General features: G+C 32.9%; 10 protein-coding genes and 1 long non-coding RNA gene across 15 annotated transcripts in view; 9 read left to right on the top strand and 2 right to left on the bottom strand.

The window, feature by feature from the left end:
- Positions 1 to 23050: 23050 nt before the first annotated feature.
- LOC107909010 (transcription factor SRM1) lies at positions 23051 to 28240 on the top strand. 4 transcript variants are annotated; one of them, XM_041089056.1, is made up of 4 exons: positions 23051 to 23169; positions 24454 to 24707; positions 24780 to 25184; positions 27397 to 28240. In XM_041089056.1, the coding sequence occupies exons 3-4, from the start codon at positions 24799 to 24801 to the stop codon at positions 27881 to 27883; spliced, it is 873 nt and encodes a 290-aa protein (XP_040944990.1). In that variant the 5' UTR covers positions 23051 to 23169; positions 24454 to 24707; positions 24780 to 24798; the 3' UTR covers positions 27884 to 28240. The 4 variants fall into 4 exon arrangements, with proteins under 4 accessions (XP_040944990.1, XP_016691860.1, XP_016691862.1 ...); XM_016836371.2 differs by having other exon boundaries at positions 24454 to 25184; XM_016836373.2 differs by lacking the exon at positions 23051 to 23169 and having other exon boundaries at positions 24077 to 24707; positions 24789 to 25184.
- Positions 28241 to 28341: 101 nt separating this feature from the next.
- Positions 28342 to 32645, top strand: LOC107909013 (uncharacterized). The gene is made up of 6 exons (XM_016836378.2): positions 28342 to 30160; positions 30297 to 30573; positions 30649 to 30915; positions 31050 to 31097; positions 31686 to 31715; positions 31861 to 32645. Exons 2-6 carry the CDS (start codon positions 30565 to 30567, stop codon positions 32029 to 32031), a joined length of 525 nt encoding a protein of 174 aa, XP_016691867.1. The 5' UTR covers positions 28342 to 30160; positions 30297 to 30564; the 3' UTR covers positions 32032 to 32645.
- Positions 32646 to 32811: 166 nt separating this feature from the next.
- LOC121203163 (GEM-like protein 4) lies at positions 32812 to 34483 on the top strand. Its single transcript, XM_016836374.2, has 3 exons — positions 32812 to 33585; positions 33684 to 33764; positions 33869 to 34483. Exons 1-3 carry the CDS (start codon positions 33303 to 33305, stop codon positions 34336 to 34338), a joined length of 834 nt encoding a protein of 277 aa, XP_016691863.2. The 5' UTR covers positions 32812 to 33302; the 3' UTR covers positions 34339 to 34483.
- A 2343-nt stretch (positions 34484 to 36826) lies between these two features.
- On the top strand, positions 36827 to 38015 carry LOC107909012 (GEM-like protein 4). The gene is made up of 3 exons (XM_016836377.2): positions 36827 to 37125; positions 37224 to 37304; positions 37396 to 38015. Exons 1-3 carry the CDS (start codon positions 36990 to 36992, stop codon positions 37863 to 37865), a joined length of 687 nt encoding a protein of 228 aa, XP_016691866.1. The 5' UTR covers positions 36827 to 36989; the 3' UTR covers positions 37866 to 38015.
- An 18363-nt stretch (positions 38016 to 56378) lies between these two features.
- On the top strand, positions 56379 to 57517 carry LOC107909011 (putative GEM-like protein 8). The gene is made up of 3 exons (XM_016836376.2): positions 56379 to 56588; positions 56687 to 56767; positions 56872 to 57517. Exons 1-3 carry the CDS (start codon positions 56450 to 56452, stop codon positions 57339 to 57341), a joined length of 690 nt encoding a protein of 229 aa, XP_016691865.1. The 5' UTR covers positions 56379 to 56449; the 3' UTR covers positions 57342 to 57517.
- Positions 57518 to 72640: 15123 nt separating this feature from the next.
- On the top strand, positions 72641 to 74416 carry LOC107909014 (GEM-like protein 4). Its single transcript, XM_016836379.2, has 3 exons — positions 72641 to 73516; positions 73612 to 73692; positions 73785 to 74416. Exons 1-3 carry the CDS (start codon positions 73378 to 73380, stop codon positions 74252 to 74254), a joined length of 690 nt encoding a protein of 229 aa, XP_016691868.1. The 5' UTR covers positions 72641 to 73377; the 3' UTR covers positions 74255 to 74416.
- Positions 74417 to 81621: 7205 nt separating this feature from the next.
- LOC107908406 (uncharacterized) lies at positions 81622 to 83178 on the top strand. The gene is made up of 3 exons (XR_001687014.2): positions 81622 to 81711; positions 82360 to 82436; positions 83068 to 83178. It is a non-coding gene; the product is annotated as an uncharacterized lncRNA (long non-coding RNA).
- Positions 83179 to 94636: 11458 nt separating this feature from the next.
- Positions 94637 to 95863, top strand: LOC107909015 (GEM-like protein 4). Its single transcript, XM_016836380.2, has 3 exons — positions 94637 to 94932; positions 95013 to 95093; positions 95186 to 95863. The coding sequence occupies exons 1-3, from the start codon at positions 94794 to 94796 to the stop codon at positions 95662 to 95664; spliced, it is 699 nt and encodes a 232-aa protein (XP_016691869.1). The 5' UTR covers positions 94637 to 94793; the 3' UTR covers positions 95665 to 95863.
- Positions 95864 to 113430: 17567 nt separating this feature from the next.
- LOC107907744 (putative GEM-like protein 8) lies at positions 113431 to 114250 on the top strand. Its single transcript, XM_041089054.1, has 2 exons — positions 113431 to 113815; positions 113906 to 114250. The coding sequence occupies exons 1-2, from the start codon at positions 113695 to 113697 to the stop codon at positions 114130 to 114132; spliced, it is 348 nt and encodes a 115-aa protein (XP_040944988.1). The 5' UTR covers positions 113431 to 113694; the 3' UTR covers positions 114133 to 114250.
- A 22-nt stretch (positions 114251 to 114272) lies between these two features.
- On the bottom strand, positions 114273 to 117631 carry LOC107909016 (transmembrane protein 53). Its single transcript, XM_016836381.2, has 5 exons — positions 117232 to 117631; positions 115605 to 116406; positions 115388 to 115493; positions 115116 to 115321; positions 114273 to 114858 (listed from the first exon to the last, which is right to left on the bottom strand). Exons 2-5 carry the CDS (start codon positions 116330 to 116332, stop codon positions 114591 to 114593), a joined length of 1308 nt encoding a protein of 435 aa, XP_016691870.1. The 5' UTR covers positions 116333 to 116406; positions 117232 to 117631; the 3' UTR covers positions 114273 to 114590.
- A 2012-nt stretch (positions 117632 to 119643) lies between these two features.
- The window catches only part of LOC107909017 (myosin-1), a 12841-nt gene continuing 6104 nt past the window's right edge, over positions 119644 to 126380 (bottom strand). For both annotated transcript variants that reach the window (XM_016836382.2, XM_016836383.2), the window contains exons 15-24: positions 126302 to 126380; positions 125396 to 125473; positions 124565 to 124723; positions 124183 to 124389; positions 122991 to 123196; positions 122719 to 122854; positions 121673 to 121802; positions 121429 to 121575; positions 120950 to 121017; positions 119644 to 120521 (exon numbers count right to left, since the gene is read on the bottom strand). The exon at positions 126302 to 126380 is cut by the window's right edge and continues 11 nt beyond it. In XM_016836382.2, the coding sequence (XP_016691871.1) occupies positions 119859 to 120521; positions 120950 to 121017; positions 121429 to 121575; positions 121673 to 121802; positions 122719 to 122854; positions 122991 to 123196; positions 124183 to 124389; positions 124565 to 124723; positions 125396 to 125473; positions 126302 to 126380 (1873 nt within the window). In that variant the 3' untranslated portion in view covers positions 119644 to 119858. The remainder of the gene's footprint in view (positions 120522 to 120949; positions 121018 to 121428; positions 121576 to 121672; positions 121803 to 122718; positions 122855 to 122990; positions 123197 to 124182; positions 124390 to 124564; positions 124724 to 125395; positions 125474 to 126301) is intronic.

Raw genomic sequence — 126380 nt, 5'->3', positions numbered from 1 at the left:
CACTGGCTCTGAAATCTTGTTCATGTTGGAACATATGAATTTCACTTATGGGAAGACGAACCAACCGCCAAACACGCAAAGAAATGGAAGATCAAATGATCAAGCTGATGATGAGTCAGATGAAGAGGACGATCCTAATGAGGCAGACTTGTGGAAAAAAAAGAAGTATTTTTTTAGTTGCCTTATTGGGAGCATCACATTCTACGACACAATCTTGATGTTATGCACATTGAGAAAAATGTCTGTGAGAACATTGTGAGTACAATTTTAAATGTCGACAGAAAATCAAAAGACAATATTCAGAGTCGACTTGATTTAGTCCAAATCGGCATTCGGCCTGATCTTCATCCTAATCCACTTTCGAATGGGAAATATCGGTTGCCGCCTTCTATTTTTTCAATGTCGAAGACGGAGAAAGAAGTGTTCTGCATGGTGTTGAAGGATATAAAGGTTCCAGATGCGTATGCATCAAATATATCTCGATGTGTTAATGTAAAAGATCGAAAACTGTATTCGCTAAAATCACATGACTATTACATCTTGATGCAAGATTTACTGCCAATTGCTCTACGACGTTGTATGTCGTAGAATGTGACGTCTTGTATAATTGAACTATCAAATATTATGAAAGCCATTTGTGGCAAAGTTTTAGATGTTGAAGAACTTCAGAAGGTACAAGATCGAGCTGCGTTGACTTTATGCAACTTGGAGAAAATCTTCCCACCTTCCTTCTTCACTATTATGGTTCACTTGATAATCCATCTCTCGCATGAAGCAATTCTTGGCGGACCCGTTTTCTATCGATGGATGTATCCCATAGAAATGTCTTAAATAAAATGGTTAAAATTTTCCTTCATTCACCTATATGCCTTCAGTTATAATTTTTTGATAATGTTGTATATCATGTTTAGGTTCCTTTCCAAATTGAAGTCTTACTACCGCAACAAGCGTTATCCAGAAGGATCGATTGCTGAAGGCTACTTGGCGGAGGAATGTATGACTTTCTGTTCAAGATATTTGGAAGGTGTTGAAACAAGGTTTAACAGACCAAATAGAAATGCTGGACTCACGGATCATCACTTCGCCGATACTTATTTGTTCCAAAGTTTTGGAGAACCACTCGGCAAAGTTGAAATTGCAGAATTAGATGATTTATCGTGGGTACAAGCACATCGATATGTTCTGTTTCACCACGAATCAATGGAACCTTTACGCAAGTAAGTTCTAGAAATTTGATAAATATTCATCAATCAAAAATTGTTTATCTTCTAATAAATTTCAAAAACATTTCTAACATAGTGAGTACAAACAAATATTGAGGTCTCGTTCGCGCTCCCGAAGAACACAACATCGGGATATCAATAAGTTGTTCACAGAATCTTTCCATGAATGGTTAAGCCAAACGGTATGCAATTGGAGCTTTCATCGACAAATAATAATGTTCTCTCATAACATTTTTAATAACTCAGTTTACTTTCCATTCAGTAGGTTTGGAGTGGGAAGAACGTCACTGACGAAGTTAAATGGCTTTCTCAAGGTCCAAATCGGGTGGTTAAAAGATATACTGCGTTCCTCATCAACGGATTCAGATTTCATACAAAATATCACGAGAGATTGAGGAGAACGCAAAATTGTGGAATAGTTGTTAATTCCTCAATTACAAGTTATGCTAGTGCTAGAGACAATAATCCGGTCGAGGGAAATGTGGAATATTTCAGACTTCTTACTGACATAATTGAGTTGGATTACTACGGCAAATGGAAAGTTGTCTTATTTCGAGGTGATTGGGCCGATGTTAATACTGCTCGTGGAATTAAGCAAGATCAATTTGGTTTCACAATGGTGAAATTCGATCGATTAATTCACATAGGACAACAGTTGATTGATGAGCCGTATGTATTTTCTTCTCAAGTCAAACAAGTTTTTTACTCAAAAGATCCAACTGATGAGGGTTGGTACGTTGTACTCCGTAACATCCCTAGAGACTTGTTTGACATGGGCAGTGGAAGTAGAGATGGCATTGACGACAGAACACAAATTTTGTCCTTTCCAGAACAAAACTTAGACGAAAACATCCCTAGTACTAGTACACAATTTCAATGGGTCTGCCAGGATACGGATGAAGATAATTACGAATTATAATGTAGTAAGCTTTTACAATTACTTAATTATATGTAATATCATAATATAAATATTAATCTTATTGTATATTTCAACTAAGTTTTCAAAGATTTCATTTGTATTGTAGATAAAATGCGGCGACGAAAAGTGCGACAGCTAAGCCTGGTTCCAGGTACTCCAAACTCTGCAGAAACAAACAGCACTGATCAACAGACTGCTATTGGTCTTCGAATATTTCTATTACATCTGAGGAACCTACAGAAATTCAAAGTACTTTAACATTTAATTTAAATGCTTGTTGACTTCTTGTTTATTTATTTTTAAAATTCTTATAACAATATAAAATTTTTCAGTTGAAAATGGTGGGATGCAGAGAGTTCGAGGGCGTACACTACTGAGGGATTTATACGAGCTAGATCCAGCCGAGCGTGTCAAAGTATGCAGTAATAGCTTTGGTCAGCCTGTTGGATCAGAAGCTCGTCTTTTAGCAGGATACTTGGGCATTCTAGCACGGAATGAAAAATATGTTGCCAATTAACTTCGAGACATGGCGACAAATGCCACATAGTAACAAGAACCAAGCTCTTGATAACGTTAAGGTAACAAAACGTTAATGTCATTTATAATACTTGGGTTTAAGTTTCAATTATATTACCTTTCTTAGCTTCTGTTCTTTGTAGGCGAGATTTGCTCTAGAGGTCTCCGATGCTTATGTAAAAAAGGCATTGGGAAAAAGATGGAGAGACCATAAGAGCACATTAAAGAAAGACTATTTTAAGACAAAAACAACCCTGGACGAGAGATTACAAAATGTCCTGCCGGGAATGCTAAGGTATCAGTGGGAAGAGGTCGTTAGATTTTAGACTTCGAAGAAAGGAGAGGTATGTGTTACTAAAACAATCTTGTAATTATTTTGGTTTATGTTATTTATTAATCAACGTACTAATAATTTCATAACGTAGGATTGTGAACGAGTTGGAAAATGTAGTAGGCAGAAACAGAAATTCACTCACACAGCTGGGTCCAAAAGTTTTGCTTATGTAGCTCACACTGAGGTATTTTGAACTTTGTAATTCTGTCAAATTTTTATTACTTTCTATCAAATAATATTTTTACTACTGTATTATAGGAACTGTCATCCAGTTAGAAAGTTGGACGCCTTCAACTTTTTGACATTACACATAGGAAGAAAGATGGGAACCCTATGACTCTTGAAGCTGCAGAAATTCTGGTATGTTTGCTTAATACAATTTGACTTGTTTTAATATTTTACAGTGTATATTTTCTAATGGTTTATTTCATTTCTTGTAATGCAAATTTTTTCAAGTTATGTTGCATTTTTTTAATATATATTGCGTTCCTAACTATGTGATTTATTGTTGTAGGATAAACTAAAGGATAAAAAAGCGGAGTACGAAGCGATTGCTTCTAGTGATAGTTCTGTTCATATTGAAGACATTGATAACCGTATTATCACTGATGTTTTGGGTCCTGAAAGGTACGGTCGGGTTTGATTTCAAGGATCTTTTGTTAGCCCAACCCAATATTTTGGATCCAGCTCGCAACAATACATGCCTTCAGGGAGTCAGGCTCAAGCTGAAGTCCAGAGGTTAAGAGACCAGATGGCTCAGATGCAAGCGACAACAGTTGAGCAAATTACACAACTTAAAGCGGAGGCAGCAGCGAGAGAAGCTGAGGTTCAACGGAAGTATGAAGAACTCCAGATACAGCTAAAAGGAGAAGCGGTAGAAAGGGAAGCAGAGCAGACTAGAAAGTACGATGAACTCAAGCAGCAGCTTCAGAATATGATGAAGATGTTTTAACAGTCGCAACCACCGTCGTCTTAGACTATCGTGTAAAATTTTTAATCATTTTAACTTTATATTATCATTTTACCTTTTAACATATTTGTAAGAATAATATGAATTTTATTTCATTTATTTCATTTATTATATATTATTCATTTAATTTTAAATATTATATAGATTTATTGCTTTCGGTTGGTTTAGATTTTAGTTTCTTCTGATTTGTTGTTACAGGAGGTCTAAAAATATAGAAAATATTCTTTTATAAAACTGATCAATTTAACGGCGTTTATGGGAAAAGTGTCGCTAAAGGTTAATGCATTTAGTGGCGTTTTTATGAAAAGCGTCGCTAAAAGTCAAGGTCTTTTCGCGGTGTTTGTGAGAAACGCACCGCTAAAACCCAATGCCTTTTAGCGGCGTTTGTGATCAAAGCGCCGCTAAAGGTCAAGGTATTTTGTGGCGTTTGTAGTGGAAGCGCCGCTAAAAGTCAAGCTCTTTAGCGGCGTTTGTGGGTAAAGAGCCGCTAAAGATAATAACTTTTAGCGGCGCTTAAGTCACAAATGCCGCTAAAGAGCTTGACTTTTAGCGGCGCTTAAGTCACAAACGCCGCTAAAGGCCGTGACCTTTAGCAGCGTTTGTTTCTATAAACTCCGCTAAAGTTAACGATGCGGTCAATAACGGCGTTATTTGCGGCGCTTTATAAAGCGCTACTAAAAGTGTTTGCGACACTAAAAAGCGCCGCTAAATCCCTGTTTTGGTGTAGTGTACATTAAAATTTTTTTACCGATTATATATTTAATTGATAAAAGGACCAAATTTTATGAAATGCAAAAGTTGAGTTCTAGTAGCTATAAGTATCAAATAGCTATTGAATACAAAATTTGAAGTCCTTATATGGAAAATAGACTATTAAGAGTAGTTAGTAGATAAGTATGATGAATCATCCATGGAAAATTAAATAAAGAAAATTACTAAATTGAAAAGATGAAATAATAAAATATGATATTTTAATTAAATAAGAAATATCATCATTTTATATCATCTTTCCCAAATAAAAGACATGGAAACCCTAGTTATGGGTGTTGAACTCAAGCAAGCTATTTTGGCTTAATTAAATCCAGATAGACCAAATACGAAGTTAGATCTTGGAAAAGAAAAAGTGTTGGATTAGTAGATTTTGCATACACAAACAATTATCAAGGTAAGTTCATGTAACTAAATTGTAAAATTATATGTTTGAATTGAGTTATGTGTATTGTATAATTGACATGTATGAAAATCAGTCACATATCCGATAATTCCCGACAAGTATTAAGTCTCGTTTGAATAAATGAAATTCGATGGATACAGGGTTCCCAAATTGGTTATGGTCCTGCATATGTTGCGGACACACCGTAGCTCGAAAGAGCGTCCCGTTATTAGTTCTCATGAGCATTCCGATATTTGGCCTTCTCGAGCTTCCCGTTATATGGTTCTTGCGAGCTTCCCATTAATAGCTCTTCGGAGCATCCCGATTGGTTGTAACTTTACATGTGTTGTAGACACACCACAGCTCTTATAAGCGTCCCGATATATGGCTCTCCAGAGCTTCCCGATATGGCTCACTTGAACTTCCCGATATATGGCTATCTGGAGCTTCCTGATTAATGGCTCGCATGAGCTTCCTAATTATGGCTCTTATGAGCTTTCTGTTATACAACCCGGATAAGCTTCCCGTTACATGGCTCACATGAGCTTCCCGTTATATGGCTCGAGAGAGAGCTTCCCGTTTATGTGCTCGTATGAGCATTCTCGAATATGAATTGACGGAGTACAGTTTTGTACACCTCAAGTGTACTACCTGTGTATCCCTCGATATTTCAAATAAATTCAATGGGCAAAGTTCTGACATGGAATAATTTGAATTTGAGATGAATTATTATGTAAATGTAAATGTTATATGAATATATGATGTGGAAAACATATGCATATAAAAATTGTTACATGATGAGCTCATCCTTATTTCTTGATATTCACATGAAGTACTTGACTAACATGTTTCTTGAGGTTATATGTGTTTAGGAAAATTGTCAAATTTATTTGGATGAATTTTGCATGCTTACTTTAAATGCAAATGAATGGTAAGTTAATTTCCCGTTATACGAACTTACTAAGCATAATATGCTCACTCTGTTTTATTTTTCTCTGTTCTATAATAATTTAGAAGCTCGTTGAATTGAAAGCTTGGCGGAGATATCATCACATTATCCATCGGCTCATCTCGGTATATTCAGTAAATCAACTTTGGTTATAATGGCATGTATAGGTTAACTTAACCAATGTTGGCATATAAATGTTTTGGTTGCAACTAGCCATTGGAATAGCTTGTGATGGACATGTTTTGATGTGAATATAAAAGGCTATATCATGTTTGATATGTGTTTGAAATGGTTGATTGATAGAATCATATTGATATATTAATGATTAAATTGAGTTAGCATATTTGGTAAAATAAGCATATATGTGAATTTGGTAAGTTAGGTAAGTTTGTATACTTTGTTATAAGAGGTATTATATCATATATAAGACTTGATTTTGAATGGATTTGAATGTCTTGTATTGGCTTGATAATATGTTTAAGTGTTTATGTAAGTGGAAGGCAAATTTGGGTGAGAAATATGGCTTAGAAATGGCGTTATTTTGTCCACACGGACAGAGACATGGGCGTGTGTCTCAGTCATGTGTAACACACGACCTAGCACATGGGCATCTGACTTGGCCGTGTATCCCCTGCATCTTTAAAATTTCAAAACAGAATGCACAGAATTGATCACACGGCCTGGCACACGAGCGTATGGCTTGGCCGTGTGACCCCTGCACCTATTTCATGCAAATTTTTATGATCACATGACCTAACATACGAGCGTATGACTTGGCCACGTGACCCAAGTCAGAGAGTTACACAGGTACTAACACGTGCTGAGACACGGCCGTGTGCCCTTACTTCGAATGCCTACACGGCCTGAAACATGAGCATGTCTCTTGACCATGTGAGCCACACGGGCGCGTGTCCCCTACACCTTGAAAAAATCTTAATATTTTGTGAATTTTTTTGAGTTTTCAAATTAGTCCCGACTTGATTCTAATGCGTATTTTGGGCCTTGAGGGCTCATATAAGGGACGATATGATTGATTAATACTGGTTTATGATATGAATGTGTAATGATATGAAATTGTCTGTATTTGATTTGTAAATCCTGGTAATGTTCTGTAACCCTGTTCCAGTGACGGATAAGGGTTAGGGGTGTTATAAAAAGTTTTAACAATTGTATGTTCTGTTTAAAAGTCAACCATGTTGTGTTCTTTGATAAAAAATTACCCTTTTCTCAGTGTCATGCACTTCACTGTTGTAATAAACAATACTATTAATTCGTCCACTCATTTTCAACCAAATAACCTGTTCTACATGTTTGAAACAAAAACATTATGCAAAAAAATAATGTTGTAACTAAATATGAACAACAAAAATCAATGTTTACTTTATGCAAATAGCATGGTTGCTCTAACTTATGCCTTATGTGAGAGCTTATCTTCTTTTGATCTTCTTACAATTTTCTCTGCTTGTAAATGGCTTATGCCACTTGATGCTGAAATAGGTTGTTTTTATAGATTATGGGGTGACTCGCAGTTCGCTTTGAAATTTTTCTCGGCCTAGTGGGGGGTTGAAATTTGTAAAGAGAAAATGCTCCAAATAGGACGCATTGTCAGCAAAAGCACTGAAAGCACATCCAGCTGGAAGTGTTTTCAATGCCATGTCAACTAAAAGCGCTTACAGCTGGACGCATTTCCAGTGCTTTTGATGGCAGTGTGTCATGCTTGGAGCGTTTTTTTTCTCTACAAGTTTCAACCCCAGCCTTTTTTCCAAGAAACCCATCATATATCCTGGGAGTCCCGGGATATATTTTCTGAATTCATCTTGTCAAAAATAATGTACTGGGATAAATAATTTATTGAAAAATTGAATCAAACTAAGATTAAAAATGCAAAAAAAAAACTAATATTTCATCCCAGCCAAGTACTTCAAGTTTCAATTATGAATTGAATTACATTTTACAATATGAATATACAATTGGTGAAAATATGATGTTTTTAAATTTTGAATTCAATAATTATTATTTAACATTTCAAAAAATTATAAAAAATTAAATAGCATATAATAAGCTTTAAAATTTTAAACCAAAATATAACAAAACCTTAAATCCTAAATCCAAAAAATCCTACTTTATAAACCATAAACCATAACCCTAAAAAACAAAACTCTACTTTAAAAAATCCTAACCCTAAAAAATAGGGGAAAATGCTTCCAACGAGAAGCGTTTTCATAAAATCGGCCTATTTCTATAATTTTTCTAAAAAGTGACCTATTCTGATAATTTTTTCTAGCATTTTTGAGTAAATTAGTCAGAGTTAACAAGTGATAAATAAATAAGCTATTACAAATTGCTTTGGTTTGGAGTAATAAATTATTTGATGATTATTTTTATGTAATTATTTGTTTTGAACATTAATTTTATTATGGGTTCTTATCGTACTTACTCTTTTTTTATATACTAAAATTATCAATAGCCCCTCCTCAACCCTTAAATAGGAGGATAATGCGCTTCAGTGCACTCAAATCCGTGTTCTCCTGCACTAGCAACAATGTCGATGCCAATCGAGTTAAAACTCAATCGACTTATGTAATTATTTGTTTAAAGCATGATTTTAGATTTGAATTTTAAAGAGAATAATATTAAAAGAGTGTATATGTTTAGTTTAATTCGATTTTAAATTTAGTTGAAGTTAATATGACTATCGTTTCGTTCATTGAGGTTTCGACTAAAAAAAAGATAAGTTATTATTTAAAGTTAGTATCTGTTTAATTCATTGAAAATAATTTCTAAAAAATAGATTGATTTTTCTAAAAATAGATTAGATGTCTATAAAACATTTTTTGGTGTTTGACAAATTTATTCGAAACTAATTTTTTAAAACAAACAAAACATAAATATTTTCATATTTAAAATATATATATATATATATATATCTTCATTAATTAATTTATAGAGCTTAATTTGAAATCTTATTTTTTTCTAAATTTGTTATTAAAACAATTACATAACATTATGAAATTACTTGCAGAGATGTTTTATAGATGTTTGATATCTCAAATGTCAAGTTCTATTAGTAATTTCTTTGGCAGTTCCATAAGATATTAACAATGCAATTTTTATAATGATTGAGTAATAATTTGATTAATATAAGTATTGTTGTCAATGCAGAAAGACGTGAGTTTAAGTACGTTGAAGCGTATTATCCTCCTACTTATAGGTTAGAGAAGGGTTATGGGTAGTTATAGGCATTGTAATAAGATTATTAAAAAAATTTTATAATAAGACATAAAAATTGGTGTTTGAATAATTTATTTTCGTTAATTTCATTTATAAATAATGACGTGGGTTTTTATTGGTATGTCATTTTTTAATTGTTATTTGTTGGTACACACTAGTATATGCATATGCCACGTTAAATGTATTAAAAATGTAAAATTGTACTCAATGGATATGGGTTTTACTTGGTTTCTTCGAAGGATTAATAATAGTTGCTTTGGTGTAATAATAATAATAATAATAGTGGCTTTGGGTTTAGGGGATGCTTTCTTTTTCGTTTTCAGTCGACTGGTTTTACGCGAAGTTGTTTTTTCTTTGCTCATATTCTTTTTCCAGTAGAAGATTTTTCAAACGAGTTGAATGGAAAAGGTTATCTAAATGACTCAAAATAAGTACTTTGAATAGTGAAGAAACCAATTTTTATATACTCTTTTTTACATTTAAAAATAAAAAATTTAAAGATTTTTCTTTATAATTTTGGAAAAATATATATATTGAACTTTTGAATTTTTTTATAATTTTAAAATTATTTGGAACAAAATAATATTATATCAACTATAAAATACACGCGACTATCATGTGGGCTGCAATGTAAGATTTTTTTGTAATTTCTAACATTTACATTGAATTGTAAATGAAATTTATATTTAACCAAAAAATAAAAGGTTTAAAGCCAATTAAAGTAAAAAAAATATAGGGGCCAAATTGATAAAATCTGCAAAGATTAAGAGTTAAATTTGTGATTGCATCTAATTTTTAAATAGTTAATAAAAAAAAGTTATTCACGCCATTACAAATGAGCAATTCAAAAGTAAAGAGATCAATGTTGAGCAAGTATAGGATCTAAATCCATACAAATTGATACTACAAAGACTATTTTTAGAATTTATCCTAAAAATTAATGAGAGAAAGTTAAATTTTTTAAAAGAAGAAGAAAAAATTAAAGAACTTAGCTCGATAAAAGATGTTTTGACGGTTGATTTGATAAAAAATTATGCACAAGAAATAAGTTGAATTGTGAGTAATTATGTTTTAATCATATCTGCTCTTTTGATACAATATTTAGAATTATTCATAGTCCCTCTCCAACCCATAAATAGGAGGATAATGCACTTTAGCGCACTCAAACCCATATCCTCCTGCATTGATAACAATACTCATGCCAATTGAATTAAGACTCAATCAATAATTGACTGAAAAACCTTGAATAAGCTCAAACTATTCAATTTAAAATTTAGAATTTTAATTAATTTTCTTAAATAACTCAATTAATTTAAATTATTTACTTTAAATTTTAAATTATTATTTTTTACATTGAATTGAATTTTACTCATGTATAAATTCAAACATACTCTAAGAGTCTGTCCTGTTTAAATTCTGTTTTCATGGTGTGATCTGATCCACAATCAAAGTTGAAAGAGAAGACAGAGCCATGCCTTAATCTGGCAATCTCTCTTGCAACTCGATGTGGGACTGAGCAAAAGCAAAAACGACACCGTAAAATAAACACAAATTTCTATATATTTCTGACATTGATTATATGTCCTTTAAAATCATAATAATGCACAAATTGGCTTGAAATATCTATTAGGAATGAATATTTGGCGGGCAAAATCGTTGATATGAAACATTACATAAATTAGGTATTTTGTTTTTGGATAAATGCCACTGTAAAGGGAGTGTTGAAGAGTGAAAGATTAAATTAAAATTTAATTTTTTAGGGATAAATTATAATTTTATAAATTTTTATAAACTAAAAGTATAATTTTTCATTTTAGGTGGCGAAGGGACTTGCCTATCCCCTCCCTCCATTCCTGACATCATACTTGAAAAGTTTATCCTTTACCTTATAGTGATTAAAATAATATCTCTTGAAATCATGATAAAATAAAATCATAGAAACAAAATCATCAACTTTATATAAACAGAGCGCTCATGACATTTATTTGAACCCAGAACATGTGCTATATATATATATTGAAGAGCATAATTTAGGTCAAAAAGCTAACCTTTGAAGAGTGTATAGGTCACAAGATGCTTGAGATCCATCAAAGTTTCGTTATTACTCTTCTGATGAATTATTCCACCTCCGTTTCCCCCTTTTTACTTACCGCTTTTATTATAAATATAAAGTCATTTTGTTTCTTTTTTTTTTTTCAATTCGCAAATTGGAGGCTTTGGATTTTGAATATTCAAGTATGATACTTATCATGTGTAAGTCTTCGAGTTCCATTATGTCCAGTTGCTATATATGAGTTTTAGTTCAGTATGTTAGCTTTAATCTAGATAATACGTTCTTAGTTTGTTTGTATTATAATTATTTGATCCTACTTTATGATTACTCTAATAATCCGTTTGTTATAGTTTAATACTTATTGTTATCCAAATTTATATTTATATATGTATTTTAATTGTACTGGATTTATTCCACTTAAAAAAAACCCTAAAAAATATTTAGTGATTGGACAAGATGGAATCAAAATAAAATATTAAAAGTTAAAATAAATAGTAATAAAATCCTTTATTGCTAAAATAATTTCAAAATACATACACATTAAACCTATGAAAATAAAATAGGTTGCTCTTTCATGTCCCAAAAGTTACCTATAAGTTATTCTATATAAACTGTTTTAGCAATTTCTTTTTTGGTATATAAAAAAATATTAATATACAAATTCAACTCATCAAATAAAGTAATAATTCTTCGTATATGAATTATTGAGTCCTATTTAAATGATTAGTGCACTTGAGAGAGATGAATTTATAATTTAAATTTCGTTTTTATGTTTAATTTCGGCAATGACTTTTCAGGTAAAATTTATTTGATAAATTTATTAATATTCATAATAAACTTGAATTATCACTGATTTCGTATATCATTGTTAATCAAGTGATTTTTTTTTAATTTAGAAAAATATTTTACTGTATGATTTTGTTTCTTTTGATTACTTGAAAAAGCACATGTACAAATAAATAGTATGACGTAAGTGTAATTATATTATTACAAATGCATAAATATATATATATATATTTATGGTATTAATTATTTCTTCTTTTGTGAGATATTATCTCGTTACTAATGTCAAATCAATTTATTTTAATTTTAAAATAAAATAAAAGTAGAATATGAAAAAAAAATGTTTTATAGGTTTATGCCGGACAGGTAACCTTGCATGTATGTACGTAGGTTATTTGATGTGTCATTAAAAAGGTTTAGCCCAAATGGGTAACCTAACACAAATGTATATGATTAGCTCGGACGAGCATCAGATGTGATTAGTACCAGTCTATTCGAGTTTTTTTTTACGATTTTTCATCGAGTAACTTACGAGATATGAAATGTGGAAATTGAACACTATGTAACGTGCTAAATGATCAAAGATAGCAAAGTGGAGGGTTTAGTGACAAATCGAGTATACACAATTGACTGAGTTGAGATTAAATCAGATTTAGATTATATGAAATGTTATGCTTATACTTGATATGTTACATGGTTGAATTTGAATCAAACTCACCTTGTTGTGATTATGTTTTGATGTGTTAGGTAAATTTGTTTGTACACATTAGTTTAACTTATCTACTTGTTATATGAGGTAAGTTAACTGTTTATATACATATGAGCTTACTAAGCATTTCGCAATGCTTACCCCATTGTTGTTCATTCCTTGTAGACTTTGACTTGTGGAACGTGTCGATCGGATCCTCGAAAAGCTCACACTATCCATCTCCTGATTCGATAGACTTTTGATCACTTGAACTCAAGTATATGTGGCATGTACTTAGGAGTGTCAAGTTGTTTGTAATGTTAAACATGTTTTAAGACATGGTTGATTATGAACACTTATGGTAATGTTAATTTGCTCATGTTCATAGTTTTTGGTATCTTGCTATGGATATATGGATGGACAATTATAATGAGTTAAGTACGTATGAACCAACTTATTGTATGGAATGGATAAGTGATATGAAATGATATAAATAGGTGAAATGGTTTGTATTGATTCATGTATCCTTGTCATGAATTGGTGCCAAATGTGGCATATAGGTTTTGTGGATTGATTAGATGATTATATATTATGTTTTGGCTTGGAATTGGTATGTTTTGAACATGTTTAAATGATGTCAAATGCATTCTTATGACCTATTTGGATGGTTGGTTTGAGGCAAGTACCAAATGGCCAAATTTTACCAAAAACAAGTTCCTTGTCCCGACGCCGGTTTTCCCTTGTTGCGACGTCGACCAACAGTATGTGACGTCTCGACGCCAAGTAGTCCGATGTCGTGACGTGACATACTGTTTGACGACATCACAACATGGAGAAAATCTCGTCACAACGTTTGCCATGTACTTTTCAGACTTTGTAATTTGGTCATTGTTCAATCCCAAGTTAACTTTAGAGCTTACGTAAGTTCGTATTAAGCTCGAGAAAGGTTTTAAATTTGCTGTGAATGATTTATACAATATAAGTTAATGATTTTCGGCTCGAATTATCTGTTAAAGGTCTGTAACTATTTTGTTTTATACTGTAGCATTTTGTAGCTCATTCTCGACAACCGACACATGAACATACTATTTTTTTCTTTGACAGGGTACTAGCTTGTCCAACATCGTTTTCATGAAATGTTGGAGACATTGCAGGTTAACAACGAACACTGTGCAGATTACCTCGAAAACATACCCTTCGAGCAACATACTCAATCTTATAATGGAGGTATATGATACGAGCACATGAAAACTAACCTATTGGAATGTATAAATTTCATGCTGAAGGGGATGCGTCATTTATCGATAAACTCGGTGGTCAAAGAGGCATATTTTTGCTTGACAGCCTTATTTCCAAAGTAAGCGGAAAAATATGTTGAATAGATTCAGGGCAGTCACGTTTGGTGCGAAGATGTGATAAAAGAAATTAGAGAAAATGCAAAAAAGAGCGAACTCTATGTTTACAGTGTGTTACTCGTGCCAAAAACCTATCATTTTGGGTTACGGAGTTCAATAAACCCGACCAAAGTATTATCGGGGGAGCGTGCCGTGTATACTTGAGATAATAGACCTACGATTGTGAGAGATTTTAAGCACTTCGTTTTCCATGTATACATGCAATTGCTGCATGTGCCTCTACATGATTGGATTGCATGAGCTATGCTGACGAAATGTACAAACTAGAACGCATGTATAACGTATGGAAATCTAAATTCCCATCAGTCCCAAATGAAAATATGTGGTCGCTTGTATTGGGAGCTTCATTCGAAATGGTACTGAACATTTCGTTGCATCACAAGCCAAAAGGCCAACCGATTTCTACTCGAATATGTGGCAATCTGGATATTTGGGAGAAGACAGACCAACTGAGGCTATGTAGTTATTGTAGGAACTCAGGGCATACGAGGCCAACATGTCTCACACTTGAGGGAAATATTGAGGACAAGACCTCATTAACACATTTATTCATTCTTTTCATAGACAATTGATTCATTTATTCATTGCTTTTTTTTTTGGAAATTGTAAATATTAATATATTATTGATGTAAAATACAAAGATATATAAACAATTTTTCCATTTCTTCATAGGTTGAAAAAAAAGTATATATTATTGATATCAAACGCATTGTTTTCTTGAAAAATTTGTATACAATGCAAATTAAAAGTTTCAACGTAAGTGATTATTTATATGAAAAATCTTTTAATTGCCAAAATTATCGGTGCCGTCGGGTCGAATATGTGCCACAACTCGGTGGGTATTAGTTGTGAGATAGATTTCTTCATAAAAGTTAGGGTTTTGGCTTTTCATTTTCTTCGTCTTCGTCTTCACCTTGAGCTACTTCATCTTAATCTCCTTCCTCCATGGCTGAGTGCAGTGTCCTCCTACGTTGCCATTGTATGTCCTCCGTTCCACTAATAGGTCATTGCGAAGAGAGCCACCTTAGTAGAACAGTGATGCCTAGGGTGTTTACGATATTATCAGTGGATAAATGTATGGTGTCGCATAACTTGGTTGCGGATAATATGTTAGAATTGTCGGAGGTGGTGGATACGTTGGTGTTGTCAGCATTGGCGTGTAATATGGTGTTAGGGACGTAGGTGGCAGATACGTTAGTGTTGTTGTCGGTATTAGAGTGTAATATGGTGTTGGAGACGGAGTTGGTGCAAAAAACATACTTGCATAAGGTGTTGAAACAAGGTACGGTGGTGTATAGTGTGATGCTTGTGTAAAAATAACGGGATTAATGAAAATACCAAAATAATATGAACCATATTGATCGGGAGGTGGTGCAGCTCTCGGTGCCTCGTGTTGGGTTGAAGTTGATGATGACTCCGTCGGGGCATGCAGTCTTGACCTAGGATTTCTGTGGGGTAGTTTTGGTTTCATAGTACGGTATTGCCTAGTCCTTGCCTCCTCGGACAAAAAATATGACTTGCCGTGGTGTTTGAACCATGACATGTAATTTGAAAGGTCGTCAATTTTGGAGCGAGAAAGGGTTCGAGACTAGGTAAGAAATCATGCCTATGCTCCCAAATGTTGATAAATTACCCGTGGAATTTTGGCCAATTTTTGTCGAGTTTCCCCCGCAAATCGACCTTGTGCAGTGGTCTGATGTCTTGGGGTGATGGCAAAATAATTTGCCTAAACTCGAACTGCCACATCACTCGATTGGATTCGTGCATCTCCACTGTCGCGTAAACTATCAATGACATCTTTACATGCCAGATATTGGGATTTGCCAAAAATTTGGTCGAGATGCATGCTCGAATTCTCATATCGGCGTATGACATCCATTCAAACTATAGTACAAAATAATAAAATTTATTATCTACATGATATTAAATTCCAAATCCTTAGATATATAATTGAAAATTTAAAAAACTAACCTCAGGTTTCGATCATTGATCTAACAGTAGCTAGATATCTTCGAGCTCCTCCGATAGTCCTACATGACACATGTGATTGTTCCACCTATTCAAATAATAAATTATTTAAAAAATATTATGATAACAATATTATCAAATGAATTTTACCTTATTACAAGTGGGAAAGTATAAGGGGCGTCAACTCGAGGACATAAAAATAGTAGCTGGTACCATGCCCAAGATTGTAGGAGTATGCAACCACTGATTTTAATGTTTTGTGGTTGTGTCGCTCGACACATCTCTCAGTACAATGTGGCCAACACGGCTGATCCCCAATTAAGTCGACTCGCTTCTTTCAAGTCAATGAGTTGTAATAGCTGTAACACCTCTTTACCCGTGTTAGACGCTTGGACCGAGTACGAGGCATTAGAAAACTTTAACAAAATTAATTTTTTTCATATTTTATTTTAAAGTCCCTTTTTTCATTTAAACATTTACAGACTTGCATTAAAATTTATCAACACAACATTGAAATTTCATACACGTGGAATTTAATCCATATTAGTTCATATCGATGACTTATACAAAATAAACTATTATATAGTATATACAGAACAATTTATGACACATAACAAAATGACCAAGTCCTCTATACATGCCATAATTCCAAAATAATATTTTTGACTAAAATACCCCAAAGAAAGTTGATAGTGTGACTGGATCTCTGACAACCTCCGATTTTCGAGCTGGCTTGGTACACTATAAAACAAGGGAAAAGAGAAAGGGATAAGCATATAGCTTAGTAAGTAACTATGTAATTAATAAACAAGTTTGTAGCATATTTCCATAGATAATATAATCGTAATCACACATAAATTCATTCTTTATTCAAGTTCCAGCAAGTTGTTTATTCGCGTCATAGTCACTAAATTATTTTTATTTGGAGATACAAAACTCAAAATTAAGATTTGTAAATTTTCCCTGAAACTAGACTCATATATCTTCTTAACATAAAATTTTCAGAATTTTTGGTTTAGCAAATTAGTACAGTTTATTCTTTAAAGTTTCCCCTGTTTCACTGCTCGACAGCTCTGACCCTTCTTCACTAAAAATTAATTATATCTCTATACAGAATTCAAATGATGTTCTCGTTTGTTTCTCTTAAAAATAGAATCATTGAGAAATTTAAGCATGTAAATTAAAAACCATAATTATTTTTTATAATTTTTAGTGATTTTCCAAAGTCAGAACAGGGGATTTCGAAATCATTCTGACCCTGTCTCACTAAAATTCCAATATCTCAAAATATATAACTCTTTTGTCTATTATTTCTCTTTTATATAAAAATAGACTCATTAAGCTTTAATTCCATATCTCATTAAACCACTATATCAATTCTTATAATTTTTGGTGGTTTTTCAAACGAACATCACTGTCACTGCCCAAATTTGTTCTGTTTCAATTTCACTCATTCATATAACACTATAACAATTTATTCAACATTCAATAGCAACTTAATTTGTAGGCACAGTATGAGACTTTATCACTCCAGTTACTCCTTTGCAATTTATCACATTTCAACCACATATTCATATTTGTTTGCAATTACTCATATCCCGTTGAACATGTCGAAATAATAACGAATATTCGGTGGTTTGCACATAGTACCACCCATGTGACCATTGTCATCCGATACACGTAGTAGCCTACACATAGTACTACACACGTGATCAAGCTTTCCAGTTCACGTAGTAGCCTGCACATAGTACTACACACGTGACCAAGGTAATCCGGTACACATAGTAGCCTGTACATAGTACTACACATGTGACCATTGTCTATTGATACACGTAGTAGCCTGCACTTAGTACTATACACATGTTCATAGGTACTTTATTCAAGCATTTCCTATTCCGACGGTCCAACAGGGATTCTCACTTTTCAATATTTTACGATTTATCCGAATCAAATCATAATTTCCAATATTTCAGTCCAATACCATAACAAATTTAATAATTCGATTAGAACTACTTCAATTTTTACTCGACAATCATATATTCACAATTCAAGCTAATTTTGTTCAATTCAACTATCAATACTAAATTTCTAATTATTAAATAACTATTTCATATTCAACCATTTCTCATATATTATAACAAAATATTAAAAATAATTATAAACGATGTATTATTTAAATACAACTTACCTCAGTGCAAAATGTAGTGATTTTGCAATTTAATCTAAAATCTTTTCCATTCCCCGGTTGAGATTGATTCCACATTCTTCTTGATCTATAATATCAAATTTAGCTTGTTTAATATTCACATTTATCCAAAACAGCCCTCGACTCAATTTTTGGAAAAATTACAATTTTACCCCTAAACTTTTGCATATTTCCACTTTTGTCCCAAAGCTCGGAAATTAAACTTCATCCCTTATTCTTATGTTTTATGACATGCTGAAAATTTTTCCCTTCTATTGTAATATCAAATTACTACTCTAACACTTATGAACATTAGGTATTTTTACAGATTATGTTGTTTTACTCGGTTTAGGGGTGTGCATAATTCGGGTAAAACCGAAAAAATTCGGTTAACCGACCGAATTCGGTTAATTGGTCGGTTAACCGAATTTTTTCGGTCGGGGGTCGGTTAATTTTTTTATGATTTTTCGGTTAACGGTTAATTCGGTTCGAAACCGGTCGGTTAACCGAAAATTTTCGGTTAACCGAAAAAATTAATAAATAAAATTATCCAACCCAACCCAAACTCAATTACCCAACCCAATAAAACTAAAACTAAAGTTTACCCAATTACCCAATCCAATAAAACTAAAACTAAAAGACAACCCAATTTACTTTAATAATTTATAAATTTTTTAAATTTTAAAAATAAATAAAAAAAAATTCGGGTATTTTTCGGTAATTCGGTTAATTCGGTTAATTCGGTTAATTCGGGTAATTCGGGTAATTCGGGTAATTCGGGTAATTCGGGTAATTTTTAACCAAAAATAAAAAATACATAATTTTCGGTTAATTCGGTTAACCGACCTTATTAACCGAAAAAATTTCGGTTCGGTTAAATTTTTTTTAAAAAAAATCAGTTCAGTTAACGGTTAAAATTTTTGAAAGGTCGGTTAATTCGGTTATAGTAATTTCGGGTCGGTTAACCGGTCGGTTAACCGAATGAACACCCCTAACTCGGTTTCACTTAAAATCGACTAACAAAAGTTAGTTAACATAATTTCAAACTTCATATTCTACCATAAAACATCAAAATAAACACATTTCACCTATGGGTATTTTTCCAAATATTAACCCTAACATGAATTAATGTTAGAATAAGCCAAACCAAGCTACGAGGACTCCAAAAACGTAAAAACATTAAAAACGGGGCTTGGATGCACTTACTATGAGTTTTGGAAGCTTGAAAACCCTAACTATGGCTTCCCCCCTTGTAACCTTAGCTTGAAGATGGACAAAAATTGGCTTTTAATTTTGTTTTTAATTTATTTTAATAACTAAATGACCAAAATGCCCTTAATGAAAATCTTTGGAAACATGCTTAACCATGTCCATTTTTGTCTACCAGCTTAACCTGTGGTATAATTACCATATAAGGACATCCAATTTAAAATTTCATAACAATTGGACACCTCTAACATGTAGAACTCAACTTTTTCACTTTTTACAATTTAGTCCTTTTGACTAAATTGAGTGCCCAAACGTCAAAATTTTTGAATGAAATTTTCACAAAATCTTTCTGTGAAATTGTAGACCATAAAAATATAATGATAATAAAATTTTTCCTCGTCGGATTTGTGGTCCCGAAACCACTGTTCCAACTAGGCCCTAAATCGGGCTGTTACAGTAGCCACCTTAGATGTATCAGATTTCGAGATTTATCAGACATTAGAACACCACTGATTAACCTTAGGATAAATACTCAGGTGCGTTGTTCTCTTTCAAAGGCACTTATGGTGTTGTCGAGATAGCCGAAATTATCTTCCAACCATTTTATCTCTATTTGGCTACAAAAAAAATTGTCCAACACCTTGCCTAATAGTTACTTGCAAATGTTGCTCCAACCGCCAACGATGACTGATCTTGTGACGACTGTCCCATCCACTGATAAACCGAGTTGTAAAGCTACATCCTCGAGTGTGATTGTACACTCACTACATGGAAGATGGAATGTGCGGGTCTCCATCTTTCCACCAACGTGTTGATAAGTGTGGGATCCAATCTACATCCCCTAGCATACGAGATGTGTGCAAGAATTTTGCGTCTTGCAAGTATGGTTCAATTACATGCGATGCCCTCGATGATAGATTGTGTATGTACATCTCCATAATTTGATCTTCGGTCTAGATATAAAAAAAATTAAAAATTAGTAATGTTAACAATTCAATAATGAACTTAATTAAAATTAAAAAAATAAAATTTGTTTTCTTAATATTTAAAAATTAGATGTAGGAAATGTGGTTGTCATCGAAACGAATAAGAGTGTTTGTCATTATAAAAAGAAATTAAAATGGATAAAATACCAAATAGATAATTAAAACAACATGAATTTTAGAGAAATTTTATGAAAAATCGAGAACTAATAACTTGAGAGAATTGGATTTAAATACAAAATGGAGAAAATTGGTAGAGTTTATATAGGAAATATACTAGCCGTTATAATAGCCGCCGGAGTTTCGACTGTTGGGAAAGCACGCCCCACATAAGTAGAAAATATATCATATTCTCTCTAAAATCGACCTATTCCCCAAAATATCCCAAAAATTGGCCCAAAATCAAAATTAATTTTTAAAATCAGCATTTATGTCAAAATCGGCACTTCTTATTGAAAATTTTAATCCTGTTGTTTGATATTATCAAATATAATTTTAGTCACGAGACATTTGGCTGAAGGAGTTATGGGACTTTATGTATTAGCAAACAAATCTCTACTAGCCGCTACTTGACTGTTGAAAGTTGAAGTAAAAGAAGCAGCTGATGAGTCCCACTTTTATTCATTTAAAAAGCAAAGAGAAAAGTAAAAAAATAAAATAAAATTTTCGTTACAAAATATTATAGTATTGTGATTTAACGAACACAATTTATTATAATAATTATATTATTTATATATTTAATAATAACTAATGTTAAATTAAAATTTAATTATTAAGTATTAAAATAGATAACGGTACATTAGAGCTGAAAGCGATAATTACTGTTTAATAATAACTTAAAATTATTCATATTTTATATTATAAAATATTTATAAATTATAATCTATACATTTATTTTCAAAATATTAATAAAATATTTTCAACAAAATATTAATAATATTATTTATGTTGAAATTAATTATTAAATAATATTGTAAAATTAAAATTTTATCAAAACAACAAATAAAATTAGTTATTTTAATAATTTATTATAAATATGTATGTTTAATAATATTAAAAATTATAACAATTGATATGAATATTTTAATATTAAATAGTTTTGAAAATTAAAATTATAAATATTATTATAATAATATTTATTGGATTCAAGTTAATTTTTATTTGAAATTTATGTTTCTTGTAAGAGAGTTTATTGTTATTATTCCTATTTAAATAGTCTTACACTTTTTAAAAGTCGAAGACAATTTAAAAAAAGAAATTACTTTTTCCAATTTTGTCTTAGTTCGATTGATATTGTATTGTTGTCAATGTAGAAAAACGTTGATTTGAATGCGTTGAAACACATTATCCTCTTATTTATGAGTTGTGGATGAATTATAATTTGTAAAAAAAGAGTAGATATGATATAAATTATTTTTAATTAATTAAATTTTTTCGGTGAAACAAACACAAAATATACTTTCATATATTTTGTTCTAAATCATTTTTTACAAAACTAACCCCCCCTAAATTTAATTTTGACCAATATTTAAAAAAAATCAAAGTATGATAAAATATGATATCATAAAAATTAATATAAATATTATAAATATAAAATATATAAACACTTATACAATATCAATTATTAACATATTAAAATTTATACAAATATATAATGTTTTACAAAATTATAAAGTCAATGTAATTTTTTTTAAAATTTCTTAAATAGTACAGTTCAATCATTGCCTAAAATAGCTATATTCCATGAACAGAACAACAAACAGAAAATGAATTATAACTAGGTTAAATTACACCAATAGTCACTTAACTTTGAAGTAGTTAACAAAATAGTTACCTAGATTTCATTTCAATCATTCAACTTTTGAAAAATAACAAAACAGTTAAGGAAAAGAAAACAGATAAAAGAAAGTAGGTTAATATGCTATAGCTCCTTGCACTCTTCATAAATTTAGAAATTAGTTTTTGTACTTTTATTTTTAAAATTTTAATTTCTCTACTTTTTCATATTTCAAAATTCAGGTTTAATTGTTAACATTGTTAATTTTTTTATTAAATTTATTGGTATGATATTTTTTTATTAAATTTATTGGTATGATATTTTGAAAAATAACAAAACAGTTAAGGAAAAAAAACAGATAAAAGAAAGTAGGTTAATATGCTATAGGACCTTGTACTCTTTATAAATTTAGAAATTAGTTTTTGTACTTTTATTTTTAGAATTTTAGTTTCTCTACTATTTCATATTTCAAAATTCAGGTTAATTGTTAAGTTGTTAATTTTTTTTGTTAAATTCAACACATAAAACAAGGGGACTAAATTATAAATATATGAAGAGTATAGGATCTTGTAGCACATTTTAACCAATTATATATTCTTCATCGATAATTAAGGGAAAAAATTTTCTTTCCTCTTTGAAAATTTTTCCCTCTTCTTTTCTTTCTTTCTGTGTATGTATGTATATATATATACACACATTATTATCTTGTCAGCAATTCATGGGAAAACGCAGATTCTCGAGTGAGCAACTTGAAAGAGGGTTTCGGCGCTTTTCATACCCAACTGTCTTATTTGAAAGAAATTAGCTGTTGAAGTGAGTATCAAAATGACCCATCCTGCAAGTTGTGAATTTTTCAGGATAACCCATCAACATCGTTCTTTAAATTTTTTTCTTTTTGCCTTTTTCAGTTTTTTCCTTTTTCTTATCTGTTTCTTTCTTTTTTTTCAATTAATACCAATTTGTTATTATCAGGCTCTAATTTCACTCTTCATAATAAGTAAACTTGAACTATATCACAGAGATTTTCCTTTAAAAGAAAAAAACAAAAACGCAAGATTTTGATATTTTTTCGTTGTTTGATTCGATGCTGTTTGCGCAATTAGGAAAAACAGATAATAAAAGTTTTTATCTGAGCGTCGGTTAAATTGTCAGAAATGGTGATAGTGTCACTGCCAGTCCTATAGTAGTAAATGCTCTTTCATTCTATGGCGTTTTCTGCAGTTATTCTATTTTGTTTTTGAATAATGACTTAGTGAGACAGCTAGTAATCTGAGGTGATTTTTCTTTTTTAATTCTCGCCCAAGGAACTGAAGATTCAGTAATTGAAAAATGGAGAATTAAAATATTAGAAATCAGATATTTTTATATGAAGAAGCCTTGATTTCTGGGTTTTAACTTTTTTTTTATTAGGATGGTTGTTTGCTAATCATGGCAACCATCCAAATTCCTTTTGTTTATTGTTTTTAATTTTGATTTTTCTTAATTCACATAAAATACTGACTTTCTCTCCCTCTCTCTTTTTTTTAAAGGATTGCAAAGTTTTGAATCACAGAATGTATTTCTTATGGACCTATGAATCAATTGCCCTAAATCCCAAATTGTTAACACAAACTTTAAAAACCCTTGTCAATGAAACTTGTAAAACACTGAAACTTCAAGTACCCTCCTCAATGCAAATTGTAGTTTTGAGCTTTTTATTCATTTCTTTTTTGTTCTATTGTGAACAAAAAAGAATATCATTAGATTTGCTTAAATTTAACATAAGAACCCTAGTTAACATTAAAAATAGCATTTTCTGTAATTGAAAAGAGTGAGGTTGTAGCAAGATAACTTTTATGTGGGGCTGTGCTGTTAAAACTGTTGTTATCAAGTAGAATTTTTGTTCAAATTAGGCATTGCAACTTGAATTACTTTCTGGAGTTTTCTTTATTCGTTTTTTGCATTGTCCCTTTCATAAATTTCACAATCAAAAACATCTTACTGATGAATTCACTGTTTGTTAATTTCTATTCGTTAATGATTCAAAATGCTATTTTATTAGCTTTAGGATATTTCTGATGTCTAACTAAATTTTTATGCCTTTTCATTCATCAATAGGTCAGCAATTCACTAGAGTCCAATTTTTTGAACTGTGGAGCTAATCATTATTGAATTCTTCATATACTCCACTGGAGCTTTCTGAATTTTATCGGACTTCATCTCTGGTTTTGCTTGCTTGGCCTTTTCTGGGTCTACTTTCTCTCTTTTGCACGGCATCCCTGCTTCTCCATAATTTTAAGTATTCCATTAGATCTATTGTTAGAGAAAGCACACTTTTGAAATTACCTCGGAAGTATTCTTGAAAATTCATGGTATGGATTACAAACTATCTTAATTTGGAAGTTTAGCGGAATTCATTTCTATCTTACTGTTATTCTGGATAGTGGATTCAGACAAGCCTAGATGACTGTGGAGGAAGCAGTCAACACCTCCGAGTGGAGCAGGGAGCAAGATAAGGCATTTGAGAATGCCCTTGCAACTTATCCCGAGGACTCTTTGGATCGGTGGGAGAAAATTGCGGCTGATGTACCTGGGAAAACTTTGAAAGAGATTAAAGAACACTATGAGCTTCTAGAGGATGATGTTAACCGGATTGTATCTGGTTGTGTGCCTCTCCCGCCTTATAATTCTTTTGAGGGTTCAACTGGCCATGCCGGTGATGAAGGAACTGGTAAGAAGGGAAGCAGCCATTTAGGTCATTGTAACAATGATTCAAATCACGGGAGTAAGAACTCAAGGTCGGATCAGGAACGTCGTAAGGGGATTGCTTGGACAGAGGATGAACACAGGTGAGTTCGTTGTTGTTTAAATTTCTTTTTATTTTCTGTTTTCATTTGGATTGACTATGCACCTTTAGAAGTATCTTGATTAAGTTTTATTTTGCACCGTCTAACTTTAATACATAGTTTTCTTTTCACTCTTTATATTTAATAATTGCTTTCGTTTGTTAAGGTTTGATTATCTTGGAATCTTATATCCTGTTCATGTTTAGAATCTTTGATTTTTATTTGACAAAAGGGTTGCCAAAGTTACTTTTCACCCATAAAAAGTCCCTCTGATGATTATTGTTAATTAGTTGTTAGGAAGCTCGGATCTTCTACATGGCTTTCTTATTCAAGGTTATAATGCTGTGCTTTACTGTGAAGATCCTGATGCCTGTGGAAGGCCAATAGAAGGATATATCCTGAAATGATGTGAAATAACTGAAGGGAAAAGGGAAATTCTGTGTTACCATTGGAAGAGAGATCTTGTCGGTGGTTGCTGGTTGTTCATTTTCTTTTTTCCTGAAAAACCATACCCTAAAAGAGAACAACTATACTATCTTTAAATGCCACCTGGATGATCTCATGGCCTTTATCTGTGGATTAACTTTAGCCTTCTTAGTTGACTAACGTGGGTGACACCACTGTATAAGAAAAAAGTTAGTGAAAATAATACTAACCTATGCCTGGTTCTATTTATAGCAGTTCAACCTGAGCAAAGTTCACAGATGCTCCCCAAAGTTTTACCCTTTTCCCATTTTGCTAAGTGAAATTCTATTAATCTCAACTGAGTTCTTCACCATAAGTGATTCGTCCAAATAAATGACAAAATATTATAGCTGCTTGAAGAGCCACTTATAAAAATTCTGTCAACTTTTGTTTTCCATTTCTTTTCTTTTCTTCTCTTTGTTGTTTCTTGGTTTTATTAGAGTGGGAAATCTACGAATGATGAACATCATTAAAGAAAAGAAAAAGAAAAAATGAGAAGGAAAAAATCTTCATCGATTTTTTAAAATGGCATGGTTGCTTAAATAGTAATTATGCTGTCATTTCCTCATTTATTTGAACAAATTTTATTAAGGTGTCCATATCATATATAATTTAGAAGGTTTTGTGAGCTAAGTGAAAAATGTGTAAATGTAGTGACCATCCATGCAGGTTTTCCAAACTACCCTAATACTTGAACAACCCACTCTTGAACTTGTGCATGAATGGTCACCATCTAAGAATGTAAATAAGGTGCATTCTATCTAAATTAAGAAGGAAATGGAATGAAACATCATAGTCATGTTTTTATGCAAGTTTTATCAGAAGGTTTATATTTTGTAATGGCTTGCCGATGCACTCTTGTTGGGGTGTATTTGGTCATGTTATAAAACCAGTGACAAAATGGTGAAGGTCAACCATCAAAGGTTAGCTGCCCCAAACTGGAGGCAAATGTGTGAAAGCTATAGAACATGTTGTCATGGCTTGGAACCCTCATAGAAAATCATAGGGACTAGAAATAATTGTTGAATTTGAGCTATAATAATGAGTTGTTTGGTTGAATTTTCTATTCCTTGATAAAGACTTTCCTTGCTAGTCATCTGATTAATTCCCATTTCCAAAATTAACTGTAACTTACTGATATAGAGTCTGGGGGTTGATAATTCTATTAGTGGCGTCTATGAAGTAGTTTGTGTATTTTAACATTTGCGATACGTTACACCTGTAAGTGTTTACAACTATAATGATTTCATTCGACGGTTCGGATGTGAAGTAGATTCTCTGTCTATGCTTAAGGCTTAAGCTTTATCTTAAACTTCCTTTTAACTTAGTGTTGACGAATTTTGTATGCACTAAAAACATATCTTGGTGTGTCAAAGTTTGTGCATGGTGATCATTGACATATACAGTATATTGAATTATATAAAGGTCCATCATTGCACAAGAATTTACCGTGCTTAAGTAATTGAAATATTGGAAAAGGCACATGACTAAAAGAGCTAAGGGTGTTGTTAACTTTTCTTTTCTTTTTTTCTTTCTTTTCTTTAATGTTTTGTATCCTTTCTCTTGATGAATTAGCATCGCTTAATTTGATAGTCACAGAGCGTATTCTTTAGCTTTATTTGGTCTATAATGCCTTCTCCTAGTCCTGAGGAAATGTCCGTAACCCGGAATCTATAGTTTGTTTTAGGCCTGTCATATTATGTTTTCAAAGGTATGTTTAGTCACTCTATCTTCTTATCTTGAAAAACAGGTTATTTCTTCTTGGTTTGGAAAAATACGGGAAAGGTGACTGGCGAAGCATATCTAGGAACTTTGTGGTCACAAGAACGCCAACACAAGTGGCAAGTCATGCTCAAAAATATTTCATTCGATTGAACTCCATGAATAAAGATAGGAGGCGATCTAGCATCCATGATATTACCAGTGTTGGCAATGGAGACATAGCATCTCAAGGACCAATAACTGGTCAATCAAATGGTGCTGCAGCTGGAGGTTCCTCTGCAAAATCAGCCAAACAGACCTCTCGACATCCCGCTTCACCGCCTGGTGTTGGCATGTATGGTGCTCCAACTATAGGGCAACCAATAGGAGGTCCCCTTGTCTCTGCAGTTGGAAGGCCAGTGAATCTTCCTGCCTCAGCACATATGGGTTATGGAGTCACAGTTCCTGGTGCACCGATGAACATGGGTCCTGCAACATACCCAATGCCGCATTCAACCGCTCATAGTCATAGGTAATATACAGTTTAGCTGCCAAATATATGGACAGAAGACTACTTGTGCGGATATTGGGTTACAGGGTTTTCAATTTTAGCCTGAATAAGATATGCATATTTGCAAGCACAAGGTGTGTCTGTTATTTGTTTAATCTCTAAATAAGCCATAGCAGGAGAATTTTACATGTATCTATGTAGGCAACTATGGAATAGGCTAATGTTAAATGTGACAGATTTATGGGTAGGACAGCATTTTGAAAACTTTCTTTTTCTTCCCTTCCCCTTTTTAGCATTAGAACTAGTCAATGCTTAGAAATTGTATGGCAAAAGCTGTAAAATAACCTTTTACATATTTTGCTATTAAGAGCAGCTTATAATATATATACTCCTATATCTAATGATTTAAGAACATGTCTGGTCAATGGGCTTTTTCTGTTACGAGTTGTTTGGCAGGTGGTCTATTATATGATTTGAAGACTAATTCAAGGTAAAATAAACTGCCATTTGTTCTCAATAATGGTTGGTTTCCATTAGGTATATGTGGTGCTTGTTGTCACAGGCACACATTTCAAAGGACAGATCGGGTTTTGCTATCCATAATTCATTTTCACACGATAGGTATATTCTTCCTAAACTTATTTAAACAACTTCTGCTAATGATTTTTGCGTAAATTATGTTCTCAGGCTGAAATACCATAATGAACTTTTAAAATTCTAGAGATTTCACTAATGTTATTTTACCAACTTTTCTTTTTGCCGTCCTATTAACAACTTTATTGAATTCATGTAAAGACCGAGAATCTAGACTCCTAATGTCATCATGCCATGTGGGGAATGTTCCTGATGTGGCCATGATATGGCAGTTTTACATCATGCTATGCAGGGAATTTTTCGTTGAAAAGTAGACAAAAACCAGCCCTTCATTCCCTTCATTCTTGTGTTGCTTTTTTATTGCTGATTTGGGCATTGAAAAAAGCAGGTGATGTGAGGCCAAATCTTTATATTACATGGCCTACTCCCCATTCATTTCCACCTCAGGATTACAAAATTAAAAAATGTTTAAAAATAATGCATTCCACATAAGCATATACAACTTGGCTTGGTTTGGTTGCTTCTTTTGTTTGACCATTGGGAGCCCATAGTTCACACCTTTTCAAAACTGGGTTTCTTTATGGAAACTCCACTTTATCACCCCTTTCATCACATTTAGAAATTCCTGAGATTTTAAACATCCTTTCATTGACAGAGGAATATAAAAGGGAAAGAACATGAAGATTTTAGCTATAAATCTTGGCTTTAAAGGGGTTAACTGTGAAAAAGAGAAGGGAGGGCAAACAAGATAGTATGTATAAATCCTGGAGCATGTGAAGTACATAACAAATTTGGAAAATTTTGAGCTGTTTACAAATGCATCACTTGTCATTTTACTTATTTTCAGAGCCTACAAAGTTTATAAATCATTATTGTCATCAAAAGTAATGCGAAAATAATATGAAATACCAACATTTATAATTTCTTTAAACAAAGAAATCCAACTTTAAATAATACCCAATAACTTTGGAGAGTGCTACAACTTAGAGCTCTTTAAAATGTCCTTTGTTAAAAAAAGAAAAATGCTGTTGAGCATGACAGTTGATCTCACATGGTCATGGATGACATTCTTTAAATAATTCCTCAGCATCATTGACTGTGAAAGTCACTCTCACTGCATTATCACAGATATAAATATACAAAGGACTGCATTTTGCAGATAAGAGGAAGGGATTAAAAATCATGAGATTCGAAACCCAAATTTATTAGATGTCACTTTTTAAAAGTAATTACATGAACCGATTATACTCAACTTCAAATCCACAATATAGTGCAAGTGCAAGTTGCATGTTATCCTATCTTTAGTATACAGTTTGTGTTGGTTGATGTGAATCTCTCCTTGGTTTTCTTTCTTTATATCTTAGTACTAAAGGAGTGGCAGACATCAGAAAGTTTCGATGCCCAATCTTTTTAGAGTCGGTAAAAGGGAAAAAAGTTAGGCTGTCTTTTAGACCTGTGTCCAGTCTGACTAAAAAATGGGCCTAAAATTTTGTGCAAGCTCAGGTTTTTCGCCATCTTCTCACTTCAGTTATCTCAGCTCGAGTTTTCTCTACTGACTCGCTTAAGGGATTACTCACTTCAGTTTACAGCTCGAGTTTTCTCCAATGGCATTCATTTTATATAATCAATCCTCAGTCACCACAATAAATTCCTTCATTTCTTTCGCTGTACTTTTCGGAAGGCCGCCCTTCGCTACTCTAATTTACAAGTGAGTACTACTGAAATTTCTTTGAATTTGTATATTTTCTTTAATTATTCGTTTCGTTTTGGTAGTTCTTTCTATTTCAGAAAGTCTTTTTTTTTTTAAAAAAATGGACTCAGAAATTTCATATGATTTTTGTTAGTATATCGGTCCCCAAGCAACAATTGTGGTTTCCATTTTCCAAACGGAACCCAGAGTGGACCTTCAATGTCGAGTGGAAGGAAGAAAAACAAGGAATTGGCTTCCGATAACTTTCCGGAAAAAAAACGGCGCCGGCGTGAGGGAATCTCTGATACCGGTGAAGCATCGACTTCCGAGAAACATCCTCCGGAAAACAATTTGGAAGAGCTTGTCGCGAGAAATCTGTGGAGAAAATCGTGAAAGTTCTCAAGGATCGAATTGACAGAAAGATGAAGAACGTCAGTCTCCTAATTGAGCTTTTGCATTTTTTTTTCATGCGTTGTTTTTTAACTCGTTGTCTTGGTAAAATGAAGGGCAAGATGGCAGACATGGAATCTGTTATATTGGTAGTTCAAACGATGATGGCCAATAATGCTTCTCATCTCTTACCAGAAGTTCTCGGCACTCTCAAGCAAATCAAAACGCAATGGCCAGTGCGATCTGATATCCAAACCGAAAAGCAAAAACTCCAGCTAATCAAGAGCAGCTACAAGAACGGAGTTTTAACAGAGGGAAACGCGAAGAATGAATTACTTGCTGTAGGAGAGAAAATTGAAGGTTTAGATGAACAACGGCTAAAGGTATGTTCACGTTAATATTAAAATACTCTTAACAAATTTAATTAAAGTTTGATTTCATTCCGCGCTAATCTAATTTCTAGTTTAATTATCTTCTAAATCTTCAATGCTAACTTTCTATATTTGGTTTTATTCAGGACTTAACCAATACAGGCAACCTTAACGCAATCTTCTCCGGAAGTATGGTATGTGTACATTTTCGTAGTGTCTTCCTCTTGCACTGGACAAAAAGTCTTTTTCATCAATCTTACTCAGATTTAGCATTGTCAAAACCAAATTGGACTTGCCAGTTGAAGTGGGAACTGATGGTCCGATCGGTGGTGTATAATTGGAAATAGAGTAAAGAGCTATGAACATGTAAAAAACCTGAAATTGGAATAAAGAGAAGTGATGATTCAACCGGCTATGGATTTTTTTTATTTCTATTTAATTATTGCTGAAGTGGTTGAGCTGAGAACCAGTCTGGTTCTTAGAACATTGCTCAGATTCAATCGTCTGTATCAGCTATGTTCACTTTTTGCACAAGGCTTTCTATGTATTAGGAATACTTTTGAAGGATTGTACATCATACCTGTGTTTGAATACGTATCAAACATGGGACTTAGATTTTCATTACGATTAGAACAGAAACCCTAATATGATCAGACCATATCTCTCGTGCCTCTCCGTTTTCTGCAGTGCATCAGATCTCAATGTGTCGAGTATTTCTTCAACTTGCCCATGTTTAAATCTCTCCATCTTGATGATTTGTTTATCCTTCTCTTTAATTTCAGGAGTTCAGCGTGGAGACTCTGAAAACAAAGGTACCACACACATGCGCACACACACACACACACATACACACACATCCATCCATCCATCCATCCATCCATCCATCCATCTTCTGTTTGTAATATATTTAATGATTAATAGGAAATTATAACATGTTTTCTACATTTGTTATTTCAGTTTTCTTCAGAATTTCCATGGTTAGGAGAAAGTACTGAAATTAATAGTCATGTTATTCCTGTTGATCAAGACCACAGAAATTTGCCGACTAGGGAGACGCTACTGTCTTTTTTAGTACTGAAACCAATGGTCTTGCTAGTCCTGTTGATCAAGGCAACGGAAGTTTTGTGAGTCTCGAGGAGTTGCGGTCTAATTTATGTGAATTGATAAGTCAACTTTATTACGAAAACAACAAAGAATTGGGTATTTCAGATTACGATGGGTTAGAACTAGCATTGAAGGACACTGGCTGGGGGAGACCTCCGGATTACCTTGAACCTATTGCAACCCGGATTGAAAAGGCTTGTCGGGAAGCTACTGCTGATATTCATAAGGTTAGTCTACTTCTGGTTTGTGCCGGGGTAAAGGAGATGGGAAGAGTTGACACTTGAGTATAGCAAGTGGGACATGTTGAAGAAGTGGGCAGCGACCCTCAACGTGGCTAAGAAAAGTGGTTTTATAGTGGAATTTGCTGATAATCTGTTGCTGACGAAACTATTTGCCTATTTTGCTTTTTTCTCAACACATGTTGAATAGGACTAACAAATAAGAAAAAAGTTCACAGGAAATCAGAATGTTTCAACACATGCTGTTACAGTTACCGTCGGAGATGAGCTCTATGATTCTTGTGTTTGAATTATTGACGTATTTTGTGCTGGTGTTATTTTTTTTTATCAGGGTTGTAATGGTGATACGTATTTGTGTATTTTAATTTCTTTGGTGTTTGATAGCTGATTTCACTTTTACCAATGAATTTTCATTTTTGGTATATATGGCAAGTTGGCATCAAAATGATCTTTCAAATATTGGTTCGTTTTAAACTTCTCTTTAAAGTTTGAGCCACTTAATCTAAGATTTTAAGTCATAAGTAAGAGCAATAAAATACATTATATTAATAATTTATCATTTTAAATAATTTTATTGGTTATATACTCAAATGAAGTGGTGTAAGATGGTTATATATACTTATCATTGTGTATGAAAAATTGAATTTGAATTGCATGTATGAAACTGTTTTAAAAGGGAAAAAAGCTATTTTAAAAGGCTAACTATACGGGCAGACTATGCCTTTTCCATAGATTTCCTGCAAAATTAATTAAACCAAATTAAATTAGTCTGCTTTCAGGTGGCTTTTGACAGTTTCTAAATTGCTCGACTCCCTTTATAGTTATGTCTTTCCTCTAGGTGTTTTCTATTTACCCGTATTCGAATGTATGCTGAATATGCCTGTATTCGACATTCATATTAGAGTTTGGACTATGGACCATGTTGGACTTGGAGAACTTCATCAAGAAGGATTTTGAACCTTACACAAAATCCTTTTCTTAAAAGAAACCAAATCTTCTTATAATCTTTCTTCTTTTAAATTCTAACTTTTGGAAGTGATGAGCTAATGGTGACTCATGCAGCAAAAAGCTAGATTCAACTTCCACATCTACACCCCCTTTAAATACACACCATTTCCCAAAAAACAAGATTCATCACAACCTGAAGAAACATTCAACAGCTTGTTGGCAATTGTATTCCATTTCATTCATCCAAAAAGAATGAAGAATCAGCTACTTGAACAAGTTATTGGAGTTCCACTCAAAGCAACAGCATATGGAGTGGAGAGAAGAACCTCAAGGCAATACTTACCTGATGCTGCAGGCCAATACCACATTTCATCACAAGGGGCTACAAAAAGTAGGTCTCCCTTTCAATATTTACTAATGGTGGATATGGGAATTTCATGGTAATTAAAGATGTTTCGTTTTCTAATGGGAAACTGTTTGTAACTGCAGGTAAAGGGAACTTTGTACTCGAAAGGATGAACTTGATAGGGAAGAAAGCTGGTACCTTCGCCTACGGTGTCCGAGAGCATGGTATGAAACACTATTATGCTATCAGCTATTAATTAATGTCTTTTAAGATTAAAGTGAAATGAAAGCTAAAGTTTACTTTATTTATTTATTTATTGAAACTGCAGTAAGATTGGGACCAAAGATTAGTGAAACAGTGAAGGGAAAGCTGAGTTTAGGGGCAAGGATTCTTCAAGTAGGAGGGTTGGAGAATGTTTTCAAGCAGTTGTTTAGTTTCAGAGAAGGAGAGAAGCTGTTAAAGGCTTGCCAATGTTATTTATCAACAACAGCAGGCCCTATTGCAGGCCTACTTTTCATCTCATCTGAAAAGGTTGCCTTTTGCAGTGAGAGATCAATCAAAATCCCTTGTCCAAATGGGGAATATGTGAGAGTCCATTACAAGGTTGTGGTTCCAGTTGAGAAAATAAAGGGGGTGAACCAGAGTGAGAACATGAAGAAACCATGTCAAAAGTACATGGAAATTGTGACAGTGGATGGTTTCGATATCTGGTTCATGGGGTTCTTGAATTATCAGAAAGCTTTCAAATGTCTGCAGCAGGCAATCTCACAGAGACTGGATGATGTAGACACTTTCTAGGTGACTTAAGAGATTGTTTTCTCGATGAAATGTGGAGCAGTAATCTGTAAATCACTGTTACAAATGTAAAAAAAGGTTTTTGTAGATTGAATATACGATCCTTAATTAAGGATCAAAATCAAAATATATTTTATGTTGATTTGTACTTCCTTTTTACTGGGATTCTTTATATCTGGCGCGAATATGTTCTCAAACATGTCTGACTTATACTAGAATTGTCCATTGTAGCCTGAATAAGATATGCTATTTGAAACCACAAATTGTGTGTAATGTGTTTAATCTCTAAATAAGCCACAGGGAGAGGACTTACATGCATTTATGTAGGCATATGTGGAATAGGCAAGTCAAATGTGGCAGATTTATGAGTAGGACAGCATTCTGGCAACTATTTTTGCTTCCCTTCTCTATTGCAACCATTAGCACAAGAACAAATATGTCTATTTCAAGGTGCTTTTTCTGTTATGGCTTGCTTGGCATATGGTCAAGTATATGATGTTTCATGATTAATTCAAGGTAGATTTCTGTTGGGATTTGTACTGTTTTTCACAGGTGGGTGGGTTTGAGATATTAGACTCGCAAACGCCTCTTTTTGTTTTTTTTTTTTACTTTGTTTCCATGAAAATTTCTCATACAACTAATTGTATTATAGTATGAGATATTGGAGAAACTGCAGGCATCACCTAAATGCAACCCAAGGATAAACATCTATGTCATTTTAACAATGGTTAACTTGCATCAGGTAAAAGTAGTGCTTGTGATCAGAGGCAAACAACTTCCGTTAGGGATGGTAATGAAAGGGTCTGTACGGAACAAGCATTTACTAGACATATTTAAGCAATTTCTGCTAATGACTTTTGCATAAAATTTGTTCTCAGACTGAAATACGATAATGAAGTTTTAAAGTTCCAGAGATTATACTAATGTCATCTTACCAATTTTTCATTTTTCGTGTTGCAAGCACCTTTGAAAGCCAGGCAACCCCTTTGCCGCCCTATTAACAACTTTACTGATTTCATTTAAAGACTCAGAATCTAGACTCCTAATGCCATCATGCCATGTGGGGAATGCTCCTGATGTGGCAGTTTTACTTCAGCAAACAACATTAAAGTCCAAAATCATCCTATGCTATGTTTTCCTAGAAAAATGTTGACAAAAACCAGCCTCGAATTGCCTTCATTCTTGTGTTGCTTTTTGATTGCTGATTTGGGCATTGGAAAAAAGCAGGTAATGTGAGTCTAAATCTCTATATCACATGGCCTACTCCCCATTCATTTCCACCTCAGGATTACAAATTAAAGAATGTTTAAAAGAATGCATTCCACATAAGCATATAAAATCTGGCTTGGTTTGGTTGCTTCTTTTGTTTGACCGTTGGATCCCATAGTTCATACCCTTTTCAAAACATGGTTGCTTTATGGAAACCTCACTTTATCACCCTTTTCATTACATATAGAAGCTCATAAGATTTTAAAGATCCCTTCATTGACAGAGGAAAATAAAAGGGAAAGAGCCTGAAGATTTAGCTATAATTCTTGGCCTTGAAGGGATTAACTGTAAAAGAGGAAAAGAGAGGGCAAAAGCGATTGTATGGATAAATCCTGGAGCATGAGAAGTACATAATAAATTTGGAAAATTTTGAGCTATTTACATATCCATCACTTACAATCTTTTTACTTATAAATGATTACCAGTGCTAAGTAGAGAGAACTACAAAGTGCAGAGCAAATTAATCATTACTTACCAATCGGTTATCATCAAAAGTATTGTGAAAATAATATGAAATACCAACATTTATGATTTCTTAAACAAAGAAATCCAACTTAAGATAATACCTACCAACTTTGGAGAGAGCTACTACTTTGAGATCTTTAAAATGTCCATTATTAAAAAAAGAAAGATGCTGTTGAGCATCACAGTTGATCTCACCTGGTCATGGATGAAATTATTGTTATCCTATCTTTTAGTATACAATTTGTGATGGTTGATGTGAATCTTTCCTTGCTTCTCTTTCTTTATATCTTAGTAGTAAAGGAGTGGCAGACATCAGAAAGTTTCAATGCCACATCATTTTAGAGTCAGTGAACGAGAATAAAGTTATTTTAAAAGGTTGTCTCAACTATACAGGGTATTGTTTTATATTTTTGAACTGCACTGCCGCTTTGTATAGACTATGGTTGCCTCCTTTTATAGTTATGATCTTTCCTATGGGTGTTTTTTTATCTACCTGTGTTTGATATGTGTGTTGTTTTATCTACCTGTGTTTTTTATCTACACATTTTGGATGTGTATAGAGAAATTATCCTAAAAGGTATCGGGCACATCTGTATCGGATATTCATATTAGAGTTTGGACTACTAAACATATTCGAGGACTTCATCAAGAAGGATTTTGAACCTTTACACGACATCCTTTTTCTTAAAAGAGACCAAATCTTCTTATAATCTTTTTTTCTTTTAAATTCTAACTTTTGAAAGTGATGAGCTATTGGCGACTCATGCAGCCAAAAAGTTGGATTCAACTTCCACATCAATATGCCCTTTAAATACATACCATTTGCCAAAAAACAAGATTCATCAGTACCTGAAGAAACATTCAACAGCTTGTAGGCATTGTATTCCATTTCTTTCATCAAAATAAAAAAATAAAAAAAAATGAAGAATCAGCTACTTGAACAAGTTGGAGTTCCAATCAAAGCAACAACATATGGAGTTGAGAGAAGAACATCAAGGCAATACTTACCTGATGTTGCTGGTCAATACCACATTTCATCACAAGGGTCAACAAAAAGTAGGTCTCCCTTTCAATCTTTAGTAATGGTGGATATGGGAATTTCATGGTAATAAAAGATGTTTCTTTTTCTAATGGGAAACTGTTTGTAATTGCAGGCAAAGGAAACTTTGTACTTAAAAGGATGAACTTGCTAGGGAAGAAAGCTGATACATTCGCCCATGGCGTCCGAGAGCATGGTATGAAACACTCTCATGCTATCAGATATATTAATGTCTCTTAAGATTAAAGTGCAATGAAAGCTAAAGTTTACTTTTTTTGAAACTGCAGTTAGATTGGGGACAAAGATTAGTGAAACAGTGAAGGGAAAGTTGAGTCTAGGGGCAAGGATTCTTCAAGTAGGAGGGTTGGAGAAGATTTTCAAGCAATTGTTTAGTTTCAGAGAAGGAGAGAAGCTATTGAAGGCTTGCCAATGTTATTTATCAACATCAGCAGGCCCTATTGCAGGCCTACTTTTCATTTCGTCTGAGAAGGTTGCCTTTTGCAGTGAGAGATCAATCAAAGTCCCTTGTGCAAATGGGGAATATCTGAGAGTCCATTACAAGGTTGTAGTTCCACTTGAGAAAATAAAGGGAGTGAACCAGAGTGAAAACATGAAGAAACCATCGCAGAAGTACATGGAAATTGTGACAGTGGATGGTTTCGATATCTGGTTCATGGGGTTCTTGAATTATCATAAAGCTTTCAAATGTCTACAGCAGACAATCTCACAGAGACTGGATGATGTAGACACTTTCTAGATGGCTTGAACAAATGTTTCATGAGATTTTTTGTTGATAAAATGTGGAGGAGTAACAGTAAACCACTGTAACAAATGTAAAAAGGTTGTTCTAGATTGAATATATGATCCTTGATTAAGGATCAAAATTAAATCCTATTTTATGTTGCAATCTAACCCATCAATTTTTTTACCTTATGTTATTAGTATGATTGGATTGGATTAAATTGGATTTATGTCACAAATTGCAGGCATCACCTAAATGCGACCCAACGATAAACATCTGTACGTGATTTTAACAATGGTTAATTTGCATCAAGTAAATGTAGTGCTTGTCGTCAGAGGCACACAATTTCCATTAGGGATGGACGAAACAAGCATTTACTAAAATTGTTCTACTCCACTACCTGTCTCCATGTTTCAAGGGCTGGATCAAGTTTTGCCCTTAATTCACATACACACAATAGGCACATTGTTCTCAAACTTGTTGCGGAAGCGACGATAATATTAATAACAATATTATCAGAAATATTTAGATAATTATTATGCCAACAATTATACTAAGAAAATTCCCAGTTAAATTGGAGGGGTCACAATGGTCCCGCTTAAAACCCAACAACTAGACAGAACTCACTTAGATATTTATAGCAATAATAACTAAATAAATATAACCAACATAAAGCTATTAAATAAAAGCAAACAAATAAGAAATAAAATACCAGAGTTTTAACGAGGTTCGGCCAATTTAGCTTACGTCCTCGGACACTACCAAATTAATATTTCCTCTAGAAATATTACAAAGGAGAAGATTTTGGGATGATACAACCAAAGGGGGAGGGGTTCTATATATAACAAACCAAACCCCTCCCTTTCTATCTTTTCCTAATGTGGATATTGCCAATATTCAACAAATCTCCACCTTGGCGATATTCCACATCTTCGAACATCTTCTCATAACACAAACTTCAATAGTGTCTTCAAATTTGCGCCAACGACGCCATATCAAATGTGTCGGACATTGATCAAGTCTAAACAATGTTCAAACTTGGCCCTTGTAACCACCTTAGTCAGCATATCTGCAGGATTCTCCGTAGTGTGAATCTTTTGGAGAAGTATCTCCTCTTCTTCGAGAATTTCCCGCACAAAGTGATAGCGAACGTCTATATGCTTCGTTCGTGCATGAAAAACTTGATTCTTTGCTAAATGAATAGCACTCTGACTGTCAGAATATACCTTAAGTTGTTTCTGACCAACTTCCAAGTCTTTAAGCAATCCATGAAGCCAAATTGCTTCCTTCACAGCCTCTGTAATTGCCATATACTCTGCCTCTGTTGTAGACAAAGCCACCGTGGACTGTAAGGTAGATTTCCAACTAACTGGCGCTTTCGCTAAAGTAAACAAATAGCCAGTTGTAGACCGTCGCTTATCCAAATCACCTGCATAATCAGAATCACAATATCCAACTATGCATTGACCAAATGATTCATCCTGCTCGAATGCCAATCCGACATCTATGGTATTTTGGAGATACCGCAGAATCCATTTCACAGCTTGCCAATGACCCCTGCCCGGATCATGCATGTACCTGCTAACAACACTAACAGCCTGTGAAATATCTGGTCTTGTACATACCATTGCATACATCAAGCTTCCAACTGCATTTGCATATGGGACTTTTGCCATGTACTCTCGTTCTTCCTTAGTCGTTGGAGATAACTGGTTACTTAGTTTAAAATGAGGAGCAACTGGGGTACTTACAGGTTTTGTACCTTCAGACATACCGAAACGTTGTAGTACCTTCTCCAAATACTGTTTTTGTGACAGCCAAAGTTTGCCCCTCTTTCTATCCCGAGTTATTTCCATGCCGAGAATCTTCTTAGCTTCCCCTAAATCCTTCATCTCAAACTCTTTACTCAACTGAGCCTTCAGTCTATCAATCTCCATTTGGCTCTTTGCTGCAATCAGCATATCATCAACATACAAGAGTAAGTAGATGTAGGAACTATCTTGAAGCTTGCGCAAATACACACAATGATCGTATTTGCTTCTTTTGTACTTCTGGTCCTTCATGAACCTGTCAAATCGTTTGTACCATTGTCTCGGAGATTGTTTCAATCCGTACAACGATTTGCTAAGTTTACACACCCAATTTTCTTTACCAGCAACCCTGTATCCATCTGGCTGAGTCATATAGATTTCCTCCTTCAAATCACCGTGTAGAAACGCGGTCTTCACATCAAGTTGAGCTAGCTCCAAATTCAACTGCGCTACCAAGGCCAACAAAATTCTAATGGAGGAATGTTTAACAACTGGAGAAAATACCTCATTATAGTCAATTCCCTCCTTCTGAGCGTAGCCTTTAGCCACTAACCTTGCCTTGTAACGAACATCTTCTTTGTCGGGAAATCCTTCTTTCTTTGCAAATACCCATTTGCAACCAATCGCCTTCTTCCCTTTTGGTAGTTGTGCCAACTTCCACGTCTTGTTTTTCTCTAGAGATTGCATTTCCTCTTCCATTGCACCTAACCATCTATTATTCTCTAAACTCTGAATGGCTTCGGTGTAAGTGGATGGAATATTATCAACAACTGGAAGTGCATAAGCTACCATGTCAGTGAAACGAGCTGGTTTCTGAATTTCTCGTCTCTGCCTTCTGACTGCAATTGGCTCTGATTGCTGTTGAGGTTCTTGGGTAGAAACCTCTTCCTCATCTGACTCTGCATCTGCCAATGAAGAATCACTAGTGGTACCTTCTGCTGGAATTACCACACTCTGCTCAAACTCCACCTGCTGCGGAGTACACTCCACCTGCTGCGAAGTACTACTCACTCCTTCTGGATTTACCTTATTCAACATGGCAGATTCATCAAAGGTAACATCCCTACTGATTATCGTCTTCTTTGCCTCTAGACACCACAAACGATACCCCTTAACACCAGCATTGAAGCCCATGAATAGAGCCTTCTTTGCTCTTGGATCTAACTTTGATTCTTTCACATGATAATATGCAATAGAACCAAAAATACGCAAGGTGTCATAATCAGTAGCAGGTTTTCCATACCATTTCTCCAAAGGAGTCTTGCCATTTATAGCAGATGATGGCAAATGATTGATGAGATGTTGAGCGTACGTCACAGCCTCAGCCCAAAACTTTCTATCTAATCCAGCATTAGATAACATACATCGAACTTTCTCCACAAGCGTTCGATTCATACGCTCTGCCACCCCATTCTGTTGCGGTGTTCCACCTACGGTGAAGTGCCTTACTATGCCACAATCTTGGCATATCTTTAGGAAAGGATCGCTTTTATATTCTCCACCGTTGTCTGATCGGAGAACCTTAATCTTCCTTCCTGTCTGATTTTCAACTTTAGTTTTCCACTTAAGGAAAACTTCAAGCACCTCATCTTTGTTCTTCATAGGAAACACCCAAACTCGTCTGGAAAAATCATCAATAAAGGTGACAAAATAACGTCTTCCTCCAAGTGATGGAGTCTTGGACGGTCCCCATACATCAGAATGCACATAATCCAGAATACCTTTAGTATTGTGAATCCCAGTGCCAAATTTCACCCTTCGTTGTTTTCCCAGAACACAATGCTCGCAAAATTCAAGTTTGCAAGTCTTTGTACCTTTCAATAATCCTTGCTTGGCTAGAGTTTGCAAGGATTTTTCACCAGCATGGCCCAAACGCATATGCCACAGCTGTGTTGCCTCAGCGTCCTTCTTGGTACTCGAAATTGCTGCTGCTGTTGTCCCGACCACTGTACTACCTTGGTAGTAATACAGATTGTTCTTTCTTATGCCTTTCAACATCACCAATGCTCCTGAAGTTGCTTTAAGAACTCCATCTCGTATTGTCACAACTAGGCCTTTAGATTCTAACGACCCCAAAGAGATGAGATTCTTCTTCAACTTTGGGACATATCGTACATCCCGCAAAATTCTAGTAGATCCATCATGACTCCTCAGTTTAATTGAACCTATCCCGGCTATTTTACATGTGTTATCATTACCCATGTAAACAACCCCTTCATCTAGTTTTTGAAATTCAAAGAACCATTCCCGAATGGGACACATATGATAGGAACAACCAGAATCCATGATCCACTCATCTGCATATAATGTTGAAGATGTCATACTAAGAGAAAAGTCTGACTCTGCTTCACTATTGCATTCTGCAACATTTGCATCTTGCGGAGTCTTCCCTTTTTTCTTCAATTTTGGACAATCTTTCTTCCAATGTCCTTTTTCTTTGCAAAAAGAACATTCATCTTTGGCAACAGCTCGACCTTTGGACTTTCTTCTCTTCCCCTTAGACTGACTTTGCTGACGACCTCTTGTTACCAATGCTTCCACTGCTGCTTCACCTGAACCTTTCAACTTATCCTTTCGGCGTAGTTCATAGCTATACAATGCAGCAGTTACTTCATTGAAAGTTACTTCCGATTTTCCATGAAGTAGAGTAGTTTCAAGGTACTCAAACTCCTCAGGAAGCGATCCCAACAACATTAACGCCAAGTCTTCGTCTTCAAAAGTCACATCCAAATTCAACAAATCAGCCACCAGCTGATTAAAATTGGTAATGTGCTCGTTCATCGTGGTACCAGGAACATAACTGAAACGAAACAGTCTTTTCTTCATATGTAACTTATTTTGACTGTTCTTCTTCAGAAATTTCTCCTCCAATGCTTTCCACAATTTACTTGCAGAAGTCTCTTTACTGAATGTATACTTCTGCTCTCTGGAAAGACATGATCGAATTGTACCACATGCCAATCGGTTGATGGTCTTCCATTCTTTATCATCAACCCCTTCTGGTTTTTCTTCCTCAATGGCAATATCTAGACCTTGTTGAAAGAGGGCATCTAGAAGCTCGCTTTGCCACATGCCGAAATGACCTGTTCCATCAAAAATTTCCACTGCAAATCTCGTATTTGTAGTTCCAACCCTCGACAAGATGTACGAGGTGGAAGTTGTTGCTGTGGATGGTTTTTCTTCTGTCATTTTTGCCATAGCTTCTATTTAATAGCCACCAAATGCAGAATACCCACAAGCTTTAGGAAATGTTTCTGATGTGTAAGATCAGACTAAGCTGCAAACACAGAGCATACTACAAAACCTTGGCTCGGATACCAATTGTTGCGGAAGCGACGATAATATTAATAACAATATTATCAGAAATATTTATTTAGTTATTATTGCTATAAATATCTAAGTGAGTTCTGTCTAGTTGTTGGGTTTTAAGCGGGACCATTGTGACCCCTCCAATTTAACTGGGAATTTTCTTAGTATAATTGTTGGCATAATAATTATCTAAATATTTCTGATAATATTGTTATTAATATTATCGTCGCTTCCGCAACAAAACTGAAATACCATAATGAGGTTTTATAAATGTCATCTTACCAACTTCTCAATTTTCGTGTTGCAAGCACCTTTGAAAGCCAGGCAACCCCTTTACCGTCCTATTAACAACTTTATTGATTTTGTTTAAAGATTGAGAATCTAGACTCCTAATGCGATCATGCCATGTGAGGAATGCTCCTGATGTGGCCATGATGTGGTTGTTTTACATCATGCCATTCAGGGAATGCTCCTATGCTATCTTTTCCTTGAAAAAAGTTAACAAAAACCTACCTTGAATTCCCTTCATTCTTGTGTTGCTTTTATGGTAAGCAAAAGTTTCATATTATCATAGACTTGATTGCCGATTTGGGCATTGGAAAAAGAAGGTGATGTGAGTCTAAATCTTTATGTTGCATGGCCTGCTGCCCTTTCATTCTTACCTCAGGATTACAAATTAAAGAATGTTTAAAAGAATCCATTCCCCATAAGCATATAACCTCTGGCTTGGTGTGGTTGCTTCTTTTCTTTGACCATTGGAGCCCATAGTTCATACCCCTTTTCAAATGAGGGTTTCTTAATGGAAACCCCACTTCATCACAGTTAGAAGCACTTGAGTTTAAGCTATTATTCCTGGGCCTTAAAGGGATTAACTGTGAAAAGGAAAAGAGATTGTATGGATAAATTCTGGAGCATGTGAAAGTACATAATGAATTTGGGAATTTTAAACCATTTTTGAGCTATTTATAAACTTAAACTATCTTTTTACTTATCTTCAGAGCCTACAAAGTTATTATAAATCTTAACCTGTACTAAGCAGAGAGAACTACAAAGTGCACAGCAAATAAATCATCACTTACCAATCTGTTATCATCAAAAGTATTGTGAAAATAGTATGAAATACCAACATTTATCATTACTTAAACAAAGAAAATCCAACTTAAAATAATACCCAACAACTTTGGAGAGAGTTAGAGTTCTTTAAAATGTCCATTATCTCAACAATTCCAAAGCGAAGTCACTCTCTGTGTTATCATATGTGTATATACATACATGCAAACAGACCGCACTTTGTGGATAGATGAAGGGGTTAAAAAATCAAATTTATTATGTCACTTTTTAAAAGTAATTACATGTACCAACTGTTTCAACCTCAGATTTGCATTATCCTGCAAGTTGCATGTTATCCTACGTTTTAGTATGCAATTTGTGTTGGTTGATGTGAAACTTTCCTTGCTTTTCTTTCTTAAGGAGTGGCAGACATCAGAAAGCTACAATGCCAACTCAGAAAGTTGCAGAGATGAAGATGATCCCTCAAAAATATGGAAAGAAACGACTTTAAAAAAGTTGAATATAGTGTTGGACGTATTTGCATTGGTCATTCATATTAGAGTTTGGACTATTCAGTATGTAGGAGGCTTTCATTAAGTAGGACCTTTGAGCCTTTACACAACATTCTTTTTCTTTATTGGAACCAAATTTTGGCAAAATTAGCGAAAAATACCTTTTTAAAAAATATTTGGCAATTTAGGCCGTTTTAAATATTATTTAGGGAAATAGACTGTTTTTAGGTTATGTAGCAAAAAACGTGTAACACCCTTAACCCATATCCGTCGCTGGAATAGGGTTTCGAAGTATTACCGAAGTTTATCAATCAAACAGGCAGAATTCTCAAACATTTCATATCATCAAAACAAGTCATCAAAGCATCATTTTAATCTAAATTATAAACATACCAAATCCAAATCAATTTGCCTAATTCATGAGCACTTAAACATAGAATTAAATTTACATGCACCTATATCTAGATTTAGTTCAATTTACCATGCTCTAATATGACTTCAAAAACAAACACATATTTATATGTATAAAACCAACCAATATTAAACTTATAATCTCATTTACATTCAATCCACAAAATAACTTTTATTTAGACAGCTTAGGTACATGTCGACACAAAAGATAGACATCACCACATTTGATTTTGGGAGCGTTGTTGGATGTTGAATCGGCGATCAAAATTGAAGTACCTAATCTGCGCACAGATAACAAAACCGTACGCTGAGTAAAACTCAGTGGTATTTTTATAATCCGAATATTTAAAGACAAGATAATATAATATACATATTTTAATTATAAGCACATTTGAATATTTAATACCACATTTATTCATACAATGACATTAGTCATTCAATATCCAATTCATAAATACACCATTTCATACCATTCTCAAATCTCAACGCTTGCTATATAATAACTTTTCACAATTTAATATAATATCATTTAAACAATAATATTATTCAATCCATATCCAATTCATGAATACGTAATTCATGTGTCTCATTTTCATGTTTCAATTCAATGTCAAAGTGCCATATACTCACCTCAACACTTACCATATGCATTAAAAAAAATACAACAATTAATAACTAGTTCCAGATTATAGAAATATAAACCAGGAATTCCGAGCTATTCCATGTCAACTTTATCTTTCCCATTTTTAGTTGAGGATTCCGGTACAACGTTAACTACGGAATTAAAACAATTAAAATTCATCAATACAACACAATTCAATTTCATATTGAATATTTCAATTTTTATTCAATATTTGCCTAAATTCCAATTTAGTCCCTAAATCGAGACTAATTTTTATTCTTCACAATTAATTCTATATTTTCATACAATTTCCAATTTAAAATAAATTTAACTCCCTATTTTCACTTAAATCTCTAAATTTTGAATTTTTTACAATTTAGTCCCTATTACTCAAAATTTACAATTCATTCTATAATTTAATCCTTTTTCATTTCTAACTTAAAAATCTATCAATTTAATCCCTAATACTAAAATTATTCAACATTAACAACACTTAAAAACTCAATAATTGCTAAAATTTCGACATGGGTTGGGTAATACTTAACACTGGGATTCCAAAAACATAAAGATTACAAGAAAATGGGACTAAATTGACTAACTAATTGAACTTGGAACTTTGAAACCCCTAAGCCTTGGGTTCTTCTTTCTTCTCTTTTTCTTTCTTTTTGTTTCGTTTTGCTTTTGTCTTTCTTTATTACTATAATATATATTTACTTAAATATTAAAGAAAACATATTATAATATATATTTTAAATTTAATTTATTAATAATATATATATAATAATTTTACACCTTATGCCTTATTAAAGAACAATCGCATAATTGCTTCTTTAGTCCCTTTAATTATTCACCCTATATGCAATTTAGTCCTTATACTTAATTACTCTTAATTCATGCAAATTCACTTAACTAAAACTTAATTAACTACACAACTAACTTCGTAAATATTTTTAATAAATATTTACGAGTCTGATTTACGAAAACGGAGTCCCAAAAATACACTTTCTGACACTCCTAACTATCGGGTCATTAAAATTCTCCCCTTAATCAAATCTCGTCCCCGAAATTTACCTAGAAAGAGGTGGGGGTATTGAGATCTCATAGTCTCTTCCGGTTCCCAAGTCGCTTCTTCAACACTATGACTACGCCACAATACTTTCACTAATGGAACTCGCTTATTACGCAATTCTTTCACCTCACGTGCTAAAATCTCAACCGGTTCTTCTTCGTATGACAAATCAGGTTGAATTTCAATATCTTTTGTCGAAATAACATGAGATGGATCCGATCGATATCTTCTAAGCATTGAAACGTGAAAAACATCATGAATTTTCTGTAGTTCTGCAGGCAAAGCTAAACGATACGCAATTAGTCCCACTTTTTCTGTGATCTCATATGGTCCAATAAAACGAGGACTTAGTTTCCCTTTTTGACCAAATCTCAAAATTTTCTTCCAAGGCGTAACTTTAAGAAATACTTTATCGCCAACAGAATATTCAATATCTCGACGTTTCAAATCTGCATATGATTTCTGTCTATCAAAAGTTGTCTTCAATCTATCTCAAATTTTCTTAACAATGTCTTCCGTTTCTTGACTTAATTCCATCCAAAAAACAGGTGATCGACACCTACGACCATATAAGGCTTCATACGGAGTCATTTGAATACTCGATTGAAAATTATTATTGTATACAAAATCGGCCAAATGTAAGTAACGCTCCCAACCTGATTCAAAATCAATAACACAAGTACGAAGCATGTCTTCCAAAATCTGAATAACACGTTCAGATTGTCGGTCAGTTTGCGGGTGAAAAGCTGTGCTAAAATTAAGTTGCGTACCAAGAGATTCGTGCAACTGTTTCCAAAATCTCGAAGTGAACCGCGCATCTTGACCATAAATTATCAACATAGGGACACCGTGCAATCTTACTATTTCTTGAATATAAACTTTAGCAAGCTTTTGAAGTGACTAATCTGTCCCGACTGCAATGAAATGAGCCAATTTCGTAAGTCGATCAACAATCACCCATACAACATTTTTCTTACTTGCCGATAAAGGAAACCCCATTACAAAATCCATTGTAATACAATCCCATTTTCATTCAGGAATAGAAATAGACTGAAGTAATCCAGTAGGAACCTAATGTTTTGCCTTAACTCGCTGACAAGTTAAACATTTAGCCACATATTCGACCACGTCTCTTTTCATTCCTGGCCACCAATAAGATTCTCATAGATCGTGATACATTTTCGTTCCTCCAAGATGCAAAGCAAAAGGACTATCATGAGCTTGGCGAAGTATCAACTCTTTTAATTTAGAAACATCTGGAACGCAAATTCAGTTATGGAATCTCAAACAACCATAATCATCAATACTGAAATTTTCTAATATACCATTTTGAACCATTTCTCTTTTCTTTGCTAACTTGTCATCATTTAACTACGCTAACTTGATCCAATCAAACATCACCAGTTTGATTTTTAGTTCAGCCAATAGGCCTCCATCGTCATTGACACTTAGCTGAGCAAACATTGCTCGTAATTCAATTGTTGCTTTCCTACTCAACGCATCAGCTACAACATTAGCTTTACCAGGGTGGTAATCAATAACACAATCAAAATCTTCCAAAAGCTCTACCCAACGATGCTGTCTCAAATTCAACTCCTTTTGAGATAAAAGGTATTTGAGACTCTTATGACCGGTATAAATATAACATTTTTCACCGTATAGATAGTGTCTCTAGATCTTTACAGCAAAAACCACAGCAGCTAGCTTTAAATCATGCGTTAGATAATTACGTTCATGCATTTTTAGCTGACGAGATGCATAAGCAATCACTTTCCCATCTTGCATCAAAACAAAACCAAGATCACTCAAGAAAGCGTCACTATAAACGATAAAATCCTTTCCCAATTCTGGTAAAGTCAAAACCGGCGCTTCAGCCAACATTTGTTTCAATTTCTCAAAACTTTCTTCACACTGATCGTCCCAAACGAACTGAACATTCTTATGCAACAAATTTTTCATCGGCAAGGCTATCTTTGAAAATCCATTTACAAATCTTCGGTAATAACTAGCTAATCCAAGGAAACTATGAACCTCTGACACATTTCTCGGTGTTTTCTACTAAACAATATCCTCCACCTTTTTCGAATCAACTCTAATTCCATCTGTTGAGATAACATGACCCAAAAATACAACATCTGATAACTAGAATTTACACTTACTAAGTTTTCCGGATAACTATTTCTCTCGTAATACTTGCAAAAAAATTCTGAGGTGTTGCTCATGCTCGGATTCAAATTTCGAATAGACCAAAATATCATCAATAAAAACTACCATAAAATGATCCAAATACGGTTGGAAAATATGGTTTATGAGATCCATAAATGCTGTCGGAGCATTCGTCAATCCAAAAGGCATCACTAAAAGTTCATAATGACCATATCGTGTACGAAATGCCGTCTTCAGTACATCACTTTCTTTCACTTTCAACTGATAGTAACTCGATCTCAAATCAATCTTTGAAAAGACAGAAGCTCCGTTTAGTTGTTCAAATAAGTCATCAATACGGGGTAGAGGATATCGATTCTTAATCGTCAACTTATTCAATTGTCGATAGTCAATACAAAGCCGCATCGAACCATCTTTCTTTTTAACAAAAAGTACTGAAGCTCCCCAAGGTGATATACCAGGGAGTATAAAACCACAATCCAATAAGTCTTGCAATTGCACTTTTAATTCTTTCAACTCCTTGGGTGACATACGATAGGGGGACATTGACACCGGAGTCGTACCAGAAAACACTTCAATTGCAAACTCAACCCCCTGATCTGGTGGTAATCCTGGTAATTCCTTAGGAAACACATCAGGGAATTTGTAAATAGTTTGAATTTTACTGCACTGGCTATCAACAAAATTTGAATTGATAACATAGGGTAGAAAAGCTTCACAACCTTGATTAAGAAGTTTATTAGCTCGAATTGCTAAAAAGATAGGAGTTGAACCATTTGTTCGAATACCATTCACCTCAATCATATCACCGCTTTCACTCTGAACAATAAAATTCTTTTTACAACAATCCAGAATCACCCCGTGCTCCGTAAGCCAATTCATACCCAAAATCATATCAAAATCGCCAAACGACATTATCAATAAATCAACAAGGAAGGTTATATTCTGTATCACTAACGGATATCTCTTACACACTTAATCCACTAACACAGATTGTCCTAATGGACTAGACACCACTATTGATACTCTAGACGTCTTAGATTTTAAACTTCCTGACTCAACCAATTTAGTATTGACATATGAATGCGAAGATCCCAAATCTATCAAAGCATAAAAAGTTCTAAATGTAATAAAATATACTTGTCACAACATGATTAGCATCACCATCCTCACGAGTCTGCACAACATAAGCTCGAGCTGGCATTCTGGCCTCCGATTATTGAATAACAACATCATTTCCCTTTCTAGCACTACCTCTCAAAAATGAACCACTTTGACTCGACCCGTCACCCCTAGAAACAGGCATAGATCTCTGATAAGTAACAGGTGTAGCATTTTCATTCTTTGGACACTCTCTAACAAAATGTTTCGTAGATCCACAGCGAAAGCAGCCTCGAGTTAACTTCTAGCATTCACCACGGTGCTTTTTCCCATAATGCTCACAATTCAGAATATCAATATCCCTGGATAGACTTCACACACTACCTGTAGACATAGTCGGTTGTCTATCACGATTTCTATCAGTTCTATCTGACTTAAAAGTTGATCTCCAGCTACCATGAAATTCTTTTGATCTCTTCGGTTGTGAATTTAAACTTGCAGTCCAAGACACTTTTCAACAGTACGAGTATTCTCAGTCTTTTTGTCAAAACCTAGGATTTGTCTACCATTCTTGCCCGTTCAACTGAATCTACAAACTTAGTAATTCTGTGCGATACCAACTGTACTTGTAATTCATCGTGTAAACCACGTAGAAATCACTTGCAACTGTCAATTTCAGTCAGCACAAATTCAATAGCATACCTACTAAGTCTCGAAAACTCTCGTTCATAATCAACCACAGACATTTCACATTGTTTCAGCATCAAAAACTCTTGTTTTCTGTCTTCAATATACAATTCACCCACATATTTCTTTTGAAATTCATTTTGGAAGAATTCCTAATTTACCTGATCTGCGGATACATGACGCGTCACTAACTGCCACCGGGTATATGCTTCTCCATGCAGTAGAGAAACAACACATATTACATTTTCACGCAGGTTGCATTCAATTTGTTGCAAAATGCGTTTAGTGGATTCAATCAAAACTTCAGCTGCGGAATGATCAACTCCTTTCAATCCTAAGAATTCAGTTGCACTGTATTTACGCAATTCTTTAATTGGAGCTCAACAAACAATAAGTGCAGATGTCATAGCGGATGTAGTTCCTGCCACTTGCTGAAGAGCATCAGCGATAGCTCTAAGTAACTATGAATCATCTCTTTCCTCAATATTACCTCGTTCAATGTTAGGTTGTTGAGTACTAACTAGATTGACACTTGGTGTTGCCGATTAGGTTCCATCTAACTCATTGGAGACATCATCTCTGGTATACATCTATTGATCAACATCATCATTATAATCATCCGGCATTTTCAACTATAAAACACAAAACAAATATATCAGTATCCAATTCCTGACTCAATTTGACTCAATTATGGCATGTACCTCTAGACTCAATTCCGAGCTCGATTTAGTCTGAGAATTGGCTAAACCTGCAAAGCTTTGATAACACTAAATGTAACACCCCTAACCCATATTTGTCGCCAAAATAGGGTTTTGAAGCATTACTGAAGTTTATCGATCAAACAGGCAAAATTCTCAAACACTTCATATAATTAAAACAAGTCATCAAAGCATCATTTTAATCCAAATTATAAACGTACCAAATCCAAATCAATTTGCCTAGTTCATGAACACTTAAACGTAGAATTAAATTCACATGCACCTATCTAGATTTAGTTCAATTTACCATGCCATAATATGGCTTAAAAAACAAACACATATTTATATGTATAAAACCAACTAATATTAAACTTATAGTCTCATTTACATTCAATCCACAAAATAATCATTATTTAGACACCCTAGGTACATGCCAACACAAAAGATAGACGTCACCACATTTGAGTTTGGGAGCGTTGTTGGATGCTGAATCGACGATCAAAATCGAAGTACCTAATCTGTGCACGGATAACAAAACCGTGCGCTGAGTAAAACTCAATTGTATTTCTATAATCCGAATATTTAAAGACAAGATAATATCATATGCATATTTTAATTATAAGCACATTTGAATATTTAAGACCACATTTATTCATACAATGGCATTAGTCATTCAATATTCAATTCATAAATATATCATTTCATACCATTCTCAAATCTCATCATTTGCTATATAATACCTTTTCACAATTTAATATATATATATCATTTAAACAAAAATATTATTCAATCCATATCCAATTCATGAATATGTAATTCATGTGTCTCATTTTCATGTTTCAATGAAATGTCAAAGTGCCAAATACTCACCTCAACACTTACCATATGCATTAAATAAAAAATACAACAATTAATAACTAGTTTCGGATTATAGAAATACAAACCAGGAATTCTGAGCTATTCCATGCCAACTTTATCTTTCCCATTTTTAGTTGAGGATTCTGGTACGACGTTAGCTATGGAATTAAAACAATTAAAATACATCTACAACACAATTCAATTTCATATTGAATATTTCAATTTTTATTCAATATTTTACTAAATTCCAATTTAGTCCCTAAACCGAGACTAATTTTTATTCTTCACAATTAATTCTATATTTTCATACAATTTCCACTTTAAACTAAATTTAACTCCTTATTTTCACTTAAATCCCTAAATTTTGAATTTTTCACAATTTAGTCCCTATTACTCAAAATTTACAATTCATTCTATAATTTAATCCTTTTTCATTTCTAACTTAAAAATCTATCAATTTAATCCCTAATACTAGAATTATTCAACATTAACAACACTTAAAAACTCAATAATTGCTAAAATTTCGACATAGGTCAGGTAGTACTTAACATCGAGATTCCAAAAACATAAATATTACAAGAAAATGGGACTAAATTGACTAACTAATTGAACTTGGAACTTTGAAACCCCTAAGCCGTGGGTTCTTCTTTCTTTCTCTTTTTATTTTTATTTCTTTCTGTTTCGTTTTGCTTTTTTCTTTCTTTATTTCTTTTATTACTATAATATATATACTTAAGTATTAAGTAAAACATATTATAATATATATTTTTTAACTTTAATTTATTAATAATATAATAATAATTTTACACCTTATGTCGCCTCATTAAAGAACAATGACATAATTGCTTCTTTAGTCCCTTTAATTATTCTTTAATCTATAATTCAACTTTCACCGTATATGCAATTTAGTCCTTATACCTAATTACTCTTAATAAATGTTTACGAGTTCGATTTACGAAAATGGAGTCTTAGAAATGCACTTTTCGACACCCCTGATTATTGGGTCGTTACAAAGCACGCTCTGTAAAAAGTGTTTTTCTGAAAGCTTGTAACACCTCTTGCCCGAGAAACTCAAGTAATGAATGTTACGTTCAACACTAAACATTCTCTTCTATATCAAATCTTTATAATTTGGACCTATATCAATTTTACATTTCCTTTTTTAGAAATTAGAATAAGAATAAATTTTAATTCCATATTAAACTTGTCTTGGGTCTCTTTTAGCTCAACTAAAACTTTTTGTTCTAGGTTTATAAGTCTTGAGATAATGTCATGTTACCGTAGAACTTTAGTTTCAAAGTTATCCTATCTTGAGACAAATGAGTGTATGTCTCGAGACATGACCTTGATACTGTATTTTTTTAGCTTCAAAATTTTTGTGTCTCAGAGATACATTTCGTATGTCTTGAGACTTTAGATAGGGAACTCAAAAATTTTGTTTTCAAACACCTTTAAACCATATCAAAATTGTCCACTATCATTCCAAACAATAATCAAAGCTCATAAACTATGTAATATCTCATATTTACTGTTCAAAACACATTAAACTTGGTCCATAATACATCATATATTCCGTACTCTCTACATTATTTTCACTTATCAAATAATAATACGTAAAACTTTCACATACGTTTTAATTTAGTCTTTTTTACCACGAAATTGAATATTCACTACTTAGTCACTTCAAATCAATTCTTTTCCATGTAACACTTACACTTAAATAATTCATTTCAACATTTTTAATATTTATAGGCATTTCTAAATATCTTATAATTTAGTTCTCAACATATGAAAATTCAATAATTATTATAATATTCTTCTAATTTCACCTTTGATTCAAATTCACTATCACATGACACTTTAATCAAATAGCTCATCATAATATCTTATTTCACATATAAATTTTTTATGTACTTCATTTCTCTTATTTCAATTATAAATTTCACACAATTTAATGCTTAGCATCATGAAAATTCAATATTACTATAATTTCATATTAACATCACTTTATATTTAATTCACTACCATATTACACTTCAATTAAGCCTTGTATCATAATATATTATTTTACACTTTATTTTATTAGTTTACCACAAATTTCACAAAAATTACATTTTAGTCCTTAGGTAACAAGAGAATTCAAGGGTACTTACCTATCACCAACCTTAAATCACTTGTTTTTTTTCTTTCCCTTCTCACTTGATTCACTTTCTCAATTTCTTTCTTCAATAAAATGTAAAATACATAAAACTTTCCATGAGAAATCTTTACTTCAACATCATTTCTATACTTTTCCAACAAGATTAAACTTAAAAACATAACAAAATCTTGATATTCATACCTTGTTCTCTTGATTTCAAACCTTAACTTGAGTTTCTCTTTCCTCCTTGAGTTTCTCTTTCCTCGAAGACGAATACACAACTTCTTCACTTGAGAATCACCTTACTATAATGTTGTATTCTTGATTTCACTAAGAAGTTCTATGAAAATTTTATGGTTTCCAAATTGAGTTTGATGGTTATGATGAAAAAGGACCAAATTGCAAGAAAATGAAAACTTTCTCCTTTCATGAACAGTGGTGGCATGAAGATGGTGATGGATGAAAGAAATCTCTACCACTTTCCATTTAAAATATGTAATTATTTAATTAATAAAATAATCTAAAATAATTTAATATTAAAATAATCCAACCAATTATATCCTTAACTATTAACATGATAATTATCTTGATTGATAAATGACCGTTTTGCTATTCACAATTCTCTACAATTCTATCTTTGAACCGTCATTTAGTTTTGATAACATTGTGATTTTATCCCTTATATTTCTCCACTTATTTAATTTGGTCCCTATTTGCCAATTTTGTGTCACAAAGACTTTTGGGTTATTTGCACTTTTGATCATTCAACTTTTCCCGCATTTACATTTTAACCCTTCAAAATAATTATATTTAGGTCTCAAAACTTTTCACATTTTCACGATTTAATCATTGTCTTAAATTAATATATCACAACATACTTTTTAATTCAACTTCCTTTGGCATCCATGGCATCCATCAACCTTCTCTTTTATCAATTATATTTTTTATTTTTCTTTATTGAACAACCCATTTTGCATTATGTCAATTTACTATCACTTTTATAGCATAATAATTTTTGAGGTATTACAACGCTTTATACCAAACACGTTTTCTTTTGACAATTTAGCTACTTTAGTTAAATGGTTAAATGCTTGCATTTTCAGTCAATTGTTTGAAATTTGATTCCTTGCCATGTTTATTTGGGATTTTTTTTATGAATGTTGTTAAGGTTTTTTAATTAAAATTTTTTATTAATAAGTTTTTTAATTTCACATTTTTATTAACAAATATGTTTTTAAAATTTTTATTTTATTTTTCTTTAGTAATTTCTTTATTCATATAGAAAAAATAATAAATATGTAATTATATAATAAAAATGATTTTTTCATATATCATTATGTTAAATATATTTTATTTTTTAAAAATATCAACCAATTTTTTGATATAATTTTCTTTATATATAATTTTTTATATGTCACATATTTATTTTTTATGTATATTGCCGGTATGGTAAATTCTAATATTATAAATAAAATTATCACAAATATAATTATTTTTTCACTCACATTGTGGGTATGGTAAATTATAATATAAAAAATTAATTAATTATTTCAAATATAATTATTTTTTATAAATAGAATTTTCATATGTGAAAATATTTATTTTTTCCACCTAGGGTATAATAGATTTTAATATTATAAAATCAAATAATTATATCAAATATCATTATTATTTTTATATGTAAAATATTTCAAATAATTATTATAAATATGATTATATTTTCACCTATATAGTGGATATGGTAAATTTTAATATTATAAAAATAATTATTTCAAATATAAAAGAAAGCGCTTTTGGTATAAGGTGATTTTCGAAAAACAATTTATAGGGAAAACACTTTTTGCCACATCAACTTCTGACACCCGAAATCAGACCTATTCTGTAAAAAAAATGCCTCAATTGCTAATTAAAAAAAAACATATTTCACTAAATTTGCCCCAAATCTTCTTATAATCTTTTTTTTTCTTTATCTTTTAAATTCTAACTTTTGGAAGTGATGAGCTATTGGTGACTCATGCACCAAAAAAGTTAGATTCAACTTCCACTTCTATACTCCCTTTAAATACATCCCATTTCCCAAAAATCAATATTCATCACAACCTGAAGAAACATTCAACAGGTCGTTGGCATTGAATTCCATTTCGTTCATCAAAGAAAGAAAGAAAATGAAGAATCAGATTCTTAAACAAGTTACTGGAGTACCAATCAAAGCAGCAACATATGGAGTTGAAAGAAGAACATCAAGGCAATACTTACCTGATGCTGCAGGCCAATACCACATTTCATCACAAGGGGCTACAAAGAGTAGGTCTCCCTTTCAATATTTACTAATGGTGGATATGCGAATTTCATGGTAATTAAAGATGTTTCGTTTTCTAATGGGAAACTGTTTGTAACTGCAGGCAAAGGGAACTTTGTACTCGAAAGGATGAACTTGATAGGGAAGAAAGCTGGTACCTTCGCCCACGGTGTCCGAGAGCATGGTATGAAACACTATTATGCTATCAGCTATTAATTAATGTCTTTTAAGATTAAAGTGAAATGAAAGCTAAAGTTTACTTTATTTATTTATTTATTGAAACTGCAGTGAGATTGGGGCCAAAGATTAGTGAAACAGTGAAGGGAAAGCTGAGTTTAGGGGCAAGGATTCTTCAAGTAGGAGGGTTGGAGAATGTTTTCAAGCAGTTGTTTAGTTTCAGAGAAGGAGAGAAGCTGTTAAAGGCTTGCCAATGTTATTTATCAACAACAGCAGGCCCTATTGCAGGCCTACTTTTCATCTCATCTGAAAAGGTTGCCTTTTGCAGTGAGAGATCAATCAAAATCCCTTGTCCAAATGGGGAATATGTGAGAGTCCATTACAAGGTTGTGGTTCCAGTTGAGAAAATAAAGGGGGTGAACCAGAGTGAGAACATGAAGAAACCATGTCAAAAGTACATGGAAATTGTGACAGTGGATGGTTTCGATATCTGGTTCATGGGGTTCTTGAATTATCAGAAAGCTTTCAAATGTCTGCAGCAGGCAATCTCACAGGGACTGGATGATGTAGACACTTTCTAGGTGGCTTAACAAATGTTTCATGAGATTGTTTTGTTGATGAAATGTGGAGCAGTAATCAGTAAATCACTGTTAAAATTGTAAAAATGGTTGTTGTAGATTGAATATACGATCCTTAATTAAGGATCAAAATTAAATTCAATTTTATGTTGATTTTTACTCTCTTTTTACTGAGATTCTTTATATCTGGCACGAATACGTTTTGGAGCATGTCTAGCTTAGACTACAATTGTCCATTGTAGCATGAATAAGATATGCCTATTTGCAAGCACAAATTTAATAAGCCATAACGAGAGAATTAACATGTATATGTAGGAAAATGTGGAGTAGGCAAGTGTAAATGTGGCAGATTTATGAATAGGACAGCATTTTGGCAACTTTTTTTTCGTGCCTTGTTTGTTGCAACCGTTATCACTAGAACTAGTCAATGCTTAGAAATTGTATGGCAAAATGTTGAAGCTGGCTTACATGCAAACCATGAAGCAGACCATAAAGCAGACCAAGCTGCCCCGAGCCATGCAAGTTGCTGTTGAGATCATGCAGATGTTTTGTTACTTCAATTAGATGTTTTGTTACTTAGTTAGATATGAACTAAGTTATTAGCATGTTTGATGTAATTAGGTGCTGATAGATTGATAAATCAATTTTACCAAGTGTACAAGTTATGTTTATCAAGTTTCTATGCTACTTGGTGGAGTTAGGTAAATGTTTAGGTAGCATTTTTTCATCATTTTGGCTAGCTAAATGTCTGGTATATGTAATGGCTTTATGCCTTTATTCAATGTAATGAAAATCTTTCAAATTCTTATTCATTTTTTTGATTTTACTTAAGCACTTTAAGTTCACAAAACTATAGTTGATTCTCTTGTTTGATCAGCAAGAAATTGAAGCTTATTGCTTAAGTTTCTGTCAAAGTTTGATATTTTTGTTTTCTTAGTTCCAACAATTGGTATCAAGAGCTGATTTCTTAGTGGACCTCACTCTTTTCAATCCTCTAAAGCAATGTTTTCATCTAGTTTCTCTCCAGCACCACCATTAGTGTTCAATGGTGAAGGCTACCACATTTGGGTAGTAAATATGAAGACCTACCTACAAGCATTCGACTTGTGGGAGGTTATTAATGCTGATGTAAAACCACCACCTTTGAGAGCCAACCCCACAGTGGCTCAGATTAGACAGCACTTTGATGACAGAGCCAAGAGATACAAGGCAATGTCCTGTATTCAAAACAGCGTGTCAGATTTGATTTTCACAAGGATTATGGCCTATGAGTCTCCAAAATAAGCACGAGACTGGCTTAAGGAGGAGTTTCAAGGAACTGAAAGAACAAGGCAGCAACAACTCTTGAATTTAAGAAGGGACTTTGAAAATTTGAAGATGAAGGAAGTAGAAATAGTTAAACAATACTCAGACAGGACCATGTTTGTTATGAACAGCATCAGATTGCTTGGGGACTAGTTTAGTGAAGCTAGAATAGTGGAAAAAGTTATTTCAACCTCACCTGAAAGATATAAAGCCAAAATCTCCTCCCTGGAAGACTCAAGAGATCTGTCGAGCATCTCTTTGACTGAGCTAATCAATGCTTTTTATGCTCAGGAACAAAGAAGAGCCAACAGACAGGAATAGCACCAAGAAGGTGCCTTCCAAGCCAAGAGCAAACCAACCTCGAGCTCCTCTGGCTATAAAGGGAAGAAGACTTGGTCAGATAAGCCTAGAAGAGATGGAGTAAGAAGAAGATATCCACCTTGCTCACATTGTAGAAGGCTTAGCGATCCAGAGGCAAATTGTTGGTTCAGACTTGATGTTCAGTGCAAAATCTACAAACAGATGGGTCATGTTGACAAAGTTTGCAGAAATAAAGGCAAGCAGAAGCAAAATCAGCCTCAACAACCTAGAGTTGAAGCTCAAGTGGCAGAAGAAGGTTGTGATCAAGAAGAACAAGTCTTTGTTGTCTCTTGTTCAACCACCAGAAGAAAACTCACAAAAGGATGGCTGATAGACAGTGGTTGCACAAACCACATGACACTTGATGAGACCATTTTCAAAAGCATTAACAGATCCTTCAGCACAAGAGTAAAAGTGGGCAATGAACACTACATTAAAGTAGAAGGTAAGGGAGAACTGCTGATTAACACTCTTACAGGTACCAAACTTGTTTCTAATGTCTTGTTAGTACCTGAAATTGATAGAAATCTACTTAGTATAGCTCATCTGTTTGAAAAAGGGTTACTCTGTGGTTTTTAAGGATAAAGAGTGCCTAATTAGTGATCCAAGTGGATCCAAGCTCATGTCAGTATGCATGACTGACAGAATCTTTGTTGTCGATTGGAGTAAAAGGTTAGTTTGTGTCTACATAACTGCATTAGATGAATCTAAGCTGTTGCATAAAAATTTGGGCCATGTTAACTACAAATATCTAGTTCAGCTGACCAAAAGAGACTTGGTTGAAAACTTCACAAAATCAGTCACAAAGGAGGATGTTTGTAAAGTGTGCCAGCTAGGGGTGTTCATTCGGTTAACCGACCGGTTAACCGACCCGAAATTACTATAACCGAATTAACCGACCTTTCAAAAAATTTAACCGTTAACCGAACCGATTTTTTTTAAAAAAAATTTAACCGAACCGAAATTTTTTCGGTTAATAAGGTTGGTTAACCGAATTAACCGAAAATTATGTATTTTTTATTTTTGGTTAAAAATTACCCGAATTAACCGAATTAACCGAATTAACCGAATTACCGAAAAATACCCGAATTTTTTTTATTTTTTATTTTTAAAATTTAAAAAATTTATAAATTATTAAAGTAAATTGGGTTTTAGACTTTAGTAAATTGGGTTGTCTTTTAGTTTTAGTTTTATTGGATTGGGTAATTGGGTAAACTTTAGTTTTAGTTTTATTGGGTTGGGTAATTGAGTTTGGGTTGGGTTGGATAATTTTATTTATTAATTTTTTCGGTTAACCGAAAATTTTCGGTTAACCTACCGGTTTCGAACCGAATTAACCGTTAACCGAAAAATCATAAAAAAATTAACCGACCCCCGGCCGAAAAAATTCGGTTAACCGACCGATTAACCGAATTCGGTCGGTTAACCGAATTTTTTCGGTTTTACCCGAATTATGCACACCCCTAGTGCCAGCTAGGAAAGCAGGCTAGACTTTCATTTCCTTTGAACAGGGCTTGGAGAGCCTCTGAGAAGTTGCAATTAGTCCACACTGATGTGTGTGGCCTAATGAGAACTGAATCTTTAATTGGCAGCATGTACTTTATTCTTTTCATTGATGATTACTCAAGATTTTGTTGGGGCTATTTTCTCAAGCACAAATCAGAAGTGACATCAGTGTTTTGGAAATTCAAGGCTGCAGTAGAAACAAAATTAGGTTGCAAGCTCAAGACACTAAGGTCAGACAATGGCATAGAGTATACTTCAGCAATGTTTCAAAGTTTTTGTGATGAAACAAACATTAAACACTAGCTCACCAACACTTACACACCTTAGCAGAATGATATCAGTGAGAGAAAGAATAGAAGTTTGATGGATATGGCCAGATGCTTGATGGATATGGCTAGATGCTTGATGGATATGGCTAGATGCTTGATGTTTGAGAGAAATTTTCCTAAAACTCTAATAATACTCTGGAATGACATATTTTTATATATTAATTACATATTTATTTTGGGTATGATCCTACTAATTTTAGCTATTTATGGTTTTTTATCTTGTACGGACTAAATTAAAGGCAAAAGGAAATTTAGGGGCAAAAAACGTGAATTTAAAGATAAAATAGGCTAGCATGTGAAATAGGAAAGAAGTGGCGTCGAAAATGCAAAGTGTGGAAGACTTGGGGGCAAAAGTGTAAAGAAGAGATTTTATAAACACAAGACTCTATTTAAATTTTAATTATATTAGGATAATTGTTAAGATTATTTTTTAGATTTAATTTTAGCTTTTATCTCAATTTATCTTTATTTATCTTTTAGAATTTAATAGGAATATACTAGGTTTTCTAAGTACTATAAATAGAGGATGGAGTGGCATCAATTTCATTCATCTTTTCTGTAAAGCTCTCTCCCCCAAAAAGCTTAGCCTTTCTTTCTTTCATTTATTAAATAAAATTCCATTTTTATTAAGTTTATTTCTTCTTTTTTTTGCAAAAAGCATGAGCCACTAAATTCATCTAGCCAAAGGTTGTCGAGATTCCCCAAAAAGGGTTCATGAGGCTTAGAATCTGCGCTTAGCCTTCTCAATGAATATTCATCGTTTATCCGCATTACGGGGCTGATGCTTCCGTCCATGTCCCTTCAAAAGTGATCTTTTCATCTTGTGCAAAGATTGCACAGTCAGTTTGTTAGCTTACTGCATCAGTGGTTGTCGAGCCTAAGAGAAAAAATGGTATGGCATTCGCCATTGAGAAGTGATGATCTAATGTAAGATGGTCCCACAAAAGTGAAGGTTGGCTAGAGTCAAGTTCCTCTAAATCGTAAGTCTAAAATCTAAGTGGAGTTGGTGGTCGTAGGCGTCCTCTTCCACTATAATTAGCTTATTCTGTTCGAGAAGGATCACCTAAAAGCCTAGGATTGAACCCAAGGAGAATCGAGATAACCAGAGGCTGGAATCTCTCCATAAAAATAAACTCTCTTTTCTCAACTCTATTTATCTTTACAATTTTAATTTCAATTTACGCAATTTCAATTGACTCAAACTTTTAATTATGTTTTTTTTATTTTTTCAGGTACGTAGGTTTTCTTAGGCAAGACTCTATCCAGGATCTCGTGGAATAGGAACTTGTGCAAATCTAGTCCCTGAGGATTTGACCCTACTTTCCTTATACTATTATTTTCGTTATTTTATAGGGATAGGATATTTTTGGTGCTCTCAACTATGCATCAAATTTTGGCTTCGTTGCCGAGGACTGGTAGCGTACTAATCTTGTTTCTTTCTTTCATTTATCAAATAAAATTCCATTTTTGATTCAAAGATAGAAAAGAATGCGAGAGCTAATTGCAAGGAAACGAAGTTACGGAAAAAATAGTAAGGGGTGGTAGGGACTCAGAGTAACCCACCTCTAGAAATAGAAGTAGACGACGAGGTTGAGTTTAGGGTTAACGAAAACCCTACTCAAACATTAGAAAACGAAAGAGTAGGAGACGATCCACCAGAAGAAGTGCTTAACACTAGGGTTAACGAAAACTGAAATCTAGCACATCAACCTATGGCTCAAATGATTCGGCAGTTGGTCGAAGCTCTTGCAGAACAATCACTGTTATGCATTGCGTATCCTACTATGGATACTAATTTTGAATTAAAGTCAGGATTAATCCAGTTACTGCCAACTTTCCGCGGATTACAAAATGAAATCCATACAAACATCTAAAAGAGTTTCATATGGTTTGTCTTCGTATGAAACATCAGGGCGTAACTGAGAATCAAATAAAATTGCGTGTTTTCTCTTTCTCTCTAGTAGATTTTGCCAGGGAATGATTGTTTTATCTACCCTCTAGATCTATTACAACTTGGACTGATCTTTCCCGATTGTTTCTCAACAAGTTTTTTCCAGCAACGCGTGTAGCTGAGTTAAGAAGAGAGATCGTTAGGATAAGGCAAAAAGAAGTAGAGTCTCTTTACGACTATTGGGAGCGATTCAAGAAATTATGTGCAAGTTGCCCACAACATGGGATCACAGAACAGTCTCTGCTCCAATACTTCTACGATGGCTTAAAGCCCATAGAGATGAATATGGTAGATGCCACCAGTGAAGGAGCGTTGGTCAATATAACTCCTCAACAAGTAAGAGACTTAATATCCACGATGACTGTAAATACTCAGCAATTCCAAGCCAATCCTAAACCCACTAGAAGGGTTTACTAGCTAAGTAATTCAACCTTAAAAGATAAAGTTGATCGACTTACTAATATTATGAACTCTCTTTTTGCAGTAAAAATATGACCAACCCAACTGTGCAAAATTTGTGCAACATCCGAACATACAACTGATGCATGTCCTAATTTATGTGACGATACTATGACCCATTTAGATGTTGTGGGAAACTTTCTTGGACCACCCCAAAGTCGATATACCCCTATGCAAATACATATAACCCAGGATGGAAAGACCATCCTAACTTGAGTTATAGGGCAAACATGCAGTATAACCAGCCATACCAAAATTGGTTTCCATAACAACCGCGAGATTCAGGTACCTCTCTAGAAACCATAGTCAATAAATTAGCAACTAATATGCTTGATTTCCAACAGCAAATACAACGGAAACTCTTAATTTCCAAAAGGAAACAAAGGATTTTCAACAGAAAATCGAGGCGTCTATAAGAGAATTGACCACATCAATTGAGAAAATAAACTCACAAGGGAAGCTGCCGTCACTAACGGAACCTAATCCAAGACAACATGCAAATGCAGTGACGTTGCGAAGTGGAAATGTACTGGAACCAAATCCTGGCAAGAATATTGATCAAGATTCCACCCAGAAAAAGTAGGAGAACGATGAACAAGTCCGAATGAAACCTCCATTGCCCATAATTCAACCTTCGTTTCTAGGACGATTGAATCAACGTCGGAGAGGTAAGGAGGAAAAAGAGATCCTTACAACATTCAGAAATGTCGAGATCAACATACCATTGTTGGATGTCATCAAACAAATTCTGCAATATGCCAAATTCCTTAAGGGGCTTTGCACCAACAAGCGAAAATTGACTGGAAATGAAAGAGTAAGTATTAGTAAAAATGTATCAGCGATGTTACAGCGGAGGATGCCAGTAAAATGTAAAGATAGGGGCATGTTTGCGATACCATACAAAATAGGTCACTTCAGAATTAAAAAAGCTATATGTGATTTAGGGGCCTCCATAAATGTCATGCCTTTTTCTATTTATGAATCACTTAGCGTAGGTTTTTTATGAAAACAGGTGTTATCATTCAGTTAGCAGACATGTCTATTATGCATCCCGAAGGAGTCCTCGAGGACGTATTGGTAAAAGTCAAAGATCTTATATTTCGTGCAGACTTTGATGTGATAAAAATGGAAAAGAATAACACTCTTGGATCTTCGGCCATCTTGCTGGGCTGACCTTTCCTTAGTACCGCTAGCACTAAGATTGACGTGCGTAGCAGAACTCTCACGATGGAGTTTGACAGAGAGATCGTGAAGTTTAACGTTTATGGCTCTATTTGTCACCCGAATGAAATCTTGAACGTAAACAGTGTCGACATAATTGACTCATTAGTAGAAGAAACTTTTGCGTCATCATATGAAGATAAACTTGAAACATTTTTTGATGATAATTTCAATTCAGGATCTATTTGTGAATATGTTAATGAATTATTGACTCCAATGGACACTAAACTTCTACCTTTTGTTGTGTAGGAACCAGATCAGGAATTCAAACCACTTCCTGAGCATCTCAAATGCATATTTTTGGAGAATGATGAGACCATTGCAGACTTAAAAGGGATTAACCCTTTGACAGGCACACATAAAATTTTCTTGGAGGAAAAAACGAAACCAAAGCAAAAGGCACAAGGACGATTGAACCCAAATATGGTGCATGTGGTAAAAATGAGAATTTCCAAGCCCATACGAACGAAAAAATTCAGTTGAAACAACCCCAATACTAGTTGAGGCGTCAAGCTAACGACGTTAAACAAGCGTTTGTTAGGAGGCAACCCAATTTTATTTTATTTTATTTTTTATTTTTATTTTTATATTTTCTATTTTCTTTATTTTCTTACATGTTAATAAATTTTATCTCTCTTCTTATATTTAGGAGAATCAAGGAATTGAAAAAAAATAAATTTGGAAACGAGCGAAAACAATAACAAAAATGACATGTGGAGTGTTCTAAACCCTTTCTTTTCATCATATTTATTAATATTTTTTTTCACATCGAGGACAATGTGTTTTAAGTAGGGGGAGGCATTCCTCATTATTTCTGTTATTTTATCTGCTGATTTTACTGTTGTGTTACTGTTGTTGCTGCATTGTGCTCGTTTCTGCCCATATTTATTTTTTAAGAATATTTTACCTCTTTTCATGCCCAAGATTTTAACCAAGAATTGCCCACTGTTTGACCTGCGAGCATGATTATTGTCTACTGAGTTAGTTATGAATTTGCTATATTGATTTCGTCTCCACTGTTTTTTTTTCTATTAGGCTAAAATAATTGTGATTAATAAAGCTAACTCTATCTTGCTTATAGTAAAATCGATTAAGTCTAAATGCAAAGAGGACATTTAAAACAATTGTATGCTAAATTTATGTTCATGACTGTTAGGTAGCTACCGAAACTTATTTTTGACACTTGATTGTTTTTCCTAGTCCTCCAAAATTAAAATTCTATTTCATGATAATAATAAAATTTGATGCCTCTGTGGTTATGAGGCGCAGCTTAAAACGTGATTGATTGAGTAACCGGGGTAGGGTTCTTGGGTTTTCATCCTACTTTGCGTCAAAAAGTTGTGTGACGTGTTAGGTAAAACTTCACTAACTGGAATTAAACAAAAAAAAATTAAGAGTGTGTTGGGCTGAGTAACCGGGGTGGGGTGCTTGGGTGTCATCTCTCTTTGTGTCAAAAGGCTCAATATATTCTTTTAAAAAAACATATAAATACTTTTAAGAGTGTGTTGGGCTGAGTAACCTGGGTGGGGTGCTTGGGTGTCATCTCTCTTCGCATCAAAAGGTTCAATATATTCTTAAGAAAAGGAAAAAAAAGGAAAAACAAGTAAAAAATAATAATAAAGAATTACATTTGGGGGGCTAAAGGTGGAAACAAATAGGGTGTCTTGGTAAGTTTAGTAAATTACCTAATTTTCATGAAATAATCCAAGTCGATTTTGATTTTTGTGTGTTTAAATTGGAATACTTTTTCAGTTTTACTTAAAGCAGGCTAAATGTTCTATTTATTTTTCATATGCATTATGCCTAATTTTTATACAACTTTAGAGTTATATTTCTTTCATGGTAAAATCTAAATTACACAGTGGATAGAAACCATACTTGAGGACAAGCATGAGCTAAGTAGGGGGAATTTGATAATACTCTGGAATGACATATTTTTATATATTAATTACATATTTTGGGTATGATCCTACTAATTTGAGCTATTTATGGTTTTTTATCTTGTAGGAACTAAATTGAAGGCAAAAGGAAATTTAGGGGCAAAAAGCGTGAATTTAAAGATAAAATGGGCCAGTATGCGAAATAGGAAAAAAGTAACGCCGAAAATGCAAAGTGTGGAAGACATGGGGCAAAAGTGAAAAGAAGAGATTTTATAAACACAAGACTCTATTTAAATTTTAATTATATTAGGATAATTGTTAAGATTATTTTTTAGATTTAGTTTTAGTTTTTATCTCAATTTATCTTTATTTATCTTTTAGAATTTAGATAGGAATAGACTAGGTTTTCTAAGTATTATAAATAGAGGATGGAGTGGCATCAATTTCATTCATCTTTTCTGTAAAGCTCTCTCTCCCAAAAAGCTTAGCCTTTGTTTCTTTCATTTATTCAATAAAATTCCATTTTTATTAAGTTTATTTCTTTTTTCTTTTGCAAAAAGCATGAGCCACTAAATTCATCTAGCCAAAGGTTGTCGAGATTCCCCAAAAAGGGTTCATGAGGCTTAGAATTCGCGCTTAGCCTTCTCAACGAATATTTATCGTTTCTTCGCATTATGGGGCTGACGCTTCCATCCATGTCCCTTCAAAAGTGATCTTTTCATCTTGTGCAAAGACGACCGCTTTGTATGTTTTGGGAAGGTTGCACAGTCAGTTCGTTAGCTTACTGCGTCAATGGTTGTCGAGCCCAAAAGACAAAATGGCGTGGCATTCGCCATTGAGAAGTGATGATCTAGTGTAAGACGGTCTCAGAAAAGCGACGGTTGGCTAGAGTCAGGTTCCTCTAAATCGGAAGTCTAAAATCTAAGTGGAGCTGGTAGTCGTAGGCGTTCTCTTCCACCATAACTTGCTTAATCTGTTCGAGAAGGATCACCTAAAAGCCTAGGATTAAACCTAAGGAGGATTGAGACAACCGGAGGTTAGAATCTCTCCATAAAAAAAACTCTATTTTCTCAACTCTGCTTATCTTTACAATTTTAATTTCAATTAACGCAATTTCAATTCAATTAAACTTTTAATTCTATTTTTTTTTTATTTTTTTCCAAGTATGCAGGTTTTCTTAGGTACGACTCTGTCCGGGATCTCGAGGAATAGGAACTTGTACAAATCTAATCCCTGAGGATTTGACTCTACTTCCCTTATACTATTATTTTCGTTATTTTATAGGGATAGGATATTTTTGGTGCTCTCAACAACGCATCAAACTCTTTGGGCTGAGGTATTTAACACTGCAATATATTTTCAAAACAGGCTGCCTACTAAAGCATTGCTTGAAAAAACACCATTTGAAGCTTGGTTTGGCTTCAAGCCATCACTCGCTCACCTGAGGGTGTTTGGATGCATATGTTATGCACATATTCCTACAGTCAAAAGAGACAAGTTAGCCAAGAAAGCTCAGCCTGACATTCTGGTGGGCTACAACAATGTCAAGAAAGGCTATAGGATTCTGGATCCTACAACCAAAAGGGTCTTTGTGAGCGGAGATGTTGTATCTGATGAGAAGTCAAGCTGGAACTGGGATAAAAGTGAACCAGAAGCTATTGCTGAAGACTTGGCTATAGATTAGATTGAAAGAGATCAAAATGTTCCTGAAATGGAGATATATAATGAGCCAGTTAGGGGAACCAGACCCTTGAGTGAAATATATGAGAGGGCTGATGTGGCTGTTGTTGAACCAACTTGTTTTGAAGAAGCTCAAACTCAGCAAGGATGGAAGCAAGCCATGATGGATGAGATGACCATGATTCACAAAAATAAAACCTGGAAGTTAGTTACAAGACCAACTCACAAAAAGGTTATAGGAGTGAAATAGGTGTTTTTAGCCAAACAAAATGCTGATGGAAGCTTGAACAAACTAAAAGCAAGGTTGGTTATGAAGGGATTTAGTCAGAAATATGGAATTGACTACCTTAAAGCATTTGCACCAGTGGCAAGGCTTGATACAATCAGACTACTGGTTGCATTGGCTACACAAAGGCAGTGGAAAATACATCAACTTGATGTAAAATCCGCCTTCATCAATGGATTTCTTGATGAGGAGATCTATGTTGAACAACCTGAAGGTTTCAAATTTCCTGGTGAAGAAGACAATGTTTACAAGCTGAGAAAAGCCTTGTATGGCTTAAAACATGCTCCAAGAGCCTGGTATGCCAGAATTGACACATACTTGGTGAGCTTGGGATTCAAAAGAAGCATCAGTGAGCTAACTTTGTATGTGAAAAATGAGGGTGATGAAACACAGCTCATAGTCTCCTTATATGTGGATGACCTGCTAGTGACAGGAGAAAACAAGGCTATACTGACTAACTTCAAAGGCAATATGGAAAGTATGTTTGAAATGTCAGACTTGGGTGAAATGTCCTACTTCATTGGTATAGAAGTGCCCGAGACTCAGCAATGGATTTTCTTGAGTCAAAAGTCATTTGTCTTGAAGATTCTAAACAAGTTCTTTATGCAAAATTGCAAAGCAACTAGCACTCCAGTTGCTGTTAGAGAAAAATTTTCAAGCCAATGTGACTTTAAGAAAGTATGTGAAACATCCTATAGAAGCTTGGTGGGATGTTTACTCTACTTAATAGCTACAAGACCGATATAATGTATGTTGTTAGTCTCTTATCCAGGTTCATGCATTGCTGCAATGTGAACCATTTTCAAGCTGCAAAGAGAGTTCTCAGATACATCAAAGGCACTCAAAGCTTTGGAATAATGTTTACCAAGGTGGAAAGCATAAAGCTGCTTGGTTTTTCTGATAGTGATTAGGCAGGATCGATAGATGACATGAAAAGAACCTCAGGGTATCTGTTTACCCTTGGTTCAACCATTTTTTGTTGGAGCAGCAAACTGTTGTTGCTCAATCAACAGCTTAGGCAGAGTATGTAGCAGCTGTAGGAGCAGTAAACCAAGCAATTTGGTTAAGGAAGATCATGTCTAACTTGAACTTACACCAAAGGGAAGCAACAGAGATTAAATGTGACAACCAATCTACTATTGCAATTGCAAAGAATCCAGTGTTTCATGGGAAAACAAAACATTTTAAGATCAAGTTTCATTTTGTTAGGAAATGGAACAATCTTAAGAAGTTAAACTGATTCATTGCAGTTCTGAAGATCAGCTAGATGATATCTTAACAAAGCCTCTTTGTGTGTCAAGATTCAAGGATTTGAGAGAAAAATTGGGAGTTTGTAGCATGCAAGCCAAGGAGGAGTGTTGAAGCTAGCTTACATGCAAACCATGAAGTAGACCAAGCAGCCCCGAGCCATGCAAGTTGCTGCTGAAGACCATGCAAATGTTTTGTTACTTAGTTAGATATGAACTAAGTTATTAGCATGTTTGATGTAATTAGGTGCTGATAGATTGATAAATCAGTTTTACCAAGTGTACAAGTTATGTTTATCAAGTTTCTATGCTACTTAGTGGAGTTAGGTAAATGTTTAAGTAGCATGTTTCATCATTTTGGCCAGTTAAATGTTTGGTATATGTAATGGCTTTATGCCTTTATTCAATGTAATGAAAATCTTTCAAATTCTTATTCATTTTTTTTAGTTTTACTTAAGCACTTTTAAGTTCACAAAACTATAGTTGATTCTCTTGTTTGATCAACAAGAAATTGAAGCTTATTGCCTAAGTTTCTGTCAAACACATTTTTGTTTTCTTAGTTCCAACACAAAAGCTGTAAAAATAACCCTATACATATTTTGATATTAAGATTAGCGTATAATTCAAGGTACATTCAAGGTAGATTTTTGCTGTAGTTTGTGTTGTTTTTTCATAGATGGGTGGGTTTGAGAGTTGAGAATAAAAGGAGATAATATGATTTGTGCGATTTTTGCTGCATTTGTGGGAAAGGTTTCATATAGCAACTAATAATATGATTTGCAAATAATCTTCAACTGCTTAAAAATAAATGGAGAAATGTGTTAATGCACTTACAAGGCAATGAGTAGTTCCATTCTAAATTGGGATATGGAAGACAAGAATGAGGATAAGAGTGTTGATACAATGTACTGAAGAACAGTGCTTGCAAACACCACAATGTCACTCTAGATCGATTCAATTGAATCAATGATTGTACGATTATTGTCATAATTCATTAGATATGGCAGTAATTAGAAGCATTACGTTGATTAATACTCGTAAAATTACTTGTACACCACCTAGTCATTTCATTTGTAAATAGATTGATTCAATTTTATTAATAATTGTACGATTAATTATATAATTCATTCGATTGAATCAATGAATGTCACAATTCATTTTACTACGATAGTAGTTTGGGGAATGTACAATTGATTAATATTGTGAGAGTTCGTTATTTTGTCTTCTAGTTGCATGTTTAGTTGCAATTGGATTTACTAACTAAATCAGGAAAAAATTGAGATGGAAATAGAAGTTAGTTACACAATTTAAAAACTTCCTATATTTGTGCAGTTTTATTGATAGAGTAATCCACTATCAATCTATAGTACATGATGTGATTTAAGTTCAACTCACTCATTAACTTGCAATCCCACTCCTATATATTAACTAGGTTACTCTCTCAACTAAATCTTTTCACTTGAAAGATTAGTTATAAACTAAACAATGAGAATATTTTGTACAAAACAATTATGCACTAAAATAAATTCCTTAGAATGAAAATGTTAGTGTTCTCAATCTCCTTGAATTTAGCTAGATCAGATCTTTAATATAGAATAAAAAAAGAGAAATTTCTAGGAATAATCTTCTAAGGAACCAAATCTCTTTAATTAGGTAAATTTGATCCCATTGAAAGTCTTCTAAGAGTAAAATTGCTACTAAAATTCTTAGAGATATGCATTAAAAAAGTTCAAAGTTTTTCAATAAAAAATGTTTATACATATATGGCAAGTTACACAAAAATCTAAATGCAGGTTGAGTTGCATCTAGCATTGCATCTAGAATATATAATTTGTTAAATATCAACACCAACTTATTACACAATATATTTTGTTAATGTTTATGTTGTAAAAAGTTTCACTTTTGTGAGTAGGAACAAAGTAATTTGTTAGCAAGGGAATGAATCTCACATCACTTGGGTACAAAAGGCAAAGGAGTTATGAGTTTATATAAAAATCCATATCCCACATTACTTAAAAAAATAAGTACATAGACTAAAATTAATCAAATTATTGTGCGCATGCAAATGAATAAAAAACCTAGACATAATACATGAATTAATAATAGAATTTAATCTTTTAAAATGGTTAATTTCTATCAAGTTGATGACCTGATTAAGGGTGAGACAGTAAAAAACTTAAATAATAGTAAGCAATTATTTTTTGCTTAAAATTGGTTCTGAGGCTGAAAAACCATAATGAATCTTACCAACTATTAATTTTCCGTGTTGCCAGCACTTGTGAAAGCCAGCCAACCCTCCCTTTATTCGGCCCCTATTATCAACTTTTTCTAATTCATTTAGGGAATGCTCCTGAGGTGGCAGTCTTACATCATGCCAATTATGGGATGCTCCTATGATATGTTTTCCTTGAACTCCCTCCGTTCTTGTGTTGCTTGCTTTTATGTTAAGCAAATGCTTCACAATATCATAGTCTTGATTGTTGATTTGGGCATTGGAAAAAAGCCGGTGATGTGAGTCTAAATCTTTATATTACATGGCCTACTCCCCATTCATTTCCACCTCAGTATTACAAATTAAAGAATGTTTAAAAAGAGTTAATGCATTCCAGTTAAGCATATGAACGCTAACTTGGTGTGGTTGCTTCTTTTGTTTGACCATTGGAGTCCATAGTTCTTTATAGAAACCCCACTTTCTGGAATGCATCACATATAGAATAGAAGCTCCTGGGGTTTTTAAGATCCCTTAACTGACAGGAAAATGAAGATTGTAACCATAATTCCTGTCCTTAAAGGGATTAACTGTGTAAAAGGAAAAGAGATTGTATGGAAAAATCCTGCACCATGTGAAAGTACATAATGAATTTGGGAATTTTAAACTATTTTTGAGCTATTTATAAATCCAGCACTTTACCATCTTTTCACCTGTGCTAAACATAGAGAGCTGCAAAGTGCAAAGCAAATAAATCATTGCTCACCAAATTGTTAGCAACAAAAGTATTGTGAAAATAATATGAAATACCAATATTTATCATTTCTTAAACAAAGAAATCCAACTTAAAATAATACCCAACAACTTTGGAGAGAGCTACTACTCAGAGCTCTTTAAAATGTCCAATAAACAAAGATGCTGTTCAGCATCACAGTTGATCTCACATGCTCATGGATGTCACTGCATTATCGTGCAAGATGCATCTTATCGTATCCCTTAATATGCAATTTGTGCTGGTTGATGTGAACCTTTCATTGCTTTTCTTTCTTGACCAGTAAGGAGTGGCAGACATCAGAAAGCTACAATGCCAACTCAGAAAGTAGCTAAACCACATCTTCTTAGAGTCGGTAAAAGAGAAAAAAAAGTTACTTTAAAAGGTTGTCTCAACTACACAGGGTATTGTTTTATATTTTTTACTGCACTGCCCATTTTCAAGGTCTATGCCTTTTCCATTTAGTTATGTTTTTTTCCCATGGTTGTTTTCTATTTATTTATACTTAAAAAAGTTGAATATACAGGATATTCGTATTAGAGTTTGGTCTATTGAACATGTTGGAGGACTTCATTAGTAAGGATCTTTTCTTTTTCTTAAAGGAACCAAATCTTCTTATAATCTTCCTTCATTTTTTGCTTTCAAATTCTAACTTTTGGAATTGATGAGCTATTGGTGACTCATGCACCAAAAAAGTTAGATTCAACTTCCACTTCTACACCCCCTTTAAATACACACCATTTCCCAAAAATCATGATTCATCACAACCTCAAGAAACATTCAACAGCTCGTTGGCATTGAATTCCATTTCATTCATCAAAAAAAAGAAAAAAAATGAAGAACCAGATGCTTAAACAAGTTATTGGAGTACCAATCAAAGCAGCAAGTTATAGAGTTGAGAGAAGAACATCAAGGCAATACTTACCTGATGCTGCTGGCCAATACCACGTTTCATCACAAGGGTGTACAAAAAGTAGGTCTCCCTTTCAATCTTCACCAATGGTGAATATGGGAATTTCATGTTAAAGTTGTTTCTTTTTTCTAATGAGAAACTGTTTCTAATTGCAGGCAAAGGAAACTTTGTACTCAAAAGGATGAACTTGCTAGGGAAGAAAACCGATACGTTCGCCCATGGAGTCCGAGAGCATGGTATGAACACTCTAAAGCTATCAGTTATATTAATGATGTCTCTTAAGATTAAAGTGAAATGAAAGCTATAGTTTTCATTTTTGAAACTACAGTGAGACTGGGGCCAAAGATCAGTGAAACAGTGAAGGGAAAGCTGAGTTTAGGGGCAAGGATTCTTCAAGTAGGAGGGTTAGAGAAGATTTTCAAGCAATTGTTTAGTTTCAAAGAAGGGGAGAAGCTGTTGAAGGCTTGCCAATGCTATTTATCAACAACAGCAGGCCCTATTGCTGGCCTACTTTTCATCTCATCCGAAAAGGTTGCCTTTTGCAGTGATAGATCAATCAAAGTACCTTCTGCAAATGGAGAATTTCTGAGAGTCCATTACAAGGTTGTGGTTCCAGTTGAGAAAATAAAGGGGGTGAACCAGAGTGAAAACATGAAGAAACCATGGCAAAAGTACGTGGAAATTGTGACAGTGGATGGTTTCGATATCTGGTTCATGGGGTTCTTGAATTATCACAAAGCTTTCAAATGTCTGCAGCAGGTACTCTCACAGAGACTGGGTGATGTTGACACTTTCTAGGTGGCTTAACAAATTTTTCATGAGATGAAATGCGGATGAGTAATCAGTAAATCACTGTTACAATTGTAAAAACAAATTGTTGTTCTAGATTGAATATACATTATATACCATCCTTAATTAAGGATCAAATTTAAATTCTATTTTATGCCAATTTTTACTCAATTGGAATTGTCCATTGTAACCTGACTAAGATACGTTTTATTTACAAGTACGTTGTGTCAGTAATGAGTTTAGTCTTTAAATAAGCCATTGGGAGAGAATTTGCAGGTATCTATGCAGGTAATTGTGCAATTGGCAACTGTAAGTGTGGCAGATTTATGATTAGGACAGCAATTTTAGCAGAATTTATCCATTTAAAAATGATTAATTTCTATAACTTACAAATAAGAAATGGATTAATAGCAGAATTTATCCACTTAAAAATGGTTTATTTCGATCAAGTAATTGCAATGCTTGTGGTAAGAGGTGATGGTAATGGAAGAGTTGGTAGGGAGCAAGTATTTACAAAAATTGTTCTACTCCACCGCTTGTTTCCACATTTCAAGTGATAGATCAAGGATGAAGTTAGGGGTGCCAGGTAAGGGCCCTCGCTTCCCCTTTAGCTAATATATATACTACAATAATTTGATGTTTCAATATAAAGAAATATTTTTATGTGACATATCTAATAATTTATTATTCGTCAATATATAAAATTGTCATGTATAGTTATTAATTAATTAAAAAAATAATTAAGGATTTAGAATCAATCAATTTAAAAATACAAAATTGGTTCTAATCTGTCTCTGACATAGCGTAGCATCTGGTGCTCTAGAGGGTTGTTGAATATGGTTTACAATGGAGAATTGGGTCGAGTTCGTCAGTTTTGTTAAGGAACGATTTTTGATTGCCTAAGGTTCCTTTGCGCAGGGTGAAATCACCGAGAAGTGATGGACTTGGACTTGATTTGGTTTCGGATTTAATTATTCCAGGTACGAATCAATAGAACTTGGAGCTTATAGTTTCAATTTTTACTGAAGATGAAGCTAATTGCATCATGGATATTCCTTTGCCATGGCACTCGCAAGATGACCAACTGGTTTGGAGTGATGAACATTCTGACTTATACACTGTTCGAAGTGGATATCACCTGCTAATCAATCCCCCCATCTTAGACTTGACTGCGTGCAATGTTTACAAACAACTTTGGCAATTACAATGTCCATCCAAGGTAAAAATCTTAATTTGGAAGTTTATGCGTAATTATGTCCCTAAAAAAAAATCATGAAAAGAGTGGTTACAGATGCTTTATGTCTTTGTTGTTTTTCTGATATCGAAACTGTTAATCATGTAAGTAGAGATTGTGTGTTCACATGTGGAATTTGGGATAAACTAGGAATTAAATGGCCATCAGGTGTATCGCAACTCGACTTTATCACCTAGCTATCATGGCTTTATGTGCAATATACAGGTGCAAAGAAAATTGAGATCGCAACAGCAATGTGGGCAATTTAAACTACAAGAAATAAATGTTACATGGAAGGTAATTCCAATCAAAGGGTTGAGGAACTCATCACCTTTGTCCGAGGGTATGTGCCGAGTTGAGTGTTATAGTGTCGCAATGAAGCATCCAAATCCACAGGCTGAGGTCAGGGGCGAAGCTAGAACAATTTTTTAGGGGGGCCGAATGAAATTTTAATTTTTTATAGTCTATATCTTTATAATTTTTAAAGGATTAAATCGAATTTTTATAATTTTAGGAGGGCAAAGTGCAATTCTACCTTTATTAATTTAAAATTTTTAAAATAATTAAAGGGCCTAAATAACAATTTTCCATTTTAGGGTGCCAGCGCCCCTGCCAGCTCCTCTTAGATTCTCCTCTGGCTGAGGTCCTCTAGTCTCCACCAATATCACTGTATGCCAAAGTTAACATAGATGTAAGCTTTGCCACTAGAAACAAACATTCATGCTCAGGAGTGATTATCTGAGATAACAAGGGCCAAATTTTAGGCTCTTGTTCGAGAAACAACATTTGTATTTGTTCCACCTTTATGACAGAGGCATTAGCGGTGGTGCACGGGCTACAGTTTGCTATTTGTAACACCCCTAACCCATATCTATCGCCAGAATAAGGTTATAGGGCATTACCGGAGTTTACAAATTAATTTACAAACATTTCATTATTTCATCAAGCATTCATATTTATAACCAATCAAAATCAAAACATTAATGAGCTAACGTTGGCCAATTTAACTTATTCATGCCACTATAACCAGAATCAAATCATCCAAAATTACTGATAGAACCAATGGATAGTGTGATATATCTCAGACAAGCTTCCAATCGAATCGAGCTTCCGATAATCATTTCAATGCATCTAATAATTATACATATTGCCAATAATAATTCAATTCCAATAATAAAATACATATTTATATAATATTCATCACCAAATAACATTCACTTTAATTAAAATTATACAAAATATAGTTCATACAAACTTACCAGGCTAAATTGCAAAAAAAAAACCAAATTTCAGGGACATTTTGATAATTTTTTACTTTCCTCGAATTTCAACCCAATCTTGACCTAAATTAATATTTCATTCAATTTATTAATTTAAATAATAAAACAATTCATTTCATGCAACTTGGTCACTTTTTGACATTTTTACAAATTTACCCTTAAAATTTCACTTTTATTCAATTTAGTCTCTGAACCTAAAATATGCAAATTAGTCATTTTTAATGAAAACTGATGCTAGTTGAATAATTATATATTTTTCTCCTCCTCCTCTCCATTCCACATCCTTAATGTATATAACATGCTTATATATAACATTATCTATAATTTCACTATTTATTTATATGTTCATTCAAAGTTGTCCCCTTGAGTCATAGTCACTAAATTATTTATATCTTGAGCTACGGAACTCCGAATTAAGATACGCTAAATTTATATGAAACTAGAATCTCATATATTCTTACCATAAAATTTTCAGAATTTTATGATTTAGTCAATAAGTGCAGTTTATTCTTTAAAGTCATCCTTGTTCTGCTGTCTGACAATTTCGACTCTTTTTCACTAAAAATTAATTATCTTCTCGTACGGGATTCGTATGTTGTTACCGTTTGTTTCTATTGAAAATAGACTCATTAATTATTTAAAAATATAAATTTAAGCCCCTAATTATTTTTCTAAAATTTTTAATGATTTTACAAAGTCAGAACAGGGGAACCCGAATTCATTCTGACATTGTCTCACAAAATTTATGATATCTCATGATTTAAAATTCCATTACTTACACCATTTCTTCTATGAGAAACTAGACTCAATATGATTTAATTTCATTTTTTTCATCCTCTAATTCGATCTCCACAATTTATGGTGATTTTTCAAAGTTAACCTACTGCTGCTGTCAAAAACTGTTTTAGTGCAAGATGTTGATTACTAAGTTTATAACTCCCTTTCTCTATAATATTTCTGATCACTTTCACTTATTTCCCTTCACTAATATATCAAGAACATAAGACCTTATATAAGAAAACTCTACTATAACATCATTTATATGTTTCTTCAATAATATCAAACTTAAAAATATATTGAAATCTTGATGTTCTTACCTTGTCTTATTAGTTTCAACTTTTAACTTGATTTTCTCTCTCCTCCAGCTTCTCTTACTTGAATCTAACTTGATATTCTAGCTCCCCATAGTCTCCTTGTTATCTTTCTCTTTTGATGGATATGGAAATTCTTTTGATTTCTAGGTGAAAATGGTAAATTTTTTGTGGAAGAACCAAATTGTAAAGAAAGCAAAACTTTCTTTCTTTCTCTCTTCTTCTCACGTTGGATGCATGGGAAGATGATGATTTCTTTATATCTTTCCCCCTTTTATATTAATCATTTAATAATAAAATAATACTAATTAAATAACATTTATCTAATTAATTAATTAAAAATATCACCAACATCATCGTTACCTTCTAGAGTTTTCTCTCTCTAATTGACCATTTTACCCTTCATAATCTTTTAAAATTTCATCCTTGAGTCATCACTTAATTTGGTAAAATTGTGATTTAATCCCTCAAAATTCTTCACCTTTTCAATTTGGTCCTAATTCATCCATTTTCCTTAGTTTCTAGATTATTCCACCCTTAAAATAATTGCACTATTGGTCCTTTAACTTTTTCATATTTACACTTTACCCCCTCAAATTTTGAGTATTTACTCTTGGTCAACAAAACTTTTCTCACTTTTGCGATTTAATCCTTTCTTGAATTAATATATCATAATATACTTCCCAATATTGTCATAACTCAAAATTTCCCTTTTTGTCACTTTATTTCCTTGTTTTACTATATCAAGGATACCTAATTTCTTACTGTAGTAGTTTTCGGGGTATTTCAGTAGTAATTTTCGGGATATTACACTATTGACTTAGGCTTCCCACATGTGATAATAGATAGTGACTCATTATCAAATATTTTGAAGCTAAACTCATAGGAAATTGATTTATTGGAGATAAACTCGTTTACCTAGGATGCAAAGAGACTTTCGGAAAGCTTCATTTCATGTTGTTTAGCGTTCATCGCCAGAAATGGCAACCAAATTGCACATGCAATGGCATTGGAGGGGATGCTTAGGCAAGGGGAGGCTTTCTGGGTAGAAAATGCGCCGTCACTAGCCTTGAATCGTGTTGCGACTGGTCTTGGTGTATGGACCCACCTTGATGATCAGATGTGCATACGAAGTTTTTGAGGAATCATCTTTAATCTATTTTTCCCGTTTTTCTTTTCTGGTTTTCTTCAACATTTTATGATGCTTACCAGGGAGACTAGTGCTGATTGAGCTCAAGTTTTGCTGAAGAGAGGGGATGGTCGGTGTAACAGTCTGTTTTTCAATGGTGTCAGAAATAGTGGTTTCAATGCCACCAAATCCGATGAGTAAGTTCGTAAATATTATTATATAATATTTACGGGTCAAATGTGATTCTAAAAAGGTTTTTGATTTGATAACTTATGTTATTTAAACGATTTATTAAGTTTGAGTGGTAAGACCCTAAGGTTAAGTGGTTTTACAAAATGAGGTATCGGGACCTCGTTTTTATAAACCGAGCTGTAAATATTTTTATAAATACTTACAGAGTACCATTAAGGTGATATTAAAGTTTCGTTGAAAAATTTTAACGTTTCGATAGTTAATTAATTAAAAAGGACTAAATCTTAAAAAGATGTAAAATTGGATCACTATTTAATTTGAGTGATTAAATGGATTATGTATTAAATGAGGGAGGTTTTATATTGCAATTATATCAATTATATTATTAGTGGACAGTTGTGGCTAAGTAAATGCTTGAACTTTGGTTAGTTTTTTAAAGGGTAAATTAGAAAATTAGTAACATGTATTAAAAGAAAGCAAATATGGTCATCTTTTTACTTGAGAATTGAGTGTCGAAAGTTCCATGGGAGAGTTCATCAAGTTCGGCCATGGTAAAATTTATGCATGGTAAGCTATTTTTCACCCATTTCTTTTAATTTTTATATTTTTGAGATCGTTGCAACTAGGTCCAGCTAGCCCGTATATCCGATTTTGAAATTTTTTAAGATTTTGAATGTTGCCATTGATGAATCTAGTGATTTTTTATGTTAAATTATGAATTTGAAACATTATTTGTTATTTAAATTTATTTTATTAAGTGATTTTTGATGAATTTATAGATTAGGGACTAAATTGCTAAAATAATAAAAGTATAAGAATTTTTGTGAAATTATTACAAAAATGGGCTGAAATGGAGACTATGAATATTCGGCTAGTGGGAAATTGCAATAAAAAAGGTTAATTTGCATGGTTTAGGCTCAGGGACTAAATTGAATAAAAGTAAACTTTAGGGGCAATTTTTTTAAAATGTCAAAAATAACTAAATTACATAAAATATATTTTTTTGTCTAAATTAATAAATTGAATGAAATTATTAATTTAGATCAAGATCGAGTGGAAAAAATTGAGGAGAATGAAAAATTACCAAATAGTCTTTATACTTTGACATTTCTGCTATTTGGTCAGGTAAGTTCGTACGGTTAAAATTTTAATATTTATTTAAATTAATGAATGATATAACATGATGTATATATTTATATATATTCCATTGTTGGAAATGAATCATTATCTGAGTTATAATATTGAATTTTGATGTTTGTTTTGAATTGAACGCGGGATAAAGTACATTCGTGTTTTGATGTATTACGGGGGTTTGGAATGGTGATGGTATTGGAGGGAGATATCAGCATATTACCCAAGTAAACCGAGATTCAGCATTTTTTGAGAACTTTCGCATTATACTTTCTATTTGGCGTGATTCGGGTGGATCAGCTCTTTTGAGCTTCTGTTCAGCTCTTACGAGTTCTATTCAGCTCTTATGAGTTTTCATTTGTGTGTTCAAGTGGATCAGCTCTATGAGCTTCTGTTGGTGTGTTCGGGTGGACCAGCTCTATGAGCTTTTGTTGATGATGTACTCTTATCTGTAAGTCGTTCTTCGAATAGAAAATCTCGGTAAGGTAATATGTTTAGTGAATTTGAAAGATCTGTTTTTTATTGAATATTGATATGAACATAAATAAATTTAATAGCTGAGATTGTGGATGATGCTTAGATTTATGCTAAGCTTATAGTTACATAATATCATGTTTAATATTAATGATATACAATGAAATGGTAAATGACAAAAATGAGAATATGCTTATGTTCATAAAAAGCTGGTATGATTCAAAAGGTGTATTTTTCTTATAAAATGGTTTATCATGTAACATCCTGTAAGTCAGCGTGTCGGGAAATATATTTTCGGGACACCGCCTTTGTGTATCGAGTTTAAAAATATTAATATTATAATTTTGAGAGTTACTTTGGAATATTAAATTGATAATTTTAATTATTAGAGACTAAATTAATTATGAGAAAGAAATAATAGTTATTATTAAATGGCAAAGTAGGGCTTGATTAAAGGACTTATTCAATAAATAGGCCATTACTTAAATAGGTTTTCGTAGTGGAAGTTTATGATGGTATATATATACTAAATATATATATATAAATTATTGAAACAATTGGTAATTAGAATATATATTAAATTGTAAAAAATTTAAAAGAGATGGTTTAATAAGAAAAAGAAATAGTTGCAAGGACTATGTAATTAAATAGTCCATTTTTTTAGTCATATGGGGTTAGTGGATGAGTATGAGAATAATATATATATAGGTGATATCATTAATAATTATAATAGGATAATTATTATATGTAAGAGAAATAAATAAAAGCAAAAGAAAATATCAATGATTATAGGAAAAGAAAATAATAAAGAAAAGTAAGTGAGTGTGGGGTGGGGGGGGGGGAGAAATGTTTTTCTTCTTCCTTGTTATTGCCGAAAAACCATTGAAGGCAAAAGGGAAAAGCTTGGTTATTTTATTTGCTATCTTTGAATGCATGTAAGTATTTCTCAAAGGGATTTTCATTTTTGTTATATTTTTGAGTTGGGAATAGATTAATTTAGCTAATCTTTATGCTAGAATGGAGAATTTTTGGAAGTAGTGGATAATGCCATAGATGTAGTTTAAATTTTCTTTTGGATTTAATGGTGAGCTTAAATGCATGGATGTTTTAGGGAAAAACTTGTTAAGGATAATCTTATAATTTGCACATTGGTAATATATTGGATAACGAGATTGAGTTTAATGTTGTTGGGAGAAATTTGACATGCAAAGGCTGTTTTGCTTTTGAATGTTAGCTGGAAAAAAATATAATTAAATGAAGTAGAGATGTTAATTTCAATTGTCATTTTAATGTGATTGTATGATGATTTGAATGGGATTAATGGTTAAGGATGTAGCTGCTGTTAAATTTTTAGATGGCATGGTAATGAGTGATAAATTCCAAGAGTATAAGGATTGTTAAGAATCAGATATATATATACATAAGTATATAAATATACTCGGTTGTATGAGAACATTATTGTAGAAATCGGATGTCTAGTTATATTTGTGGCAACGGTTAAGTTGATTGAATAACAATTGTTAATGGTTAAATGTGTAACTATAATTGTTGAGTAATTGATTTAATTAAATTAATATTTCTAGATCGAGATACAAGAGCTTCCGTTGCAAATAGTGGAAAAGAGAAAGCTATTGAATAATTGTTCACAAGCATAATTCCGGTAAGTTCGTGGATTCGAACTTAATTTTTCTAATTATTTTTTAATTGATTAATGCTATACTAGCTCTTGATATAAAATGTATGTATATTTTCGATTTAATGTTAAGGAAAATGAATGAGGAATTTGTGGAAGTAAATACTTGTATAATCGTCGATATATTCGACTAGAGCTGGGCTCACTGTGGATTTTTGTCGATATATTCGACTAGCGCTAGGCGCAATCTTTGTCAGCTTATCTGACTAGTGCTGGGCACACAATCGTCGGTTTATCCGACTAGCGCTGGGTGCAAACACCGTTGGTTCATCCAACTAGAGTTGGGCTCACTTTTATTATTGTCGGTATATCCGACTAGCGCTGGGCGCAAACATTATTGGTTTATCCAACTAGAGCTGGGCTCACTTTCAATATTTCCAATTAACCCGACTAGCGTTGGGCGCAAACCTCTCTGCAGTTTATCCGCTAGGCACTGGGTGCCACATAACTAATAGATCATACATCAAGGTTACTTGAATTATCGAAATAATTGAAGTTTCATTTGGTTAAGTTAAAATTTTATATTATTGTCAATTGTTCCTGTGATTAGCTAAATAAATGAAATCTATTGAATGTAATTGGATTTGTATGTTTGCAGGTTAGATAAATAGTAGAACCAGACTCGGCATCCTTCAAGTATCTCATACTCAATGTTGGTGATGTTGTCTTTTGTGTTTCTTTTTGGCATGTAGCTAGGAGACAAATTTAGTGATAATGTCCATTTTGTTAGTAAGTCCTAGGGAATATGAATTTATAATTTTAAATGATTGTAAATACATGTTTGAAGTTTTATGCATTACTTAAAAGTAATGTTTTCTTAAATGATTTGACCATTTTGATGATTTACCTAAGTTGAGTTTGAGTATAATGTTGATTTGTTATGTATATGACCATATTGTGTTGGAACTATATTTGGGCATGTTGATTTGAACATAAGATGGTTAGGTGTATGTGAAATTTTCTACTGATGTATAAGTGGTTATAAACTAGGTTAAATGGAGTGATTTTGGTATGTTTTAAACTTTGATTTGAATGATGTATAATCTATGCTTATGATTGTTTATGATATGTATGTTAAATGTTTCTATTAGTCGGTAATACTCCATAACCCTACTCCGGCAATGGATACGGGTTTGGGGTGTTAAATATCATGTGATTGACTCCGAATAAGTTGTATGTATAAATGCACTAACCTGTGTATTGATGATGGTGATTACGCTTATGTCAAGCTTGAGATTATGATTGATGTTTATGCTTATGTCTGGTATTATACAAATGAAATGGGTAAAAAAAGGTAATGAAACAGTAAGTTCATTATTGAAATGTGATATGACGAAAAAGGGATTGATGAATTGAATGATGTATTTATATATGAGAAATTACGTATGTTATGGATCAACTTACCTATGATGTGAACAAATATACTAATAATGAGTTGATGTTGTTATTTAAGTTTATGCTTAGTAAATGAAATGGAAAGTAAGTAAAGGAAATAATTCATAGTTTTATGAAAAGGTTAATGATGGTGTATAATGTTTATAAAATCCTATTAAATTAGGAATGAAAAATATATATGATGTTGATAGACTTACTCATTTATGAGTTGATGGTTATGTAGTGGATAAATCTTGAGGAATTGGTATAGGTCTATATTTAATCTATAAAGTTCATTGTTGAAATGGAATGTTATGTTTAAAGTTTATACAAGCTTACTAAGCATTCATTGCTTACGTAGTTGTTTTTCCCTTACTTTACAGATTATCGGAAGCTTAATCGGGTTGGAAGCTTGTCGAAGATCTATCACACTATCCAGATATAATATCGATAAATTTTAACGTTTTGGGTCATGGTTATAATGGCATGTATAGGTGAACTTATGTTTAAGGTTTAGTTAATGTTTATGACTTGTAATGTTGTTTTGAAGTGTAGAATTAATGGTATTTTCATATCTTGATGGTTGGTATGTTTGTGGTACTTTGATGCTAAATGGTTGATGTTTATTTGGTCAAGTTAATGTAAGGTTTTATGACCAAACTTGGCATGTGATGATGAGGTTTCATTGTGGTTGTAATACCCAATTTTAGCCCGGGCTCGCATATGGAAACATAATCTTCGATGATATGTAATCTTAGATATGATATGCAATCTTAGATATGATATATGCAATCTTAGATATGATATGTAATCTTAGAAGATATGATCTTAGAGATTTAATTTGTAGATACCCTTTAATCTTAGCCGTTGATGTAATTGATCTGTACCGTTGGATTTGGGGAGGCTCAACTATAAATAGAGGCCTCTCCCTTCATTGAAAAAAAGAAAGGAGAGAAAAGGGGAAGAGGAATAAAAAAGAGAACGATTGGCAGTTTTTTTAAAGGTGGCTTACTATTTTTTTCTTTCGATTATTTTTTTACTTATTTATGATTTTAAAAAAGGGGAGAAGGTGATACCACTGCGAATTTTATTTATTTTATTTAGCCCCTCCGCCTTTTAATGTTTTTGTAATTAAGTTTTTTTTTATTTTTCTTAATTTACCCTTTTTTTTATTTCAATTGGGTCTAAGTTGAACGGCGTCGTTTTAGAGGAGAAGGGAAAATTTCCCTTCCAGCCCCTCTATGTAATTCGCGCGTTCAAATTAATCCTTTTACTGTTATTTATTTGCGGATTTACCCCATTTTTTTATTGCAATTCAATTTAGTTTTTCTTTTCTTTTTTTGTTCTTTTCATTTATTTTATTAATTAATAACGTAATCATTTTTTTATTTTTATTTTTTAAAAATCTATACATGTATATTTTATGCACATATTTTTAACTTATATTTTTCTCACATTTATATATGTATATTTATTTTTTTAAAAAAATTAATTTTGATAATGTACTCATTATTTAATTTTTTTATCCATGTATATTCCTTTTATATGTACATGTATATATATTTTTTAAAACGAATATTTTCCTATATTTTTTTAATGAATATTTTCATATTTATATGTATATATTTACGTTTTTTTAATGATTAAATACTCACTTTTTCTTTTTTAAAATATACCTATTTTTTATTATTTTATATATGTACGTATAATTATATTTTTTCTTTATTTGCATAAGTATATTATGTATTGTATTTATATATAAATTCTATAACCCAAAATTTTATTTGTAAATTATATGTATATTTTTAATCTTCATAATTTTCATGTGTATATTATACGTCTTTTGATCCTTATTTATTTGTTTGCTATCCCATCCATTGTATAATTGTGTTTACATTTAATATTTTGCATGTCATGGATTACCTTTTTTTTATTTCGTTTATTCATTTGCTTATATTATTTTTATGTCGATGATGTATTTATTATTGTTATTATTATTATAGCATTTGTATGTATAAAATCACGTTACATCATTTTTTTACTCAAATTTAAAGATAGAAATTTTTTAAAATTGAGATAATGTTCGTATTTAGGATTTTCAAGGGAATTGGTCCCTAACGTATTGGGTTCCGATTTTCTTCGTTAAATCCGACAATCGAGCATTTCTCTTCAATCAAAAAAATAAAAACTCATTATTGGGAATTCAACACGTTGTGTCCTAACGTATTGGATGTGACGTATTGATTTCTCGAAATGAAGATTTTTTTTAAAAAATCATGAAGGAAATATTCCGAGTTTGAGATTCTAAAGGAATTGTGCCCTAACGTATTGGGTGTGATTTCTTAAATCTTGGATAAGTGGATGTTCTTTTAAAGTAAAGGAAATATTCCGAGTTTGAGATTCTAAAGGGATCGTGCCCTAACGTATTGAGTGTGATTTCTTAAATCTTGGATGAGTGGATGTTCTTTTAAAGTTTTATTGTATAAATATTCTGACCTAATTCATTTTGGGGGAAATTAGAATGTTGTGCCCTAACGTATTGGGTGTGGCATTTTTGCTTCTCTGAATTGAAAAGGGTCTTAATATGCAACATTTTAAGTTTTTAAAGATTATATTTTTAAAATTTTCGACCTTAAGACATTAATTAATTAACTAGGTACCAATTTTTGGGCGTAATGAGGGTGCTAATCCTTCCTCATACGTAACCGACTTCCGAACCCGTTTTTCTAAAATTCGTAGACCAAAGTCGTTTTAGGTGACCCAATCACACCTTAATAAAAGATTGGTGGCGACTCCCAATTTTCATTTTTTAAAGTCGGCAACCTAAAATTTTTTGTTTTCAAAAAAATGGTTTCGACAGTGGTCATTTGAAGTAAGTTTTGGTATGAAAATAGGTTAGATATAAATGCCAAATGAATGATCAATTATGCATATGTTTTGGGTGAATTTGATGAATTGTGTTTGCAGTGCCTAAATGTCATATTGATTGTATGGATTTATGGCATATTGAAAGTGGTCTTATTATACATGCTTTGGCATGTTTTGGTGTTTTGTTCATAGATGTTTTTGGCTTATAGGTTCAAGGTTGATTTAGGTGAAAGGAATGATTTGAAATTGGCCTATTTCTTATCCACATGGCTTAAGACACGGGCAAGTGTCTTAGCCGTGTGTCCCTTGTAGGTTTTTAAGGTTGCATTTTGAGTGTTACACGGCCTAACACACAAGCGTGTGGCTTGGCCGTGTGGCACAAGTTAGTGAGTTACACGGACACGGATACAGGCTATGACATGGTCGTGTATCCCTATTTTGATTGTTACACGGCCTGAGACATGGGCGTGTGTCTCAGCCGTGTGAGTCACACGGCTGTATGACTCGTACAGTCCAAATTTTTCTAACTTTTTCTTAAACTTTCCAAATGTTTCCAATTTAGTCTCTAATTGTTTCTATTGTATTTTTTAAGGCCTCGAGGCTCGATTAAAGGACACTACGAATGTATTTAAATGAAATTAGATTATATTTGGATTGATGTATGAATTGAATAGTTTACTGTTTCGTTTGCTAGATTATGATCCGTAACCTTGTTTCGGTGACGGATATGGGTTAGGAGTGTTACAGCCAGTTCATTTCTCTACATTTTTTCTTCTATTCTTAAATGTTATTTTACTTTTCGATCTTTTAAGGTTATGTTTCCAATGACTTTAAATTCTCTTTTCCGATATTATTATTTAAAATTAAAATACAAAATCTCCATCATACATTAATTATCTAATAGACATATCTTTTAATAATGTTTTGATTTCTTTCTTCTCCTACCCAAAAAAATTATGAAAATTATATTTTAAAACATATTAAAAAAGAAAATTAATTTCCATATTAATTATAACCTACATTATAATCTAAAAAGACATTTTAATTATGGTCTATATTATATATTTTAAAAGTTGAAGATTCATATTAATTTTTTATAAAAAAAACCATACCTAACATTAGAGGTGTTCATGGGCCGGGCCGGGCCTAGAAAAAATTTCGGCCCGGCCCGAAATATGGGCCTAGAATTTTGCCCAGGGCCGGCCCGGGAAAAAATTCATAAGCCCGGGCCGGCCCGTTTTTTAAATAAATACCAAAAAATTATTTTAAAAATTAAAACAAAAATTAAAAAAGTATTTTAAAAATATTTTAAAATTAAAAAAATTTTAAAAAAATTTTAAAAAAATTTTAAAATTTAAAAAATTAAAAAAAAGTATTTTAAAATTAAAATAATAAAAATATTTATTATTCGGGCCGGGCCGGGCCGGGCTCGAGCCAAAAAAGTGGTGCCCGAGGCCCGACCCGTTTTTTAATCGGGCCTCATTTTTTTGCCCAAGCTCATATTTCGGGCCTATATTTTTATCCAAACCCTCCCATATTTTGGGCGGGCCATCGGGCCGGGCCGGGCCGCCTGGCCATGAGCACCTCTACCTAACATAAGTCAAAAGATGCATAATAATTCTTTAAAAGCATAACTAATATAATATTACTTAAGAAACAAACCCTCATACTTTATTTTTATAATAGTTTATCATTTTCCAATTTAAATATAACTTTAATATTAATTACCTAAATATTAATTTTAATAAATTATTCTTTGGATACGTAATATATAAAAAATAATATGAATATTTGATATGGTAAATTAATATTTAGGTAATTAAGTTTTCTATATGGAAAATATATTAGTATATTAATATTATATTTAAAGATGGAATAAGGCGACATTTATATAAATTGATTTCGAGTGTTTCTTTTTAAAATTAATATTATATTAGGCACAAGAAATCAGAATAAAAATCATTACTTATTAATTAATTGGAATAAGCGAACATCCATATGAAATTATTACGAGTGTTTTTTAATTAATTTTTGGTATTTTCTCAATTATATGCTCTTAATTTTTGGTATTCGTTTTGGGATTATTTTGAAAAGAATGTTTGGTACCAGATACAATTTGGAGTGAAAAAATAAAGTTATTTTTAAATATTAAGAAATTTCGATCAGATTTTATAACAAAAAAAATTTGTAACTGTTAAATTATAATTTTTAATGCCAAAAATTAGTAAAAAATTATATTTCATGATAATACAAAAAAATGTAAAAAATTTATTGGGACAAACCAAAAATTGGTATCCCTCGTAATTTTTTATATCCTCTCATATTATTTGGTGTTCTCATAATTTTTGATACATTCTCTTTTTTTTGGGGGGGTATTTTATAAAATTTTTTGATATTCCCTCATAATTATGTATTTCCTCATATATTTGGATACATCCTCATCATTTTTTATACTTCCTCATTTTTTTTTATATTTACTCAAGTTTTAGTGTATTCTCTCGTAATTTTTTACTTTCTCATTTTTTTTTTAGTATTCTCTCGTGATCTTTGGTACATCATCATATTTTTTTTTTTGTACTTTTTCAGATTATTTGTACTGCCTCGTATGTTTTGATGCATTTTCATAATTTTTGGTATTTTCTCACTTTTTTTTGTACTTCCTTAGGTTTTAGTGTATTCTCTCATAAATTTTGGTACTTCCTCATAAATTTTTTATATTCTCTCGTGATTTTTGGTACATCTTTATAATTTTGGTAAATCATATTTTTAGATTTTCATATTTTTTTGGTACTTGATATTCCCTCATAATTTTTTGTACTTCCTCATATGTTTTGGTACATCATCATTTTTTTTATTTTTCCTCAAATTTTATGGTATTCTCTCATAATTTTGGTACTTCCTCATATTTTTTAGTATTCTATCATAATTTTTTTGTACATCTTCATAATTTTTGGTGCATCCACATTTTTTGGTAATTCCTTTTTTTTTTGTATCCCTCGTAATTTTTAGTATTCGCTCATAATTTTTGGTACTTACTCATTTTTTTGTATTTTGTCGTAATTTTTTATACATCTTTTGGTACTTCCTCATAATTTTTGGTAATTCATTGTGTTTTTTGGTATTTCCTCATAAATTTTGATTCATTCTCATAAGTTTTGGTAGTTCTTTATAAATTTTGGTACTTTCTTATAATTCTTGGTATCCTATTATAATTTTTTTATATTGTTTTGAAAAGAATGTTTGGTACAAGATATAATTTTAGAGTAAATAAAAATGTTATTTTTACATATTAAGAAATTTCAGTGGGATTGTGTAACGGAAAAAAATTGTAACTGTTAAATTATATATTTTTTAAAAAATATGAAAAATTAAATAAATGAAAAATTATGAGACTAGCTAAAGTAAAAAATATTATTTTTAATTATTAAGAAATTTTAATGGGATTATGTAATGAAAAAAAATGATAATTTTTGAATTATTATTTTTCATGTTATTACATAATTTTTAAAAATATATGAAAAATTAAATAAATGAAACAAATTTAGTAAGATAAACTAAAATTGTATCCCTCATATTTTTTTCGTACTTCTTAATGGCTTTTTTTTGTATTTCCTCATTTTTTTTGGTATTCTTTCATAAATTTTAGAGTATTAAAAGCATGAGCGGATACCAAAATATATGAGTGAGTGTCAAAAAGTACGAGGGGTATCAAAAATTATAAGAGGTTACCAAATATTGGTTTGTCTAATAAAATTTGCTTTATTTTTTTAATTTTTAATTTTATTAGTATATATAACAAAATTTGTTAGTATGTAAAAATACTTTCTTTTATATCAAAAATTAATTTTTTTAAGTCAAAATTTTATTTTGAAAGCATACCAAAAATTATGAAAAAAATACTAAAAATTATGAGAGATTACCAATAATTATGAAAGTATATCCAAAATTATAACAAAAATAACAAAAATTATGAAAGAATAAAAAAAAAGGAATTTGATTTTCCAATTTTTTAGTAAGGTAATCCATTTACATTACAAAGGAGTAATTTCCCCATAATGAAACTCTTTAAAGTTATGGAGACTTGCTAATGACATGTTAGCAACTAATAATTTTCCGTGTTCTACTTTATTGAGAGACTGAGAATCTAGACTCCTAATGCTGTCATGCCATATAGGGAATGCTCCTGATGTTGCATCATGCCATTCAGGGAATGCTCATATGCTGTGTTTTCTTTAAAAAAAGTAGAAACAAGACCAGCCTTCAATTTCCACCGTTCTTGCGTTTTGCTTTTATGGTAAGCAAAAGCTTCATATTATCATAATAGACTTGATTGCTGATTTGAGCATTGGAAAAAAGCAATGTGAATCTAAATCTTTTATATTGCATTGGCCTACTGCCCATTCATTCCCACCTCAGGATTACCAATTAAACAATGCATTCCAGATAAGCATATGAACATTTCTTTGACCATTGGAGCCCATAGTTCAAAAGAGGGGAAACCCCACTTCGTTACCACTTTCGTCACATTTTACAAGTTCCCGAGGTTTTAAAGATCCCTTGACTGATAAGAGGAAAATAAAATGAAGATTCTAGCTGTAATTCGGATTGACTGTGCAAAGGAAAAGAGATTGCATGGAGCATGTGAAAGTACATCATGAATTTGGAAATATTTTACAATCTTTTTTACTTATTATATCCAGACCCTACAAAGTTTATAAATCTTTACCTCAACTGTAAAGCAAATAAATCGTTACACCAACATTTATCATTTCTTAAACAAAGAAACCCAACAACTTTGGAGAGAGCTACTACTCAGAGTTCTTTAAAGTGTCCATTGTTAAAGAAAGAAAGAAGGATGCTGTTGAGCACAAAAGTCATGGATGACATTATCTCTTTAATTCCAAAGCTTCTCTGACTATAAACTCACTCTAACTGCACTATCTTATATATATGGATTTATAAATATCATGTGATTAATAGAATAAGGTTCTAACATAATATAATTGCAAGTGCTTCAATGTCTGATGTTTTTTTTTTTTAATTTAATGATGTCTTATTAAAAGATTAAGAAATGAATGTGTGATTGATAGTTGCTCAAGTGTAGTGGAAAATGGAGAAAGATTTAGGACTTTTAGGTTATTTGAGATGATGTTTTTCTTGAGTTATTTTAATACATTTTGGTCTTTGAGTGCTTCGAATTTTATGATTTTGAATGCAGGTTTTTGTTTAATTGCATAATGTTTTGGTAGGTCAAAATGTTCGATTGTTTTTTTGTTTGAATCTAATATTAAATATCGATTTGTGTAGATGGTCTTAGTGTGTTTATCTGCCTCGATTGTTCTATCCCATGTGATCTAGAGGGAAAAGAAGTGTTAAAGATGGGCTGTATGGCAAATGGTGGTGGTATTGATGCGTTTAGGGAGCTTATTTGTGCTGTTGAATTTTTTTTTTATCTTCCCTTAAACTACAGACACTTCTCTTCAATGTCTTCGATTGATTGTCTTGAGCAAGGACGTGATGTTTGTTTCATGCTTCCCAGACCAATTCATGGGCAAAACTTGGTTTGATGCATTTGTGTTTCATGAGTTCCTTTTTTTCTTTTTGGTGCTTGTGCTTTGATGCATTTGTGTTGTGTCTTTTTACTTGTGTTATTTTGGTTTGTTTTTTTATGAAAACAAAAGATAATATGATGATAGTAATTTGATAATAGTAGAAAGGATATCATTGATACTATTTTTTTTTTTGTGAAAGAATGGGTAGTTGAACATGATGAGGATGTTGGTTTTATGAATTTTCAGGACAAAAAATAAATATAAAGTTTCACCATGTGGTATAGATAATTAACATAACTATGTCGAAAATTTAAATATTTAGGGATAATGTACGAGCCTATAATATTTGAGTCATCCATGATGAAAACTCAACCCATCACTTGGTATAGCATCAAGTTTTGAGTTCAATAAGATGAAATACATCATCAGTATGTGATTGCTAACACTATAAAATAATATAAAATATACCACAGTAAAAAGTGTCAAGTACCCGTAATGATAAGGGAAAATATGAGTATTGTACTCTTAATAAACCCATAACATAAATATGTTAGAGTATTATAATTATGGAAACACTCTCAATGGGATCTATCTATGTGAGTGGAAGTGTTGTTGCTTCTAGGAGCTTAAGGGCTTGGTTTTTACAGTACTCCTAAAAAAAGGTTACAGATACATAGCCATAATAGTGTCTTTGGATATTGTGCATTGACTGATGTTGAAATCATTGTGTGAGATGTGTTCAGTTAATCAAGTGGAATAGTTAATTCAAAGCATAGTTTATCATGTAATTATAGTTAATTAACATGTTTTCACTAAGTGAATGTTCAATCGTAAGACACTGTCATTTATGCAATTGATTTCTAAGAAGATTTTGATAATGGGAAGAGTTTGTTGGAACATTTTCAATATATATATTGTTCCAAAAGTTGCAAATGAAACGTTATAACTAACCAATAGTTATATCATTCGGTTGTTAACCAAGAGTGATCACATTTCATAGTGCTGAATTATGTCTCTTAAATTCAAAAATTATATCGCTCTATTATTAACAATGAATCATGATTATTCAATGATACATCTATTGAATAATTATGTTTATTGTTAAAATAACAACCATCCATTTAGATAGTTGTGTTCCTATAAAAAGACACGAGAACTCTTATAAATAGGAGTCAAATTTCATTTGTCTGACATACCAGAAATTTTTTATAGGAATTGATATCCTTGTTATGCTTCGCTTAGTACTCAGTGGACTGTTTTTATCAATGCAAAACATAGACAGTCATTGGATTTCATTGCATCATTGAGGTTTCATCAGGCCATCACATGGGACAGTGAACACCTTCGACCATTAGACCATATAAATTTTTTTTTTTTGAAAAATGTAAGTTTGAAAGCATGGATATCCAGAGCTTTTTAATCTTGAAATAATTCTTAAATGTTGCATTAAATAGTATTCTTGAAATAATTCTTAAATGTTGCATTAAATAGTATTTTTGTTTTAAGGTGCAATAATGTTTAACTTTACTCTTTTATTTGCAACAAATTCTCTCGTGTAAGTCACCTAATGGGTAATATATGAACTTTAATTCTCTAAACTATTATCGTGAGGGATAAATTTCAAAAGTATTTATGAATTTTATGAATTTTAATTGAATGTAATTGTATACATAAATTTTAATTTGATGTAATTATACATGTGAAACAATATATACTTGAAAATTTAATTTTGATTTAATCATACACGTTTAAAGAAATTAGTGCATCAATTTATTTTTATATTAGATAAATATAATTATTTATGTATACAATATATAAGCATAAAATGATATTATATCAATAACTGTGTTAATGATTTATTTAGAATTGAATCAAATCAAATCAAAATTTCATATATAAAATTATATAAAATTAAAATTCATATATAATTTTACGGATATGAATGGATCCCTCTTTATATATATAAATACAACAAAATCGCATTTTGCAGATATAAATTTGTAAGATTCGAAAGCCAAATTTATTAGATATCTACAGTAATTACTTTAACCGATGTAACTCAACTTCACGTTCACGTTATCGTGTAAGCTGCGTGTTGTCATATGTTTGCCACCTCAGAAAGCTGCTTCGAGTGGGTAAAAAAGAAAAGGTTGTCTCTACTATACAGGGTATTGCTTTATATTTTTGAACTGCAGTGCCCATTTGCATAGACTCTGCCTTTTCCATAGATTTCTTGGAAAGTTAATTACACCAAAGTAAATTAGTTTGCTATGATTTTTAACCTTTCCACAACACCTTTTTCTTAAATGAAACCAAATCTTATATTATTTTTTTCTTTTAAATTCTTACTTTGGAAGTGATGAGCTATTAGTGACTCATGCACCAAAAAAGTTGGATTCAACTTCCACATCTACACCCCCTTTAAATACACACCATTTCCCAAAAAACATGATTCATCACAACCTCAAGAAACATTCAACAGCTTGTTGGCATTGTTTCCATTTCATTCTTCAAAAGAAAGAAAAAAAAAATGATGAATCAGATGCTTAAACAAGTTATTGGAGTTCCAATCAAAGCAACGACATATGGAGTTGGGAGAAGAACATCAAGGCAATACTTACCTGATGTTGCAGGCCAATACCACATTTCACAACAAGGGTCTACAAAAAGTTGGCCTCCCTTTCAATACTTACTAATGGTAGATATGGGATGTTTTCATTTTCTAATGGGAAATTGTTTGTAACTGCAGGCAAAGGAAACTTTGTTTTTAAAAGGATGAACTTGCTAGGGAAGAAAGCTGATACATTCGCCCATGGTGTCCGAGAGCATGGTATGAACCACTCTCATGCTATCAGCTATATTAACGTCTCTTAAGATTAAAGTGAAATGAAGGCTAAAGTTTACGTTTTTTTAAAACTGCAGTGAGATTGGGGACAAAGATCAGTGAAACAGTGAAGGGAAAGCTGAGTTTAGGGGCAAGGATTCTTCAAGTAGGAGGATTGGAGAAGATTTTCAAGCAATTATTTAGTTTCAGAGAAGGAGAGAAGCTCTTGAAGGCTTGCCAATGTTACTTATCAACAACGGCAGGCCCTATTGCAGGCCTACTTTTCATCTCATCTGAAAAGGTTGCCTTTTGTAGTGAGAGATCAATCAAAGTCCCTTGTGCGAATGGAGAATATGTGAGAGTCCATTACAAGGTTGTGGTTCCAGTTGAGAAAATAAAGGGGGTGAACCAGAGTGAAAACAGGAAGAAACCATGGCAAAAGTACATGGAAATTGTGACAGTGGATGGTTTTGATATCTGGTTCATGGGGTTCTTGAATTATCACAAAGCTTTCAAGTGTCTGCAGCGGGCAATCTCACAGAGACTGGAAGATGTAGACACTTTAAAGGTGGCTTAACAAATGTTTCATGAATCATGAGATTGTTTTGTTGATGAAATGTGGAAAAGTTATCAGTAAATCACTGTTACAAATGTAAAAAAAAGGTTGTTCTAGATTGAATATACGTTCCTTAATTAAGGATCAAAATTAAATTGTATTTTATGTTGATTTTTACTGGAATACTTTATATCCGGCATAAATATAATATGTTTTGGAACATGTCTAGTTTATGCTAGAATTGCTTAATTTTTGACAAAGAATTATAACTATACAAATAATATTACTCGAATAGTTATGAGATATTAGTTGAATAATTATGACCTCTATTGAAAATTATGTCTCTATAAAAAACATAAAAAATTCTTATTTAGTGAGATTTCATCGGGAAAATATACAAAAAATTCTCAAAAGTTCTTTCTATCATTCCTCCATCTTCTACTATTATTAGATTGTTCTATAAACAATTACTCTATAAATTTTTTATAGAAATTAATTTTCTTGCTATACTTTACTCAGTGCTTAGTGAACTATTTTCGTTGATGCAAAATGCAAATAGTCACTAGAATTTATTATATCCTTGAGGTTTATTTGTTTAAAATTTATTTGCACACCGAATATAGGTGAGGTGAATAGAACCTTCTAGATAGTGGCTTGATACATGCCTTGGAGTCTTGTCCTATTGCTTCGTTTTTATGTTCGAGCTGTTATTCGTGTTCCGTTCATATGTTCAAGATTTTCCTTACCAAAATTCTGCACTACCACAAGTTGTGTATGTAATGTGTTTAATCTCTAAATAAGTTGTAAGGTGAGAAGTTGTCAATGTTTAGAATATTGTCTATAATTTAAGAATGGGACAGCATTTTGGCAGCTATTTTTTCTTCCTTTCTCTATTGCAACCAGTAGCACCAGAACTAGTCAATGCTTAGAAATTTGTATGGAAAAAGCTGTAAATTTAACCGGCCTTTACCTATTTTGCTAGAGCAGCTTATAATATATGTATATATGGGTTTTTCTGTTATGGCTTGCTTTGGATATGGTCAAGCATATGAAGGCGACCTCCTCTTCAAGATTAATTCAAAGTAGATCTGTTTTGCAATTTGTCCTGTTTCTTATTGGTGTGTTTGACAAACAAGTGGTCCCTTCTTACAGTTGAAATGTGATGAATAATTACAATCTCACTTGGAAATCCAATCCACCACCTAAATTTAGATGAATAGTTGTACTTTTTCCTACATGTTAAAAAGCATTGATTCTTACCTAAAAAAGTACTAAAAAACTGAAGTCGGAAACGCCACCTTCTTTTACTTTTTTCCACCTAAATGCAACCCAAAGATAAACATCTATATGTCACTTTAACAATGGTCAATTTGCATCAGGTAAATGTAGTGCTTGTGGTTAGAGACACTCAATTTCCATTAGGGATGGTAATGGAAGGGTCAATACAAAATAAGCATTTACTAAAATTGTTATACTCCACTACCTGTCTCCACTTTGCTAGGCACGAATCGAGTTTTGCCCTTAATCTACATACACACAATAGGCACATTGTTCCTGAACATATATAAGCAATAATATCATTTTGTTCATGATATTATTGCTCGTGTTGCAAGCACCTTTGAAATCCAGGCAACAACTTTATTGAATTCATTTAGAGATTTAGAACCTAGACTCCTAATCCCATCATGACATGTGGGGAACGCTCTTGATGTGCCACTTTTACTTTAGTAAACAACATTAAAGTCTGTGAAAAATAGAACGTCGGTAATGACAATATATCGCAAAGAAAAGAGAAAGAAAAAATAAAGAACACATAGAATTTTACGTGGAAACCCTTTCAGGAAAAAACCAATGGTAGAGGAGAAGAAAATTCATTATGTCGAATTCGAATGATTACAAGAGGAGTAGACTATGTCTATTTATAGGCTTGTAAAACCATATTCTAATAGGAGTGTAGTAAGATTGAAACACCTTATTCTAATCAAATATCAAATAGATGGAGTTTAATAAGGTTTAAAAAACATTATTCTAAAATAAAATAAAAGAAGTGTAGTTCTATATGGATTTTACTTTTATTTTATTTTACCACTATATTTTATTTAAATAATGATCCGGGTCACTCAATTCTAACAATCTCCACCTTGACACGAATTCTCAATGAACAAGTTCTTCATCACGAACTCTCAACGAACAAGTTCTCCACCTCTTCCATAAAACCCTTAAGGGTTTAACTTCAATAATGAATACCAACTAAGTCTAAGAAATGCTCAAACTTGGTTATAGGAAGTGACTTAGTCAATATATCTGCAGGATTTTTATGAATACTAATGTTTCTCACAACAATATCACCACGAGCAATAATATCATGAACAAAATGATACCGAACATCAATGTGTTTTGTTCTCTTATAAAACATTTGATCTTTTGTAAGGAAGATGACACTCTGACTGTCACAAAATACTGTACTGATTTGAAGGTCTTCATTGAGTTCATTAAAGAGTCTCTTCAACCAAATGGCTTCTTTACAAGCCTCAGTAATCGCCATGTACTCAACTTCAGTGTTAGACAAAGCGACTGTAGTTTGCAAAGTGACTTTTCAACTGGTTGCACAACCTCTAATTGTAAAGACATAACCTGTGAAAGATCTTCTTCTATCAAGGTCTCCAGCAAAATCAACATCAACATACCCAATGATTCCATCTCTAGTTCTTCCAAATTGTAAGCAAACATCAGTAGTACCTCGTAAGTATCTTAAAATCCACTAAACTATTTTCCAGTGTTCTTTACTGGGATTGGCCATGTATCTGCTAACTGCACTGACTGCACATAATAAATCTGGACGTGAACAAACCATGGTATACATGAGAGATCCCACTGCACTAGAATATGGAACATATGACATGTACTCAATCTCATCATCTGATTGTGGAGACAAAGCTAATGAAAGTCTAAAATGGGCTGCTAAAGAAGTACTAATAGGTTCAGCACTCAGCATGTTGAACCTACAAATAAATTTTTCAATGTACCCCTTCGGACTTAGGTACAATATACTTGCTTTTCTATCTCTGAGAATTTCTACACAGAGTATCTTCTTTGCTAGTCCCAAATCTTTTATCTCAAATTCTTCACTTAGTTGGGTTTTGACCTTTTTTATCTCTCATTTATCTTTCGCTGCTATCAACATGTCATCAACAGAAAGGAGTAGATACACAAAAGAACTATCATTGTTTTTTTTAAAGTAAACACAACTGTTAAAGTTACTTCTTTTAAAATCATGAGAAGTCATAAAGGAATCAAACCTCTTATACCATTATCTTGATGACTATTTCAAACCATAAAGGGACTTTTTCAGCAAGCAAATATACTCCTCTTTTTCTGAGACTGTAAAACCCTCTGGTTGTTGTCTGTAAATATCTTCCTCAAGTTCTCTATGCAAAAATGCAGTTTTTACATCTAACTGCTTAAGCTCCAAATCATGCATGGCCACAATACCAAGTAAAATTTGAACCGAACTATGCTTTACAACTGGGGAGAACACATCTGTGAAGTCCACTCCTAGAATTTGACTATAACCCTTTGTAAAAAGCCTTGCTTTATATCTGGTTTCTTCAACTCCTAGAGTTCATTCATTCTTTTTAAACACCCATTTACAACGAACAACCTTTTTACCTTTAGGAAGTTTCACAAGATCCCATGTTCTATTTTTGTGAAGTGATTTCATCTCTTTTTGCGTAGCAAACATCCACTTTTCTGAGTCTTCACAGCTAATCACCTCAGAATAATTAGATGGCTCTTAGTTTGCATCTATATTTCCAGCCACATTTAAAGCATAAGCAACTAGATCAGCCTCGGCATACTTCTTTGGAGGTTTAATTTTTTTTAGTTATGTTTTTAGCGATAGAGTATTATGGTGAAGAAATGATGGTCACTAAACTAACCATAATTACGAAAAAGGCAAGCGTACCTATCAAACAATAGTATAGCTATAGTGGTTTTTTTAAATCTAAATTTTCTAATCTAATTTAACTATGAACACAATAGAGAATGAAATGGGAAAATAAACGAAGATAACCAAATAAAAAGACAATACCTAGGAAAGAATTCACCTAGACTTCACCTATTATTCTGAATATGAACTAAACGATTTATTCACTTGTGACTTGATTCGTAGAAATCCCTAAATTATGTTAATATCTCTTTCGAGAGTAAGAACAACTGACAATTGGTTGATTAAATGAAATCTCTTTCTAAATAAAACCCCTATTTTTGCATTAACTCGATCTATGGATTCCCCTATTAGTTTGACTCTAATCTGATAGATTTATGTCGTCCCATTTCTAGGATTGCATGCAACTCCACTCAAGTATGCTAGATCTACTCTTAAACAGGGACTTTTGCTCCACTGAAATAAGCACATTAAACATGAATTAATATCCTAAAAATATTAAAACACGAAATAAGCATACATAATTAAGAACAAGAATCAAGTATTTATCATTTAAATCAGAAATCAAATAATAAGATCCATCATAGGTTTCATCTTCCCTAAGTATCTAGGGAATTTAGTTCATAATTTGGAATGAAAATATCTTAAAATTAGGATAACAACAAGATATAAAGAAACTTAATAAAACTTCTAAGGAAATTAAATGGATCTTGAAGGAGATCCGCTTCCGAGTTGATTTCGATGGCATTCATCGAGTCTTTTCTTCGATCTTCTTTGAGTACCCCCTTAGGTTTTCTTTTAGTGTGTATTTATATAGACTTTAGAATGCTCCAAAAGCCTAAAAATTAGGTTTTTCCGCGTATTTGGGAAGTGATTTGCGAAATCGACACGGGCTGGCACATGGGTGTGTGGCCAGTCCGTATGGCTCACACAGACGTGTGGCCAACTTGTGTGGAAATGCCCAGGCCGTGTGGATACTAAAAACAACTTTTTTTGTCCGATTTTGGCTTGTTTTTGGCTCCTTTCACTCCCCTATGCTCACCTAAATATAGAAACATGAATTTAAAATATTAGGAGCATCAAATTCACTAATTTACATAATAAATCATCCAAAAACGCATCAAGAATGAGATTAAAAATATGTTACTTTTATGGCTTATCAAATATCCCCACACTAAAGCGTTTGCTTGTCCTCAAGCAAAATCCTCAACTCACAATTAAAATTAATTTTTCTCAATTTATAATTCTCATCAATAATGTTTCGTCATAATTCACAACTAATCATACATTGATAATTTAACTAAAAGAGCACTAAAGATTCAAACAATCCAAGTCAAACATTTTTAAAGCATGAAAACATAGGTATTTCCCTTTATCTAAGTAATTACCTTTAATTCAAAATCGACAAGAATCGACATCCTCACTAAAGATTCACTCAAATCAATCAAAGTGTTTAAGGTTCAAGAACAAGCATTCAATAGTCAAACATGAAAAGTCATTACCATAAGCTTACATGAAAATCAAATCTCCGCCACTATAAAATGAGATGATACACAAATCAAAAGGTCTTTAAGAGGTTGTAATGGGGCTTAAGTTAAGGGTGTGGAGAAAGGCTAAACAAGTTGGTTAAATCGAGATTGAATTGATAAATTACCAAACTAAAAAAATAAACAAATGCTAAATTAAAAATAATTACATCAATCGAAAACTGTTTAAGAATAAAACAAGCTTCTTCTCAAAATATGAATTTAACTATTCAAACTCAATTAACATAGAACTAAATAATAATCAATATATACTTATTTTTTTTGATTTTTTATACTTTTTTTACAATAAGAAATAATTTAGCAAATTAAACAAAAAAGTTTAATTAGGCAATTAACCAAATCAAATCTCAATAAAAAGGGAGTTAATAAAACGGGAAAATTTCTCAACGAGCAAAAAATGAGTTATGGATTAACATTAATGGGTAAATCAAGAAACGGTGTGTTAGGCTCAACGGAGTTTACTAAGGGTTAATTATGTAGGTAGGCTTTTTATGGGATAAGTGGGTTAAAACCTAAGTGCCTTTATCATCTCAATATATCAAATCAAAGGTGTGGTATCGATATGTATAATCGATGCAAGTTCTAGATTAACAAATCAAATTGACACACTCATAACCAATAATAAAATGAGCAAGAAAAATGTATGCTCTAAAGGCTCAAAATCTCACAAAAAATCATGGTTTTTGATGTCAAACTTGTAAATTTAAAACTTCAAGATAATACTTCAATTCAGGGAAACAACCTAAAATTTTTAATTCTGAAAATAAATTTATCATGCTTGATTCTCTCATGTCTTAAAGTTAAAAACAACCAATGCACAAATATCTATGAATTTAGTTCAAAACACATCAATAAAAATAACAAATCGATAAAAATTCATTCTAATAGAAGTATGAGAAAATTACTTAAACACAAAACATAATTCAGAGATTTTCTAATAATTATATAAATAACCTCCCCGCACTTAAGATGTACATTGTCTTCAATGTACAAACAAATATAATCACAATATAAATAGAATATCATAAGAGAGGGAGAAACTAAAACTGCCCTGAATATTGGATAAAATCCCGAAAATAGTGAAAAGCGGAATTATAGTCAAATCTAAATGTAACGCATGATTCTAAGCAAACTAATAAGAAAATAAACACAAATAATAGAGAAGATTAAGGGATTATAACTCGATTAGAAACAACCATAAAAATATATTTCAAAAAAATAATAATTAAAATAAGTTTAAGAAAATAAAAAATAAAGCAACTAAAACAAAAATAAAAATAAAAATAAAATAAAACGAAAAAATAATAATAAACTCAATGATACCAATAAACTTAAAGGTAATTGTAATAATAATAGTAAAAAATACTAAAAATAATAAAAATAGTAGAAAAATTAAAATAAATTTAAAATCTAAGTATGAGAATAATAAATAAATAAATAAATAAAATAATTAGGAAAATAAAAATTAATAATATAACTATTAATAATAAATAAAATAAAATAAAATAAAAGGGGTAGCTTGGTTGGGGAAGAAGAAAAGGATAAATTGAGAAATGAATTCTAGGGTTTGGGCCACATGGTCATGTGACACGGCCGTGTGGAGTATTTTCAGCTCATGTATAATTAAAAATTAACCCAGTTTTCACACGGCCATAGACACGACCGTGTGTCCAGGCTGTGTGTGATTACCTTCGCTTCTCCCACACTTGTGTAGACTCCCATACGCCCATGTGGCCCGATCGTGTCTCTCACACGGTCGTGTACCTTACCCATGTAACTCTCTAACTTGATTTAAATTAAAAAACAATTAGCTCCAGGCTTCACACGGCCTAGGACACACCTATCTGTCCAGGCCGTGTGTGTTTTCCTTCGCTTCTCCCATGCCCATGTGAGATCCCACACGCCCGTGTGACCAGGCGTGTAACTCATTGCCAATCACCCCATTTCACACACGGCCTGTGACACACCCATGTGTCCAGGCCACGTGTTCCACACGCCCTTGTGTCTAGGCCGTGTGGGTCAAAAATAAACTCTCTCTTTTTAGATTTAAAATTAGCATGCAATGGAATTAAAAACATTAGCAAAAGTTAAACATTCGGGTTGCCTCCCAAGAAGCGCTTATTTAAAGTTTAAGCTTGACTTACCTTATGCTCGCGAGGTCACGGTGGCTCGTAGAGTCGAAGCTCCTCTTTCGCGTAATCAATTCTATTATCAAAATAAGGTTTAAGTTGAGTACTATTTATCGTAAATGAGTTTGATCCTTTTGCATCAAGCTCCGAAGTGGTAATTTGAGGATCCGTTTTATCTACCTTAAATTAGTTCGTTCTATCCACATGCTCATCATGGCGTCGCTTTGGCTCTTCATCGTATTATCTCAGTTTCTCCTTGACATGTGTCCATCATTCATCTAGTTCATCGACTTGTAACATTCGTTCTTCATGAGTCGTTTTGTGTCTGTCGCATGGATTGGAACGTGACTCCGTTACTTTTTTCAAGGGGTTTCTTGCAAAGAAGGTTAAACCATAAAGTTACTCATATTAACAGAACTCGTACAATCATCTTGATCATTAGATGTCTTAACAGAATCACGAGCCTGGAGTGTAATCGTGTCATCACTTACACGAAGTATTAATTCACCTATACCAATATCAATAATAGTTCTGGCAGTGGGTAAAAAGGGCCGACCTAGAATCAAAAGTACGTCACTATCTTCATCTATGTCTAAAACAACAAAATCAACTGGGAATATGAATTTATCAATTTTGACAAGAACATCTTCAATAATACCCCTAGGAAATCTAATGGTTCTATCTGCTAATTGAATACTCATCCTAGTTTGTTTAAGTTTCCCAGACCTAATTATTTAAACATTTTATAGGGCATGACATTAATACTTGCCCCTAAATCAGCCAAAGAATTATTAATATTCAAACTACCAATTAAACAATAAATAGTAAAACTCCCTAGATCTTTCAATTTGTTAGGTAGTTTATTTTGCAAAATGGCTGAACAAACTGCATTTAGCTCCACATGTGACGAATCATCTAACTTTCGGTTGTTTTCCAAAAGCTCATTTAAAAAATTAATAGAGTTGGGAATCTGCGAAAGAGCTTCAATAAACGATAAGTTAATATGTAATCTTTTCAGAAGTTTAAGAAATATACCAAATTGTTCGTTCGTATGGTCTCTATTCGTCACGTTAGGATATGACACTCGAGGTTTATAATCTTTACCAACCAGTTTTTGTTCATTCTAGCTTACCTCGACCTTACCGTTACTTACCACAATTTCTTGCTTCAGTTTTGATTCATATTCAACTAACCCTTCTTCATCTCGAACAGTAATTGCATGAAGTTGCTCCCTTGGGTTAGTTTTGGTATTGCTAGGAAAACTACCTTGTGGTCATTCTGAAATTAACTTAGCAAGATGACCAATTTGATTCTCGAGTCCTTGAATTAACACTTGCTGATTTTTCAGTGTTGCTTCAGTGTTTTGAAAGTGGATTTCTGACACCAAGATAAACTTCGTCAACATCTCCTCAAGGTTTGGCTTCTTTTCTTGTTGGTAAGGCTGTTGTTGGAAGCCTAGAGGGGGTTATGCTATTTGATTTTCTTGACCACCCCAAGAGAAATTGGGATAGTTCCTCCAACCTGTATTATAGTAATTACTATAAGGGATATTTTGAGGCCTAGAATTATTACCCATATAATTGATTTGTTCGTTCTCTGTGCTAGGAGCGAAGGGTAAACATTCTAGATTGTTCATTCCACCTCTATTTGTATCGCATTGCATCACCAGATGTACCTGCGTAGAAACATAAAAATTATCAGTTTTCTTATTTAATTGTTCTACCTGATTCGATAACATAGTGACTGCATCTAAGTTGAAAACACTAGCTGCTTTCATCAGCTTTATTCTCATGACTTGCCACTGATAATAATTCAGTGACATCTCCTAAATAAAGGAACCTACCAAAAGCAAACAAAAGCAAAATTAGAATCTAAAAATTAAATAAAAAAGAAAAATAAAATAAAATAAAAATAAATAGCTAAATTAATAAAAATAAAGTGTTCCTAATATTTTAGCCCCCAATAACGGCGCCAAAAACTTGATGGTCACTAAACTAACTATAATTATGACAAAGGCAAGCGCACCTATCGAACAATAGTATAACTATGGTGAGTAGGGAATATTGTATCCACGAGGACTAAAAGTACTACTAATTACTGTTTTTCTATTATTTAGCCGATAAATTGAAGTAATTTTTTAAATCTAATTTAACTACGAACACAACAGTGAATGAAATGGGAAAATAAACGAAGATAACCAAACAGAAAGACAATACCCAAGAAAGAATCCACCTATACTTCACCTATTATTCCGAATATGAATTAAACGATTTATTCACTTGTGTCTTGATCCGTAGAAATCCCTAAATTATGTTAATATCTCTTTCAAGAGTAAGAACAACTAACTCTTGGTTGATTAATTGAAATCTCCTTCTAATTAAAACCTCTATTATCGCATTAACTCGATCTATGGATTGTAATGGCCTAAATTCAAGGTTATCGGAACAGTGGTTTCGTAGCCACAAATCTAATTTAAAAATAAATTTATTTTAATATTTTTGTATGAATATTGATATGATAGGAAAATCGTATGAAAATATAGATAGAAAAATTTTACCGATTTAGTAGTTAGTTAGAAAATGAAATTATTGAAGAAATTGGGTAAAAACAAGGTATCGAGACCTCGATCTTGTAAAACCGAGTCAAAAATATTTTTATAAATATTTATGAAATGTTAGTAATATGGTATTAAAATTTCGTTAGAAAATTTTAATGTTTGGGTGTCAATTAAGTGAAAAGGATTAAATTGAAAAAGGTGTAAAAGTTACTATAAGGATTAAATAGCTCAATTGTTAAATGATGAGGGACATCAATTGCAAATAAGCCCAAAAGGAGATATTTTGGGCGGCATAAGCTGAGAAAAATCAGGAGAATTGGTGATATAAGGGTAAAATGGGAAAATAACAAATTTTACTAACATAAAAATAGGACCAAATTGGAATATCTAGAATTCTCTTCATATTTTCTTCATTATCATCAGTCAAAAAACATCCTAGGGGTTTATTCAAGTTGGTTTTTCATCATTTTTGCACCAAATCCAGAAAATTCAAATACGAAGCTAGATCGAGGAAAAGAAAAAGTTCGGGATTAGTAGATTTTTGTTTACGAACAAGTATCGAGGTAAGTTCACGTAACTTGAATTATATTCTTAAATGCTTGAAATGTTTGTTATTAATGTGAATATGATTTGAATGTTCATTATATGAAAATTAATGAAAAATTGATATATTTGATAAAAAGGGGGAAGAAATCCCAGTTGAATGAAAGAAAAATTCGATGGATCTCTACAAAGGAATTGACGGTAAAAAGGATCTAGCCCGGACGGGTGATCCAATCCTGATATAGCCCTCTGGAAGAATATGTGGAAAATGGATTTAGCCCGAATGGGTAATCCGAATTAGGGTATGAATTTAGCCTGGACTGGTAATTCAGATCCTAGCTCATTAGAGTAATTGTCATTGCAGGGGATTTAGCCTGGACTGGTAATCCTGACAATACTCTATGAGTGTATATTACAGAGGATTTAGCCTGGACTGGTAATCCCGCTGTAAGGATGAGGTTCGCGAGAGTGTGCTCTCTGAAATGAAAATGTGCGCACATGAATATGAATTGACGGACCCGGATTTGTACACTAAAGTGTACCTCTGAAAATCCATCGAAATTTCGAGAAATTCAACGGGATAAATATGGAAAAATAACAAGGGAATAAAAATCATGGAATTGATGAGCTCATCAATCATGGTATATATATTATTGATACATGGAAATTATTGAACTAACTTGAATGTTGAGTTTGTGCATGTTAAAGGAATAATGCATTGAATGGATGTATGAATGTTTATTGCATTGTATTGAAAATAATAGGTAAGTATAATTCTTGTTACATGAACTTACTAAGCACAAAGTGTTTACCCTGTTTCTTTTTCCCTTGTTTTGTAGTGTTAAGAGCTCGGAGGTTGGATTCGGTTAGAGACGTATCACACTATCAACCTCAATATCTCGGTATATAAAGAAATTTTATTTTGAAAATCAATGGCATGTATAAGCTAGTAAAGTAAATGTTAATGTGAAATGAATGTATGGTTAGCCATTGGTATGGCTAACAAATTTTGGTTTTGGTATGTGATAAGGTTATCTTATGAATATGTTAAATCTATCTTGAAAATATGTTGAAATGGATTGGTTGTGTTGGATTGGTCTCGGTTTAAAATTGCAGGGAAGATTAGATACTTATAAAGGGGTTATATTGAGTTCAAAAAAAAATTTGGGATTTTGTGAAAATTTTCTTATGGTTTCGATTTAATCTCGGCTTGGTCCCGATGTATGTTTTGGGCTTCAGAGGCCCATCTAAAGGACGTCATGACATGTTTCAATAAATGAATAGTATTTAAATCGTAATACAAAAAATTTATTTGGTAAAATCTGGTAATGCCTCATACCTTATTTCGGAGACAAATACGGGTAGGGGTATTACATGGATTCCCCTATTAGATTTGACTCTAATCCGGTAGATTTTTGTCGTCCTATTTCTAGGATTGCATGCAACTCCACTCAATTCTGCTAGATCTACTCTTAAACAGGGACTTTTGCTCCACTGAAATAAGCACATTAAATATGAATTAATATCTTGAAAATATTAAAACACGAAATAAGTATACATAATTGAGAATAAGAATCAAGTATTTATCATGTAAACCAGAAATCAAATAAGATTCATCATAGGTTTCATCTTCCCTAGGTATCTCAGGAATTTAGTTCATAATCTGGAATGAAAACATCTTAAAATTAGGATAACAACAAGACATAAAGAAACTCAATAAAACTTCTAAGGAAATTAAATGGAGATCTTTAATTTTGAAAGAGATTTGCTTCCAAGTTGATTCATATGGCATTCTTCGAGTCTTTTCTTTGATCTTCTCTGAGTGCTCCCTTAAGTCTTTTTCTAATATGTATTTATAGTCTTTAGAATGCTCCAAAAGCCTAAAAATTAAGTTTTTCCGCATATTTGGGAAGTGGGTTGCAAATTTCACACGAGTTGGCACATGGGCATGTGGCCAGCCCATGTGGAAATGTCTAGGCCATGTGGATACTAAAAACAGCTTTTTTTCTTGATTTTGGCTTCTTTTTCGCTCCTTCCACTCTCCTATACTCACCTAAGTATAAAAACATGAATTTAAAGGATTAAGAGTATCAAATTTACTAATTTACATAATAAATCATCCAAAAACGCATCAAGAATGAGATTAAAAACATGTTACTTTTATGGCTTATCAAGAATCAACTCTATTCTGAATTTTTGTACTGGCTTGAGGAGTCAACTCTGTTGTAGATTCTGGATTAATCTGATGCTCCACCTGCTTTTGATGTTCTTTATTGGAAGAGTCTTTAAAAGATAAGTTAGGTAGCATAACAGTTTCATCAAAAACATCTTTACTAATCACAACTTTTCTATTTTCAAGACAACATAACTTATACCCTTTTACACCAGCTTTACAACAAAAAAACGCATTTAATGGATCTCGGTTCCAATTTCCATTATCAACATGAGTATATGCAGGACACCCAAAGATCTTTAAATCAGAACAATCAACAGGATTACCAGACCATACCTCTTGTGGAGTCTTTTTCTCAATGGCAATGGATGGAGATTGGTTGATCAAAAAACATGCAGTAGAGTCTGCTTCAGCCCAAAACGACTTTGGTAAGTTAGCATTCGAAAACATACATCAAACTTTCTCCATGATCGTTCTATTCATTCGTTCTACAACACCATTTTGTTGTGGAGTATGACGAGCTGTCAAGTGTCTTACGATCTCTTCTGACTTGCATATTTCATTAAACTCATCAAAACAAAACTCTAAGCCATTGTTTGTGCGAAGATTTTTTATTTGTTTTCCCTTCTATTTTTCAATCATAGTTTTCCAAGACTTAAATGCGGAAAACACATTGTTTTTCTGCTTTAGGAAGAACGCCCAAACGTTTTTGGAAAAATCATCAATAAAAGTTAGTATATAATTAGCTCCATCTCTCGAAGGCACTCTGGATGGCCCCCACAGATCAGAATGAATATACTGCAATGTTCTCTTCGTGCTATAGATTCCTCTGGTGAATCAAACTCTCTTTTGCTTCCCAAAAATGTAGTGCTCACAAAACTTCAGTTTACAAATTCCTTACCCATCAAGAAGTCTTCTTTTACTCAATTTTGTCATGCCATTCACACTCATATTCCCTAAGAGCATATACCAAAATCTAGTAACATCATCATTTGACAAGGAAGAGAAAGCGATAGCTACATCACTAATAACAGTAGAACCCTGCAAAACATATAACTTGGCAGTCTTTCTCTGCCCTTTCATCACAATGAGGGAACCTTTAGAAATCTTCAAAACCCCACTTTCTGTTGTATATTTGTACCCTTTTGAATAAAGAGTACTCAACGAAATCAAATTTCTCTTCAATTCTGGAACATGTTACACGTCACTAAGTGTTCTGACAACTCCATCAAACATCTTAACTTTAATTGTTCCAGCACTTGCGATTTTACACGAAGCATTATTTCCCACCAAAACAACACCTTCAGACATTATTTCTTAAGTTGTAAACCAATCCCGATTGGGACTCATGTGGAAGGTGCAGTCCGAATCAAGGATCCATTCCTCGCTCACTTTAGAAATGTTGACAGAAGCAACTAGAAGTTCACCGTCGTTGTAGTCTTCTACAACATCAGCTTCACTAGATTTTTTTGGTTGTTTTCCCTTTTGATTCGCAACCTCCCTTTTGATCTTGTTCTGTAGCTTATAGCACTCAAATTTAATGTGTCCTTTCTTCTTGCAGAAGTTACAAGTTTTACCTCTGTTTGAAGACTTCGATCTACCCTTAGATTTACCGCGAGGATTCTGTTCTTGTGTTCTTCCACGATTATCATCATCATTTCGAGCTTGTCTCTCACGAACAATGAGACTCTCTCCCTTAGAGTCAAGTTTAACCACAAGATGTTTCATCTTATCATACGAGGTCAAAGAATCATAAACCTCATCAACTGTGAGAGACTCGCGGCTATATAAAATCGTGTTTCTAAAGGTTGAATAAGACGGGGGCAACGAATAAAGTAGAATCAACCCTAGATCTTCCTTATCATACTGAACCACCATGACCTCTAAGTTTGAGAGAATTTCTTTAAACACTGTTAAGTGTTCATGCACAAATGCACCTTCCTCCAAACAATGAGCATAAAGATGCTGATTCACATGTAGCTTGCTAGTTAGAGTTTTCGACATATATATTTGTTTCAGCCTCTTCCATAATGCAGCGGCGGTCTTCTCTTTCATCACATCTTGTAAAATTTCGTTAAACAAATGCAAATGTAACTGTGTCAATGCCTTTCGATCTTTATGCATCTTCTCTTCCTCCGTCAATGTCAAAGGCATCTTATCTATCCCTAGCAGGGCATCCTCTAAGTCTATTTGTGCAAGAACTGACTGCATCTTTATCTGCCACAACGCAAATCTGGTGTTGCGATCCAACAACGAAATTTCATACTTCAAAGCCGCCATTACTGTGATTGAGATGAACAACTTGAAAGCTCTGATACAAATTTGTGAAAAATAGAACGTCAGTAATGACAATATATCGCAAAGAAAAGAGAAAGAAAAAATAAAGAACACATAGAATTTTAAGTGGAAACACTTTCGAGAAAAAACCACGGGCAGAGGAGAAGAAAATTTACTATGTCGAATTCGAATGATTACAAGGAGTAAACTATGTCTATTTATAGCCTTGTAAAACCAAATTCTAATAGGAGTGTAGTAAGATTGAAACACCTTATTCTAATCAATATCAAATAGAGTTTAATAAGGTTTAAAAAACCTTATTCTAAAATAAAATAAAATAAGTGTAGTTCTATATGGATTTTACTTTTATTTTATTTTACCACTATATTTTATTTAAATAAGGATTGGGTTACTCAATTCTAACAAAGTCCAAAATCATCCTATGGTGTGTTTTCCTTGAAAAAAGTTCACAAAAACCAGCCTTTAATTCCCTTCATTCTTTTGTTGCTTTTATGGTAAGCAAAAGCTTTGTATTATCATAGACTTGATTGTTGATTTGGACATTGGAAAAAGCAGGTGATGTGAGTCTAAATCTTTGTATTGCATGAACTACTCCCCATTCATTTCCACCTCACCATTACAAAATTAAAAAAAGTTTAAAAGAATGCATTCCACATAAGCATATAACATCTGCCTTGGTGTGATTGCTTCTTTGGTTTGACCATTGGAGCCCATAGCTCATCCCCTTTTCAAAAGGGGGTTTCTTTATGGAAACCCCATTTTGTCACCCCTATCATCACATATAGAAGCTCCAGAGATTTTAAAGATCCCTTGACTGATAGAGAAAAATTCTAGCTATAGTTCCTGACCTTACAGGGATTAACTGTGCAAAGGAAAAGATAGGGTAAAAGAGATTGTATGGATAAACTCTGGAGCATGTGAAAGTACATAATGAATTTGGGAAATTTAAACCATTTTTGAGCTATTTATAAATCCAGCACTTTACAATCTTTACCAGTGCTAAGTAGGGAGAACTACAAAGTACAAAGCAAATATCTTACCAATTTGTTAGCATTAAAAGTATTGTGAAAATAATATGAAATACAAACATTTATCATTTCTTAAACAAAGAAATCCAACTTAAAATAATACCCCAACAACTTTGGAGAGAGCTACTACTCAGAGCTCTCTAAAATGTCCATTATTAAAGAAGGAAAGATGCTGTTGAGCATGATAGTTGATCTCACATGGTCATGGAGGACATTATCTCCATAAGTCCAAAGCATGTCTAACTCTGAAGTCACTCTCACTGCATTATCATTTATATATACAATGAGACCGCATTTGGCGGATAAAGGAAGGGACTCAAAATCGCGAGATTCGAAACTCAGTTGCCACTTTTTAAAAGTAACTACATGAACCAGTTGAAGTCATATTATGGGTAAGTTGCATGTTATCATATCTTTTAATATGCAATTTGTGTTCCTTGCTTTTCTTTCTTGACGTCTTAGCAGCAAAGACATTAGAAAGTTTCAATGCCACATCTTCTAGGAGTCAGTACTGCACTGCCCATTTGCATAGACTATGCCTTTTCCTTGGAAAATTAATTTAACCCAAATTAAATTAGTTTGCTTTCAGGTGGTTTGACTGTTTCTAATAGCTTGACTTCCCTCCATAGTTATGATCTTTCCTGTGGCTGTTTTCTGTTTACCCGTTTTCTCTGTGTTGAATATGCCCGTATTTGACATATCTGTATTCAACATTCATATTAGAGTTTGGACTGTTGAACATGTTGGAGGACTTCATTAAGAAGGATTTTGAACCTTTACGCAACATCCTGTTTTCTTAAATGATTCATTTCTTATACTTCTCTTTTTTTCTTTTTGCAGTGATGTGTTAGAACTTTTTCGAATATTTATAGTGTTTAATAATAATAAATGAAATAGTGTAAGTAATCAATAGTTATAACTTTTGGTTACTAATCAAGAGTTACGATTATTCATAATAATGAGTTATGAATCTTAAATACAAAAAAGTGTATCACTTGGTCTTTTAACAAATAATTATAACTATAATATTAATTGAATAGTTATGTTTATTTAAGATAGTTACTTGAATAGTTGTATCTCTTACTTTAATAGTTATATCGTTTTAAAAGATATTAATAGAATAATTATGTCTATTTTAGATATGTGATTATTGAAAAAGGCAAATTTCATTTGGATGATATACCAAAAGTTGTCTAAAATTCTTGTAATTCTTCCACCATCTTCTACTACTTTTAAATTGTTCTATACACAATTATTGCAGAAATTTTTTATAAAAATTGATTTTTTTTGTTATCATAATTAACGGACTTCATTATATCCTCGAGATTCATTTACTTGAAACTCATTTGCACCTCAAGTATAGGTGGGGCAAATAGAACTCTAAGGATAATAGTTTGATATATGCCTTGGAGCCTATTGATTTATTTTTCTGTTCAAATTATTATTCGTGTTCCTTTCGTATACTCGAGATTTTTCTCACCAAAGTTCTTTATTAACGTGATGAGCTATTGGTAATTCATGCACAAAAAAAAATTAGATTCAACCCCTTTAAATACACCCCATTTGCCAAAAAAAAGACACATTCATCACAACCTGAAGAAATATTCAACATCTTGTTGGTACTGTATTCCATTTCATTCAACCAAAAAAAATTAAGAATAAGCTACTTGAACAACTTATTAGAGTTCCAATCAAAGCAACAACATATGGAGTTAAGAGAAGAACATCAAGGCAATGCTTACCTGATGCTGCTGGCCGATACCACTTTTCATCACAGGGGTCTACAAAAAGTAGGTCTCCCTTTCAATCTTTACTAATGGTAGATATGGGATGTTCTATTTTTCTAAAGGGAAACTGTTTGTAATTGCAGGCAAAGGAAACTTTGTACTTAAAAGGATGAACTTGCTAGGGAAGAAAGCTGATACATTCGGCCATGTAGTCGGAGAGCATGGTATGAAACACTCTCATGCTATCAGCTATATTAATCTCTCTTAAGATTAAAGTGAAATGAAAGCTAAAGTTTACTTTTTTGAAAGTGCAGTGAGATTGGGGCCAAAGATCAGTGAAACAGTGAAGGGAAAGTTGAGTTTAGAAGCAAGGGTTTTTCTAGTAGGAGGGTTGGAGAAGATTTTCAAGCAATTGTTTAGTTTCAGAGGAGGAGAGAAGTTTTTGAAGGCTTGCCAATGTTATTTATCAACAACAACAGGCCCTATTGCAGTTTTACTTTTCATCTCATCTGAAAAGGTTGCCTTTTGCAGTGATAGATAAATCGAAATCCCTTGTGCGAATGGAGAATATGTGAGAGTCCATTACAAGGTTGTGGTTCCAGTTGAGAAAATAAAGGGAGTGAACCAGAGTGAAAACATGAAGAAACCATAGCAAAAGTACATGGAAATTGTGACAGTGGATGGTTTTGATATCTGGTTCATGGGGTTCTTGAATTATCACAAAGCTTTCAAGTGTCTGCAGCAGGCAATCTCACAGAGACTGGATGATGTAGACACTTTCTAGGTGGCTTAACAAATTTTACAGGAGGTAATGAATGTCATATGTAAATACAAGTTTGAGATTACAGAACTCGAGATTTTAACTTCAAACATGTTGAATGTTAGCAGTTCTTCACCGATCTCTATTCGAGTACTGGCTTTGTGAGTATATAAACTATAGGATTTTCCTTTTAAAAATAAAAAATAAAAGAATTTGGTTATGGCAGTGCTTCAATGTACTTAAGTATGTCCGCAACAAGTATGCACACAGTCCTCCAAAAACTGGCTGAGCTGACTCGTATACAGATTTGGGTCATTCCTAAAATGATCAACATGCGGTGTGGAGACGAAGTTGCACGCCCGAACTTCACGCCCCAATCTCTTTTGCTTCTCTATGAAGGATTCCACGGAATGCGCAGGGATGACTCCATCTGCAGAGCTGTAAATATATAACTGTGGACAGGTGGGTTGTTTGTATGACAGCAAACCCATCACATCAGAAAGCCTCCTGCAAGATGATAAGATATCAAGTTATGTCAATTTTAATGAACATCGGGATGACTTCTGGTGGCAATTATAAATCACATTGGAGAATGCATTAAAGCAAAGAGAGAACATATATCATGCATAAAAATATTCAAAAAGTTGTGCACTGCAATTGATTCTCAGTTGCAAAGAAAGCTTTCCAATGACTCAAACATTGGGAAGTAGATCAGAGAAGTAAAAAATCGGGAACTTATTTACCGGTTTCAAGGGGATTATTACCTGTTAATACTAGGAAGATTCAAAACCACCTCAAAGAACTTCTCCAGGACTAGTAGCATAGCAGCTTCAGTTACTGCAGGCTTGGGTTTTGAGGCTTCACTTTTGCCAGTTGATGCCTCCATATCCGATTCACTTGAGTTCGCAGATCCTTTTGTTGCAAAACTATGTTTCTTCAGAAAAGCGGCAGAGAATCCCGAAGCCCAGACCTGAAAATGATTTATTAAGCATTGCCTTTGTACCGAACTGAAACACATGCTTTAAGCAACATTTACCTGAGGGTCAGGGGCTGCAACAGGGGCTGAATCCACAATGCAACCTTTGATCCTTTCCGTTAAAGAAGGATCTTCTTTCTGAAACTTCTCAAGAATAGCTCCGTACCTGCAACAAGATGAAACCCGACACAAAAATCACTTCAGATAACTAGTATAAACAATAGAAATGTTGTTCTTCATGCATGTATGTACAAATGTACTTGGGGAGACAACTTACATTAACCATCCAGTATTGCTAAAAGTGTGGAAAACCAGGCTTTTTCCATGCTCCTCTACTAACCAATCAGCCAAGTGATTCACAAGCATGTCTACGTTTTGCTCGGCTTTCCCACCGGCTTGGTAACTGAGAATATCAACCATCGGAAGTGTGAAAGTAATGACATGGTATCCCCTTGAAGTATACCACTCTGCATATCTCTTGAGATGTTTCTGCTTGGATCCTAACCACCCTAACAACACAACAACCGTACGAGACTTCACCGATGAACAATCTGAAGTCCCAGAAATATCGAACGCAGTCGGCTCAGGCAAATGCCATCTGTACAAAGCATCAGGCACTGTGGCAGGAACACTCTCTGGAAATGCAGCTGGCTTAGATCCTTTAGCTAACTCAGCTGACTGATATAAATTAACCAACAGAGGAGACGAAGCAATAGAAGAACACAGCATGTTCGGAACGAAATTCCGGCCTGAATTCGGAACCGGAAAGTTAAAACTAGGTAACGGTACTCGAATCCTAGTAACAAAAGACAAGTTGGCAAGCTTGGAAGCTGATATAAGAGCAACCAATGATGAATTGGACTCTGGTAAGGAATTGGATATGGAAGTTTCAGTATCCGATGTAGGAGATGGGAGTTTAGCAGGAAAATCAACAGAAACAGACGCCATTGCAACAGCAGCAGCTGCCATTAAAGGACGTTGAATGACTCCAGACATGGAAACCATATTGAACCAATATGAACAAATCCTCAAATAAACATTACAAATCAGTGCAAAAGTCTCAATTTAACGAGGGTCACCTGCAAAAAGGATAAGAGGATCAAATTATGACCCAACAGATGGAATACAACACGAGAAAAGCAAGCAAGAATGTGTTAATACAATAAGCAAGCCAAGGTTGACATGTTCTATAGTCAAAGCTTTTATTATATAATTACCGGTCTTATTAAATGAAAGGAAAGGTAACCGAAAATGGGGTTGTCAAAAGATAGACATTGACAGCCTGACAAGTTGTTGTATAGACACCACAGCGCCCACCGACCATGAACTATAGATTAGATTAAAAATAATGGGGAAAATTAAACAAGAAATAGCGCGTGCTTGGTCAGTTTTTAAAATAGTATCTAATAAATAAATAAATAAATAAAGGACACGGTTTCCTTGTCTTAGTCTAAGTCTTCATGCTTAAAGAACATGACAGAGATTGATGAATAGCTGACCAATGACTCCGACGATTTAGGAGCCCGTGGGGGTAGTTTAGACCATGACCCAATTTCCAAATTCCAATAGGATAGGGGTTTCTCGAAAGGAAGACTCTGACGTGTAGGGGGATAGGAAGTGAGTCAACTCGATCACGGCTCTAGTGGAATAACACGGTTAACCAAGAAACTCGAAAACCGTAATGGCGGGTCAAATTTTGAATGGTTTTTTTTTTTCTGAGAATAAATGTTGATAAAACGAAACGAAATCACTGAAAATAATTAAATATGAAGTTAATGGAATCCAAACGGCGGATGGCAACACGAAAACCCAATTCAGAAAAACGAAGAATCAAGAAATCTCATTAAAATAATAAGAACAAAGAATTTTGAAACATTAATAAAAAAAAATTTAAAAAAAGTCACCTTGCTGAATGAACTCAATTGAAGATGAATGTAAAAACGGATTGGGTCTCTCTTTTTTTGTCCTTTTTGTTTGATTGATAATGAAAAAGAAAGAATGTTGAAGTGTGGGTTTCGCTTTTTCGTGACAGTAAATAATGCGCCCTGCCTCTCCTCTCCTTGCCTGCAAATATATTTCTTCTTGCTTTCCTTGGTTCTTTTCTACCTCTTTATATCTTATATATATACACACGCATATGCATATATATATATCTTTTGGGTTGTGTTAGTCTCTTAGAATTGCCTGTATTGCACGCTAATAGTTTTCTGTAAGCAACAATATCGCTATTGATTATTTTCTAAAAAAAAAGAAGCAGAAAAAATACCCAAAGCAGAAAAGGAGGAGGTTTATATATAGAGAGATATATGTTTAGCGATAGAGGGAGTTCATATAAAAGAGAGATGGGTGTTGATTACTCTAAACATGTTTAGAGTTGCTAGTAGGGTTATGAAGTGTTACCACTAAAATATAATTCAACTCTATTTTGTATAATCGATAACAAAGAATAGGCGGATCGATAATAATTCTAATGTCATTACAATAACTTTAATAGAAAAAGATCTTAACACCGAAACTTTAAACTCTAAATTTTAAAATGTTAATGCAAAATTTTAAACACCTACTCTTTTGAATTGTTGATACAAATTATTTTTTTTGGGAGATTAGCTCGCAAATAAGTGTAAGAACAAATGTGAACCATCTTATTATTATAATAATAATTATTTTAAAATTAATTTAATATTTTTTAAAAAAATTGAAACCTTGAATCCATCACTCTTAAATCGCACAGACCTTAAATTTATATATAATTTAAAAATTAAGAATAAAAATAAAAATCAACGGTTGATAAACGTGCATGAGTATACAAACTTTCAGCTTATAATTTTCTTTCTTCTTTCTTTTTTAATTCTTTCAACAATTCTCGACGGTATATCCTTCAAAACGGAATTGGATATCCCTACCTTCTGTCTAAATGAAAATGGAACAATATTTTGCATTAAAAGATGAGACGGAACTTTAAATAAATTTCTTAATGAGTTTTAAATTCATATTTAATATTAATTTTTAATTAAATATAAATATAAAAACAAAATTTTTAATCATAAATTAAATCCCTGTACACCCGCAAGAAAAAAGAAAATTGGAAGTGCAATATTAAACAATCCATGTAGTTTGGAGGATAATAATATTCCAAAAGATGATGCCCATACCCTTTCGTTGTTAACATTTGTCCTTTCCTAACTCTCTTTCATTCCACCTTTTTTTTCAAGGGTTTTGAGTTATTCCCACGTCACTCAATGTATGGTATCACTAGAATAATTTATGGTTACAACCCTAATGTTACTCTTATATAAGAGAATTATTAAGTGCGCACCATTGATCTACTGGAAACAATTATCGAAAAATTTTGTCAAGATAAATAATTATGATATTTAATTCGAGAGTACACTCCGAACTGAAGAAAATAAATCATTTAAAATCTAATTTTGATACGGTTAGAATCTTTGTTTACTTTTGTGATTGATGAAGTAGATACGTTTCTAGTGAAATTTTGAAGTTTCGAATATAATCATTATTATTTTGTATCTCTCTTATATTGATTAAAAAAAAAGTTGACATTTCGTAATCAATAACTTGGGTCATGTCTACGTCTTAATTGTTACTCAAAAAGAGAAACTTTTTTTTCATTTATTTATTTTAAATTGGTGAAAGTATAATTAAATAGGGATAATTACAACTCATTTGTATTTTTTTAAAAATAAATCTCAAAACTACAACTATAGTTTAATGTACAAATTATATATATCAACTTTAATTTTATATAATTTTATACATGAAATTTTAATTTAATCTAATTCTTATAAATTATTAGTACAATTATTGATATAATAGGCATACATAAATAATTATGCTTATTCAATATAAAAAATAAACTAATGTATTTATTTAAATATATATTATTAAATCAAAATTTAAATTCAAGTATACATTTGAACCACAATTAAAATTTTACATATATAATTACATCAAATTAAAATTCATATATACAAGTACACATTAAATCTAAATTCATATATAATTTTAAAATTCATCTTTTTTATTAAAAAATATTTATTTTTCAAAAAAAAATTATCTGCTGCTTTTAAAACAACTCACTAGAAAATACAGCTCTTAATTAAACTATCATTTACGGACACTTCTCATTAACAATAAAAGATAAAATTAAAAACTATAGTCTTTTCTTTTTAACTTGAGAAAATGACTCAATTGTTTTACATATCATTATTTTTTTAATTTATATTTGAAAAAAAAAATTGATTATTCGCTTTCAGCAACAAATAAAGATCAAACTTTGTAGGCATAAAAATTACAACTTTTCGATGAAAAATAATAATATACATACTTAAATTTTATGTACGCACTTAAATGGATGGCCTCTTTAGTAACCAAATCGCTTGTAAAAATACTCTCAATTTCTATATGAAATCATTCCTGCCAACGTATAGAATATGCAGCTAATAGCAAAACACCGGAAGCAACTATTGATCAACTAGAAAGAATAATAGTAGTAGATGTGTATATATATAGTTTAAGTGTACCTTGTGCTGTTCCTCCTGCCCCACCACTTCTTTTTCACCCTGTCAAGTGCACCTTCTTCGTTTCCGAGTTTATTCAATACGACTTTTGTTTCTCGCAATCTCGCAGCGTAATCCTTCTTCCAAGTTTCAAACATCTGCTTTAACCTTCTAAGTTCGCGATCAGGGTTCAGGTTTGCTTCAACCTGACCTGATTTTACTTCCACCAAGAACTTGGCGTCATCACCAAAAACTTGACTCCGCTGCTCAAATTCCTCCGCCAACCGGCTTATAACACTCAAACCTGCACTCGTTGGTCTCAACCCGTTGCTCTCAGGGCCCTTGTGATTAGTTCCTGTGTCCCAGCTATACTCTCTGTCATCACTTGCATTATTAACAGATGCATCTGAATTTCTCTCTGAGTCATCAACCGCTAGGCTCTTCTTTGCGATAGAAAGACTGGATTGTAGAGACCTCATTTGTTTCTGCCACACTTCTTCCATGGACTTCATTTTTAGCTCATATTCAGACCAGCGGCTTTCGTATTGTTGGAGCCGTTGATGGAGGATGTCATTTTCCTCTTCTTTCTCCCTCAGAGCAGCCTCAGCTCTAAGAACTCGGCGCTGTAGTTCAGCGAGAAATGAGGCCTTGACCATCACCTCATCTGATTCATTCCCCTGTATCAAATTTTATAATCATTTAGTGTCTCAAATACAAACATTATAACTTGATACATATCTAAGCAATAGGAATAACAGAGAAAACTAAAAACTGAGTCTGCATAACAGTAAAAGAAATTCAGAAACAAAAATGGGCATCATAGGAGTGAAAGATTTGATATGCAAACTCTTTGGAAGAATATTTTTTTTATGATTCTTTTGGTTTTGCAAGATTGGACCTATATTTTTCAAGCAGGGCAACTGGCTAACGATTCTGTAATGAACTAATAATAGAAGCAGCATTTTACAAAATAAAAATGATCATTTAACATCTCCTTGAATATATTAATAAGGGAATGCTAGTTGATAAATATTAATAAAGAATTACATGAAACGTCAAACCATAAGCAAAATTTATGAGTTAAACCACAAGATGGTCATTGTACCTTAGAGGCCCCATATTTGAGTAATCCTGTATTTCCAGAGCATCTTCTGACCAACCAACCACGAATAACTGCAGCATAGAGCACAAATAACAGTAAAATTATAAATACAGTTTTCCACGACATGATTTTGAATCATTATAGATATACAGAAGAAAATGTCCAACGTAAACCAGATTTGTCATACTTAAACCAGCCAAAACCAAATTATTAAATTCACTCAAGGAGGGCATTCGACTTGATACATATTTAAATGTTTTCCTACCATCCTTCTTAAACTCCACAGTATATTAGAAATGCCCTTTGATGTACTGTTCTTAGCTAATTACAACGTATTTCGATATCTTTAACCTAAACGAACTGGTGGTTGAAATACATAAACATCTCTACCCTCAATATTGTCCTGACCAAGGCAACTGGAAGAGCAAGCCATGTTCTGTTTTCAGAACTCAAGTTTCAAGGGAAAAAACCTGAATACTAACCTGATTGTATCACAACAGATGCATCACTAATTTCCTTGAATGTTTTCCTGCCATTCCTGCCTTTAATCTGTTTTTGTATAGTAATAGCAGCTCTATGTCTCTGCAGTAAGACGGCATATTCTTTCCTGGTTTTCTCTCCTCTGACAACTGTAGTAACAGATATAGAAAAATCAGGTCTTAACAGTTTCTTATTTTGCAAAAATATAGCTTTAAAACAATAAAAAGAAAAAGAATATAGCAATACATGACTGAAGGGTAGCAATTCCCCTTTGAAGCTCCTTAAAGTGGTGGCGAGCTTGATGTCCTCTGAAGCAGCTTTGAACATGTAAAATGCCATGAAGAGTGCGATTTCTTGTATCCTCAAGAGCCCCAATCTGCATTGATTATTAACATTCTATCCATTTATGAAGATCAAGAAAAGATGCATGTTGTGAGGTTTTTCGAGCTTTTTATTATCAAGAGAGACAGTAATAGCATCATACGATCTATAAAATCTCAAGAAACTCAATTGCTGAGAGTGTCCTTGTTATTAGCAATTTAAGTCAAGGTTATGAAGTAGACAGATGTTCTTACACATTACCATTGTCAATTACTCGTATTGGTAGCAATTGTTTCAAAATTCACATGGCTTTCAAATCATTCAAGGCAGAGAGTTGCAAGGATGAGAGGTTGGGTATTGAGTTTGTTTAGTGTCAAACTATGATATCAGCATAATGAAATGGAAGTATTTATATCTAGCAAAAAGTACATGTTATTGTGATGCATATTATATATAAACATATGTATATATGTTACATATTATTAATTATTATAGTTAAAATGCCAAAAAGAGGTTTGTGAAAATTTTAAAAGAAAATGCTTCAACTAAGAACTCAGTTCATAGGGAAAGTTTTACGAATAAGCACATTATAATTTTTATCTAAACATCAGGTTTTAGTATGATGAAAAATGAAAACAATAACATTTCAAGTGGTTCGTGAAAAACCATATATCAGGTCAAGGGTGAAAGATGGTACAGGCTTTCAACAATTTTAGGCAAAAATCAATGTTGTCAAGAGCACAAGACCCTAAAACTGTTTATCCATATGCTTTCTATTTAATTGGCTCATCATTATTCAACAAAAAAGGAAGTTAAACATCACCGAACTTCAACTAACATCCAACCAACATCAATCCCCTCCCCCCATTCCTAAAAGTGAGCACCGTCAAGAAAAAGAGGGAGGTGGTATTATAAAACAATAAAGAGAATAAATGACACATGATGAACCAATCATAATTCTTTTATTATACCTGCCCAGTACGGAAAAACAATTTTGTATAGCCAACTTGGTACATCTCAGGCAAAATGTTGAACTGATGAAGAATTGCAACTGAAACACTGAGCGGATCTTGCGAGGCGACATTCTCCAGTAGAAGAAAACCATACCTGAGAAAAGGATCAAAACAAACCAAAAACACCCATGCTTAATGATTATGCACACACTGTCAAAACCGCGTAAAAATCGGAAAGAGAAGGAAAATGGTTTTCCTTTTGACAGAGAAAATTGTTTCCTACTCTTTACCTTCTGGCAAACTTCTGGTGAGACATTCTTGTGGGAAAGCCAGACCGTGATATGCGAACAACTTCTAGGACTCCACAACATCTCAGTTGCTGCAAAACGAGTCCTTGCTCGTATGATCCAGGAGACTGCAAGTTGTTAGGCTTTATACAACGTATAAAGTGTGGAGTAGTACTCTCTAGCCGTTGCATTAGTTGGAAAAGTTGACCCTGTATTATAGAAAGTACCAAAAAAGGAACAGAAGACAAATTAATGACAATCTTCAAAAATCACTTCTATTCAATCATCAATAAACATTACAAACTATATGAGTTTTATCCCAAGGAAAATATCTAGTTTCTTTCACACTCGGGCAACCATATCCTGCATTCACACAGAGGTCAAATTACCTTTATACACAAAACAAGTAAAATGTTTGAATCAGTATTTCATCTGAGACAACAATAAGTTCACAGAAAATAATGTCATAGGAACACTACATTAGAGACAGTAATCTGAACCATAGTAGGCAACTTCCACAGCTGTTAGTCTTAAGAACATAAAGGGAAAAAATCTAATCAAACTACAGGCTTAACAAAGACACAAATTTTAAAATTATCCATGGCTTACCTCCAATGAAAAAAAAATAGACCTCATACTAATAATTAAACAATCATCATTAGAAAAATCAAAAGAACATATGCCAAAAAGCAATGAAACTAGTCTTTCCCTGACTCAGAAAAATTAGAATTAAGAGAAACAATCATCATTTAGTCAAAAAGGTTGTAAATGCAGTATGGTAAAATGGATCAAGAGATTTAAAACAGAACCAGATCAACCAGATGCAAAGATCACATAGGAGATGACAGACCACCCACCCTGAATTGATCAAGACTTTCTTTCATGCAACATATAAAGTTGACATGAGAACTAAAAGAAGAACAAAAGAAACTTCAAGCGAAAGTTAAACAATGGCCAATTTAAACTAAGAAGACATGGATGAACTTCAAATCCCGGATTGATATGCACACAACAATGAAATCAGAACTATTTGATTCCCTCTATGAAATAGAAAGAATGAGAAAATTTAAGTTATTAGCACGTGCATACTTGTGCATGTAGTTCCACAGAAGCTTCTTTCAACTATTCATACTCATTACGATTACGTTGTTCATACTAAAGCTACAGAAAACTAGAAATTTGGAAAGAACTTCACCTTAAATTTCGTTGCAACACTTAGCTTTTGAGAATCTGCACCACCAGCTTTATGTAAAGGACCCACCACAGGCTTTTCAGATTGGTTAAGCATATTTGAAGCAAATATCCGAGGAAGGTGGCATAAGCAAGAGGACAGTAGTTGAATTGAATCCAGGTGCAGTAAGTCTCTGTTTTTCTCTAAAAATCCAGTTGTGTCATAAGTAACCTGAGTTGGCGACAAAGAACTGTCAAATTGTCAGGTAGCAGAATAAATAAAAACTGAAAGTGACTTCCACCACCAACACTTGAACAATGAAAAATTCAGAGGTGCATGAAAGCACCTTTGAAACTCAAGAAAAGAATACTGCAATTGACAGCCAATGAATTAGAAAGGTAAATACCTCTCCTGCAAAATGAGATACAGTGAAAGCTTTTTCTCGCTCTCCTCGGAAACAAGGATTAGATTTCAGATGCTGCTTGAGCTTGTTGGCAAATGAGGAGTCAGTCCCATTTGGAAAAGTGGACTCCTCATCTAACAGAGACAATAATCCCAATGGTTTCTGCATAAAACTTAAAAAAATAAGATTTGAAGAAGTGCATTTATACATTGAAGCCATAAAGAAGAATACCAGTAATAGAATAAAGTATCAAAATTTCAGTTAAATTATTGTTGTCATTCTTGCAATTTCTACCTTCAACTCCATTAAAAAAGGGCGGGGGGGGGGGGAATAAATTGGAAAAAAAAAAAAAGGAATTTGATATACATAATTAGCATAGTAGGAACACATCATATAAAAGATATACATGTACATCCTTTGATTTAGTGCCATATAAATGCTAAACAAAATTAACCTGTCCAGGAAAAAGTGAATAGAAGCTTCTCCAAACCCTATACAATATGAATAATTTGTGATGGTATCAGAGAGAGAATATCTTACCATATCATGCATAACATAGAAAAGCAACTCTTGTTGAACCAAACGGCAATATCCATAACAGCTACTTTTTCATTTTAAAAATAGTAAGAGAACAAATTTCCTTTTTTACATAATTAACTTAAAATGTTAGGAGGTTTAGGGTTTACAGAAGGATCAGACTAACATCAAAGCAGGATAACTCTTACAGATCCTTCCAGTAACTACGTTGCACAAAAGTACTTCATCATTTCCCACACTGACCACATAGAAGGAAAACATACCATGAAGCAGAAACATTAAAACTAAACTCCTTACCTTTTCAAAAAGATTAAGACAATCTTGGTTATCATCAAAATCAACTTTTGCCCAATCGATGCCATCTTGGATATATTCCTAAAAGTAAAAAAAGGGTTTAAGAATCATTGAAAAAATCACAGGTTATCTAGACAAAGTCACATGAATTTTTAGACAACACTAACTGACCAGAGCAAAATCAAAGCAATACAAATTTTTCTTTTATAAAATGATTAATTCAAGAGTTAAAACTTTTCTTGAGCATTCTTTCATTAGGCCATGATGAAGAAAGTATATGCATGCACTCACTTCAAGTGCATAACTTCAACTATGATCACTAAAGATTCAATGATTCATCACTATGGTTAAGCATCCAGCCTATAATCAATTGGCAATAGGAGGAAGATTCAATGATCCATTACTACTTCAAGCATCCAACCCCAAAACAATTGGTCATCGTGGGTTCGACTAGAATATAAGACCACAAGATATCCAAGACTTAATAGATGTAGGGTAACACCACTTAACAGTTAACACTCCCCTCACATGTAGCTGAACAAGGGTCTACACATGGACAGCCTAACATGGGGTTAGACCTGAAGAACTTACATGAAAAAAATGCAATATTTGTCTCTTTTTCTTTTTTTCTTTTTTTTGTGGGGAGGGGGGGGCAATAATAGATTGTCAATGACAGAGGTTTTAGCTTTTATTCTTCCTTTTTCAGAATTGGAAAACTGTAATATATGTTATTAGTTCATAGTAATTCATAATACTTCGAAGCTGCTTTTGCACATTACTTAACCGATGCAAAATGTACTGACTCAAATGTTGAAATTTATTTTCAGTCAGGTTTTATAAATGCCATGATAATTCTGTTCGATAAAATTTACTCTTAATCCAATCATATGATACAGAAAAATACAGTACCTCCTGCTCCAACTTGAATAAATGACGATTAAAATGCTGCTGTAATCTCTCATTTGCATAATTAATGCAGAACTGCTCA

This window comes from Gossypium hirsutum, chromosome D02, assembly GCF_007990345.1.
Source record: "Gossypium hirsutum isolate 1008001.06 chromosome D02, Gossypium_hirsutum_v2.1, whole genome shotgun sequence".
NCBI lineage: Eukaryota > Viridiplantae > Streptophyta > Magnoliopsida > Malvales > Malvaceae > Gossypium > Gossypium hirsutum.
The sequence above is the reverse complement of the archived record's forward strand: the minus strand, read 5'-3'. Positions and strand labels throughout refer to the sequence as shown.

What these genes read in the sequence shown, in the direction of transcription:
- LOC107909016 (XM_016836381.2), bottom strand. Translation starts at nt 116,332, where the DNA reads ATGGTTTCCATGTCTGGAGTCATTCAACGTCCTTTAATGGCAGCTGCT. An exon ending in AGCAATACTGGATGGTTAAT is followed by an intron (nt 115,494 to 115,604) that starts GTAAGTTGTCTC and finishes ATCTTGTTGCAG; the next exon opens with GTACGGAGCTATTCTTGAGA. An exon ending in TTGCAGCCCCTGACCCTCAG is followed by an intron (nt 115,322 to 115,387) that starts GTAAATGTTGCT and finishes AATCATTTTCAG; the next exon opens with GTCTGGGCTTCGGGATTCTC.
- LOC107909012 (XM_016836377.2), top strand. Translation starts at nt 36,990, where the DNA reads ATGAAGAATCAGCTACTTGAACAAGTTGGAGTTCCAATCAAAGCAACA. An exon ending in ATCACAAGGGTCAACAAAAA is followed by an intron (nt 37,126 to 37,223) that starts GTAGGTCTCCCT and finishes TTGTAATTGCAG; the next exon opens with GCAAAGGAAACTTTGTACTT. An exon ending in CCATGGCGTCCGAGAGCATG is followed by an intron (nt 37,305 to 37,395) that starts GTATGAAACACT and finishes TTGAAACTGCAG; the next exon opens with TTAGATTGGGGACAAAGATT.
- LOC107909014 (XM_016836379.2), top strand. Translation starts at nt 73,378, where the DNA reads ATGAAGAACCAGATGCTTAAACAAGTTATTGGAGTACCAATCAAAGCA. An exon ending in ATCACAAGGGTGTACAAAAA is followed by an intron (nt 73,517 to 73,611) that starts GTAGGTCTCCCT and finishes TTCTAATTGCAG; the next exon opens with GCAAAGGAAACTTTGTACTC. An exon ending in CCATGGAGTCCGAGAGCATG is followed by an intron (nt 73,693 to 73,784) that starts GTATGAACACTC and finishes TTGAAACTACAG; the next exon opens with TGAGACTGGGGCCAAAGATC.
- LOC107909013 (XM_016836378.2), top strand. An exon ending in TAGATGAACAACGGCTAAAG is followed by an intron (nt 30,916 to 31,049) that starts GTATGTTCACGT and finishes GGTTTTATTCAG; the next exon opens with GACTTAACCAATACAGGCAA. An exon ending in CAATCTTCTCCGGAAGTATG is followed by an intron (nt 31,098 to 31,685) that starts GTATGTGTACAT and finishes CTTTAATTTCAG; the next exon opens with GAGTTCAGCGTGGAGACTCT.
- LOC107909015 (XM_016836380.2), top strand. Translation starts at nt 94,794, where the DNA reads ATGATGAATCAGATGCTTAAACAAGTTATTGGAGTTCCAATCAAAGCA. An exon ending in ACAACAAGGGTCTACAAAAA is followed by an intron (nt 94,933 to 95,012) that starts GTTGGCCTCCCT and finishes TTGTAACTGCAG; the next exon opens with GCAAAGGAAACTTTGTTTTT. An exon ending in CCATGGTGTCCGAGAGCATG is followed by an intron (nt 95,094 to 95,185) that starts GTATGAACCACT and finishes TTAAAACTGCAG; the next exon opens with TGAGATTGGGGACAAAGATC.
- LOC107907744 (XM_041089054.1), top strand. Translation starts at nt 113,695, where the DNA reads ATGTTCTATTTTTCTAAAGGGAAACTGTTTGTAATTGCAGGCAAAGGA. An exon ending in CCATGTAGTCGGAGAGCATG is followed by an intron (nt 113,816 to 113,905) that starts GTATGAAACACT and finishes TTGAAAGTGCAG; the next exon opens with TGAGATTGGGGCCAAAGATC.
- LOC107909011 (XM_016836376.2), top strand. Translation starts at nt 56,450, where the DNA reads ATGAAGAATCAGATTCTTAAACAAGTTACTGGAGTACCAATCAAAGCA. An exon ending in ATCACAAGGGGCTACAAAGA is followed by an intron (nt 56,589 to 56,686) that starts GTAGGTCTCCCT and finishes TTGTAACTGCAG; the next exon opens with GCAAAGGGAACTTTGTACTC. An exon ending in CCACGGTGTCCGAGAGCATG is followed by an intron (nt 56,768 to 56,871) that starts GTATGAAACACT and finishes TTGAAACTGCAG; the next exon opens with TGAGATTGGGGCCAAAGATT.
- LOC121203163 (XM_016836374.2), top strand. Translation starts at nt 33,303, where the DNA reads ATGCAGCAAAAAGCTAGATTCAACTTCCACATCTACACCCCCTTTAAA. An exon ending in ATCACAAGGGGCTACAAAAA is followed by an intron (nt 33,586 to 33,683) that starts GTAGGTCTCCCT and finishes TTGTAACTGCAG; the next exon opens with GTAAAGGGAACTTTGTACTC. An exon ending in CTACGGTGTCCGAGAGCATG is followed by an intron (nt 33,765 to 33,868) that starts GTATGAAACACT and finishes TTGAAACTGCAG; the next exon opens with TAAGATTGGGACCAAAGATT.
- LOC107909010 (XM_041089056.1), top strand. Translation starts at nt 24,799, where the DNA reads ATGACTGTGGAGGAAGCAGTCAACACCTCCGAGTGGAGCAGGGAGCAA. An exon ending in TGGACAGAGGATGAACACAG is followed by an intron (nt 25,185 to 27,396) that starts GTGAGTTCGTTG and finishes CTTGAAAAACAG; the next exon opens with GTTATTTCTTCTTGGTTTGG.